Here is a 137,122-nt window from a genome sequence, read left to right as displayed (position 1 = left end):
TTCTTGGAGGCTGCTTTTTTATTGGTTTGGCTGCTTTGGGTCCGACCTTGGGTTTCACACATAGTAGGTAGGCAGAGTGCTTGGTCCCCAAACAACAGCCTTTACATCTCCAACTTTGAATTTTTTTTCTAGACGGGACCTCACTAAGTAGCTCTGGCTGACCTGGAACTTGTATATAGTCAGGCTGCCTGTCTCTGCCTCTCAAGTCCTGCGATTCCAGCTGTCCTAGCACTCTGTATGTAGCCAAGGGTAACCCTTACCTCTTGATCCTCCTTGTTTCTGCCTCCTGAGTGCCATCTGGATGGTCTTCCCTTCTTCTTTAAAGCATGTGATGGAGGTGTTCTATTACAAACATCTCAGGTCCTTGAGCGTTTTGGTACACAACTTTAATCCAGTACTCAGGAAACAGAGGCAGGCAAATCTCTGTGGTCTCCAAAGAGTGTTCCAGGTCAGCCAAGGCTACATGATGAGACCCTCTCTCAAAGAAAAAAAAACAACAAAAACCTTGAGTCCTTAGCATTGGAGGCCAATGTGACTATGCAGCAGGCAGCTCCAGACTCCGCCCCTGTCTCTACCCCAGATCCAGGCGCTGTGGACTTGGAGAAAGTGGCCAATGTGGTTGTGGACCATTCTCTGCAGGACTGTGTGTTCAGCAAGGAAGCAGGACGGATGTGCTACGCCATCATCCAGGTTGGGGGGGCTGGCAGAGCGGGAGCTGCCTTGAGGATGGCACCCCAGGATCAGGCACAGGCTGGCCAGCAGCAGACACCGGCATTTCTAGACAAAGGCTAGGGCGGGTGGAGTGGCCAGTGCCCGCTTACCACCCTCTCCTGGCTCACAGGCGGAGAGTAAACAAGCAGGCCAGAGTGTCTTCCGGCGCGGGCTCCTTGACCGGCTGCAGCGGGAATATCAGGCCAGGGAGCAGCTGCAAGCTCGCTCCCGGCAGAGCTGGGTGTGCTATGTCACCTTCATCTGCAGCATCTTTGACTACTTGAGGGTGAGGCAAGGGCAGCCACCCTGGGCAGCAGTGATGGCCTGTGTCCCGAGACCAAGGCTGGATTGCTCCCCGTGGTCACTGACGCTGCCTCCCTGCCCCTCTGGCTCTCCCCACAGGTGAACAACATGCCCATGATGGCCCTGGTCAATCCTGTCTATGACTGTCTCTTCCAGCTGGCCCAGCCTGAGAGTCTGAGCAGGGAAGAGGAGGTGAGTGGCCAGTGGACAGAAAGCTGTGGCGGGCATGCTGGCTTGGAGCCCAGCAGTCCCGGTCATCGAGGCCACTGCTCCTCGGCCAGTGCCGAGTAGGGGCATTTAAGGCCTGCAGCAATTACAAGACAAATGACAGTGTCTGGAATTTACCCAGAATGTTCAGCAGCCAAGGCTACAGGCTCCCCAGGAGGGCAGCCAGCCCATGCTAAGAATGGCAAGAGCTGTGGCCAGCTGTGGGCACAGATGGCCCAGAAACCAACTTTTTTTTTTTTTTCCAAGATATGGTTTCCCTGTGTAGCTTTGGAGCCTGTCCTAGAACTTGCTCTGTAGACCAGGCTGGCCTTGAACTCAGAGGTGTGCCTGCCCCTGCTGGGATTAGTGTGTCACCACCACCCAGTCAGAAACCAGCTCCTGAGTCAGGCATTTGGGGGTAGCGAAGCCAGAGGTAACCCTTGGTAACAGCTTGGAGACAGGCCCAGACCCGCGCTCGGCCTGGTCAGTTCTGTGCCAGTCTTTGTGGTAAGATATGGGTTATACCCTCTGGTGTCAGAATGAAGCAAGGAGCCCCTATAAAGGGCAGAACACGGTCCGCAGCAGGTGTGCCAGGCCGGTCCTCCCTCTGGCTGACCAGGCCTTGCACTGCCCCTGCAGGTGGACTGCCTGGTGCTACAGCTGCACCGCGTTGGGGAGCAGCTGGAGAAGATGAACGGGCAGCGCATGGATGAGCTCTTTGTCCTAATCCGGGATGGCTTCCTGCTGCCGATAGACCTTAGCTCCCTGGCCCGGCTGCTGCTGCTGGAGATCATCGAGTTCCGGGCGGCTGGCTGGAAGACCACTCCTGCTGCCCATCAGTACTACTACAGCGAGGTTCTGGACTGAGCGAGGCCACACCTTTCTATGACCCCCCCTTTTCCTCCCTCTGGAGCTGTGGAGAAAACAGACCTGGTCCCTGGCTGGAGACTGCCCAGCTTCCCTCTTCCTCCAAGTCCTTTCAGCTTCTGCCTGGGCCAGGCAGGAAAAGGCAACTCCTAACAACCACTGAACTGTGTGACCACTGGCGCGATACTACTACCTTGGTGCCTCAGTTTCCCCATCTGTAAAATGGGCTGCTGGTGGGATGCTCTGGGACATTAAGGGCAGCAGAGTTACAAATGACCTGAGGAAGTGTTCTCTACGTTTCGTACAGAGACAATGTGGAGAGGCCTGCGTTTTCCCGTCCGTTTCCATCAGCGACAGGGCCTCGCCAGGTCAGGGTGAGGGTTTCTAATAAATCTTTTCTGTAACCAAACTGCTTCCCTTTCCTAATGGCCAAAGGTATACCCCAAGCTGGTTGGACCTGAGTTTCTTGGAGACATGTTGTGTTTTAGGCGGTGGGAGGGGAACCAGTCTGGATTACTGGGTAGCACAGGCTCCTGAGATCCTGAGTCTAAGTGAGGGGTGGATGCACGCCCCAAGCTGTACCTTCCCAACTTCCAGCAGGCATGGGAGAATCAAAGGTTTCATAGGGTCTAAGGTTACATTACAAAGACCCTCTCCATCCTTAAGTTCCTTCCAGAACTTTCCAACAGGGCTCAAGTCGTTTCTTTCTAAATTACTTTAATTAGTAGTGGTATATGTATAGACACTTTCCCTGCATGTATGTCTGAGTACCATGTGCATGCCTGGTGCCCAGAGCAGTCAGAAGGTGTCAAATTCTCTGGAACCAGGGTTAGAGAAAGTTAGTGAGCCTCCATGTGGGTGCTGGGAATCAAACCACGTCCCTCTGGAAAGAGCAGCCAGTGTTCTTAGCCACTGAGCCATTTCTCCAGCTCCTCAAGTGGTTTCCTGTGGTAGTGTCCTGGACTTTGTCCACCTCCCCGTTCTGCTACCACCAGCGGTAGTGGGCCAGGGCACGGTTGGCCTCTGCCATCTTATGCATATTGTGCTTCCGCTTGATCACGGGACCCCGGTTATGAAAAGCCTCCAGCAGCTCATCTGACAGCTTCTCTGGCATCAGCGTCCGCCGTGGCTTGTTCTCTCGGCACTCTGTGATCATCCACTTCATGGCCAGGAAGCGGCGACGTCGGTCAGTGAGGGGTACAGGGACCTGGACGGGGAGACAAGCTGAAGCTGAGTGGGCCTGACGGTGTGAGGCCCACCACCTCCTAGAAGCTACCGTGAACTGTCTCTAGAGTAGTCCTGGGATAGGACCTGAGGACAGAAACCTGTCTCCTCAGAAACTTTCACTTAGTTAAGTTCATTAGGCACTTTCCTTCCTAAGGAGAAGTTTTGCCAAGTCGACACAAGCACCAATTCAGAAAGTTGTGCTACTCGAGGCAAACGGGCTACCTCAGACCAAGGGTGCATAAAAATAAAACCATTTTCTTGGCGACACTAAGGACAGCGAAAGAAAATCCCCTAGTCTTTGGAGTTGCCACTAAGGGAGAAGATACCCTAATGTGATAATATAATTAAATGCTGACAGGGTGGCCAACTCAGTTCATAACTGACGAACGCTCATGGCTCAAGTTGTGTTCTAGGCCCTGGCCTGTGAGCACACTCCTTTACCAAGAGTTCATAGCATAGGCTACACAGAATACTGGACAAAGGGATGGGAGTTACTGAGTTCTGTCTTTCCACCTCCTGCCTGTGGTTTTTATACTGTGGGCCTCAGAGGAGCAGATCCTGACAGTGCCCAGGAGTTGTTATACATGGCCCAACTCTGAACCTTCACTCCCCGATCAGTTTCACATGCGGGCTGCCCTTCTTCACTGCCCACTCACCTGGTAGAAATGGCCCCCTTTGAGGATAGGCACCAACCCAATCACAGGCTCACAGTTTTTCAGGGCCTGGTGGAAGATCTTGTAGGGGTTCCGTTCGATGGTGGCCTGCTCCTCTGCAGAGGCAGCGTGGTACTTCTCAAACTGCTTCCGCTTCACAGCTTCCAGGGTCTGCAAAGAGAAGAGGCCGCTCAGCCAGCAGCTGGGAGTGGTGTTGCAGACCAGCGACCGCACTTGGGAGATGGAGGCAGGAGGATCAAGAGTTCAAAGTTATCCTCAGATATACAGCAGGGTCCAGGTTAGACTGTGCTCCACGAGACCCTCTTTCAAAAAAACTAAAGAGTTTAGGTGCCTACTGCTTTACTAGACTGACCCAAAGAACCGGTGAGAATCCCTACCCACCCCCTAACCAGGATCTCTGTGTAGCTCTGGCTGTCCCGGCACTCTGAAAAGACATCCGCCTGCCTTGCTTTGCCTTGGCCTCTTGCATGCTGGACTCAAAGGCCTCTCCAACAGTGATGGGACACCTGTTGGGTGCCACCACTCCCAGCTCTCAAAAATTAATTTCAATGACACATAGAGAAACCCCTCTCAGACCCAGTTCAAAGGCAGAGGGGAAAGGCAGTGAAGCAGAGCGGAAGACCCCCATTTACCTGGGCCATGAGCGATCGGGCCAGCACTTTGTTCCCGTCTTTCATCATCATGTTGGTGAATTTGCTTCAAAGAGAAAAACATGTTTAGCTTCCCAAGGCTGGATTTCTTGCGGCTGAAACCTGTCCTGGGCTAATGGCAGCCCACAGCAGCTGAGCGGCTCTGCCTCACCTGATGACAGGGTCTGCGAACACTGAGCTTGTCTCCGTTGCTGCGGCAGCTTTGATGAGCTGGGTTTTCTTGAGCTCCTGGTCATATTTCTCCTCTTCGGTGAGTTCCGACACAGGCTTGCGGTAATACTCCTTGTCAATCAAGGGATCCCTGTATTCGGGGGCATAGCGGCTCCACCTCACCTGGGTTATCCTGGGAGCGGGAAGAGGAGGAAGCAGACGAGAGAACTCCACAAATGAACTTGTGACTGCACAGGTAAACAAGCCTGACTTAACAATAAGCCCGCTTGCCGGCACGCTGACAAGGGACAGTAACTTTGGGACCGCAAGCAAAACCTCAACAGCAGCAGTTCTGACTCTTGCCCAAAGAGGTAGGCAGCCCTCTCCGAAATCGGCCATTTAAAAATTCCTCCTCTGCGAACACTACTGAGGACAGCTCTCCCCCAGCCGCCTCGGCAATTCCAGTTCTGAGATCTCAAGGGGGCCGCACTTTCAACTCGGGGTAGAACCGGTCTAGATCAACCCAACCTGTCCGGCTAGGGGCAAGGCACTAAACCCTCAAACTGGCCCGCTGATAGCTTGATTCGGCCACCCCGGTCCCCGAGCAGGGCTCCAGGACTCAGCGCGGCCCGTCTGTGCCTCCTTTCCTTTCCCCAGGTCCTCCCGTAAAGGCCTGGGCGGCGGTGGCAGCTCCCCATTGCCTCTCACCCTGGAAGGTTCCAGACAGCAAGCCTCACTCCCAAGGCCAGCCCCGACCACCGTCGCGCTGCCTGCAGAGCGGGCGCAGCCATCTTGGCCCGCTTAAAGGACCTCAGAGGGCTGCCCGCGGCGCGCCTGAGTGAGTGACAGGATACGGATGAGAAACCGCACAGTTTACTCAAGACTGGGTTTTACGTCGGAGTTTCCCTTCGAAGAACAAGCGAGAAAATACGCTCGTTCTCCCGCAATCCGACACAGTCTGGCGCGCCTGCTGGCGGCAGCTTCCAACCCTCTCAGGCCCCCATGCAAGCCCCTCCCCGGACCGGCTCGCGCAGAATCTCGCGAGGTCTGAGGCCGCAGGGCCGGACCGGGCGGCTGCAATATGGCGGAGGCGGAAGGGGAGAGTCTGGAGTCCTGGCTGAGTGAGTATCCGGGGCCGCTTCTGTCTGACCTCCAACCGCGGGCCGCCTTCTCCCCTCACCCTGACATCCTCTCCGCGGAGGCGGCGTGTGGCCATCCACACCTGGCCTCTCCGCGAGCATCGCGCGTTCACACCCCTCGGCGAGCAGGGGCCCTTCCCTGCGGCGCATCCCGCTCGCGACTCCTGCAGCTCGAGGGCTCGCAGGCCCGGGAAAAGCGACAGCCGGGTTCTTGGGGCTGACAGGCGGGTTGGGGAGGTTGCGGGACCTTGTACGCCAAAGCCCCAAGGATGTCAAAGCTCCGGATTTGGGCTGGGCCCTCCGGGAGTGGTGAGTGATGCCAGCCGCACACGCATAGCTGGGAGCGTCAGGATCTGCATACCCGTGGTCCTCAGGCAGGATGCTTGAAGTGAGAATCCTTTTCCAAGAGCGACCCCAGGGAACAGACCACTATATCGAAGGGACACACACACTTACCGAGCCTACCCGCTCTTCAGCGGCGTGAAGCTGTTGAGTCGCTGTATTGCTGTCATTGCTAGTTTATATTGCTGTGACGGAATGAGGTTTCACATTGGCAGGCGGTAGTATGTTTAGTAAGGGCTAACAAGGCTGGTTAATCACGCCTTACCAAGGGTTAATAAGTTAACTTTACTAAGGGCTTAGCCCCCGGGGAGCCTCTTAAACGGAGGCAGAAATTCGGATGCACGCGCACACACAGCCTTGTGTCAAGGTCTTTTACCGACTGCAATCTCCAGCCCTTTGGGTGTGAAGACGTTGCCTCCCAGTTGCCTGGGCGTCCTTAAGAAATACCTTTCAGGAGGTTGAAATTAGGCTTTCAGGGGTGCACATCCCCAAAGAGAAGGAACAGTTCTCCGAGGAGTGCACAGTGCTGGATTACAGACGCTGGTTAAAGTCACCAGCCCAGTGACCGGCGCTCAGGCAGCCCCGGAGCCCCAGCTGTTCTGGGTGCTGAGTGCCTGGCCAGCAAGGGAGTTCAAGTGAGGCAAAGAGTGATACCCTGTCTCCCAAAGGGAAAACACTGGGGTTAGAGTTCATTGTACAGCACCTGGCTGGCCTAGAACCTTCTGTGTAGACCAGGCTGGCCTCAAACTCAAAGAGATCTGCCTGCCTTTGTCTCCCAAGTTCTGGGATTAAAAGTGTGCGCCACCATGCTCAGCTTCCAATCCCATTCCTGAAAGATGAAAATAAATACAATTGTTGACCAAGGATCCTCGCTGGCAAAACAAGTTCTGTCGTCACAATTCAGAGGACATTCTGACTCCACTCACCATTTTCCTAAATCCGTCCAATTGGGTGATGATCAGAGTGGAATCAGTTCACTGTGCATATGGGAATGGGAAAATTGGAATAATTTACGTGACTTAAGCTGAGCTCAGTAGGCTTGATGTGTTTTTTGAGACAGGGCTTCGGGAAGTCCAGGCTGGCCTCAAACATGCTAGAAGCCGAGACTGGCCTCAAACAAACTCTGACTCTGCTGGTCTCCCTCACAACTGCTGCGATTTCATTATGCACCTTCCACAATCCTCATGACTGAGTGGTGTGACTTGTACAAATCCGGTGAACCAGTCCGGACCATCTTAGAGAGGGTTCTTGTCACCCATGGTTTGCGCGAGGTACTGCAGCAGCCTCTCCTTGGTCCACTCTTCATGCTGCTCCCAGGAGAGCAGTTGTAGCGTATTGTTCTCCCAGCGCTGCCAGACCTGCCCACATCCTTCCAGTCTGTCTCTGCTCACTCCCTGCCTCTTCTCAGTGGCCTTTTGGTGCTTTTCCTGCTCGCACACATTGTTCTCATTAACCCCAAAGCCCTGCTCCCTTTGCTCATTTAAATGCTTCAAACCCATCTCGGATTCTTCTTCCTCACAAACCATCTCTTGATGACTTCAACCCTGTCTCAGATCCTGCTTGGCACCTTCAGCTCGTGTTGAGCAAGCCCCTGCCATGTGGAAAATATTATGAGAAGTTTAATTTCACCGGGCAATAGTGGCACATACCTATAATCCTAGCACTGTGAGGCATAGGCAGATCTGTGAATTTGAGGCCAGCCTGGTCTACAGAGCAAGTTCCAGGACAGCCAGAGCTACATAATGAGACCCTGTCTCGGGTGGGGGAAGGTTTATTTTTTAAAATATGGAGCACTTCATGAATTTGCATATCATCCTTTTACAGGGACCACGCTGGTCTTCTCTTTAACATTCCAATTTTAGCATTTGTGCTGCCAAAGTGAGCACAAGAATTACCAAGTTTAAGCAGTTGTCCTGTGGTGGAGCTTAACATGTGCAAGGCACTGGGTTCCATGCCAGCCGCACAAAAACAGAAATAAAGCTAAGCACCTAGGAAATTCAAGTAGCCTTTGCCTTCAGTTCGATGGTATGCTGTCAGAATGGGTAGGAATTGAAGTGGGAGCCATAAGTGCTGAAATGCAGGGTATATAATCAGGGAAAGGGAAGTGGATAATGACCTAAGACAGAAAATGAGAAGACAGCATCAAGCTAGGCTTCAGGTATGGCAAACCGCCCCAAGAATGCTGGGTGGCTATGTATAGAGCACAGAGTAGCAGGTGTAGGCATATAGAGGAAATTAGGACCCAATTCTAAAGTGCCCTGTGAAGTTGTCCTCTGACCTCCTCGTGTGTGCTGTGCTGTCCATGTGCCCCAACTCCGATGCTGTATATCACACAGAATGTGGGAGAAGAAGGGGAAATGGGTTAGAAGAGAAGTGCTCAAAGGAGCAAGGAGTTGGGGAGGGAAGAGAAAGGGATTAGACAAAGACATGGATTAGGACGGTGACTCCAGAAGCCAGGAGGTGGCTCAGCAGTTAAGGGCACTTGCCACCAAGCCGTAGACCTGAGTTTGAGCCCAGGGAACCATATGGTGGACAGAGAGCGCCAGTTTCCACAGGCCGCCATCTAACCTGTACACTGGTGACATGCCACACATCCCCCTCCTGCTCCTTCTCGCATATGCAATAAATAAATATGTAGGGAAATTTTTACAGCAACAACGAAGGCCGGGTGGTGGTGGCACAAACCTTTAATCCCAGCGCTCGGTATGTAGAGGCAGGTGGATCTCTGAGTTTGAGGCTAGCCTGGTCTACAGAGTGAATTCCAGGACAGGATCCAAAGCTACACAGAGAAAGCATGTCTCAGAAAAAAACAAACAAAAAAAGGAAACAACTCCAAGATTGCTAGGAATAGGTAAGGAAAGAGGGAAAGAGAAGAGATCAACAATAGGGTTTGAGACCCAGGCGCTTTTGAATAGTGGCACCGCATATAGAAATAGGGAAGTCAGTAGGAGAAGTGATGGTTCTCAGACTTATTTGTGTATCAAGGAGACATAATTATAGACTTGCTTCTGTGCCAGTTTCCCCTCATGCTCACACAAGCAAGCTTCCTCGGGCCTGCCTGTGTCTTGTACTTCACCTGCACTCCAGTGCACGGTTTTGAGACACGTGAGAGCTTGAAGCATCTCAGACGACTGTGGTGATTATAGCAGTTTGTTTCCTGTGAGTGCCGTTTCTCCTTTGGTTCAAGATGCAGCAGCGCAGGCTGACCTTGACCCCTTCCTTTGCTGTGCTCTTGGGTCTGCTTTTTCTAGTCATTGCTGTGTGCAGCCTGGCTTCGTTGGAGAGGTCAAGCCACGTGGAGCTTGAGTAGTCAAGGCTGCTTGTTTTCATCGCTGTCATCTGACGTCCTGGAGGAGGCGAGGGTAGCGGTACCTAAGCTGCCAAGGGGAGTAGGAAAGCTGGAGGTGTGGCAGCACAGAGAATGAGGCTTCAGCAGAGACCCAAAAGACAAACCTTGAGTCAGAGGGCCTAGATGGGTGGTCAGGGCCAGGTTTGCAGGGAAGAACTCCACTGTGGCCTCTGCTAGATGAGGGATGATGTGGAGTAGGTGGAAGTGGTGGGCACTTGGAAAGCTGGAGTCACCCAGTACCACCCTCAGTGGTGTTTCTAGTTGCCGTGAGCGACAGGTGTGCCTTCTGAGCTGCAGACGCTGGGAAGCTGCGCTGTGTCGGCTCAGGGCATTTGCGCCAGGTGCAGGCAGTCGTCACTGCTCTCGGTGAGAAGGAGGTGGAGTGTTCTGGGAGGCAGCGGTGCTGTAAGAGAGCAGCTTAGGAAGAGTTTCCTTTGCAGATGCCTGTTGTTTGTGAGAGAGGGAAGGTGCTTTTCCCATTGTCCTCAGTATAAGTCTTGTGTCTCTTACAAGCACTGGGCATGGGTCTGGCTTCTCCGTGTTGTATTTTGAGTCCTGTAGCTTCTTGATTTCATGTGAAAGCTTGAAGCATAGCAAAGCCACACTGATGCCTGAGGAGAGCCACACCTGGGCCAGGAGGCCTTGGTGATGACCAGTACTGTCTGGTGGTTGGTGTACTTCTTATCAAATGGACACTGCTGAATAAAATAAGCCCTCTTTGTGCTTGCCATTTGTAAGGTCTTGCTCATTATCTGTCAGGATTGAGAAGAGCCACCTTGGTGGCTCATATCTGTAATCCCAGCCATTGGAAGCAGAAGCAGGAGCATCAGGGGTCAAAATCATCCTTGACTACATAGTGAGTTGGAGCCTAGCCTGCGCTACATGAGACCCTGTTTCGAAACCAGAGCCATGTGTTTTTCCTCTAAGTATAAACTTACAAACTTGTGTGTTCCTGGGGATGGAAGCTAGGACTCCCGTATGCTAGGCCGGCCCTCTACCACCTAGTTGCTCTCAGCTCCTTACTTTTTACTTTGATATGAGTGTATTTGGAATTCTCCTTCTTCACCTTCCCAGGTCCACCGCTGAGACTGCAGGCTGTTTTAGTGGCTTTCCTATTGCCATGGCTAAGACACCATGACCAAAGCACCTTGTAGAAGACAATGTGTAACTTGAGGCTTCCAGTTTCAGAGGGTGATTCTGTGACCATCATGGTGGGGAGCCTGACAACAGGCAGGCAGGCCTGGAACAAGCAGTGGCTGAGAGTTTGTATTTTGAGATACAACCATGACACACAGAGAGCTAAGGAATGGTGTGGGCTTTTCAAACCTCAAAGCCTGCCCCCAGTGACACACCCCCTCCAACAAGGCTGCCACACAGGCCTATTCCATGAGGCCTCACTTTGTAAATAAAATCTTAAGTCACTAGGGTGTTCCTTCTGAAGCCAGACCAGAAGTGCTGTCAGGCAGATCCAGGCCCTGTCCAGGAAAACCTCAGGTGCCCTGTTGTTGGTGGAAAGATGGGTTCTTAGGAGTCAGTCCTCCATCTTACTGGTGATTTGTGGGCTGGGGAATACAGAATCTCTTTGTAACCCAAGCTGCCAGGACTCCTGATCTTCCTGCCTCTGTCTTATGAGAGTTGAGATTGTAGACATCCACTGCTATGCCCAGCCCACCACTGAACTATATCCCCACATCCCCAGCCCTCTTTTCTACCCTTCTCTTTTTTTGGTTTTTTGAGACACAGTTTCTCGGTCTAGCCCTGGCTGTCCCGGCACTCGTTCTGTAGATCAAGCTGGCCTCAAACTCACAGAGATACATCTCTGTGCCTGATTGCTGGGATTCAAGGTGTGCACCACCATGTCCAGCATATTTTTCCTCTTTTTTAAAAAAATTGTGAAACAAACCGGGGAGTGGTGGCACATACCTTTGATCCTAGCACTAGGGAGGCGGAGGCAGGTGGATCTCTGTGAGTCCATAGCCAAAGTGGTCTGCAAAGCCAAGTTCCAGGACAGCCAGAACTACACAGATAAACCCTGTCTGGGGGGAAAAAATTGTCAGGCAGGGTCTTATGTTGCCCAGCTTAACCTTAAATTTACTCTGTAGCCCAGGTTAGCCTTGAATTCCAGACCAGGAGCTTCAACTTCTCATGCAGTTGGGATTACAGGCCTGTACTTTATGTTTTTAAAGATAAGGAAACACAGTGGTGATGCAAGCCTGCAATTTTAACTTGAGATGCCACGGAAGGAAGATCATTGTGAGTTCAAGACCAGCCTGGGCTATAGTATGAGAATCTTAAAAGGGAGTGGTGGTGGAGAGATAGCTCATCTTGCTTACCACGAAGTCTGAGCTTGATTATCACATGAAAAAAGGAGAGACCCATTTCATACAGTTGTCCACTGACTTCCACATTCACAGTATGTGAGACCCATCCATACCACCACCCCCCCCAGGAAAATGTAAAGAAGAAGAAAGCAGCCACATTTAGAACTGAAGTCTAGAAATGTAGGTGGTTAGCTCATGTAATGTTGGAAGGAGTGTCAGTGCAGACTGCAGAGGATTGAGACTGTTTTGAGAAAATGTTCAGCTCATGCTTCCTCTTTTGTCTGAGCCTGAAGCCCTGAATGCAAATAGCAGAATTCAGATCTGCATCAGATCCCATGTCACCACCCTCAGCCAAGCCATCTTTTAGCACAGATGCCAAAGTAGCAAGGAAGGAGGCCAAGCAGGTGTTCCTGGGCTTTACATTTAGTGCTGGAATTGTAGGACTTTTGTAGCCCTCAGAATGCTCTCAGCATTGGCTGTACTTGGTCATTGAGGGCCATTTAAACAGGGTGCTGAATTCTGTTTATGCAAGGGAGGATGGCACAGATGGGTATGTATTTAGTTAGAGCCAAGTGCATTCATAGAGGGTCCTGTGCTACTTCAGAATCTTAAAGCATTGAGAAAGGTTAAGTCTTGAAAGTCTTTGTGAAGGATCTATAGAAAATACTCATTTAAAAAAAATTTTTTGACCTAATTCCATCTGTCTTCAGCTTCTCGGGAGACACTTGTTGGTTGTTGTCCCGCTGAGCACTCAGCTCCGATTAGTAGCAGTAGTTGTGTCGTGAGGCGATGTGTTTAATGAGGGCATCGTCGTTCATGTTTGTCCTTTGCATCCCAGTCTACTCTTACGCACATGAGGCTTTCCTTTCTAGTTATTTATCTTTTTGGTTTTCAAGACAGGGTTTCTCTGTGTAGCTCTGGCTGTCCTGGACTTACTCTGTAGATCAGGCTGGCCTCGAACTCAGAGATCTGCCTGCCTCTGTCTCCTGAGTGCTGGGATTAAAGGTGTGCGTCACTGCCTCCTGGCTGCTTTCTCACTTTTTAATTGCAGATTCCAAAAATATTAGGCAGAAAGCAGGATTTATATTTGTTGGCTGAATAGACTGAGGAGGCCGCCTATGAATTAAACATACTGTGTTTAAGAATTGTGAAGATAGCCTTGTATTGTGAGTTAATCTTGTAATAGTTTTTCTCTGTGTTGTTTCCCAAGATAAAGCTACCAATCCTTCTAACCGCCAGGAAGACTGGGAATATATCATTGGTTTCTGTGATCAGATCAACAAAGAACTTGAAGGGTGAGTCCAGTGAGAGAGGGGACCAAAACCTGCCCAAAGAGGACTGGCCAGACAGCCCTCCATCTGCAGACTGACTGTAGTGTCTTTGTCTACCAGGCCCCAGATCGCTGTCCGACTCCTGGCCCACAAGATCCAGTCTCCACAGGAATGGGAGGCAGTACAGGCCCTCACGGTAGGTCTTTGCTGTCATAGATGAAGACATTGGGTGCTCACTTGCTCAGGTCTTCCCTCATACATGCAGTAGGCCACCGCTGGTAGTGAGGCTCATGCCCAAAGTCCGGTAGAGCGTCACTGATCCAGGTTGGGCATATCTAGAACATGTCAGTCACCTGTCCTACAAGTACTCACACCTCTGGACCCAGCATGGAGGCTGCACAGGTGACCAAGGGATCCCAGAGGCGGGACCTTCAGTCCAGTCCAGGGCTCAGAGAGGACTTGGGTAGTCTTGACACTTAAGAGCAGAGTCAGGCAGACTTTGTGAGTTCAAGGCCAACCTGGTCTACAAAACAAGTCCTTGGCCAACCAGTGCTGCATAGAGAAACCTTGTCTCAAAAAACAACAAAAAAGAGTCAGCCAGCCAAAGAAAAGCCTGGTAGAAACTATTTGTGGATAGCTGAAGATGCTGCCTGTACTAGTGAAGAGGCTGTGCTGAGAGTTTGTTTAACCAGTGAGGGGAGCATTCAGGTATCCTTGCTCCCCAGACAAGGGTCCTTTCTGACCCTGACTTCATTTGGGCCCTGGAGACATAGAAGAGCAGCGGTGTGTAGAGACCCTTGTGCATTGCTCTTCCCGCTCCTCTACAGCGGTGATGGTCAAGGACAGTCAAACAGTCAAGCTCTTTGCTTGGTTGAGTCTTGTTTGTTTGTTTTTTGAGATGTCTCAGTCCTTCTGTCTCCATCTCTGAAGTGTTACTACAACAAGCATGTGCCACTCATGCCTGGTTTCCAGGGAGGCAATTTTGGTCTCGGGACATTTGATAGTGTGTGGGGTACTTTTATTGTTGGGGTAGTGTGATAGTGCTGCTGGCATCTAGAGAGTGGTAGCCAGGGCTGCAGCTAAATGTCCTGAAATGCATAGGACAGAGCAAAGAGTGGCTAGCCTAAAATGTCAGCCAGGTTGCACTTGAGAAACCTTGCTTTAAAGAAACAAATCACTGGAAACTGGGAGAAATGACCCGGTGGTTAAGAGCACTGGCTGATCTTCCAGAGGTCCTGGGTTTAATTCCCAGCACCCACATGGAAACTCATAACCATCTGTAACTCAAGCTTCAGAGCATCCCATGCTGTCTTCTGGCCTCCTCTAGCACTGGACACATGAGGTCAGTCAGTCAGACAAAAACCTATACACATAAAGTAAAATCCTTCCCTATGTATGTATGGTCATTTAAAAAAAATAAAAAAGAGCCGGGCGGCGGTGGCGCACACCTTTAATCCCAGCACTCGGGAGGCAGAGGCAGGCGGATCTCTGTGAGTTTGAGACCAGCCTGGTCTACAAGAGCTAGTTCCAGGACAGGCTCCAAAACCACAGAGAAACCCTGTCTCGAAAAAAAAAAAAAAGAAAGAAACCATTGGACATTTTAGGACATGCTTTTAATTCTAGTGTTTATCATCAAACACTTGATCCCAGCACCCAGTAGACAGGCAGGCAGATCTCAGTGAGTTCCAGACCAGTCTGCCTCAAAACAGGAAAGCATTGACGAAAACCAGGGGGCTGAGGGTGATAGCTCAGTTGGTAAAGTGCTGTGCAAGCGTGAGGACCTGCGCTTGGTCCCTGGAACCTACATAAAAGCCAGATGTGATTCTGGGTAGCAAAGACGGCAGACATTGGCCGGCCGGCCTAGACTAATTGCTAGTCCCAGACCAGTGAGAGTCCCTGTCTCAAAACAAGGTGAACTTATCCAAGGAAAGATGCCCGAGGTTAACCTGGCATACACACACACATGCAGTCATACCTGAACACTGCCACGTGCAAGCTGCATGAGTGATGGGGCCTCAAGCAGAATAGGAACATGCAAACAAAAGGAGGCAAGGGAAATGTCCCATCGTCTAAACGAAAGATGACAGATTGAAACATCTTCTACCCCGTAAAAGGTCAGTTTATGGAAAGGATTCTGGACCCCGAGTCAGAGGTACTTTTTCCTTGGAACTTGGTTTTCCTCCTAAGCTTCCAAGTCAGTATCTTTGTGGAAGGCCTGGCCCCTTCCAGTCTGGCAACAAACTGTCTTGTTGTTTGGGTCTCAGCATCTCCTACTCCTGCCCTTGTGTAGCACTCCCTGCAGAGCATGCGTAGTCAGAAGGAGGGACTGTGTGAGTGGCTCTGCCCAAGGGAGAGCGCACCGTTTCTCATAGGAGTCCTTGACACTGCACGGGCCCAGGGGTCTCCGGTGTCCTAGCTCCCATCACAGACTGCCTCTCTCTGTGTGCCTGCAGGTGCTGGAGGCATGTATGAAGAACTGTGGGAGGAGATTTCATAATGAAGTGGGGAAGTTCCGGTTTTTGAATGAATTAATCAAAGTTGTCTCTCCAAAGGTCAGTTGGTAGCAGTTTTCTCTGTTCTATTCTTTTACTATCCCCTCCCACCTCCCATCTTACTGGCTTTTCTGGTCATTTAACATCCCACAGAGATGGGCTGGAGAGATGGCTCAGAGGTTAAAAGCATTGTCTGCTCTTCCAAAGGTCCTGAGTTCAATTCCCAGCAACCACCTGGTGGCTCACAACCATCTGTAATGGGGTCTGGTGCCCTCTTCTGGCCTTCAGGCATACACACAGACAGAATATTGTATACATAATAAACAAACAAACAAATAAATAAATATTTTTAAAAAACCTAACCGTTTAAAAAAGAAAATCCCACAGAGATGACACCCTGTGTCCTGGTCCCTAGAGGTACCTCTGACTGATGAGTCTGAGGTCTGAGCAGCCTCCTGAGGGACTCCCAGCATAGACTTGGCTTGTGTGTGCAGGGAGAGTGTAGACAGCTAGTACTCTGTGCTCCTAGACTACATCAGGTCAAGTTTTGCTTTTTTGCTCCACTGACCAGGGTCTGTTAGATAGCTCTAGACAGAGGGAATCATTTCTCATGTTGGTGGCATTCTCAGACAGTCCTTCAAGAACTGTGGATATGGGGGCCTGGAGAGATGGCTCAGCAGTAAAGAGCACCGGCTCTTCTTCCAGAGGTCCTGAGTTCAATTCCCAGCAGCCACATGGTGGCTCACAACCATCTATAATGAGATCTGATGCTCTCTTCTGGTGTGCAGACATATAGACAGAGCACTCCTATACTTAAATAAATAAATGTTTAAGGGAAAAAAAAAAGGGAAATGTGGTTATTAGGCTGCAGACATGGCTCAGTGGTCACGCGTACTCGCTACAGTTCTAGAGGGCTCGTGTTCAGATCTCAGCACACACACTGGGTGGCTTGTGAATGCCTGTAATTAATTCTAGCTTCAAGGGCATCTGACACAGACTTCTGGCCTCTAGAGGCCCCAGTGTACATGTAGTGGGCACTCACATATGTAAATAAAAACAAATCTTCACTGCATCCCCCTTTTTTACTGTCTCAGGCAGCTTCTGCATGGAAGCACGGGGATGAGGTCTTGGCCCCTGTTCTGCCTACAGACTCTGTCGCTCCACCCCTGCCCCATCACACTGGGTGTGGTCAAGTAGGCTTGTGAACTGGAGTGAGGGAAGATGCTATGAAGAAAGTGGTCCTTCCCAGCGTCTCCGTTATTAGACTCTCTCACTTCATTCCCTCCTAGTACTTGGGAGACAGGGTGTCTGAGAAGGTGAAGACTAAGGTCATCGAGTTGCTTTTTAGCTGGACACTGGCCTTGCCGGAAGAAGCAAAGATCAAAGATGCCTACCACATGTTGAAGAGACAAGGTGTGTGTTTACCTCTCCATTAACCTCGGGTGGCACTGAGTGCTGCTGGTCAAGGCAAAGAAGAGAAAGGAATGTTGGGGGTCCCAGGGCCCTGCCCTTTCTCTTCCTGTAGAGTGGATTTGTCTTGGGCTCAGCTGGGGTTTTCGTAGGTTGAGATGAGATTAGCCTGCTCTTTTCCCTCTCATCAGAGGGACTTGGGCCTTGGTGTGTGAAGGACAAAGTGACCATTGCCTGAGCACATGCTCTGCCATTTGTGTCTCCTCAGGCATAGTGCAGTCGGACCCCCCCATCCCCATGGACAGAACGCTGATCCCCTCTCCCCCACCTCGTCCCAAAAACCCTGTTTTTGATGATGAGGAGAAATCCAAGGTAAAGTACATCTTAGACCTGGGGTTCTCTTAGATGACCGGTGCCAGTAGCAGGGTGAATGTATGTGTCAGGTGGTGGCTTTTGTTTTGATTTTTTTTTGAGATTGTATCTCACTGTAGCCTAAGCTGACCTTGAACCTGACATCTTTTTGCTCAGTCTCCTGAGTGGTATTGTAGGCTCGAGCCACCCTACCAAACATGAAGTAGGGTCTTGCTTGCTGTTTCTTCTGGTCGGCCCAGTGGGACTGGACACATGCTACCTTCCTTCACTTTAGATGTCTTCTCTTCCAGCTTTTAGCCAAACTACTGAAAAGCAAGAACCCAGACGATCTACAAGAAGCCAACAAACTCATCAAGTCCATGGTGAAGGAAGTGAGTGGGTCCTGGTCCTCTGGGCGTGGGCCAAAGAATCATGTGACCACAAAGCAGAAGCTTCCCCAGAAATCTTAGGCCTGTCTTGTTCACCTTGCACCAGCCCTGAACTGGAGCCTTGTATTTTCTATGGGAGAAAGCAGTAGAGGAGCGGTCGGTGGGAGTAGCACAGGGAGGTGTCACTGTAAAAGAACAGCTCAGGGTCTGTCTGAGGCCTGCAGTTCTAGGAAACACGCTAAGCAGAGCTTAGGGTAAGGAATGAGCCCTGCCTGGTGGTTGAAAGACAAGCTAGATAAACTTGCTTTTTCCTGCACCCTCTTGGCTGAGGCAGGATGAGGCGCGAATCCAGAAAGTGACCAAGCGCCTGCACACGTTGGAGGAAGTTAACAACAATGTCAAGTTGCTCCATGAGATGCTCCTTCACTACAACCAAGAGTTCTCTTCGGAGGCTGACAAAGAGCTCATGAAGGTGAGCCGCTGAGAGCTGGAGCTCGCTGCTCACATTGTCTGCCCAAGCAGGAGCCTGGCGTGGTGCCAACATGCTTGTTTGGGGCTTGTTCGTGGCAGCAGAGGAGTGGAGGAGCAGTGCCCTGTTCTACGCCGCTGACTTAACTCCAGGTGCAAGTGCTTGCCTGTGACTCCAGAGATAATGTCCTCGCTGTCACTCCTCTGCTCTGCCTTGGGGACATGTGGGTGGGAGACTTCCCTGAGATCCGGATGTTGATGTTCCTCAGGCCGTGACTTGTGAGGCACACATCTCATCTACCAACCGAGTGACTTTCAGTTGATACGGATGACTTGGGCAACATTGTTTAGTGGATACTGGCAACACAGAGATGGTCCCAGCTCCACCAGTGACTGACTGATGACTTCCGAGAAGCTCTGTAGTTGATTTTTATGTCTGTCTCTCAGGAGCTGTTTGATCGTTGTGAGAACAAGAGACGGACATTATTTAAACTGGCCAGCGAGACAGAAGACAATGACAACAGCTTGGGTCAGTATGAAAGAGCTCTTGGCAAGGACGTCAAGAATTTGGGTGTGTGTGAAGCTGTCACAGCCCACACAGGAATCTCTTTTTGTTCTAGGGGACATCCTGCAGGCCAGTGACAACCTCTCCAGGGTCATCAGTTCTTACAAAACAATTATTGAAGGGCAGATCATCAATGGTGAAGTGACCACCTCAATCATGCCTGACTCTGAAGGTACATATTATGATTTCCCATTCTGGGACCCTCCAGAACAGCCCAAATCCTGACCACTGAGCCACAAGTAGCAACTCTTAGGGCCTGAGGGGTTCCCAGCCATTTCCAGTGGTCTTTCACTTGCCAGAGGAGGTAGGTATGCATGGAGATTTCTCTGCCTGCTTTTCAGTTTCCCTAGAGGAATTGGGCCAGAGGCTAAAGCCTTGGCGGCTGTGCACAGGGTCCTGCCTCCCGCTACACAGGCACGAGATTCACCCTGAATGTTCTTGTTCCTCTTGTGTCAACCCATCCAGGAAATGACCGCTGCAGTAACCAAGGCACCCTCATCGACCTTGCTGAGTTGGACACCCCCTGCAGCTCATCCCCAGTGTTGGCCCCAGCACCTGCCCCACCCACCTCAGGCATCCCTATCCTCCCTCCACCCCCCCAGACCTCTGGGCCTCCACGAAGCCGTTCGTCCAGCCAGGCTGAGGCTCCCCCAAAGCCTGACAGCACGAGCAATGCCCTCTCATTGCTAGATGAGGAGCTGCTCTGCCTGGGTACGTGCAAGAGTGGCATTAGAGGAAGGAGGGCATGTGCACCAGGCCTTCACCAGTCAGGTTCCGGGGACACTGTGGATTTCAGGGTGAACATGGTGGGCTCTGGTGCAACTCAACTCCTGTCTTCTGGGGGGCCCTTCAGTCTCATGTAAAGGATGGAGGTGGATTTACTTCCCAATCTGGCTATAAGGAATATCCTCCTTACCCATTCATCAAGTAATGCCTCTTATCTTACCAAGTGACCATTCTTGGGAGGGTGGGAGGCTGCAGCCTCAGCTGAGGGTCTCATCTCATTGAGTTTTCTTTTGTGTTCTTAGGCCTTACTGACCCAGCCCCCACTGCTTCCAAAGAGTCGGCTGGAACTAGTCAGTGGCACCTGTTCCAGGTAGAGGCACAGCCATGGTGCATCACTGCTGAAGTGCCCAAGGACCAAAATTCGCTTAGTCTGTGCCTGGCTGCGCTTTGCTAGAGCCAGAGCTAGTGTTTTCTAGAGCTCTGTCCACCATAGCAGGGACATGCTGTCTCTGAGGGTTGTTCCCAACGTTTAGCTCTATAGGTCATGATGGGGTACCTCAGAAGGCTCCGGTGGGTTGTGAACTAGGCCTTTGCTTACCCACTGTTTCTGTTGTACAGAATGAACAGTCATCAGACCTGGATTTCTTCAACCCCAGGCCAGTGTCTGCGGCCTGCTGCCCCTCAGATGGATCCCTGCTCCCTCCCCCAGTTTCTACCTCAAGTACGTCCCAAGCTCCACTGCCTGCTCCCTTCCCAGCTCCTGTGCTCCCAGCCAGTGCACCAGCCCCCAGCACTGGTTCCTTCCTGTTCTCTTCTGGACCTGCCCCAGCCTCGGTTCCAAAGGCTGAGCCCACAGCCCCAGAGTACCACAACTCAGCACTGGGTGACAGCACCTCGCACCGCCTAGATGCCCTTGATCAGCTTCTGGAAGAGGCCAAAGTGTAATGGATGGGAGAAGAGAGGGTGGCTGAGGGTGGAGTGTCATATACAGATCAAAAGGGAGGCTCCAGAGAATGGGGTATGGGAATCCCTTTTGGTACCGTGAATCAGACTGGAAGCTGGTGGCCTGGGGTAGCTAGGAACTGGCCTTGGTTGAGGGGTTGCCTAGCAGTGCTGTCCTGCCCTCTGACTTGTCTTCTGCCCTCCTTCCTTCCCCCCAGGACCTCAGGCTTGGTGAAACCTGTTTCTTGTTTCTCCCATGGGGCCACCGCCTCCCCACTGCTTCCCACCTCTACCCCAGCCAGGCCTCTCCTGCCCTTCTCCACGGGGCCTGGAAGCCCTCTCTTCCAGTCACCAGCCTTCCAGTCTCAAGGCAGCCCTCTGAGGGGACCAGAGCTCTCCCTGGCCAGTGTCCATGTGCCCTTGGAATCAATCAAGCCTAGTAAGTGCTAGAGACAGAAGGTAGGCCTCACGGCCACAGTGCTGGTAGGTGTGTGGTCAGTGGTTCTGTCTATGCAGGGGTCACTTGTAGTCAAGAGTTTACTTGCCTGCTGTCTTCTTCATGAACAGCAAGTGCTCTTAACCACTGAGCTGTCTCCAGCCCGTGTCAGCTTTGTTTTTGTTTTAAATTGTTTTAGTTTTTCGAGAAAGGGTTTCTCTGTTTATAGCCCTGGCCGTCCTGGGTCTCATTCTGTTGACCATGCTGGCCTTGAACTCAGACTGCCTTTGCCTCCCTAATGCTGGGAACAAAGGTGTGTGCCACCACACCCAGCTCTATCTCAGCTTCCCCTAGGGCACTGTAACCTTGAGCTTCTCCAGTACCCCAAGGGGAGCAGTGTTGAGCCTTACTGGCTTCTTCCATCCTGCTGGAGCTCTGCAGTGCCTTGGGCATTCTCCCCTGCCACGCTCACTAAAGTAACGCCTTCTTGCAGGCAGTGCCCTTCCTGTGACAGCCTATGATAAAAATGGCTTCCGCATCCTTTTCCACTTTGCTAAGGAGTGTCCCCCAGGACGGCCTGATGTGCTGGTGGTGGTAGTGTCCATGCTGAATACAGCTCCCTTGCCAGTCAAGAGCATTGTGCTGCAGGCCGCAGTGCCCAAGGTATCCTTGCCTCCCTTATCTTGAACCTACTATGTTGACCTCCTTCCAGTGGCCAGCAGGTAGTCTCTCAGACACCTGGACCATTCTCTTCAAAGGAACTTCTTTTTATCTTCAGTCAATGAAGGTGAAGTTGCAGCCACCCTCGGGGACAGAACTTTCTCCATTTAGTCCTGTGCAGCCACCTGCAGCCATTACCCAGGTTATGCTGCTGGCCAATCCAATGAAGGTAAGCATGGGAGAATCCACAGTGCCCACATGGGGTCCTGCTGCCCCAGATCAGGACACCGGAGTACCACCTCTGAGCATCAGGTCTGAAGTCCTGTAGCAGTAACCCCTTTCTTGTCCCAGGTTAAGGGACTGAGCATGGGTGGTCATGGATGGACAGGTCCATCCCTCAGCAGAGTGAAGAGAGTGGCTTGCAAAGGGACATCCTGGACTGATTCTCACTGCAGCCCTCTGTTACAGGAGAAGGTGCGGCTTCGGTATAAGCTGACCTTTGCTCTTGGAGAGCAGCTGAGCACAGAACTGGGTGAAGTGGACCAGTTTCCGCCTGTGGAACAGTGGGGGAACCTATGACCCAAGCAAGTGCTATCATCTCTACTTGGAAGGCAGGCAACCTGAGAGAGGCTGCGGCTAGGCCGGCTACTGTATACCTTGGACAGTGTTTATAGCTTGGTGTAGACCAGGGTCCTGGACATTTGTCAGGAGCCAAGCTGCTGCTGTGATCATCACTTCTTGGGCCCTAAAAGGACCTGTTTTATCTGCCTGTGTGACTTGAAGTGGCCGTACTGTGTTAAGTGGGGAGTGGCCAGTGGCTGCACTGGCTGCCCTGGGATAGTAGACTCTGGCTGGGCCTGGAGTAGGTTTTCCCTTTTTTTACTGGCATCCCTTGATACCAGGGAGAGGGCTCTGAAGAGCGCCTTTCCAACTTCCTCAAGAACTGCATCTTTATACCCTGACTAGGCATGGCATGGGAGGCTACCTCCCATTGGTGTTCTGTGCTGCTTGGCTAGCAGGCACTGCTGCTGCCTGAACCAAAGTGGGCAGCAGTGGCCCAGAGTGAGAATCTAGAGTACTATAGAGTCTTCACTTGGTTTCGTGCAGGCAGCAGCATCCTAAAGTGGCTACTGAGTGGGTGGTATGCTTGTCCTGACAGTGGCAGGTTGTGTCCTATGGACATCTCAGCAAGACAGGAACACGGTCTGAAAGCCTCTGCTAGGGATAGGAAGGAAAATGGAAGCATGCCAGTGTTTCCCTTCAGAAGCAGGTACTGTGGCTTTCTGGGAAAAGCATACCTCCTGCAGTGGGAATAGGCCATCCTCCTCACTACCTCTTGCTTGGCATGAAATAAACTGCTGTGCTCCCCTTTAAGGGAAGACACACCTCCTGCCACTCCGCATCCTCCTGCTTTGGTCAGTCCCTTTCCCTGCCACATGGAATGTAGTGTGGCACCTGTGGTTGGGCCCAGGAAGTCTCAGGGTCACACACATTGCACTAGACTTTGTCCTTTTGTGCTGCACCAAAACACCCACTTTTCCCCAGCTAGAGGGCACTGTCAGCGACATGTTGGGTCTGAAGTGATGGGGTGAGGGCTGTGTTTGAACTGAATTACCAGACCCTATTGCTGCACAGTACTCTGCCTCCCCTCAGCTAGCATGACCCAGCTGCTCCAGGCTAGACTTTAAGTTTCAAGACAACAGGGAACTCAGCTGCCATAGACGCTGGGGAAGGACAACAATAGAGTCTAATGGGCTCACCTGTTTCCTGCCTGGGAAAAGGAAAGTGGCAAACCATCTCCCATAGTCAGTCTCCTTACTCTGACTAGAGGTCATCTGACCTACGTCCCCACTACCTTCCTTAGATAGCAGGTTTTACAGTTTCCTTAGGACAGGTCAAAAGAACCATTTTTCTGATAGTGGAATAAATCCAGGAGCTTTCCAGAGACTGGTTATCCATGGGATTACTATGTGGATGCACACTTTTATTAACCTTTAACTATTTAAATTATGCGTGTTGCTCACTACTACTGAAGTCACTGCTTTGTGGTCAACAGCTGTACTGCCCTTGTTTTCCTGCATGTGAAATAAAACCATTTTCACCCAGCTTGGTAGCCTTCAATACAGAATACAGTTCATCCTGATGGGAAGGCAATATGTGTGAATCCCAAACGGTTTTCTGAAATCTTTTGTTGAAAGAAGATAGCCAAAGAAGGTAGATGGAGTATTCAGGTCACTGGCTGAGTGGGGTAAGACCTCAGAAACAAAAATGGCCAAGCTTTCCATTTGGGCAGGAAGACTGAACCAGTCCTGTGGTGCTCTCAGACCATTCTCAGAAACAGGACAAAACACATTTTGTTCATTTTTGTCACTTTAGGTTCAAGACAATGATTAAAAACTCCTTGGTCAGACTAATAACTGGCCTTATATTTGCAAAAAATTTATTCCTTTAAAATCTATTTACACTGCCATACAAAGTTACTATATTGCAACTGTCCTCAGCTTATCTCAGGAACCTTCCAGTGAGCCTTCTCTTATAATTGCCTGAGCAAGATTCCGGGCAAGAGCCAGTCTCAGCATTTCCACCTTGGTGGTCTCTATGTCATCATCCTAAAGAGCAGAAAGGCAATGTGAGGCACAAGAGGCAGCATTCCCTAGTGCTTCTGGGCTCAGCCCAAGACCAGCACAGCACTAGATAGCTCTGCAGTGCACACAAAAGGGACAGGAAGACTAAATCCATCCCACTTGGTCCTACAAACGGTATGTCACAGGACAGGTTAAATAAGACATATGGTTCATCAGCACCCCGGAAAATGAAAGGAAATCCCAGGACAGAAACCTTTTCCCACTTCCATATGGAACCACCTCCCCCAAGTGAAAATAACCTGGAGTCGCTGGGCGTCGGGCTCACCACACCCTGGCCTCCCTGAGGCCAAGTCTTCCAGGCAGCGCATCAGCTCATAAGTCTGCTCTGCTGAAAAAATCACCTAGGGAAAAAAGGATGCTTCACTTAGCTGCTCCCCTGGCAGAGCCTTGTTGGGCTAGGCATGGGTCCAAGTTCAGGGAAGACCTTCTGAGGACCTGGGCTGCTGCTCCAGCTCCTAGTCTCACATCCACCCCTCTAGCAGGCTCAGCACCACTGGCAGATAGCATCACTTTGGCTTTTCTTTCATGAGCCTTGTAATATACTCAGATGAGTGGGAAGAGGCAAAAACAAACATCGGTATGGCTAAAGAACCAAACAAAGGAAGACCACCAAAGGACAGAATAAACTCTGCTTAGGTATGGTGAAGCCTTACCTGTTTCTGTTCCAAAAGAGGTAGGGCATCGGTGAGCAGAGTCATCCAGAAAGAACGGGGTGCGATCTGAGAGGTCATGAGGGACAGCAGAAGAGAAGCAGCGTCACCAAAGCGCTTCTCCCCGTACAGTCTGTGGAACTCCCGGTACTTTCCTGTTAGAAAAGGCGGGAGTTCACCTGAACATGCCTCTCCACTTACCTGATCCTTAAAATAGAACTCCATACACTGGGATGTTTGTACAATAGTCTCAAGTTCATAGTAAATTATAGGATTCAAAGGAACACCAAATCTGCAGAAATATCGGCACTCTGACTACAGGAGATCAGATAAGGGCTGGAAAGATGGTCCTATGGTTAATTGTACTAACTCCTTACAGAAAACATGGATTCAGTGCCTAGTACTCTCAAGGCAGCACAACCATGTAACTCTAGTCCTATGGGACCCCACACTCTCTTTTGACTTCTGCAAGCACCACACATATACAGGGTGCAGATACACATGCAGGCAAAACACCCATACACAAAAACGGAAGTTTTAAAAAAGATTAAAGGGGCATTAAAGGCAGTGGTGGCGCACGCCTTTAATCCCAGCACTTGGGAGGGAGAGACAGGCGGATCTCTGTGAGTTCGAGGCCAGCCTGGTCTACAAGAGCTAGTTCTAGGACAGGAACCAAAAGCTACGGAGAAACCCTGTCTCGAAAAATCCAAAAAAAAAGATTAAAGGGCTAGAGAGATGGCTCAGTATTAAGAGCACTGGCTGCTGTCCGAGAGGACCTGGATTCAATTCTCATCACTTGCATGGCAGCTTACAACTGTCTGTAACTCCAGTTTTAGAGGATCTGACACCCTCACACAGTACACACGCAGGCAAAATATCAATGCATGTCAAAAACAAATTTAAAAGGAAAAAAAGATTAAAATACTCTGAGTTCTGGTAATATAAAGTTATTCTCTAACTGCAGTGAACTGCCAGCTCATATAAGTGATGAGAAAAATCTCTGGTGGAAGTGTGATGGTATATTGGACATGAAAGACATTCCATTCTCTAGGCCCATAATCCCAGCCTAAAGTAGGTGAGACAAATTTCTGTGATGTTTTTTCAAGACAGGGTTTCTCTATGTAGCCCTGGTTGTCTTGGAACTCGTTCTGTAGACCAGGCTGGCCTCAAACTCAGAGCCTGCCTCTGCCTTCCGAGTGCTGGGACTAAAAGCGTGTGCCACCACCGCCTCATAAGGATTTATTTCTTTTTATGTGCATTGGTGTTTTGTCTGTATGTGTGAGGGTGTCAGATCCTCTGGAACTGGAGTGGTGAGGTATCATGTGGTTGCTGGGAATTGAACCTGGGTCCTCTGGAAGAGCAATCAGTGTTCTTAGCCACTAAGCCATCTCTCCAGCCCCCACATTTCCATGTTTGAGGGTAGCCTGGTCCACATAGGGATTTCCAGGACAGCCAAGACTACACAGTGAGACCCTGTCTTAGCAACAAAGATGTGTATGAGAAATGTATATAAAAGGTGTCATTCCTTGTGCCATTTCTACATTTCCCTAAGTTTGTAATGACTTGGAAATAGAATGTTACCAAAATTCTGCAAAGGCTAGCACATAGGTTTTCTATGTCAATTGGAGAAATCTAGAAAGATGGTCCCCTCATATTCATGGAAAAAAATGCAGAGACTCACCAAGAAAAGTCAGTCGATCACTGAGCATCATGGCTGGGCCCAGGTTGTCAATGAGATCCAAATCAGAAAAGCAGCCTCTTTCACAATAATCCCTGAGGAATCTGCAGGACCCAACCCAGAGGCTAGAGCAGCAGTTCTAGGCCCTCCTCAAACTCCAACCTCCCAGCCAACCAGAAAGCTGCACCCACCTGTCAGATACGAGTGTGGCAAAAGCAGCATCTTTGGCACGGATGCTCCAAGAGAGGGCAGAGCCCAGGCGATTATTACGGACAGCCTTCATGGCCAAGATTTTACAGATACTTCGAACTTTGGAGGAAAGAAGACAAAATGCAAAGTCTTACGATCCCTCCCGTGAAGAGACGTGTGGGGACAGACATGGCCTTGCTATAGCCTCATTACAATCTAAAGTACTAAAGTACTATGGGCTAAGTGTGAAGAACCAGAAACTTCATAGTTTAGTCTGTAGACCAGGCTGGCCTTGAACTCAGAGATCCACCTGCCTCTGCCTCCCGAGTGCCCAGACTAAAGGTGTGTGCCACCAACGCCTGGACCATATTTATTCTTTCTGTCTTCACTCTGCTCAGTGTCGCAGGTGACCCATCCACTAGACTGGCTTCCTGAGTCTTTGTGCTTGAGAGGCAAAAAAGGTTTTGGTTTTCCCTGACATAACAGTCCCACCATTATCCGTCCAGAGACCACAGAACCAACCTTCCTTCCTTCAGGTCATGGTTTAAGTGTGCAAGTGCTTCTTGCTCAGCAATAGTGGGAGGATGAGGACAAAAAGCTATGGACACCTGTGCCTGTCACTGTGGTCCTGCCCAGCTTCCCTACTGCTCCAGGTTTTGCTGGTAGCTAACACCCACTTACACTGACATATGACGCTCAGCTCTGACCACAGATCGCATGGAATGTGAGAACAGGTAGATCTTTTCTAAAAGCCAAAGGGCTGATTTTTCTAGTTCTTACAGGGCAATTCCAGAAGAGAAAGACCTAGAAAAATCCACCACCTCCCTGATGGTAGCCCTGTGTCTAAGCATGTACACACACTATCTCTCCGCTGTAGTGGCAAGGTGAGGTGTCACAGTGTTTGGGAACTGTGCTCAGCCTTGGCATGCACTGACAAACAAGGACAGTCTGAGAAAAGCCTGGAATCACCTTGTTCGGTCATCTGCCGCTGCTCACAAATCCTCAGCACCTTCAAGGCTTTCTGCTCTGTGTTGAGAGGAATCCGCTCAATGTGCAGCTCCAAGGAAACTCGGCCCAGCTCCGGGCAGTAGTCAAAGTAATCCACCCCCAGCTGCCACAAGCTGAGGACAAGGAAGGCGGATGTTGAGAGGCTAGACTGGCTGCCCTATGGCTGTGGGCACTGCTACCTGAGGCTTATCCTCCCAACCCCTCAAAACCAGTGAAGCACCACTGGCATCCACAAGGTCTTTACCATTTGTGGGCTTTCCTACCTGTGATGAGCAAACAGTCCTGAGGCATATTCCAGCAGAAGGAATTCTCTCATGTTAGAACCGAAACTGGAAAAAACAAGACAAGACTGCAAGCCTACCCTCTGCAGGGCTCCTGCAACCTAACCTGCTCCAGTGCATTCTACTGGCTCTCCCTCAGAGGCCTGATGACAAGAAAGAGGATCGGTGCATTTGGCCAACTTACTAGAGGTTGTGTGACTGGAGGAGTCTGCAGTGATCCAAAAGGTCGGTGAGGTGAGCTACAAACCACCAGTTGCTCAAGGCAATGCTGCAAATCCAGACATCAAGGGAAAAAGGAGGTCAGGGAAGGGACCAAATCACATGACTGAGAAGAGTAGGAAGGCCACATAAACTATGCTCTAAAGAGACAAAGATTGGGCAGAGATGGTTGAGGGAAAGGAACCTGATGCCAAGCATAACCTGATTTTAATCCCCAAGACCCACATAATGAAGAGAACCAACACTCAAAATCTGTCCTTGTACATCTACTGGAAACAACAGGGCGTGTATGTGTGTGTGTGTGTATACACACATATATGTATATATACACATATGCACACATGTATACACACACACACACACACACACACACACACACACACACACACACACGTGCATCACAAACATTAAAAAAAACTCCTGGCGGTGTTGACACCTTTGATCCCAATGGTCAGGAAGCATAAGAAAACAGATCTGAGTTCGAAGTCAGCCTGGTCTACAGTGTAAGTTCCAGGACAGCCAGGGCTACACACAGAGAAACACCCATCTCAAAAAACCAATCAATCAAACAAACAAAAAGACTGCTCAGGTCTCCTGCCTGTCCACATGCAAACAGATAATGCTTCTTTTGATGAGTTAGGGATTTCACTGGAGCTTCAGAGTTACCTTGTTTATACAGATTTCCATTTCAGGACAATCAAAAAAGCATTGCAAGAAATGATATACTTAGGAAATAGCCAGGCTTGTAGCTCAAGTTTATAATAGAGGATCAGGAGTTCAAAGGCCAGCCTTTACTACGTCACAAGTTTAAGGATAGCCTGGGCTGCATGAGACCCTATCTCAAAAAAAGAAATGGAAGAAAAGAATCTAGAAGGGGCTGAGAGATGGTTTAGCAGGTAAAAGGCCTTTGGCACCAAGGCTGAAAAGTTTGATTCTTGGAACCACATTATGGAAAGAGAAAACTGACTTCAGAAAATTGTCCTCTGACCCCCACATGTATGCTGTGGCTTTTGGTGTGTACTTGCATACACTTGCACATGTAAAAACACATAAATGTAAGAAAAAAAATCTAGGAACAGTGAACGTATAATTATTAGGTGCCTACTGAACGTGCACCCACTTTGAGGAGAGTGCTTCCCAGCAGTTTAATTTCAATGAGCTGGGTCACTGAACTGTCATGGCTGGGATTCATAGCACTCACCCTGAGTGTATCCCCTCATTGCAATGAGCTTTAGGGAGTGTCCAAAATAATCAAAGGTAATCCTTCCTGCCTGATGTTGTGATCCTCTACTCGGGAAATGGAGACAAAAAGATTAGGAGTTCAAGTCCAACCTTGGCTACACAATGAGTTTAATCCCTGAGTTACATGGAACCATGCCTCAGAAAACAAATCTCTTGTAGGTGCGGTGGCTCATGCCTTTGATCCTAGCACTGGGAAGCAGACACTCTGTGAGTTCCAGGACAGGCTACATAGTCTCAAACAAAACAAACGGAAAAACTTCTCTGTATGTAGTAGTTAAGCACCTGGCTGTTTGTGTTGTGCAGAGAATTGATCGGCAGGCTGCTGGGAAGGAGGAAGTCCGGAGTGGCAGCAGGTAGCCTTGCTTAGAACACCACCTGGATTTGCTACAATACATCTGGACAATGGGAAGGATTTCCCTCCTGCTACCATTTTAGATTTTTTTTTTTGCGGGGGGTGGGGGGGGGGGTAGGGTGGGGGGGGGTGGTGGTGGTTCAAGACAAGATTTCTCCAGGTAGCTTTTGGAGTCTGTCCTGGAACTTGCTGTGTAGACCAGGTTGGCCTCAAACTCAGAGATCTCCTGCCTCTGCCTCCCAAGTGCTGGGATTACAGGTCTGCGCCACCACTGCTGGTTGAGACCTGAGCAGTCTTAAGTGGCCGTGAGGACAGAGACAGGGTTTCAGGGGTGATAAGGACTCTTGTTCACAAATGAAATGTACCAATCAGCTTACAAAGGAACTTAACAGGCTATGACCCCTGCCTCCATCTTCATCATCTGGGCACTCCTCCCCCTGGAGGGCACAGCACTCAGAAGAAGCAACCAGAGCTAAGCAGGGTGGCTCAAACCCGTTCCCCAGCAGCTGGAAGGTTGAGGCAGCACTGTTGGCCTGCCTGGCTACACAGTGAACTCCAAAACAGCCTAAGCTACGGTGAGAGACTCTGTCTCACTAAACAACAGGCGCCATCACTACAACAGACCACAACGCTCAGAAGAAAATGCACTTACCAGTGCCTTCACCCCAGACTTCCAGCCTGGTCTACAGAGCGAGTTCCAGGACAGCCAGGGCTACACAGAGAAATCCTGTCTCAAAAAAACTGAACAACAGAAAAAAACCTAAAAAAAAAAAAAAACAAAAAAAAGAAACAGAAGAACTAAAACTAGAAAAGAGTGAAAAAGTAAGAGGAGGCCAGGCAGTGGCGCACACCTTTAATCCCAGCACTTGGGAGGCAGAGGCAGGAGGATCTCTGTGAGTTCGAGGCCAGCCTGGTCTACAGAGCTAGTTCCAGGACAGCCAGAGCTGTTAAAAAGAGAAACCCTGTCTCAGAAAAAAAAGTATGAGGAACAAGACATTGTGGAGGTGAATGGAGGCGATGGCTGCTGTAGATTTAATGCTGCTGAGTTGTACCCCTTAAAACAGTTATAACCACAGGGTGTGGTACAAATGCCTTTAATCCCAGCAAGGAAGGAAGAGGAGCCAATGGGAAATCTGGGAGTTAGGGGTCAGCAAGGTTTACAGAGACTTAGAGACTTAGTTCCAGGATATCAACCATGTCTCAAAAGAAAAAACCCCAAAAGACCAGTTAAAGTGAGGTGGCCTTACCTGCACTCCTTGATCACTTGGTGAATATCAAATTCAAAGGCTGCCATCAAGATGTTGTCCAGTGGCTCCGGACTGCTCTCACCTCCCAGAAACATGTTCAGGCTGGACTGTGGAAGGTGACAGACAGCCCACTCAACCTCCAAGACAGAAGCAGTGACTGAGGGTGGGGGCTGGGGCAGGACTGGCATGTGGGCAGGCCAGAGAGGAATTCTTCTCAAAGGACTGAAGAAGGAACTTTCCTCTCCCAAGAATGAGGGAGTCAACTGTCACTCACTCACCTGGGCGTAGAAGTGCAGGTCAATGGGTTTCACTGTGGGGTTGGAATACAGCAGCCTGGTCACTAGGAAATGGTACCAGTTACTCAGAAGCTCCTTATGCTCCAACAAGGTGGCCTCGTCCCCCAGCATGATCTGAGGAGACAGGTTCTCTGAGCTCTCTGCTGATCGCAGCTGGGCCAGTTAGACACTAAAAGCTCCCTCTTTGCAGTCAAGTGACTTGACAGCCTTCTCCAAAGAGAAGCCAGCTCCTTGCCACCTGGGATGCCAGGGTCCCAAGAGAAGTGCCAGCCGCACTCCCCACCCGGCCCCACACCTTGCAGAGAGACTCCAGGCGGGGGCTGGCTGCGAACGTGCTGTCTTGCAGGTGCCGCTCACACTCCTCACGCCAGTGCTGCCACTTCAGCTCCAGCTCCGTCAGCGTCTGAGTGTTGCCAGGCTGGGGGAGAGAATGGCTGTGAGACACTAAGCGCCCAGACCTACATGTTCCCTGACCCGATCTCAAACACCGGGCAGGAAGGACGGCTCCCACGTACACTGAGAATGGGCATCGTCCTCATCAGGTCCCCAAGGATGCGGCACATGCCTGCAGAAGGGGGGTTGGCGTCAGCTTCTTTGGACAGCATTTGCCGGGCCTCATCCAGCCGGCCCTGAAGCACCAAGACAGTCACCTGCAAAGAAATGTGGGGCGTCAGCCCAGGGGAGGGAGGACTGACTCCTTCAGGCCGCCCTTAGCCCAAGTCAGCAACTCCTCCCTTCTAGCAGAAACTCCCAGTCACACCGCGTGCTGGCCGGTTTTATACTAGCTTGACACAGGCTATCTGTAGGCATCAGAGAGGCAGGAAGCTCAACTAAGAAAATGCCTCCATAGGTTGAGGCTGTGAGTAGGTATAGATTAGTGATTGATGGAGAAGCGCCCAGTCCATGGTAGATGGTGTCATCCTGGACTGGTGGTCCTGGGTTCTAAGAAAGCAGCCTGAGCAAGCCGGTAAGCAGGGCCCCTCCATGGCCTCCAAGGTCCTCCTCAGCTGAAGTTCTTGCCTTGGCCCCTGTCAATGCACCATGGCTCTGGGAGATGGAAATCAAGCCCTTTACCTCCTCCAAGTTGCTTTTTGTTTGTTTGTTTTTCAAGACAGGGTTTCACTGTTTAGCTGTTTAGCTTGGCTGTCCTGGAACTTGCTTTGTAGACCAGGCTGGCCTCCAACTCAAGACAGCTTCCTGCCTCTGCCTCCTGAGTGCTGGGATTAAAAGTGTGAGCCACGACTGCCTGGCCCCAAGTTGCTTTTGGTCATTGTGTTTCATCATAAGAATAGTAACCCTGACTAAGATATTACCCTTCAGCAAACTGTCAGTTATAGGACAGCTGGCAGCTAATTTTAAATGTTTTAATTCCTGTTTGTGTGTGTGTGTGTGCATCTACATAGCTGTGTATCATGAGGTCAGAGGACTTGGATCAGGTTATGAGCTCTATTACTCTATGACTTAATCCCTTGAGACAAAAAACAAAACAAAACAAAAAAAACCCTCCAGGCCAGTAGAGCTACATAGTGAGACCTTGTCTCAAAACCCAAACCAGCCAGGTCGCCAGGTGACACTGGTGGCACACACCTTTAATACCAGTACTCAGGAGGTAGAGACAGGTGGATCTCTGTGAGTCAAGATATCTAAGCCCTAGGCCGGCCTAGTCTATAGAGTAGGTTCCAGGATAGCCAGAGCAACCAGAGCAAAGAAACCCTGTCTCAAAGAATCAAAAACAGGGGCTAGAGAGATAGCTCAGTGGTTAAGAGGACTGGCTGTTCTTCCACAGGTCGTGAGTTCAATTCCCAGCAACCACATGGTGGGTCACAACCGTCTGTAATGAGATCTGGCGCCCTCTTCTAATGTGTCAGCATACATGGAGGCAGAATGTTGTATGCATAATAAATAAATCTTTAAAAAAAAAAAGAATCAAAAACAAATAAAACACCAACTAACAAAATAACCAAGGATATTCTTTTTCTTTCCGTGGTGCTGGAGACTGTGCTCTGGCAGATGCTGGCAGGCATTCTAGGACACCACACAAGCCCCTGATCAGTGATCCTCAACCTTCCAAATGCTGCAACCCTTAATACAGTTCCTCATGCTGTGGTGACCCCACCATACAATTACTCCACTGCTACTCACTTCATGGCTGTGATTCTGCTGTTGTGAATGTAATATAAGTATCTGATACCCCACAGGATGAGAACCACGGCCCTGGAACAGTCTACTACCTCAAAATGGCCTCTGTGCTCATCTGCCTCCATCCCCACCTTAGTCTACAGACAAACCAAACTTCCCTTCCAACAGCAAGTCTACCAAGCGTCACTCCCCATGCTACATTAGCTCTGGAGCAGAGAAGGCAGATGTTAAACTGCCTCTCTGATCATAAACTCAAAGCACTGAGCCAAGGCCAGGAATAGTCTGTCATCATTTTGCCCCTGTGATGGAGGAAGGTCATTGGTTAATTAATAAAGAAACTACTTGGCCTGATAGGTTAGAACATAGGTGGGTGGAGTAAACAGAACAGAATGCTGGAAGAGGAAGTGAGGAAGATGCGATGAAGCTCCGACCCAAGAAGGACGTAGGCTAGAATCTCCCTGGTAAGTCACCACCTTGTGGTGCTACACACATTAATAGAAATGGGCCGGGCTGGAGAGATGGCTCAGTGGTTAAGAGCACTGTCTGCTCTTCCAGAGGTCCTGAGTTCAATTCCCAGCAACCACATGGTAGCTCACTACCATCTGTAATGAGATCTGGTGCCCTCCTCTGGCGTGTGGGTATACATGGAGGCAGAAAGTTGTATACATAATAAATAAATACATCTTAAAAAAAAAATAGAAATGGGCCAAGCAGTGTTTATATGAATACAGTTTGTGTGTTGTTATTTTGGGGCATAAGCTAGCCAGGCGGCCAGGAGCTGGGTGGCAGGAACGCAGCCCTGCAGCTCCTTCTACACCCCTGCCAGCACCAGAACCCAGAATGCGCACAGAAGGGATAAGGTCAGCCCACATCATACTCACCAAATTCCAGAAGCCGTCGTGCTTGCTTGGGTTCTCACTGCCCAGAACATCTGCCGACAAACTGTCCACCTCACACACGTGCAGCCGGACCCAATCAAGAAGATGAAGGAGGAGAGGGCCAGCTGAAAAGACAGACTCCTATCACACACAGACCCCAGATGCATGTGCAGCAAGTTCCACTTTGCCCAAAGTACAAACACTGACATTAAAGCAGAAAACCTGGCTGCAGCGGGGTTTATCTTCTACAACTGGGGAGGAAAAGTCAAGAAGCTTACAAATCAGTCCTCCCTCTCTGCAAGGCAGGACCATCTTTCACTGGATCCTGGAAGGAACAGAACCTGCCTCAGACTTTACATCTCTCCAACATCAAGTTTTGGCTGTTGTGGAAATAAGGTTGTGTTCTAAAACCCAAGCTTGCCTTGAACTCTAACTTGTGCCTCCCAAGTGCTGGGAGTGTTTAGGAATGTCAGCAGCGCTTTGTAAGGGTATGCTACCACACCCTGCCACAGCTGGAGTCTTTACAAATATGGAAGCCTGTGTGCAGCCTTTGAAATGGCTACCTGATTACTGGCATTAATGAGATGGTATATATCAGTGGTGATAAATGGAATTTTCAAAATCTACTAGAGAGGGGAGGTATCTGAATAACTAAGTTTGTGTTATCACTTTGAATTTATGGTATTGGGGAGTTATTTATTGTTCTGTTTTGAGGATTTTGTTGGTGATTATTTTTTGGTTTGTCCTTTTGTTGTTTGTTTGTTTTTTCGAGATAGGGTTTTTCTGTGTAGCTTTAGCTGTCCTGGCACTAGCTCTGTAGACCAGGCTGGCCTTGAACTCACAGAGGTCCCCCTGCCTTTGACTTCCCAGTGCTGGGATTAAAGAGGTGCACCACCACTGTCTGGTTTACCTTTTCTTTTTCTTTTTTTTTAAATATTTATTTATTTATTTAATATGTATACAATATTCTGTCTGTATGCCTGAAGGCCAGAAGAGGGCGCCAGACCTCTTTACAGATGGTTGTGAGCCACCATGTGGTTGCTGGGAACTGAACTCAGGACCTTTGAAAGAGCAGGCAATGCTCTTAACCACTGAGCCATCTCTCCAGCCCACCTTTTCTTAAAATTTATATTTACCTACCTTTTTTTCTGAGTGTTTTGCCTGCATGTATGCAGCACCTCTGGAACTGGAGTCACACAGGTTGTGGGTCATATTAGTTCTGGGAAACAAACCTGGGTCCTCTGCAGCAGCAGCCAGTGCTCTTAAATTATGGGCCATCTCTCCAGCCCCATTTTGTTTTCTTTTTTTTCCCCCCTTCTTTTTGGAAGCAGAGTCTCACTAAAGTACATCTGCCTGGCCTGAAATTCAGAGACCCTCCTGCTATTGAGATTTAAGGGGATACTACCTACCACCTCTTAATTTTTTTTTAAATATTTTTTTGTATTTATTTTATTTTTTGTATTTATTTTATTTTTATGTGTATTAGTGTTCTCCCTGTAGGTATGTCTGTGAGTGGGTATCAGATCTTGGAGTTACAGACAGTTGGGAGCTACCAGGTGGGTGCTGGGAATTGAACCAGGGTCTTCTGGAAAGGCAACCAGTACTCTTAACCACTGAGCCATCTCTCCAGTCCCTTGGTTTTTTTTTTTAAGGTAGAAGCTTACTATGGATCACTGACTGCTCTCTGCACAGAACAAGCTGGCCTCTGATGGGATTAACTGCCCACATCACCACGCTCCTCTTCAGGCAAGACCTTGCTATGTAACCTAACGGCCTCTGCCTCTCCATTAAGTCAGCTTACAGGAGTGTGGGTGAAATGCTGAGCTGCGCAGAGGTGAAGGTTATGCGTAGTCACGGGAAACAACAAGCTAACAAACAAACCAGCAAACCACAGCCCCTGAACAGAGAGGACAGACACTGGATGGGTCACAACTTAACTCAAGATCAAAGGAATAACCCCAATTAGTGAGGGAGTGTGTCGCCAGTCCTGATGACCAGCCACAGCCTTCTTAGCCCTTCTGGGCCGTACATCATCTAGTCCCTTCTAAAATCACTTCCACTTGAATTGCAGACAGTACATACATTGAGCATTCTCTTTTATGCTAGTTGACTGTTTCTCAGTATTTTTTCTTTTTTTTTCTTAAAGTGTGTGTATGTTTTGCCTGCCTGTGTCTGTGCACCATTCATGCCTGATGCTAGGGGAGGCCTGCATGAGCTCTGGATCCCCTGGAACTAGAGGTACAGAGGCTTGTGGGCCACCATGCTGAGAACTGAACCAAGGTCCTATAAAAGAGTGGCAGTGCCCTTAATTGCTTAATTAGCCCACGCTGAAGCGCCATTTACCTAACGCTGTAAGTTCCTAGAGGCTCTCTATGTAACTTCTTGTGGTAGCTGATGAGATGGCCGTTTCTGTGGCTGCTCTGTCCTGATGGTGACACTGAAGAGCAGCGCAGCTCCAGCCTCTGAGCAGCAGCGCACAGCACAGCAGAGAGAGGACAGAGGCTGACGGGGGCGCAGTGATGCTATGGCAGAGTTAGCCTGAGCGGAACAAACTGGGCTTACCTGGGGCTACTTCAATAAAAAGGATCTCACACAGGTTCCAAATGAGCTCCATGGCTGACAAAATGGAGACCTGCAGAAGAAATGGAGACAACTCTAACAGAAAATATTACTGAAATCTGAACGCAAGGCAAAGAAATATAATAGAGCCTGAGTCACAAATCCAACAGTCACTGATACTCCTATGGAAGATTTCCCACCAGAGAGACCAGGATTGGAATTTAGATGGGGAGAGAAAAACCTGGGTGATGGTGGGACACACTTTAATCCCAGCACTTAGGAGGCAGAAGCAGGAAGATCTCTGTGAGTTTTGACCAGCCTGGTCTACCGAGCTAGTTCTAAGACAGTCAAGACTACACAGAGAAATCCTGTCTTGAAAAACAAAACAAAACAAAAAAAGGGGCCGGGTGGTGGTGGCGCACGCCTTTAATCCCAGCACTCGGGAGGCAGAGGCAGGCGGATCTCTGTGAGTTCGAGGCCAGCCTGGTCTACAAGAGCTAGTTCTGGGACAAGCTCCAAAACCACAGAGAAACCCTGTCTCGAAAAAACCAAAAAAAAAAAAAGAAAAGAAAAATCTGCATAATTCTAACACATGAATTTATTTTGATATGAATTAGAAAAGTAAACTAGCATAACATACTTATGCTCTTGACAAATTGTGGTTAAAGAAGGAGTGTTATTTGAGTAAAAGGAAGAAATAATTTTGAGAAACTTTTTCAATAAATTAGATGAATAGGTAGGGAGATAAATAGATAGGTAGGGAGATAGATAGATAGATAGATAGATAGATAGATAGATAGATAGATAGATAGATGGGCTGGCGGGCGGGCGGGCGGACGGACGGACAGACAGACAGACAGACGGACAGGGAGGGAGGGAAGGAAGAAGGGAGGGAGGGAGGAAGGGAGGGGGATGGATGGATAGACAGACAGACAGACAGACAGACACGCAGAACAAAATTGCAAAGTTGGAGCAAGGGCAGTGGTGAACAACTATGAACTTGCACTATGGAGACAGAGGCAGGAGTGTCAAGGGTTCCATGCCAGCCTGGCCTGTAACCCCAGCACTTGGAATGTGAGGGTAGGGGATGAGGACTTCCAGGGCAGCCTGAACTATATAAGATCCTATTTTAAAAAAAAAAGGAAAAAGGTTCATGTGCCATGGACCGAAGCTTAGGAAACAAGCCATTAAAGGTTGAGTCCAGGACTAAAGATCTCAGTCATGAAGAGCACTGGCTGCTCTTGCAAAAGAACTTGGTTTGATTCCCAGCACCCAGGCAGTAGCTAACAACCACCTGAAACTCCAGTTCTAGAGGATCTGACAACTGCAGGGATGGCACACACAATGCACAGACACACATGCTTCAGGGGACCTGGACCCTGTCCTTAGGAAGATGAAGTCGTGCCCCACCCCCACCATGCTTCAGTTCAGACAGACATCATCACTCCTTGAACCTTGCTTCACAGGAAAACAGACCGTGCCAGTCTGAGACAGGGCATTATCCCTGGGATCCCACTAAGGAAAGAGAGCCCTGTATGTCACCTTATATCCCTACTGAATTGTAACTGCTTGCTACTCAGCAGAAATGCCAAGTTCAGGAGACTAAACAGTAGTCCAACAGCTCAGCTCTCCGCCTCCATTGACAATGCATCAACACCAAGTACTCAGGACTCATTTTCCCAAAGAAAACGAAAACAGATCCAGAGTTCCAATGAGCTAGACCTTGAAGAGAACACCAGCACTTTGGAAACCACACATGCCACCCCAAAGAGCTGCTAGTCTACCTGGAAAGAAGAAACTTGCAACAGTGACTCCAAAGCCACCCTAGACACCGAGGACACAGAAAGACACAATGTTGCCAATGAAAACAGCTACCCTTACCTGGCTGCTGAACTGCCGGCCACTGGCTGGATCTTTAGCAGCAACTAGCAGAATACAAAACATTTCAATTGAACACTCAAGCTGAATTGATTCTAGTCAATCTACTAGCCCCACGAAGCTCAGCATGGCTTTGTTTCCTCTTGTTTCTTTTGACACCCACCCATTTTCTTTGGAAATGCTTATACATCACATCAAACCAAGGCCCCACTTTGAACTGCACATTAGCCTCCTTAAAGGCCTCTAGAGAAAACAGCACCCGATACTTTCTTCAAATACATACAAGGTCCTTACCTGCAACCTGGTGCATTTCCTCCATACAGGCCCGGATGACAGAGCGGTAATTTTTACTCACTCGAACCAACCTGCAAAGAAATGACATACAAGAAGACATTAAAACAAAATGGAAAAAGCCCAGGTGGTGGTAGCCCCTGTCTTTGATCCCAGCACTCAGAAGGCAAGAGGCAGGTCTTGCTATACAGCTCTGGCTGCCAGCTCGTTTTCAATTTTTTTTTTAAGATTTATTTATTTATTATGTGTACAGTATTCTCAGTATTCTGTCTGGATGTATGCCTGCAGGCCAGAAGAGGGCACCAAATCTCATTACAGATGGTTGTGAGCCACCATGCGGGTTGCTGGGAATTGAACACAGGACCTTTGGAAGAGCAGGTAGTGCTCTTAATCGCTGAGCCATCTCTCCAGCCCCTGCTAGCTCTTAAAGAGCCACTTGCTTCATTTTCAAATCCCGCAAAAATGAAATCTAATTCAAGGGCTTATTTAGCCTTCCATTTATTTATTTATTTATTTATTTTTGGGGGGAGGAGGATGGGCACATACAATGGACACATATAAATGAAGCAGGAATCCAAATAGAAAAGCTCATAAACCCAGTAAGTCTTCCAACAGTATTTACACAATCAAGAAGTCTCATCCTGGAAAAGACACAGGAGCACCAGGAGTCCCGTGATCCTCTGTCACTCACAAGGATAAGGATGCATTTTACTTCATCACGGACTTCAGCATCTACCAGCACCCTACTTACTGAGCTTTCCTGGATTTTCCGGTCAATTCCTCCTCAATCCTTTGCAAGCCAACGAAGATTCCATGGGATTCATTGAAGAGTTTTCTCAAAATCTGAGAGTAAACATCTGCATCTTTCCGTACGATATAGATAAAGGGGCAGCTCGGCGCCGTCTCTAATTTGTCTGCAACAGAACAGGAAAAAATTAACATCTACCATTTCCCCAAAAGAGAAACCATTCTTTTTTTTTAAAAATATTTATTTATTTATTATGTGTATAGCATTCCTTCCATGTGTGCCCACAAGCCAGAAGGGGGGCGCCAGGTCTCATTATAGATGGCTGTGAGCCACCATGTGGTTGCTGGGAATTGAACTCAGGACCTCTGGAAGAGCAGTCAGTGCTCTTAACCACTGAGCCGCCGGGCGGTGGTGGCGCACGCCTCTAATCCCAGCACTCGGGAGGCAGAGGCAGGTGGATCTCTGTGAGTTCGAGACCAGCCTGGTCTACAAGAGCTAGTGCCAGGACAGGCTCCAAAACCACAGAGAAACCTTGTCTCGAAAAAACCAAAACCAAAAACAAAAAAAACCACTGAGCCATCTCTCCAGCCCCCAAGAGAAACCATTCTTGTATTTCATTCTTTGATTAAACTGGCTGAGCTTGGAGGCACATGCCTGTGTACTCTGCACTTGGGAGATTAAGGCAAGAGAATTATAAAGTACAAATTACTAGTCCACATACTGAATTCCAGGCAGCTAAGCCTATCTTTTTTTTTTTTTAAATATTTATTTATTTGTTATGTATACAATATTCTGTCTGTGTGTATGCCTGCAGGCCAGAAGAGGGCACCAGACCCCATTACAGATGGTTGTGAGCCACCATATGTTTGCTGGGAATTGAACTCAGGACCTTTGAAAGGGCAGGCAATGCTCTTAACCTCTGAGCCATTTCTCCAGCCCCTGCTAAGCCTATCTTAAAAGAAAAAAAAAGATTAGCCAGGCAGTGGTGGCGCTTGCCTTTAATCCCAGCACTCTGGAGGCAGAGGGAGGTGGATCTCTGCGAGTTAAAGGCCAGCCTGGTCTATAAGAGCTAGTTCCGGGATTGGCACTGCACACATACACAGACAGAATATTGTATACATAATAAATAAATAAATAAATTTTAAAAAGCCCTGTCTTGAAAAACCAAAAAAAAAAAAAAAAAAAGATTTTTTTTTCCCCAAAGGACGGGAAATGCTGAGATGGGGTCTCAGTAGCCAAAAATGGTATCAAAGTCTTGGCAATCCTCTTGCCTCAGCCTCCCAAGTGCTAGGATTACAAGCGGGCAACACAACATGGTTTCCTCTTTTTGGTGATATTGGTAATCTAACTAAGGGTGTTGCACAAGCTAGAGATGTTTATCACTGAGCCGCCGAGTGATATCCTATGGTAGCCTTGGCTTTTGAGAAAGGGTCTATCAGTGTATCACAAGCTGGCCTGGAATTCTCCATCCTCCTACAGTTCTGCAAGCATTGCCTGAACCCCGAGTTTGGCTTCAGCTTAAGCAACACAGTAGGACTCTTTTCTAAATGTTAGTTAGATAGGCTGAAAAGATGGTTTGGTGCTCTTCCAAAGGTCCTGACTTCAATTCCCAGAAACCACATGGTGGCTCACAGCCATCTGTAATGAGATCTGATGCCCTCTTCTGGTGTGCAGGCATACATGCAGAGAAAACACTGTAGACAAAATAAATAAATCTAAAAACACACACAGAAACACAGGCTGCTCTTCTAGAGGACCTAGCTCCAACTCCCTACACCTCCCATGGCTACTCACATAACTATACTGCTAGTTTCTGGACCCAACGCCCTCTTCTGGTCTCTGCAGGCACCAAACACACAACTGGTGTACTGATATGCATATAGCCAAAAACCCACACACAGAAAATAAATTTAAAAATTTTGAATGTTGCCGGGCGGTGGTGGCGCACACCTTTAATCCCAGCACTCGGGAGGCAGAGGCAGGCATATCTCTATGAGTTCGAGACCAGCCTGGTCTACAAGAGCTAGTTCCAGGACAGGCTCCAAAACCACAGAGAAACCCTGTCTCGGAAAAAACCAAAAAAAAAATTTTTTTTTGAGTGTTGCCGGGCGATGGTGTCGCACGCCTTTAATCCCAGCACTCGGGAGGCAGAGGCAGACGGATCTCTGTGAGTTTGAGACCAGCCTGGTCTACAGAGCTAGTTCCAGGACAGGCTCCAAAGCCACAGAGAAACCCTGTCTCGAAAAACCAAAAAAAAAAAAAAAAAAAAAAAAATTTGAATGTCAAGTGTAGCAGTTCACACCTCAAATCCCAGCACTCTGGAAGCTGAGGGAGAAAGATGTAGAATTCAAAACTAACCCAGGATACACAGCAAGACTGTACAAACTCAAGCCCACTAGAACAACATAGGTGGACCCTATCTCAAAATAACAAAGCCAAAAGTTTCAAAACTAAAAATGTTGCAAATAACTTCAGTTTTTGCCCCAAGTCACCAACAAATGTTCCAAGAGGAAGTAAACAAGAACTACCTTTTTTGTTGAAGGACGTTTCGCACAGGAGCATCTCCCCAGGACCCCAGTCAAAACACATTTGCTTCTTCTTGGAATTCACGCCTGGAATCCACTAGGGAAACAGGAGGCACAGGAACAGTTACTCCTAGGAAGGGTTTTCTTCTCAGCCAATGTGTAATCATAGAAATGCAGAGTCAGGCTGGGCAGGGGAGAGTACACCTTTAATCCTAGCATTCACGAAGCAGGAAATCTCCGAGTTCCAGGCCAGCCTGGTCTACAGAGCAGGACAGACAGATCTACACAGAGAAACTCTGTCTTGAAACACCAAAAATAATAATAATAATAATAATGATAAAAAAATAAAGGCGGAGAGATGGCTTATCTCTTAAGAGCACTGACTGCAATTCTATAGGACCCAGGTTCAATTCCCAGCACCCACACAGAAGCTCACTACTGTAACTCCAGTTCCAGGGGACCTGACACCCTCAGACATACATGCAGGCAAAACACCAGTGCACAGGATTCAAGAGCCTTGTTTTATGGGTTTTGGTGATGTTGGGGGAATACTGCCAGCCCATCACCCCCATTCCTTATTGCTTCTGGTTTGGAGCCCTGGGCCAGGGCTGTAGTCCTGGTCGATATTTTAATAATTATTTAACTGTAGATCTGTGTGTCATCTACAACGTGTCCAATAAAGAGGAAGCCACAGTCAAAAAAACAAAAAACACCAGTGCACGCTGGGCAATGGTGGCGCACGCCTTTAATCCCAGCACTCAGGCGGCAGAGGAAGACGGATCTCTGTGAGTTCCAGTCCAGCCTGGACTACAGAGCGAGTCCCATGAGAGTCTACAAAGCTACACAGAGAAACCCTGTCTCAAAAAACAAACAAACCAATGCATATGAAATAAGAATAAATTATTCAAAAAAAAGGAAAAAAATCCATAATCAGAAATGCTAGTCCCTGTGCCGAGGTGTGTGTGGCTGAAGACAGCAGGTCTGTAGGGACACTAACAGACACTATGGAAGCAAGGTAGATAAACTGGATACCTCAACCCAGTGTGCCACTTCTCATGAAAAAAAGCCTAGTATAGCAGAGCACTTAGAAGCCTGAAGCAGAAGGATCATTAAATCCCAGGCAAGCGTAGGTTACTCAAAGGGGAAAACCAAACAAAAACATTTAACTGTGTTAAAAGAAACTCCCATCAGCCTGTGTCACCTCAGCTAACAGTGAGTCTAATCGTTTCTCTCCAGTTTAGACCAATCCCTCTGAACCTTCGTTCACATTATTTGTAGAAGCCACACAGCTATAGGCTATCTAACCTACAGAGGAAAACCCATAAACAGCACCAAAAGGGAAAAGTTTCCCCTAAAAATGAATTTATTTACAGTCTGATGAGATGGCTCAGCACCACTAACTGGTTTCCAGAGTAGTTCGATTCCCAAAACCTACACGGCAGCTCACAACTGCTGTAAATATAGGATCCAACACATTCACACAGGGAAAACACTAAGAAAAAAATAAAAATAAATAAAAAATTTTATATAAAGATAATTTATTCAGAAGATAAAAAAATCAGGAGATTCAAGTCCCACTTGCTCCAACCTTTTTTTTGTAATCAAGGCCACAAGCCGGCCTTGAACTTCTGATGCTCCAGCATCAACTTCCCCAGGAGCTGGAGTTACACCGTTGCTTTTGGAAAACGGTTCTGCAATGTAACTACCATGCTAGCCTTCACTGGTGAGTCCCCAGCTTCAGCCTCCAAAGTCCTGGCCTTGGAAAGGGGCATCGCAACTGCTATGAATTTATCACAGATTATTGACATCTGATTAAAAAAAAAAAAAGATGCTGGAGAGGGCCCTGAAGTTAAGTGTATCTAATGCTCTTGCAAAGGAGCAGAATTCGGTTTCAGACACCTATGTTAGGCGGCTAACCACCACCTGCAACGCCAACTCAGGTGGTATCCGATGCCTCTGTGCATATTCTGATACATACACATAATCAAAAATATCTCCCAAGTCCAAACGGAATAGAAAACAACCCTACAGAAACTGGTAGTCTAGACTCTCCCGAGAATGAATGACGCACGGATTAAGCCTCGGGCCAGCACAGCAGGAGAGGTAGAAGCTAACGTGGGGCTCACAGCGAGCTCACTCTAACGCCCGAGGGGGAAAACTAGAGAGGCAGAAAGGTCAGAAAGACAAGGGTTGAAGGGGATGCAGCAGGGCCTCCGCGGCTGGGCTGAAGCCTGGGACCACCAGAGCCCAAACCGGCCCGCAGCGAATCTGACATCCCGGACGGTGGCAACTGAGTCCCGCAGCTAGGAAGGCAAGCCTGTTCACGCTGCGATAAAACAAGCCTCTCCCGGGCGCCCTTACAGTTACTGCGGGCTCGCAATCGAGCTCCTCCATAGCGCCGTGGCCCTGCGAAGCCGACCTCGCCGCGCTGCCGCTGCTCTCTGCTCAGGCCTCCCGCTCGCAGCCAGCTGCCAAAGAGGAACCTCTCCAGGGCGGCTTCCGCAGTGCCTGACAGCCCAACGCGGCAGAGCCCTCCGTCTCAGCCACGACTCAGTCCTCTGCAGCCTTCCATTCGTGTGCCACCATTCTGACCGAGACAACCTCAGAAAAAAAGCGCAAGGGGCCTCCTGTCCGCACTAAATGTTCCCAATGAATCAGGCGGCGCAACGGACAGTCCGAAGCCAGGCAGAAAGAAGGCCCCCCGAGATGGCGGGAGAGGCGGCGGCTGGGAGGGTGTGCACATGCGCGGGTGTGGACGTGCTAGTCCTGGGACAGCAGAGATTCTGCGCTTCAATAGCCCACTTAATCTCTTCTTGGTGTCCCTCCTGGTCTGTGTATTTTATTAGAATTTTCACAGTCCCTTTCCCGAACTCCGGCAAGTATAATGTGCTTATTTTGGAATTAGTCGTGGCCACTGCCACCCCAAAAAAAACGAGACATCATCAACCGTTTACATATTGGCAGCTTTTCTTTCCTTGCGATTATTCTAAATGACCTACTTTAAATGCATAACTTGGAAGTAGGCAATGGTGGCTCAAGCCGGCAATCGCTGCTCTTGGGTAGTGAAGACTGGAAAATTGAGAGTTCGGGACCAGCTGTATAGCAAAGTTGAGCTCACACGAGATCTAAATGAGACCCTGTCTCGCAAAAACAAAACTCCACCAGTTGTTAAAAAAAAATAATGAAAAATCGTTTTGTCATTGAAATTGCATCAAAATCCTTTATCGCTGAAATCAGCCATGCATAAGAAAATTTAGGGGCCTGAAGTGTTGGGTCAGTAGTCCAGAGCACTTGCTGCTCCTCCAGAGGACCCTGGTGCAAGGAAAAGCATCGATATCTATGTGAAACAACAATCCCAGGAGATCTGATGGCCTCTTCTGGCCTCTGTGTTCACCAGACAGACAAACACATCGCACTCACTCACACATGGTACACAGACATGCAGGCAAAACACCAGTGTATATACAATGAAATAATTTTTTAAAGTATTAAATGTACTGTAAATCTGAAATATTTTAAATTTATATTTTAAAATATAAGAAAATATTTATATTTATTTAAGCATAATTAATTTGCCACTGTCTTTCCCAAAAGTTCCACAGTGCCATTATAATCACTGACACCAACAGTATTTTTGTTGCTGTTGTTTCTTTGGTTTTTTGGGGTTTTTATTTGTTTGTTTTGAGAAAGGGTTTCTCTGTGTACCCTTTCTGTTCTTAAACTCACTGGGTAGACCAGGCTGGCCTTGAACTCACCTGTCTCTGTCTCCCTAAAAGCATGAACCACCATATCCCAGCTATTTACTTGAAGTGTGTGTGTGTGTGTGTGTGTGTGTGTGTAGCAAAAGAATGACATGAAACCAGGCAGTTGTAACACACACCTTCAATCCCAGCACTTGGGAGGCAGAGGTAGGAAGATCTTTGAACTGGAGACCAGCCTGGTCTACAGAGTGAGATCCAGGACAGCCAGGCCTGCAAAGAGAAACCCTGTCTTGACAAAACAAAACAAAAGGAATAAAATAAACATTTCTCAATTCTGCAGTATTGATACTTTGGACTTAACCACACTTGCCTAGAAAATCTAACTGTATCTGCCTTCCTAGTGCTGGAATTAAAGGCAAAGGGGCCACCAGGCCCATCTGGACTAGATAATTATATGCTGTCAGGGCTACTATAGGTTATTAAACAAAATACCCAGATGTTGGTGGTGGTGGCACACACCTTTAATCCCAGCACTCGGGAAGCAGAGGCAGGCCGATCTCTGTGAGTTCGAAGCCAGCCTGGTCTATAAGAGCTAGTTCCAGGAGAAGCCCCAAAGCTACAGAGAAACTCTTGTCTCGAAAAACAAAAACATAGGGGCTGGAGAGATGGCTCAGCGGTTAAGAGCATTGCCTGCTCTTCCAAAGGTCCTGAGTTCAATTCCCAGCAACCACATGGTGGCTCACAACCAACTGTAAGGAGGTCTAGTGCCCTCTTCTGGCCTGCAGACATGCACACAGACAGAATATTGTATACATAATAAATAAATAAACATTTTAAAAAAAGAAAGAAAAACAAAAACAAAACAAAATACCCAGATCGTAAATACTGTTGCCCATAGTGTCCCTTGATAGTGATAACCAAAAATGTCTTCAGATATTTCTTATATTCCCTAAGATATAAAAGCCCACGTGTTAAGAACTGGACTATGGGGCTGGAGAGATGGCTCAGGAACCAGACAGACAGTTCAGAGGTTAAAAGCACTGACTACTAGTCCAAAGGTCCTGAGTTCAATTCCCAGCAACCACATGGTGACTCACAATCATCTATAATCAGATTTGGTGCTCTCTTCTGCCATGTAGACATACATGCCAAAACACTGTATACATAATAAATAAATCTTAAAAAAAGAAAAAAGAGCTGGAGTCCACAGTGAGTTCCTACCCATCCAGAATTTCACAGCAAAAACCTGTCATAAAAAAGGAATATAACCCAGGTCTGAAGAAATGTCTCAGTGGTTAAGAAGGCTTACTAGGTTAGGCACAGTGGTACATGCCTTTAATCCCAAAACTCCAGAAATCAAGGCAGGTGGATCTCTGTGCTAGGATTAAAAGCATACCCCACCAGTTCCAGCTAAATTTTTGTTTAGTTTTACTTTGATATAATAACTTAACTCTTACCTTCCACCTTCATAGACTCAGAAATCACGAAGTCCTGAGAACTAGAAGTAGTAGCTCTTGTCTGCAATTCCGAGTACTCAGGAGGCTGAGACAAAAGGATTTCAGGGAAGAAGAGGCCAGAATGGGATACATAGTGAGTTCCAGGCTGTCCCCCTTGCTACATTGAAACCCTGTATCTACACAAGGGAACAAAATCAACAACAAAAACCAATTTACAAGATGGTTTTGGAAGTTCCAGCTTCATAAATTGTGGCTCATCACCCCTTATAGAGTCATATACCTGAAGGTTGGGATCACAAAATATGTGGCAATTTTTTTGTTTGTTTGTTTTTGTTTTTTCAAGACAGGGTTTCTCTGTAGCTTTGGAGCCTGTCCTGGAACTAGTTCTTATAGACCAGGCTGGCCTAACAAAGATCCGCCTGCCTCTGCCTCCCGAGTGCTGGAATTAAAGGCGTGCGCCACCACCACCTGGCTATGTGGCAATATTAAATGATTCCTGAACCTGCAATGAACAAAAAAATAATTCAAAAGCCAACCAGTGGTGGCACACACCTTTAATCCCAGCACTCGAGAAACAGAAAGGGGAAGATCTCTTAGTTTGAGGTCAGCCTGATCTACAGAGCAAGCTCCAGGACAGCCAGGGATACACACAGAAACCCAGTCTGGAAAAAACAACAACATAAAATCAAAAGCAAACACATAACACAAATCCAAGGAACCTCTAGCAGCGCATATCCAACTTTGCTGCAGCCTGGGACCTGACCACCATGTGTGCTTTGCATGCTGTCTGCAGTCACAACACACAACAGCAAGGAATGCAGCTTGAAATGCTTGGTGCAGGCTCAAGGCTCATGCACGTCATAAATCACTTTACATATAAAGTTTTCTGTTCTCACAAGAACACAATTGTTTAATTATGAAACACAAGGGCTTCGGAAGTTTTTCTTTTGTTCTTAATACTGGGAACTGAATACCGGACTTTATACAAGCTAAGACTAGTGGCCAGCAAGACAGTCAGTATGTAAGCATGTCAAATAGTATAATCTTCAGAGTGTATTATGTTAGAAGATTTTATTTTTTTAACTATTTATTTATTTTAGTAGTATTTGCTTCAACAGTTTCATAAGAGAGAGAGAGAGAGAGAGAGAGAGAGAGAGAGAGAGAGAGAGAGAGAGAGAGCCAGACAGTGGTAGCAGTGGACACCTTTAATCCCAACACTTGGGAGGCAGAGGCAGGTAGATTTTAGTGAGTTCAAGGCCAGCCTGATCTTCAAAGCAAGTTCCAGAACAGCCAGGAAGAACTGTTACACAGGGAAACTTGGTCTCGAAAAAACAAAGCAAATTAAAAGCAGAAACAGTGATGAACTCTTGTACTCCACCTGCCTTCTCCTTCGTACGCAGCTGGGCATTCCAGCACAGGGAATGGTGTCTCCGGCAGTGGGTGGGTCTTCCCATCCTCATTAACCTAATCAAGCTTTTTCCCCAGAGTCAGTCCCAGAGACTGAGCTGCAAGTCTTCAAGGTAAAACTTGAAACAAGGTGTAACTATGTAGCCCTGGCATTAAGCTCTCTTTAGAGACCGCAAAGCTGCCTGTGTCACTTCCCAGGTACTGGGATGGACAGCCAGCACCATCATGGCGGGCTAATCACAGCCCCATTTTGACATTTTTTTTTCGAGACAGGGTTTCTCTGTGGTTTTGGAGCCTGTCCTGGAACTAGCTCTTATAGACCAGGCTGGTCTCGAACTCACAGAGATCCGCCTGCCTCTGCCTCCCAAGTGCTGGGATTAAAGGCATGTGCCACCACCGCCAGGCTCCATTTTGACATTTTGTAATATAAACTTACAAAAGAGTGTTTTAAGACCAGAGGCTGGGGGGGGGGGGTCGTGGCTGGAGAGATGGCTCAGAGGTTACAAAGCACCCACTGCTCTTCCAGAGGTCTGAGTTCAATTCCCAGCAACCACATGGTGGCTCACAACCATCTGTAATGAGATCTGATGCCCTCTTCTGGCCTGCAAGCATACATGCAGGCAGAACATTATATACGTAATAAATAAATCTTAAAAAAAAAAAAGAAAAGAAAAGAAAGAAAAAACGGAAGCTCACACCTTTCATCTCAGCCCTGGGAGAAGCCCCAGAAGACAGAAAGTAGGCAGATCTCTGTGAGCTTAAGGCCAACCTGATCTACATGGTGAATTCCGCGACAGTCAGGACTACATAAAGAGAAGCCTCAATAAAGAAATAAATAAACAAATAACTAAATAAATGTTTCAATGATAATTAGAATAATCAAACTGTAAACACTGAGGAGATAGCTCATTTGGCAAAATGTTTGCCAATTCCATGCCACTAAAAAAAAATCTCACAAAGAAACAGAAAATCTTAGGTGGATGAATTTTATGGACTTATCCCCAAAATTGTCCTCTAGTTTCCACACACCATTCATACATGTATACCCATCCTCCCAAACATGCATACACATGTTAATCAGAACATCCACCAGCCCTAGAAAACACTGAAGATGCTCTTCATCGTGCACTATCAAACAGTGAAGATTTAATTCTTTATGTTAAAAATAAACAAGCTAGCCCAGCAGTGGTGGCACACGCTTTTAATCCCAGCACTTGGGAGGCAGAGGCAGGCGGATCTCGGTAAATTCGAGGCCAGCCTGGTCTACAAGAGCTAGTTCCAGGACAGGCTCCAAAATCACAGAGAAACCCTGTCTTGAAAAACCAAAATAAATAAATTAATTAATTAAAAAAAAAGAGCTAGTTCTGGGACAGACACCAAACCTACAGAGAAACCTTGTCTCAAAATAATAAAATAAAATAAACAAGCTCATCCATATAATTAATATGCAAAATTGCTTTCCTCTTTTATAAATGTTAAAATTATGTGTAAACCAAAGAACTGTTTTAAAATAAATATTTGGGTTTTTTGAATCAATGAATGTTGTATTTATACATCCTTTTTACATAAATATATACCCAATATCTCAAAAAAATCAAAGGCAAAGAGATAGTAAGCTAGACCCGTTGATACGGCCTTTGCCTTGCAAACATGAGGACCTGAGTTCAGTCCTCAGCACTCAGAGGAAAACTCTGGGTGTGTAGCTGGGCTGGTGTCACTGGATTTTGGTTCTGGTTCTGGGGACGCAGAGGTGCACAGATCTCTATGAGTTAGAGGCCATCCTGCTTTATGTAGTGAATTTTAGGCCAGGACTACACGCCTGTCTCAAAAATATGTAAACAAATAATTGAAAAATTTAACATCTGGTAATTTGTGCTTGATAGCCCAACAGTGGGAGGCACCGGCAAGTACAGCCCTGGGGCTCACTGGCCAGCAAGCACTGAGCTGTACCCCCACTCCCCCAGTCCTCTAGTCCCCAATCACTGAATATTAATAAATTTATTGTGCAATGCATTTGTATTCCACGACTATCCACATACATACCAGACAAATATAACTTAGAACAGTGCTTCTGAAATTTGCACACAAGTGCACAAACCGATGAGCCATGCCTGTAGGGACCAGAGGTCTACCTCAGATGTCATTCCTCCGGGGCCATCCTCCATGTTTTGTATTTTTCCCCCAACAGGGTTTTACTGCCTAGCCCTGGCTGTGGACCATCTGACCTTGAACTCAGAGATGCACCTCTCTCCCTCCGCCTTCCAAGTGTTGGAATTAAAGACATGCAACACCATTGCCTGGCTATCATTTATTTTCTTATTTTCCTTTATGTCTTTGTTGCACGTGCCTGTATGTATACCTGTACACCATGAATGTGAAGGTATCCGCGGAGACAAGCAGAGGGTATCAGAAGGAGACCTGCTCTTACAGATTGGTTGTGAACTACCTGATATGGGTGCTGGGAGCTGCATCCTGGCCCTCTGTAAGAGCAGCATGTGCTCTTGAAACCCTGGAGCCATTTCTTTCCAGTTTCCCAACTGTTGCATTTTAAGGACCACATGCTTGGCTCTTCAGACTAACTGCTGCTAAATCTTAGGTTTCATCTCTCTTGCAATGACTCCAGGAAAAAGTTGAAAGGGCTTTGGAACATCATCACCACCATCTGCCTCCAGATTGCTCAAGGCACTGAGGAAGCAGGCCCTCAGTATTCCTACAGTGTTTGGAGTCAGATTAAGGATTCCACCCGACTTTGTTAGAGCAGGGAGACAGACAGACAGCGTAAAGTATACACAGTTCACATCGATGTGATGGCATCGTTTATATTTGTTTCCTGGCTAGGGGTTGGGGTGTGGTCCAGGTTATAAATGGACCGAGTGTAGTGGGGCACACCTTAAATCCCAGCATTCCAGAGGGGAGGCAGGGTGAGGGCAATCTCTGAGTTTGAGGCTAGTCTGGTTTACAGAACAAGTTCCAAGGCTCCTATGGTTACAGAAAGATATCCTATCTTGGAAAAAAAAGAAAGAAAGACAGACAGACAGACAGACAGACAGACAGACAGACAGACAGACAGAAAGAAAGAAAGAAGAAAAGAAAGAAGACAAAAACATACACATGGCTCTGGGGTTCTTGTCTCTTTTCCCTCCATTTAATTTCCTTCCATTGTGTGTGCGCCTGTATGTATGTATGTAGTGTGGTATGGACACATATATTTATACACGTGTTTACAGAACCAGGGCCTTCCTATGGCTTCAAAGTCACTACAGAGCCCATATTGGCTTAAGAGCGCAGATCTTCTACCTCAGAATTCCTCCTCAGTGCTGAGATTGCCAACACACACCATCATACCTGGACCCTGTCCTCCTTCCTTTCCTCCCTTTCTTCCTCTCTCTCTCTCTCTCTCTCTCTCTCTCTCTCTCTCTCTCTCTCTCTCTCTCTCTCTCTGTGTGTGTGTTAATTTATTTTATGTGTATGAGAGTTTGCCTTCATGCCTGATGCCCAAGGAGAGAGAGAGCATATCTGATCCCTTGGGACAGAAATTATGGATGGTTTTGAGTTACCATGTAGGTGCTGGAAACTGAACTCAGGTCCTCTGCAAGAGCAACAAGTGGGACTGAAAAAATGGCCCATCTGATAAGACAGAGGTTGCTCTTTCAGAGGTCCCAGGTTCAAATCCCAGCAACCCATATGGTCGCTCACAGACACCTGTAACTGCCGTTCCAGAGAGTTCCGTGTCCCTTCTGGCCTCCAGCTGCAGTGTATAATGTGATGTTGATGCACACCCCTAGAACAAAAATGAAGCCAGGCCCAGCACTTGGGAGGCAGAGGCAGGAGGATCTCAGTGAGTTCGAGGCCAACCCGCTCTACAAAGCGAGTTCCAGGACAGCCATGGGTAGGCAGAGAAACCCTGTCTTGAAAACCAAAGCAAATAAAAATGAATAAAATCACAAATTTATAATGAATCTTCCTTTGGACTGTCACATGCCAAATAATGACATGGAGACTTTTTATTAATTATGATTGCTTGACCTTATCTTAGGCTTGTCCCCAGCTAGCTCTTAAAACCAAATTTGGGGGCTGGAGAGATGGCTCAGTGGTTAAGAGCATTGCTTGCTCTTCCAAAGGTCCTGAGTTCAATTCCCAGAAACCACATGGTGGCTCACAACCATCTGTAATGAGGTCTGGTGCCCTTTTCTGGCCTGCAGGAATATACGCAGACAGAATATAGACAGAATATTGTATACATAATAAATAAATTAATTAATAAAAAAAAAACACCAAATTTGCTAGGCAGTAGTGGCACACGCCTTTAATCCCAGCACTTGAAAGGCAGAGGCAGGCTGATCTCTGTGAGTTCGAGGCCAGCCTGGTCTTCAAGCGCTGGCTAGTTCTAGGATAGGCACCAAAGCTACACAGAGAAATCCTGTCTCAAAAATCAACAACAACAAAAAAAAAACCCACCTTAAATTAACTCTTTTATATTAATCTATATTTTCACACGTGGATGATCATTGTCTCTCCTCGGTTCCAAATGTCTGACTTCCTCTGTGTCTGGCTGGCAAATCTCCCACCACAGATTCTTTCCCAGAGTTCCTATACAGCCCAGAAGTTCTGCCAAGCCTCTCTGCCTAGCTATTGGCCGTTCTGCTCTTTATTAAACTAATCAGAAGATGCCTTAGGTAGGTGAGGCAAAACCGAGACACATCTTCACACAGTGTGCAAAAAGTTTATTCCAACACAGATTAAAAAAGAGAACAACAACAAATACAACAAAAGCAACAAGTACTCTAAACCTCGGAGTCATTTGCTCTCCACCTCTGCCTTTGTTTGCGCCTGGGTCCAGTTTAGGGTGCAGCTGTGTTGCCTAGGCTGCTCACAGCCTTGCAGTTCCTAACCAAGCCTTAGCTCTCTGAGTGCTGGACTTAGCTGTGTATCATCATGGCCGGCTTTCATTAATCCTTCATGGGATCCAGAAACTATAGTAGCTATTGGGAATAACTGGTGCTTATGGTATTGGTCTCATTTAACCCATGCTGGTCTCGAGCTTGCTATGACCAAGGCTGACCTTAAATTTTATTTTCTTCTGGGACAGGGTCTCACTGTGTAGCTCAGGCTAGTCTGGAACTCACACATCTTCCTGTTCTTTTTTCTCTGTAGCTTTGGTGCCTGTCCCGGAACTAGCTCTCGTAGACCAGGCTGGCCTCGAACTCCCAGAGATCTGCCTGCCTCTGCCTCCTGAGTGCTGGGATTACAGGTATACACCTCTACCATCTGGCTTTAAATATATAGCCTCCTGCCTCTGCCTCTTTAACAAACCAAATCCTACCAGCATGTATCACCACAACCAGCTCACCGAGTACTTTTTTTTTTTTTATTTTGTTTGAGACAGGGTTTTTCTGTCTGCGCCACCACCACCCTGCAGATCTTCCTGTTCTTGTCTCCCACATTCTCGCATTCAAGGTATATGACTTGGGCTTATACATTCAGAGAATCAAGCCCAGAGTTTGGTGTGTGCTAGACAAATACTCTACCAACTGAGCTACATTCCCCGTCTCTCTCTCTCTCTTTCTTTCTATTTTCTTTTTCCTCTGTGGCCTTGATGGTGAATGAATTTGCCACCCATGGAAATCAAGGCCTGGGGTGTGAGTCATAAGACCTGCATTCCCTAAGGTCTGTACCACTTCAGGGTGGTTGACAAGTTGTGCAACCTCTCTGTGGAGATAATTATTATAGAGGCTTCTTGAAGATTAAGAACTCAGCCAGTCTCCTTGCTTGGTAATCACTCAGTTAATGGCTGCTAGTCTTTTCCTTGTAAATTTACTGCCCTTCCTTTTTCTTTAATATTTGCTGGATTCCCTGGAGCTGGAGTTACCTGTGGCTGTGAGGGTGAATGCGATCCTCTTCCAGAGCACCAAGCCCTTGAGACAGGGTTTCTCTGTGCAGCCCTGGCTGTCCTGGAACTCGCCCTGTAGACCAGGCTGGCCTCGACCTCACAGAGATCTGCCTGCCTCTCTCTCCTGAGTGCTGGGATTACAGGTATACACCTCTACCATCTGGCTTTAAATATATAGCCTCCTGCCTCTGCCTCTTTAACAAACCAAATCCTACCAGCATGTATCACCACAACCAGTTCACCGAGTACTCTTTTTTTTTATATTTTGTTTGAGACAGGGTTTTTCTGTAGCTTTGGAGCCTGTCCCGGAACTAGCTTTTATAGGCCAGGCTGGCCTCGAACTCACAGAGATCCATCTGCCTCTGCTTCCTGAGTGCTAGGATTAAAGGCATGCACCACCATCACCCAGCTTCCTGGTTCCTTAAGACTCTTTTCAGGTCCCAGCACTCGGGAGGCAGAGGCAGGCGGATCTCTGTGGGTTCGAGGCTAGCCTGGTCTACAAAAGCTAGTTCCGGGACAGGCACCAAAGCTCCAGAGAAACCCTGTCTCGAAAATTCAAAAAAAACAAAACAAAACAAAACAAAAAAAAAGACTCTTTTCAGGGCTGGAGAGATGGCTCAGAGGTTAAGAGCATTGCCTGCTCTACCAAAGGTCCTGAGTTCAATTCCCAGCCACCACATGGTGGCTCACAACCATCTGTAATGGGGTCTGGTGTCCTCTTCTGGCCTGCAGGCATAGACACAGACAGAATATTGTATACATAACAAATAAATATTTCTTTTTTAAAAAGAAGACTCTTTTCATTTCTTTTTCTTTTCTGAGATAGGTTGCCCCCGAGTTGCCGAGTACCTTAAATTCATATGTAGCCCAGGCAGGCCTCAACCATGTGATCCTATGGCTTCCTTCCTTCCAAGGAGCTGGGATTACAAGATTTCTCTGTATGCACATGCCTAGACTTTGTGTGTGTGTGTGTTAAATATTTACTTATGTGTTTTGCCTTCATGTATATTGTGTACCATGTGTGTACAGTGCCCTCAGAGGCCAGAAGAGTTTGCTGGGGTGCCCTTAACTTGTGAGCCATCTCTCTAGCCAGTCTGTATGTGGTTTCAGTAGTTCCTTAAATCCGTTTTTTGCAGAATTCTTGTGTGCCTTTGGAACCCATGCCACTCACACATTTTAATAAGCATTTTCTATAAACTCCTTCTTTGCCCGAAGGTAATTCTGTAACTTAGCATAACTTTGGTGGGCGTGGGTATCTTATAAAGAGAGTCCTGTCTCCCGGATGTTAGTACTTAAAAGATCTTTGTGCTACTGAAAGGCCCACATGTTAATGAGGGCGACTTTGACAATGTATTTGTCTCTGCATTTCCACAAGACGGAGAGACGTGTTGTGGTAACAAAAAGCCTGAAATTCCGTAGAGCCTCACAGACTGGGAAAACACTGTTTTTCTCTGTCCCTAGTACCTGTCAGGTACAGCCATGCTCACTCCCAGCAAACTGTGTGGTAGTGCAAAGCATTTAACCCTTTCAAGACTCGGTAGCAAGTATTTGCTTCCTCCGCTTGAATGTTTCAGGAAAAGATGCCAGGTGGTGGTGGAGGACATCTTTAATCCCAGCACTTGGGAAGCAGAGGCAGGCAGATCTCTGAGTTGGAGGCCAGCCTGGTCTACAGCGCAAGTTCCAGGATAGCCACGGCTGTTACATAGAGAACCTGTGTCTTAGAAAACGAAAAAAAAAAAAGAGAGAAATAGCCCACTTGGTGCTTGGTACACAGCAAGTACCAGACACTTGAGCGCTGCTGCTCTTCCTCTTTCATTTCTTGTTTTTTTTTTTAAATATTTATTTATTTATTTTGTATACAATATTCTGTCTGTATGCCTGAAGGCCAGAAGAGGGCGCCAGACCTCTTTACAGATGGTTGTGAGCCACCATGTGGTTGCCGGGAATTGAACTCAGGACCTTTGGAAGAGCAGGCAATGCTCTTAACCACTGAGCCATCTCTCCAGCCCCTCCTCTTTCATTTCTTCTGCCCTCATTATTATAAGCTGTAAGACTCAGAGATTTTTTTTTTTTTTGAATTTTCGAGACAGGGTTTCTCTGTAGCTTTTGGTTCCTGTCCTGGAACTAGCTCTTTTTTTTTTAAATGTGTAGCCCAGGCTGGCCTCGAACTCGTGATCCTCCTGCCTCTGCCTCCTTCAGCAAATCCTACCGGCGTGCGCCACCACAACAGGCTGGAACTAGCTCTTGTAGACCAGACTGGCCTCGAACTCACAGAGATCCTCCTGCCTCTGCCTCCCAAGTGCTAGGATTAAAGGCGTGCCTGGCTTCAGAGATTTTTTTTCTTTTTTTTCCTTCGAGACATGGTTTCTCTGCAAAGCTTTGAAGCCTGTCCTAGAACTCACTCACAGAGATCTGCCAACCTCTGCCTCCCGAATGCTGGAATTAAAGTCTGTGCCACCATTGCCTGGCTAGACTCAGAGATTTCATCTTTTGCATGCCTTTGTCCGTCAAGTGTCACTGGCTCTTGTGTATGGTGAACACTTCTATTTGCCCCTTCCCTCAGTGGGACTGGGACTGTCCACAATGGATGAAAAACGGAAAGAGAAATTTGCTGTGCAAACGTGAAGAGCAGAGTTTAGATCCTAGCGCGCCGGCAACAAACTGGAGACCCAGTCGGGCAGTGGTGGCACAGGTCTTTAATCCCAGCACTTGAGAGGCAGAAGTTGGAAGATCTTTGTGAGTTTGAGGCCATCCTGGTCTACAGGTGTGAGTTCCAAGACAGCCAAAGGCTATAGAGAAACCCCCATCTCAAGAAAAAAAGCAAAAACAAAACTAAAGCCAAGTACTGTTAATGAAAGGGGTTAATACATCCCAGTAGAGGAAATAGAGGAATAATTGAAAAAAGCCAGTAATAAAACTCCAAGAGCCGGGCGGTAGTGGCGCACGCCGTTAATCCCAGCACTCGGGAGGCAGAGGCAGGCGGATCTCTGTGAGTTCGAGGCCAGCCTGGTCTACAAAGGGAGTTCCAGGACAGGCTCCAAAGCTACAGAGAAACCCTGTCTCGAAAAACAAAAAAAAAACAAAAAAAACAAAAACAAAAACAAAAAACAAAACAAAAAAAAACTCCAAGAAACAATTAAGAGAATGTTTGACAAAGAGAAAGATTCTGGTGTGGCAAAGGACAGGCCAACAAAGTCACGGGGAGTTCAACAGGAGTGAGGATTCAGCAAAGTGACCTTGTAGAGAGTTTTAGTGGCGCTGTGGGGACAGCAACAGATTGCAGTGGATTGAGGAGCGAGTGGGAGTTGAGGGGGTGGAGACAGCTGGCATGGGCATTTTTTCAAGCTGTTTGGCCGAGGAGCATTTTGGTCGTGGTAATGCAATAGTTGAGGATTTATTTTTTCAATGGTCCTGTAGAAGTAGAAGAAAATACAGGAATACAGGAAATAATAAAACCAAAGAGAGGCACAGGACGGGATCCACAGCGCAGACATCAGATTTTCTTCTAACGGGAGGATGCCACTTCTATTTTGTAGGGCTCGATGGAGGAAACCATTGGCCTGCAAGCTTTGTGTTGGGTCGTTTTCAGTGTGGGCCTGTGCCCTCTTGAAATTGGGAGACAGGCCACAAGCAAGGAGTTTCTTGAGTGGATACAAGGATATTTTCCCTTAGCTAACATAGGGTTTCCAACAAGTTGGGAAAGCTGGTTGTATTTGGGGCTGCAGGGTGGGAAGCTGGTTGCGGGTGAAGGACGAAGGGGCTGGGAAGTTTGGAGAGCGGAAGGCTGCATTTGTCCCTGCTGGACAAGAGAACCTAGAACCTGACATCGTGGCTGGTCTGATTTAGGTTCCCCCTTCCACGTGGCGCTGGCCTGGCTTCCTCGGCCTAGGCTCACGTCGAAGGCCACGAGCCTGCCCGTCCTCGCCGAGGACCAGCTGGAAGCCATTTTGATTACGCTCCACCACCGAAGGAGGACAATACGGCCCCGCCCAGAGCCAGGCGCGCCCCCGCGGCGGGGCCGGTGCGCGTGTCCGCGCCTCTTCCCGCCGGCCTGGCGGGCGCCGGGCCCAGGCGGCGGCGGCGCGGGCCGTGGGGGGGCGGCCGGGGTGGTTATGTAAGCGTTGCGCGCTCCCGCGACGCGTCCACCAATAAGAAACCCCGGGCGCTCGTGCTCGCGCACGCAGCGCGGGGGGAGGGAGCGCACGGCGTGCGCGCGCCCTCCGCCTCGTCCGCCGCTGCCGCCTCCTTCTTCTGCCGCTCCTGGTGCTGCCTGTGTGCTCCTTCAGTGCGGACCTGGTGCCTCTTTTGTGAAGCGGCAGCTGAGGAGACTCCGGCGTTCGCCATGGCCGACGAGAAACCCAAGGTGAGCTCGGCGCCGCCGTCTGCGCCTCGCCGTGCGGGCCGGTGGGTGGCGCGGCCCGGGGTCCGGCCGAAGCCCGCCGCGGGCTTCCCACTCCTGCCCTGGGCCCCCCACGGGGCCAGCCGCGGCTCAGGCCCGGCGCTCCGCGCCATTTTCCTCCCTCGCTCTCTTCCTCCCGCCCGCGCCCGAGGAGGCCCCGCCGCCCTCCCCCGCCCCCAGGGCCTCGGAGCGCGCGCGGCGCGAGGCGGGCGGCGCATCGCGGGAGCCCGCGGGCCCAGCGGCCCCGCGCCGGCTCCTGGGTGGCGGGCGGCGTGAGTGGGGAGCGTTGGGCTCGCGGGGCCCGGCACTGGGCGGCGACGGCGGCGGGAGTGCGGCGGGCCGGGGTTTCCCTCTCGGGCGGGCGCCGCGCGCGAATCAATGGGTTGTGCACGGGCAACCCCGAACGGGGGATTCCGGGGTAGGATCCACTCGGGGCCCGCGGGGTCCGCGTGGGAGGGGCAGCGTCGCTTGGCCCGGCGTCCCGAAGCCCGGACCCGGGCCGGAACCATGTGGCTTCTGGTAGTTGGAGATTGAGGTGCGAGCAGGGACGTGATGGGCTCAAGTTGAAAACGCGCCTTCTGAGGCTCGGGTGGACTTGGCTGCGGACGAGGGGACGCGCAGCCGTCACTGGGGCACCCTCTCGCCTCTACTTTGTGGGGGTATCAGGCCGAAAGGATCCTCGGACGTTTACGTTTGGTTTTGCCGAAGTTCGGTTTGGGCGCAGGCTACGGGAAAACTGTGTCTTCGGTCCATGACAGGGAAGGGAAGGGGAAAATCAGCTCTGAGCTAAAAAATGAAGCAGCGAATAGTAGAGTCGAACGCTCATCCGCCAGTGCCAAAGGGAGAATCGAAACATCCCTCGGTTGAGGGTTTTTTTTTTTTTTAATGATCATTTGATATGGACATTGAGCTGAGTTTGCTAACTTTAACAAGGAGGCAGCAGTATGTTTTGAAATGCAAGGTATGGTTTACACGCACTTAGACACACGCCCTCACACCCTGGCACTTCAGTAGTTGTCCGTAAAATGCTTTGAAAAGAGGAGACAAGCGGGATTCTGGGCAGTACAGATTTTGGCGACGGCAGGGAATCTGTCGTTTGAGAGATTGAGCCTGGAGAGCATGACACTGAAGGAGACTGTCGAAATTGTATTGTTGCCGGCGCTACTATCAGTGTTTCTGTAACAGCCTTGTAACACTTGCTGCGGGCTGTCTCGTCTTTCAGCGCGGCGGCTGGGAACAGCTGTATGCTGTTGGGCTAGAATGAGGAAACCTGTTGATTCTCAAACGTTCGGACCTCTGCTGCTGTTGCTGCCGCTGCTCTGAAGGTGTTTGTGTTTCACATTTTCCAAATGACACCCTTATTTTTCTTTCAACAGGAAGGAGTCAAGACCGAGAACAACGACCATATTAATTTGAAGGTGGCGGGGCAGGATGGCTCTGTGGTGCAGTTTAAAATTAAGAGGCATACACCACTTAGTAAACTAATGAAAGCCTATTGTGAACGACAGGTGAGGAATTGAGATGCGCACTTCCACTTGATCATCCATTTACACCCCAAATTAGCTGCAGAAAATAGACGGGCTCACCTTGACTATTTTTGGTAATGTGAATATGATTGTATTGTACACTTTGCAAGTGGGTGGGCTTAGTGTGATTCTAGAGGGAGATTCATAAGACTCGTTTACAAGTTGCAAAGGTCTATACTTTATACAAGTATAGCAAGTACTATACTTGTACTTACATGAGAGAAAAATGGATTTTTTTTTTCTTTTATCATTTAGCCATTGCCCTCTGTCAAAACACCTAAGAAATCTGGGGGGTTTGGTGGTGGTGCACACCTTTAATCCCAGCACTCAGGAGGCAGAGGCAGGAGGATCTCTGCCTGATCTAAAGAGCTAGTTCTATGCTTAGCAGTGGTGATGCTTGCCTTTAATTGATCCTAGCACTCTGAAGGCAGAGGCAGGTGGATCTCTGAGTTCGAGGCCAGCCTGGCCTACCAAGCTAGTTCCAGGACAGGCTCCAAAGCTGTGAGATAAACCCTGTCGGGGTTGGGTGGGTGGGAGAGACTAGGCGTACACCACAGATAAACCCTGTCTTAAAAAGAGAGAGTTTTAACCATTTTTTTATTTAAATATTTATTTTATTATTATGTATACAGTATTCTGTCTGCAGACCAGAAGAGGGCACCAGACCTCATTACAGATGGTTGTGAGCCACCATGTGGTTGCCGGGAATTGAACTCAGGACTTTGGAAGAGCAGGCAATGCTCTTAACCACTGAGCCATCTCTCCAGCCCCGAGTTTTAACAAGTTTTAAGATTTTTTTATTTTATTTGTTTCTTGCAACAATAATCGTAGAGACCATGACGTGTATGTGTGCTTACGTGTATGTGTGCTTGCGTGCGTGCATGTGTTGGAAATTGAAAGCATATTCTTGCTTGTTGAGCATGCAATACATTATTCCTTTAAGCCTGAACACTGTGTGTATGTGTGTGTGTGTACTTTTATATTTTACTTTACATGCATTGGTGTTTCACCTGCATACATTTCTGCAACTGGAGGTACAGTTTTGAGCTGCTCACAGCTGTCTTAACTCCAGTTCCAGGGTGCCCAACACAATACTCTCACACAGACATGCAGGCAGGCAGGCAAAACACCAGTGTACATTTAAAAAAAAAAAAAAGTTGGCTGAGCACTGGTGGTGGGGCACAGCTTTAATCTCAGCACTCAGGACGCAGATATAGTCAGATCTCTGAGTTCTAGGCCAGCCTGGTCTGCAGAGTGAGTTCCAGGACAGCCAGGGCTGTTACACAGAAAAATCCTTGAAAAACGGGGAGGGAGGGGAATAAATGAAATTAAATTCTCTTAGTGCTCCTTAGGTATGTAAAAATGAAATGCCTTTACGTTTAAAATAACTTGAATTTAAAGTGACAAGATTCCTACTTCCCCTTTTTTTGTTTTATTTTAAGCCAAAAACATCTTTATAACCATGATTGACTTACTGGGTGTATATCTTCAAAGTATTGCCCTTTAATGGAAACGTCATTAAACATTAAAGGTTTAAAAGTCTAGAATTTATTGTAAATCAAGGAAATTCATTCATGTTTCTGGCTCTTCTCCAGGAACTAGCATTGTTTATATTCATTTAGTAAAGTCTGATTCAATTTTTTTTTATCCTTGATGTTTTCCAATACCATACTGATAAAATGATCAAATCCTAGAAATATACGAACAATTTTTTTTTATCATTCTTTATCACAATGTGAGTGGGTTTTTTTGTTGTTGTTTTTGTTTTTTTTTTTTTTTAGATTTTTTGAGACAGGGTTTCTCCATAGCTTTTTTTTTTTTTTTTTTTTTTTTTGGTTTTTCGAGACAGGGTTTCTCTGTGGCTTTAGAGCCTGTCCTGGAACTAGCTCTGTAGACCAGGCTGGTCTCGAACTCACAAAGATCCGCCTGCCTCTGCCTCCCGAGTGCTGGGATTAAAGGCGTGCGCCACCATCGCCCGGCTCTCCATAGCTTTTGGTTCCTGTCCTGGAACTAGCTCTTGTAGACCAGGCTGGCCTCGAACTCACAGAGATCCGCCTGCCTCTGCCTCCCGAGTGCTGGGATTAAAGACATGCACCACCACCGCCCAGCAAGACAGGGTTTCTCTATGTGTCCCTGACTATCCTGGAACTTGTGCTATATACCAGGCTGGCCTCAAACTCAGAGTGGAACTAAAAGTGCCATTACACCCCCAGCTTGGAGTCAGTTCTTTCTTTCCATTTACCTTTACATAGGTTCCCGGGGATTGTACTTAGGTTGCCAGGCTTTCGTGCCCTTTACCTACTAAGCCATACAGCTTGCCCAGACTTGGAATCTTTACCTTTAGAAATCAGTGTGGAATCCCCATTCAGTAGCACTGTTGAATTCTAAACATTAGAATCCTTGGTAGTGTCAGATGTATCAGCAGACTCTGATCTGTACATCCTGTCTGTTGGTAATAATAATCAGAAGCCATAAAATACACTGACCACTTGAATTGTGACCTGTATTGAAATGTGCTATAAAATGTGAATGCCCTCATTCTGAAATTTTAATTTAAAAATTAAATGCCTTAATCTCTACCTTTTTTTATTTTTATTTTTTGGTTTTTCGAGACAGGGTTTCTCAGTTGCTTTGGAGCCTGTCCTGGAACTAGCTCTGGTAGACCAGGCTGGCCTCAAACTCATAGAGATCCGCTTGCCTCTGCCTCCCAAGTGGTGGGATTAAAGGCGTGCACCACCACTGCCCGGCTTTGTGTTTGATTTTTGAGATGGATCTCATGTAGCCCATGTGGTCTCACATTTTCCTGATTCCTCCAGGCATTGGTGCTACTACAGGCATGTGTACCGTTTTGATTTTGAAACACGGTCTCTTAAGTATGAGAAAACCAAATGTTTATTTGCATAGAAAATGTAGCATAATACTGATTGTATAAATACCTCAAAATTTAATGGTTACATATATTCGTAGTTTTGTTGAAATGGAGTTTTAAACCAGGAGGTGGTGGTACATGCCTTTAATCCCAGCACTCGGGAGGCAGAGGCAGGTGGGTCTCTGTGAGTTCGAGGCCAGCCTGGTCTACAAGAGCTACTTCCAGGACAGGCTCCAAAGCAACACAGAGAAACACTATCTCAAAAAAAAAAAAAAAGAAAAGAAAAGAAAGAAAGAAAGAAAGGAAAAAGAATAAAGAAATGGAGTTTTAATTCATCTTGGTTTACTTTCTTTTTTTTCTTTTTTTTTGTTTTGTTTTGTTTTGTTTTGTTTTTTTCAAGACAGGGTTTCTCTGTGGCTTTGGAGCCTGCCCTAGAACTAGCTCTGTAGACCAGGCTAGTTTCGAACTCACAGAGATCCTCCTGCCTCTGCCTCCCGAGTACTGGGATTAAAGGCGTGCGCCACCATCGCCCGGCCCATCTTGGTTTACATAGTGAGTTCCAGGACAACCAGAGCTACATAGTGAGGCCCAGTATCAAAGTTTTTAATGATTGTATATTGTTTGCTTTTAATCTCTTGTTAGGGTTTGTCAATGAGGCAGATCAGATTCCGGTTTGATGGACAGCCAATCAATGAAACAGACACACCTGCACAGGTAAAAAATTTATGAACTATTTAAAAAAAAATTGTTTTTTGGGTATGGTTGCATATATTTATGCATGGGCGTGTTTGTGTGTGTGTGTGTGTGCACGTACCTACAGAAGTCAATGAGGACATCATGTGTCCTGTCCTATTGCTCTAAGCTTTATTCCTTTAAGACGGGGTATTCCTAGAAATTGGAGGTTGTTTGGAATCAGTGTTTCTCTATTCCTCCAGTCTCTGCCACCTATGGTGCTGGGGATCCAAATGCTCAGCTTTTTTACAGGGAACCAAACTTGGGTCCCATAAGCAAACACTCTTAGCCACTATTCTATCCAGCCTTGTGTTCTTCTTTGTTTTTGTTTTCTCCCTCGCTTTGTTAAAGGATAGGGCCACCACCTTTTGTTATCTTTCTTTTTGTTTATCTATTCTTGGCTCAGTTTGCCTGCTCTCTTGTTCTTTGAACTTGCCTGTGTATGTATAGGTGACTTCTTATAAACCTGCCTGGGTGAGGTGATGCTGTTCTATCTCCTTAACTCTCTGACCTGGCACTGCAGGTCTTATTTGCTTTTTTACTGTATCTGCAATAGATGTTTTTCTCTATCTGAAGCATCGTATCCATTTCCTCTAAAACTTTCTTAAATTTAAGACTTTAAATCACTGAATTTTTTTGCTTGCTTGTTTTTGTTTATGTGATAGGGTTTTCCTGTGTGGTTCTGCCTGTTCTGAAAGGTGGTCTGTACTATAGATAGGGCTGGCTTAGAATCGAGATTTTCCTGCCTTTGCCTCTAGTGCTAGGACTAAAGGCATGCTCAGCCACTGGTTGGTTTAAATCGCCTAATTCTTGTGAGTAGAAATTTAAATTGGATCCTTTGGGCTTTTCATTTTTAGTTTTTGTTGTTTGTTTTTGGGTTTGTAGTGCTCATGTCTTTGCCTCATGTAATTTATAGGCACATACAACCAAAGTTGGTTTTTAGACGTACTGTTTACTAACTTGGCCTTGAACATTGAGAAGGCCTTCTGGAATTAACAAAGTGTGAGCCACTCACTACCTGATTTGAGTTTCAGCTTTAATTCTCAAATAAAAATTGTAGGGGAGCGGATTATGGTGGCATCCACCTTAATTTAATCCCAGCACTCAAGTAGAGCAGGTGGATCTCTGAGTTGGAGGCCAATCTGGTCTACAGTAGTGATTTCTGGGATAGCCAGCGCTACACAGTGAGAACATTTTAACCTAGCCTGTCCAACCTCCCACCAAAAAAAAAGAGGGAGTGAGCACTTATTGCTCTTACACAGAGACCTGGCATTGCTTTCCAGGACCCACAGGCTACCTGTATAACTCTAGTATGTGAATTTGTTGCACTTAAATACATGCTGACATAGGTTCATAATGAACAGGATGGTGGTAGTGCACCACACCTTTAATCCCAGCAGAGAAACCCTGTCTTGGGGAAAAAAAGAAATTCATACTGAACTGGGCATGGTGGTGTATGCCTATCCTAGCACTTGGAAAGCAGAGACACACAAATCTCTGATAAGTTGGTGTACAGAGGGAATTCCAGGATACGTAGAGCTACATAGAAACTCAGTTTCGATTGTTCCTGTTTTTTATATTAAAATCAGTAGAGAGGGTTAAATAGTCAGGAACATAAACATCAAGGTGTGATTTTACTGATGGACTTCAAGACTTGTCTGAGTTCCTAGTTAAGGAAAATGTGCTAAAGAAATCTCACTAGTGGCAGTCTTCAGTTATATTTTGTAACCACAAGGAGGTGCTAACGTTTACTTTGTAACTGTGGTATGTATGTTTTGATGCATTTAAATTTCACCATAAAATACTTTAATGTGAAAGTTGATGGATATTCCATTAAATTTGTTACCCTGGAACATTGTAAAAATTCTTTTTTTTTTTTGTTTTTCGAGACAGGATTGTAAAAATCCTTAAGTTGAATTTGAAATTCGTTTTAGAATTGTTTTCTCCCATTGTCTTTATTATGTATATAGTGTTCTGCCGATTCTTTTTTTTTTTTTTTAATTTATTTTATTTTATTTTCGAGACAGGGTTTCTCCGTAGGTTTTTGGTTCCTTTCCTGGAACTAGCTCTTGTAGACCAGGCTGACCTCGAACTCACAGAGATCCACCTGCCTCTGCCCGAGTGCTGGGATGCCGATTCATTTTTTACAGTGATTCCTTTGTATTAAGACCTTATACTACCATTGTGGTTGTTTTATATATAATGTGGGTTTTTTTGTTTGTTTTGTTTTTTCGAGACAGGGTTTCTCTGTGGCTTTGGAGCCTGTCCTGGAACTAGCTCTGTAGACCAGGCTGGTCTCGAACATATAATGTGGTTAGTGAACCTTAAAATTCCAAGTTTTAAAGTTAGATTTATTAAACAAGTAAACCTCTGGTCCAGCATGGCGTGCGCCTTTAATCCCAGCACTCGGGAGGCAGAGACAGACAGGTCTCTTGAGTTTGAGGCCAGCCTCATCTACAGAGTGAGTTGAGAACAGTAAGCTGTTATACAGAGAAATCGAAAAAGTTTATATTGATGTTTAATTTATGATAAGTTGGGGGTTTTAAGAATGAGTATCACATATGTTGTAGTCTAGGCTGGTGTCAGAATATAGAGCATTGCCTCAATCTCTGGGGTGCTGAGATTACGGGTGTATGGTGTTTGATGATTAGGTTAGTCAAAACTGTTTGAATCCCAACACTTGTCAGACTGACGTAGGATTGCTAAGTGTTTGAGACCAACCCGTGACTGGTACCACATTCATTGCCCTTTCTTGAGGTGTGTGTCACCATGCCCAGTTTTTATGAAGCTGACATCTATAGTAGTGAAGCCTGCAGTGCGACGGGATGTGTACTTTTCTGTAAATTTAATACGAAAACTAGCTGTTTTAAATTTTTCCTCAGTGGTCTTAATTTGTTTTCTTTTCTATGCTAGTTGGAAATGGAGGATGAAGATACGATTGATGTGTTCCAGCAGCAGACAGGAGGTGTCTACTAAAAAGGGAACCTGCTACTTTACTCCAGAATTTTGTTATAGACCAAGAATACATTCGCAATTAGAAAGCCGCAATTTGGTTCCACCACATCCTGACTACTACAGTATAGTTTTCTCTATTCTTTCATTTCCCTGTCCCCATTTCTTTATTGTACATAAAGTAACTGGTGTATGTGCACAAGCATATTGCGCTTTTTTCTTTCTTTCTTTTTTTTTTTTCTTTTTAAACTAAATGGCCAATGTTCTGTTTTGATTGACAGCAGATGGAGGTGGTGTGGGGGAAAGTACAGGTTCTGTGAAAATATCCCCCTGCTCCATTAGTGGCATGCTCGCTCATCAGCTCTTATCTTTATATTCCAGTAAGTTATTTTGCTCTCAATGTTTTAACAAAAGAACCCAACCACAAAATCCTTGCATACCTTGTTCGATTGGAGAATTTTAATGTTTTTCATTTATCATTGTAAAACCAAGGACAATTTTATAACTTTTTTGTACGTAGCTGTTACATGTAGGGCAATCTGTCTTTAAGTAGGGATAAATTACTCTTGAACAAAATGATCCTAGATAGTTTTCCCTTCAAGTCAAGTGTCTTGTTGTTTAAATAAACTTCTTGTTTAAAATGAGCTGTTCTCTTTATTTTGAGGAGTATTAAATAGAAAAAAGAAACACCTTTAATCCCAGCACTGGAGAGGTCTACATAATAAGTTCTGTAATAGCCACAGCTACATACAGAGACCCTGTCTCAAAAAACCAACAAAACCTGTTGGGGACCCTTCCCCAACCTCCTCGGTTATGGATGACCCTGGGTAGTGCCTCAGAAATCAGGACACGGGGTGCAGAGTAGGAGACACAACTGCATACTTTATTGCAAAGCCAGTGCTCTTTTTGTAATACTCAAATCACAATTCATAATACATGAAAATAGTTTCATAGACTAGTAACTTGGTTGCAAATAATTTCAAGAGCTTCGTGTCCTAGCTAATCTAAGCAAAAAGCTTGGTGTTATGGGAATAACTTGTTGTAATATAATATGTAAAAACCTCATCAGAAGACAAACCACAACCTAATCAGAGCCTTTGAACTACAGTGCACGTCTGTGTTCTTCAGGACTGACCATTGGCAAGGCACTCTACTGATGGGAGAGGTTTGCCAAGCCTATGAGCAAGAATGCTGTCTCCAGTCTCCCTTGCAGAGTTTCTATGCAGTTCAAAACCTGCCCTCTGGGCTAGAGAGATGGCTCAGAGGTTAAGAGCACTGACTGCTTTTCCAGAGGTCCTGAGTTCAATTCCCAGCAACCACATGATGGCTCACAACCATCTATGAGATCTGGCGCCCTCTTCTGGTGTGTGGGAAGCAGAATGTTGTACACATAATAAATAAATAAATTAATTTAAAAAAACCTGCCCTCTACAAAAACCAAACAAGTTTCAAGCAAAGTCAGATGTGGTAGCACATGCTGTTAGCTCTTGAAGCAGGGGCAGGCAGATAACTCAGAAGCAAACTAGTCTGTGTGTTGTGTTTCAGGCTAACAAGGGACAGGAGAGGGATTAGCAGTTCAGAGCATTTTAGAGGACCCTAGTTCACAGATAATTGTAGTTAGACAGTTTTGTGACCCTCCTCTGGCCTCTGAGGATCTAACAAGTATTTTGAATTTTTAACAAATGTACATTTAGCCAGGCTGTAGGGGTGCGTACGTACACCTTTAATCCCAGCACTCCAGAGGCAGGCAGATCTCTTATGGGTTCAAGGCCAGCCTGGTCTACAGAGCGAGTTCCAGGACAGGCTGGCTCCAAAGCTACACAGGGAAACCCTGTCCCCTGAAAACAAAAAATACATTTCTGTGTGTGCATTAGTGTGTCTGTGCTACAGGGTACCTGGGAAGTCAGATCCCCCTACCCGAGTGTTGGGGCTAAAGGTGTGCACCACTAGCTGTGTTTGGCCTTTTTAGCTTGAAAGGTTAAAATGAGGGTACCTCCACTACCATGTTCCCTTCAAAATGACTTAGCTAAAGTTTTCCTGCTGGTGGTAAGAGCTCTTGCTGGGCAACCTTGAAAACTGGAGTTTGATCTCAGCATCCACATAACAATCTGGGTGTCCCAGATCATGCCTGTATCCCCAGCTTTGGGATTGGTGGAGACTGAAGGGACACTAGCCCAGTTGAGCTTATGGCTCTGGCAGGCCTTGCCCCCCTGCCATTCCCTCTGCCTTGCTAAAAGCAAAAACAAACAAACAAAAAAAAAAAAACCTTTAGATTACATTCCTAAAGCTAGCCCCCAAGGTCTATTCCTTTATGTGGCTACTTCTCCTGAGACAGACTTCCAAAATCCAGCTATCAGAAGCCCCCTTTGATTCACCTAATTAATGTGCCCAATTAAATACCTCATCCTAATGAGGGGTTTCTCCTTGTACCTTCATAAACTCGTATTCCTAGTGCCACATCTACCCTCTATCCAGAGGCCCTCCCTTGTCCCTCTGCCCTCTTTCCCTTGTGCCCTTCCCTGTATTTCTTGTCCCCATCCCTGATCTCCTTTACCATGGCATCATAGCTCATTCTAACACTGACCTCCCCTCCTCTTAAAAATTACACCTGCATGGGGCTGGAGAGATAGCTCAGAGGTTAAGAGCATTGCCTGCTCTTCCAAAGGTCCGAGTTCAATTCCCAGCAACCACATGGTGGCTCACAACCATCTGTAATGGGGTCTGTTGCCCTCTTCTGGCCTTCAGGCATACACACAGACAGAATATTGTGTACAAAATAAATATTAAAAAAAAAAAGTGGGCCAGGCATAGTGGTACATACCTTTAGTCCTATCCCTGGAGAGGCACGGGCAGGTAGATCTCTGAGTTCCAGGTCTACACAGTGAGTTCCAAGACAGCCTTGTCTCAACCTAAAATCAGCTGGGTGGTGGTGGCCCATGCCCTTTATCCCAGCACTGAGGTAGACAGGATCTTTGTGGGTTCAAGGCCAGATGGGGCTACAAATAGAGTTCCAGGATAGCTGGGGCTGTTACCCAGAGAAACCCTGTCTGGGGATGGGGGATAGGCAGGGAACACACCTAAAATAAGTAATACTCATTGTGGTGTGGTGATTACACAGCACCTGGGAGGCAGGGGCAGGCAGATCTCTGAGTTCGAGGCATCCTGACCTACAGAGTGAGTTTTTCTACATCCAGGGCTACACAGAGAAACCCTCTCCCAAAAACCAATAATAATATAGGTAAAACCTTTTTCTTCTTAGGATGTATTTTTGTCTTAGAAACAAGGTCTCACTATGTAGACCATGATGGCCTTGAACACAAACTCATAAAGACCTACCTACCATCACCTCCAAGTACTAGTCTAGGGTTAAAGGCATGTGCCACCAGCCCTGCTTTCTTAGGTTTTATACCAATTCCTATATTATGCACGTCTTGCTGATTTCTTGAAACTGGAAAGCCAAGGAGGGATCCACAAGGTCTTTCAGTCCCAGGGAGCTTTAACTTTCTGACTGTTGAGGTGGGGTTCTGAATGTTAGTTCTTATACAGTAAGAATCGCCTGAATTGTAGTGAGACTGCTATTCGGTGCTCCTTTGGTAAGACATAATTAGAACACAGCGAAACAGGTTGGAATTTAATCTGTTGTTTGGAATGTGGAGTGTTATTTTTCCCTGGAAGCAGTGACATGTGACTATGAACTCAATTTAGGATTTAGTATATTCCTAGTACTTTTACAAAACTTAAAAGTCCAAGAATTCTCATGTATTTTGTTCTTTATAATTCATGTGTTTTTTTGTTTTGTTTTGTTTTTTATTTTGGTTTTTCAAGACAGAGTTTCTCTGCGGCTTTGGAGCCTGCCCTAGAACTAGCTCTGTAGACCAGGCTGGTCTCGAACTCACAGAAATCTGCCTGCCTCTGCCTCCCGAGTCCTGGGATTAAAGGCGTGCGCCACCACCGCCCGGCCCATAATTCATGTTTTGAAGATATATTTTGCCACTAATTTTAATTTCTCTATATCTTGTAAAACTTGTGACTATGAAGGGAAGGATTTCCTCAACATTTCCCTGGGTCAGATGTGTAACAGTTTCCTCTGAGAGAGAAACATCCCATCCAGCAGGGAAGCTCTTTAAACAGGAAGGTAAATAAAATAAGCCCTGGAAGTCCCTGAAACTGACCAGATTCACTAGTCCCCCCTCCCTGTCAGCATAGGCAGAGACAAACTGGAAAGACCCGTGCAAAAATCCGAATGGAGCTGAGCATCTAGAGGAGATTGAAATCCACTGAACCACCTGGAAAGTATACTCTGAGCTTGTTGATCTGCCTGTGGGCCGTGCAATGGGCCTGGGTTCCTAGGTTTGGGAGATGTCACTCGTCACTCATGCTTTGGTGATGCAACTGTCCTCGAGTCATTTCTGCTCCTGTAATCCTTCAGCCATACTTCCGTAATTTACTCCAATAACACTCATTGACTGGTTCATCAAGTTGGACTTTGGTGGCTTCCATACTTTGGGCTGTTGGGGGTTCTCTACCTGGAGTGAGCAGATGTGTATTGTGTCTCCCTGGAGGAAAACGGTCACACAACAACCACCCACTTTTCTATAGACTTGATTTTTTTTTTGTTTTTTTCCTCACTTTTATTTATTTTTTAGATAGGTTCTCACTATATAGCTCTAGCTGGTCTTGAACTCACTCTGTAAACCAGGTGGTTTCAAACTCACAGAGATCTGCCTGCTTCTGCTTCCTGAGTGCTGGAATTAAAGTTCTGTACCCCCACACCTGGCTATATTTTTTGACTTATTATGTTTGTGTGTACGAGTGTGTGCCTAAGTGCAGGTGTGTGCACCATTTGAATGCAGGAGCCTGTTGGGGGTCGGAAGAGAAGTTGGATGGATCCCCTGGAGCTGTAGTTACAGATTGTGAGCCACCATGTGAGTGTAAGGAGAATCAAGAAAAAGCGTTCTTAAGTGCTAAACCATCTTTTCAATCCCTGTTTTCATTTACAATTCTTTCTGAGAACCTGGGTGTATCTCCCAGCTCCCATATGGTGGCTAACAACCACCTGTAACTTCAGTTTCAGGGTATCGATGGATGCCCTCTTCTGATCTCTTAGGGCACCAGGCATGCATGCATTACATAGACATACATGTAGGCAAAACCACTCGTACACATCAAATATAAATAAATAAGTACATATGTCCCAGCGCTAGGAAAGGAAAGGCGGTGCTCTAGGATCCAAGGCTGTCAACAGCTACAGTGTGAGCCTGGAGTATGTGAGACCCTGTCTCAAAAGATAAACCTCCTGCACTTGTGAGGCAGAGGCAGGCGGATCTCTGTGAGTTTGAGACCAGCCTGGTCTATAAGAGCTAGTTCCAGGACAGGCTCCAAAACCACAGAGAAACCCTGTCTCGAAAAAGCAAAAAAAAAAAAAAAAAAAAAAAGAGAGAGAAACCTCCTTTCAGTAAAGGAGGCTGAATCTGTTTATGGAAAGTGCAACGAGATGGGAAGGTAATAGTTGTTGTTTTAATGACCTTTGACCCCTGACTGTCCTTCCCGGACCTCCCAAACACTAGGATGACCAGTGTGCTTGCCCTTTGCCCTGCAGCTTTCATAGCTAGAATTTTGCTGATGACTGATTAGGAGGAAGTCGTCTGGAGGCGTGGGCAGTATCTCTCTTGAAAGCATTGATCTGTTTTTGGTGACAACACAGCTAAGAAAAGGACGGACAGATGGACACTAAATGTGGCTTTAGAAGTGATGCCTGTGATGGGTTTGATGACAGGTTAAGTTACAAGTGACATGTTGGGGGGGGTGTTCCCTCAGGGGTTGGGATTAAGGCGTGTAAACAGAAGTGGTTTTGAAAACAAAACCCACAAACATCTAGAGTACTATAAAAACTCATTTGTGCCGGGCGGTGGTGGCGCACGCCTTTAATCCCAGCACTCGGGAGGCAGAGGCAGGCGGATCTCTGTGAGTTCGAGACCAGCCTGGTCTACAAGAGCTAGTTCCAGGACAGGCTCCAAAGCCACAGAGAAACCCTGTCTCGAAAAACCAAAAAAAAAAAACTCATTTGTTCTCGAAGACAGAGGAAATCCATCTATGATGAGGAATGGCCCAGGTTGTTATTAATGCACCATCAAGTGATTCAAATGAACAGCTGAGCAACAGTGAATTGAAGCTGGTAGGAGGGGCCCAGATTCTGGTCCCAACCCTGTCCTTCAATGGTTTTTCCCCTCCTAGTGCCTTTGGCACAGTCTCTGTGTTCCTCAGGTTTCTATTCCTGCAGTGCCGTGGTGGCACACGCCTTTAATCCCAGCACTGGGGAGGCAGAGGCAGGTGAATCTCTGCAAGCTTGAGGCCAGCCTGGTCTACTGAGCAAGTTCCAGGACTGACTCCATAGCTACTGTCTCAACCAAAAAAAACAAAACAAAACAAAAAAACTCTATTCCTCCTTTCTCCCCTTGTGTGTGTGTGTGTGTGTGTGTGTGTGTGTGTGTGTGTGTGTGTGTGTGTGTGTTTCAAGACAGGGTTTCTCTGAGTAACAGCCCTGGCTGTCCTGAATTCTCTTTGTAGATCAGGCTGTCCTGGAACCCAAAGGGATCCAGTTGCCTCTGTTTCCCAAGTGCTGGAATTAAAGCCCAGTTCTCTCTCTCTCTCTCTGTCTCCTTTTCTTTTTTATTTTTTTTTATTTTATTTGATTTCTTTTTTTTTTTGGTTTTTCAAGACAGGGTTTCTCTGTGGCTTTGGAGCCTGTCCTGGAACTAGCTCTGTAGACCAGGCTGGTCTTGAACTCACAGAGATCGGCCTGCCTCTGCCTCCTGAGTGCTGGGATTAAAGGTGTGTGCCACCATCGCCCGGCTGAAAATTTAATTTTTAAATCGCTCCATTATGTATTCCATCATTTCTCACCTGGTAACGAAAGCGTGAAGAGGAAAATGAGCAGTTGCTAAGATCTTCGTAACTTTCTCTCAATACAGCCACGGTTCAGTTTTCCCTCGAGCTGCCATACTGCCTTCCCCCTTAAGCAGTCAACCTGTCGTTTATGAACTCAAACTCACCCAGGTGCTCTCTCCTCTCACAGTGGAACCCAGGGCCTGAGGCATGGGCTCTCCCAGGTTCTGGGTACACCATCTATTTCTCTCTCTTCAAGACAGGGTTTCTCTGTGTGACAGCCCTGGCTGTCCTGGAACTCACTTTGTAGACCAGGCTGGCCTCAAATTCACAGAGATCTGCCTTCTTCCACTTCCTGAGTGCTAGGATTAAAGGCATGCACCACCACTGCTTGGACTATTTTTGTTTTTTAATATTTATTTTATTATTTATTTTTATAAGACAGGGCCTTTCTGTGTATCTCTGGTTTTCCTGGAACTCACTTTGTAGACCAGGTTGATCTGAAATTCACAGGGATTTGCCTGCCTCTGCCTCCTGAGTGCTTAGTTTACATTTATTTATTTTATTGTGCATATATGAGCATGTGTGAACACATGTGCAGGTGGAAGGTCAGAGAACAGTCTCAAAGTTGGTTCTCTCCACTATATGGTGCCTGGGGATTGAACTTGAGACCTCAAGTGTGGTAGCAAGGCCGTCTTGCCTGGGCCTGAACAATACAAATGCTGGAAGCAAACGCTGGAATCTGATGGCAATTTCTCTTCGCTAACTCAAAGGATGTCAAGTAGACAGGGTGGTGCACACCTATAATCCCAGCACACAGGCTGGAGAGCCAGGCTGGGGAGATTCCAGACTCAACTACCGCAGTTAATACAGTCATGGGTGATTGAGCTTCTGGAGAAGGAATTCTGGTTTTCCTGAGAGTCTGGAGGGATGGGTAAACAAGACTGCCGAAAACACCAATTTCCAAGCGCCTGAAGAGGGCCGTGGGAAAAGGAATGTGGTCGAGTTTTATGGAAATACCAAGGCTGCAGTAGATGGGCGATATCTACTTTTAGGAGTTAGGTTTGACACGAGAAAGGGTCAACTATCAGCTGCCAATGCGCCTTTACCTAAGGCTTTGCCTATTTTGATCTTTAGTCCTCCAAGTGTGCCTGCATTTGTTGTGGGGATAAATTTACCCAGACAGGTGGAAGAATCAGGACTTAAGCATTGGAAACAGCTGTCGAGCCAACAGCAGCTCTGACCGTTTGGGGGATGAGGCCATCCCCTCACCAGGCATCAGCCAGCTTTGGAACGAGCATCTGAAACTGGACCATCTCTTCGCCCTACTCATAGGCACCCGGTGGAGCTTCAAGAGTACAAATGAAGGTTTTTGTTTGCTTGTTTGTTTTATAAAGAAATTCCAGTCTTTTCCAGGAGTGTTGGTACACGCCTTCAAACCCAGCGCTCTGGAGGCAGAGGCCCAGCGGATCCCTGTGAGTTCAAGGCCAGATTGGTCTACAGAGTGAGTTCCAGGCTGCCAGGGCTCTACAGACAACGTTTAAAACCAAACCAAACTTTCTGTTGCCGACTCTGAGGCTGTTCTGCTAAGTGTCCCAATGTGACTCAGAGGTGTCTGAAGAAAAAAGAAGTTAGTTCTTAGCAGTAATTTCCATCCTTTAAAATAATGTCCTAAACCAGGTGGTGGTGGCACGCACCTTTAATCTGAGTACTCAGGAGGTAGAGTCAGGCGGATTTCTGTGAGTTCGAGACCTGGTCTATAGAATGAGTTCCAGGACAGCCAGGGCTACACAGAGAAACCCTGTCTTGAACAACTAAAAATAAATAATTAAAAGAAGAATGTCCTAGTGAAAGATCCCATCTCTCTCCAGAGGAGGGGACAGCTGGCCGCTTATTCGGGGCAAGAGGAATGCGATGCTATTTCCTAAACATTGGTCAGGTTAAAGAGCATATTTAAAAATCTCTTTAGCTACCTACCCTGCATAGAACTGCCGTCCTATGCTGCTGAGGGCAGGGAGCAATGTTGGTGCAATCAGACACTGGGAAGGTAAGAAGAGTCAAGGCCGCAGGATGTGGGGTGACAATGTAGAAATGACTGTATAGCCTAAGGCAGCAGAAGGCAATTTCATGATTTTTATTTTCTGTCATGGTGTAAATTTTTATATTAAAACTTAATATATTTTTCTTTTTCTTCTCTTTTGCTTTTTTTTTTTTTTTCGAGACAGGGTTTCTCTGTAGCTTTGGACCCTGTCCTGGAACTAGCTCTTGTAGACCAGGCTGGTCTCGAACTCACAGAGTTCCGCCTGCCTCTGCCTCCCGAGTGCTGGGATTAAAAGGCGTGCGCCACTCTTTCTCTGTTTTTCGAGGCAGGGTTTCTCTGTAGCTTTGGGGCCTGTCCTGGAGCTCACTCTGTCTACCAGGATGGCCTCAAACTCAGAGATCTGCCTGCCTCTGCCTCCCAAGTGCTGGGAATCAAAGGTGTGCGCCACCACTGCCTGAATTTTTAAAGTTCTCCAGAGAACCTTTAAATGTGTACGAATGCTTTGCCTCAATGTGCATGACCTGAGTGCCTGATGCTCATGGAAGTCAGATCCTGTGTGGGAATTGAACCTGGGGCCTCTGGAAGAGCAGCCAGTGATATTCAGCCCTGAACCATTTTTCCAGACATCCCTACCTTTTTTTTCTTTCTTTTTTTCAGTTTTAGTTTTGTTTTGTTTTTTTTTTTCCTGAGACAGGGTCTCCATATGTAGTTCTGGCTGTCCTGGAACTCACTCTGTAGACCAGGTTGCCTTAAAACTCACAGAGATTGCCGGGTGGTGGTGGCACACACCTTTAATCTCAGCACTCAGGAGGCAGAGGCAGGTGAATCTCTAAATTCAAGGCCAACCTGGTCTACAAAGCGAGTTCCAGGACAGCCAGGACTGTTATACAAAGAAACCCTGTCTCATAAAACCAAAAATCAAGCAAACAAACAAACCAAAACTCATAAAATCTGCCTACTCCTGCCTCCCTAGTGCTGGGATCAAAGGGATCGTGCCTGCCCGCCCCCTTTTTGGGTAAGAAATCTGCTTGCTGGGATTAAAGACACAAAACATCACCCCTGGCCTTTAAAAAAACGAAACAAAAAACTTAGAAATCTTTTTTGTTGTTGTTGTGGTTTCTCTGTGTAGCCCTGGCTGGCTTGGAACTCACTCCGTAGACCAGGCTGATCTCGAACTCAGAGATCAGTTCTGGGCTGCCATGAGTGCTGGGAACTGAACCTGGGTCCTCTGCAGTACTAGCAAATGCTGCCGCACTCCATCAGCCCCCTCTCTCCCTCCCTCTTTATTTTCTCCTTGACACAGGGTCTCACTGACTGGCTTCAAACTCAGAGTAATCCTCCTGCCTCAATCTCCCAAGTGAGGTATCATTTTACTTAGGTAGTTGTGTGTGTGTGTGTTTAGGTGTGTGTATGTGTTTCGGGGTGTGTTTAGGGGTGTATGTGTGTGTGTACCTCAGAGTACACAGCTGGAGGTTAGAGGTTCCGGAGTTTGGGTCTTTCCTTCCACTTTCTGGGTCTTGGAGGTCGGGCTGTCACGCCGGGCGGCAAGCGCCTTTCCTTCTGAGCCACCTCAACAGCCCCTCGAGGAACTTTGAAAAGTGACAGTGAACACTTGTGGGGGAGCGGGACGGGCTTGCCTGGGTGGGGGAAGGGGAGACGATAGCGGCCTGTCTCTGGACAGGAAGGGGGCGGGGCTTAGGCTGAGCCGTGGCCAGGCAGCCCATCCTGATGCCGAACTGTGATTAGCACCGTAGGAAACCAATAGAAACGAAGAGATCCTTTTAAACTTGCCAATGGCGACCCGCGGAGGGTGGGCCCTGGGAGCCCTATAAAGCGTGGGTCCGGCGAGCCCCACAGCGGCAGAGGCTCGTGGAGCGCGGCTGGTGGCGATTGTGGAGTTGTCTGCGCCTGTTGGTCCCAGTCCCCTTCGGCGTTCTCCCTGCGCCAGCCTACCTCGCCCCTTGGCGCCATGACCACTACCACTACCTTCAAGGGTGTGGACCCCAACAGCAGGAACAGCTCCCGGTAAGGCGACAGGGCCGGGCTCGAGCTTTCAGGGGCTCGTGCGGGCCGCGGGGCGTTGGCAGTAACGGGCCCGGGGCCGCCCGGGGCGCCGAGCTCGCTTCGCGGTGGGTGGCAGAGCGAGGAGTGGGCGCCGCTTTGTGCGGCGGGACAGCCTCTGCTGGTGGCCCCGCCCCGATCGGGCGGCTCTGTTCCTTTCTCCCACGGAGCGACGGCTGAGGGGACCGTGGGTGGCGGCCGTATGGCAATTACGGCAGGTTGGCGTCCGTCAGCGTGTGCGGGAGGATCGGCTTTCAGCCACCCGCGGCGATACTTCTCGGCTCCGCGATGGTGGCGTGGTCTCCCCACAGCCCAGGGAGCTTGCCGAGCTCCGGTTCCTGGGCCCATTGTCCCACTCGCGGGCCACGCGCCACCGCCTGTGGCCTCGGCAGTGTGCTGGCCTCCGCCTTGTCGCAGCGTGCAGATCTGAGCCCTGTGCCTGCGGGTCTGCAGGCTCTTGTCCCCGCGGTGGCCCGCCGGGTCCCCGGGTCCGCGCAGCAGGTGCACCTCTGGCAGGGCGGAGCCGGTCATCGCCTCCCTCACTTCCAGCCCAGGATCCGAGTGGCGGTCCTCTTCTCCGAGTGCCTCCGTGCGCCTAACAAAGGAGAGACCGGGTCTCCTCCCCCTCCCCACGCCCACCTCCGAGTGCGCGGGCCGCGAGACGACCCGAGTGGGTCTTCTGCGCTCAGACCCTCGGACCTCAGCCCTTCCACGCCACCTTCTTCACTTCTCCCATTGACTTTGGCCGAATGAGTTCACCCCAGAGCAGGTTTCCCTTGGAGGAGGAGGTTGTCTGTGCTTGGGCGGGGCCATGGAGACATCCATTGTCTCTCCAGTAGTATGTAGTATCCCCTCCTGGAAGCTGGGACCTTGCTTGCCACCAAGTAGACTGCATTTTAGGGGAGGAGCGAGGTGTCTGGGCTCGGACCCTTTTTCTAGTCCTTTCTAACTTGGTGGGAGGGTTTGGGTTCTGTGAAGGGAGTCGACATGGTCTCGGCGAATTGCACACAGTCCTTTAAGGCATCGCTGGGATCTTGCTAAAGGCTCGGAAGAAGCTTAGTTTCCACTTTCCTGGCCATCTGTGATGGCCATTGATGATGACCCGCAGTCGTGTGTGGCCAAGCCTTGGGGTCCTGGCCGAATGGCACAAAGGGAGCCATTTTGTGGGGCTAAGAAGACAGCCGTGGAATAGCAGTATCTCACAGAGGTTTGAGAACTTGCCAACAAAAAACAGCCTCTTCAGAGTAGTTTAGGAGGAAGCCCTGGGAGGGACAGCCACGGAAGTCACTGCTTTCAGTTTCACGAAGTAATAAAAAAATGGGTGCGATTGGAGAGAACTGAAGGGGCAATTAGAGGGTGGGGCAGAACTTGAGAGAGAGTGTAGACCTTGGAGACATGGTCACTCCCTCCTGTCATCCTCCAGTGAGGTAATTTGTTACAGAGGACAGATTAAGCCCTGGATTGTGTTTTGTGTGATGAAGCCAACTTTCTGTTGGTCAGGCCTTGGTTACTGGTGTGATAATGTGTAATGTGTAACCTTTTGAGAGTCGAGTTCATCCTTAAAGCTTTTTTGTAAAGCCTGGGTCCTTTACATGGATGTTTGACATGTGAGACAAATAAATGCAAAATAAGTGTTTCCGGCCACCTTTGTGATCACTTGCCCTCCGGTGTTGTTGCTCAGGTTCCATGCCTTGGTCTTTATTAACTTTGTGTTTCTCCTTCTGTATTCTCCGGATTCTCTTCACCCCCTTCCCTCAGTAACGTGCCTCTTGCTCTGCAACCTCGTGATGAATGTGGTGTGGTAGAGATGGGCACTCGGGATTGGAAGAAAGGAAGCTATTTTTTAAATTGCTGTCTGTTATAACATTTTTGGGTCTTAACTCGGCAGTCCTGAAGCAGTTACCATATATGTGGTTCAGAAAGAAAGAGTCAAAACCAAAGCTGAAGTACTTTGTCTTGCAAGCAAGTCCTTTGTTTGAGAAGCGCTCTCTATTTCAGATGGTCTCTACAACACTGACGTCATCGGGGAGGTAGTACCTGCTATTGCAAGACCAGTAAAAGTTGGACCAGGCAGAGCTTTGGCTTGTTTTTAAGCTGGCTTGGTGCTCGTGTTGCCCCCCCCCCCCCCCCGTTTTTTCATGGCTAAAAAATTAAGTCCACTATGGTTCTGAAGAATTTCATGAGGTTTTAGTTACACTTAGTGCAGAAAGCCTCCCGCTCCCTGGGGAAGAAGGGAGGGAGGACAAAGAGGCATGTTGATTTTGATTTTAATATTTCACATGTCTTTGGTCATTTAAGGTAAAAATTTCAAACACCTCAGCCAATGAGAATCTCTAGGGCTGGCAATGTGCTTGATTAGCATGCTCACAGCCCCACAGCCTGGGCAGGACCCTGGGCTCCATCCTCAGCAGCTCCCATTTCCCTTCACCCCAAAAGGTCACCCCAGACCCTATCTCTATCACTAGTAGTAATTTAAACATTAATTACCTGGGAACCTGGGTGAGGGTGTGAGCCAGCACTAGGGAGTCAGAAGTGGGAGGATGGCTTCAAGCTTGAGGCTAGGCTACAGCTTTGAAGTGATACCCTCCATCAAAATTTTTTTTTAGATTAAATGTAAGGATTATCATCTTTATAAAGTAAATGCCTAAATACATTTATCTTGATTTTTAAATAAATTTACTCTGGGTGTGTTTAATATCTGAGACTTAAAAAAAAAGCATAGTTCTTTATTTTTCAGCATAGGATCTCGACCGTGTGACTTTACACTAGCCTGAACTCAGTGTGTAGCCCAGGTTAAGCCTCTAGCTTGGACCTCTTCTTTCAGTCTCTTGAGTGCCAAGATTACAAGCATTGGCAGACATAGAGACATAGCTTTAGATGTTTACCTTTTTTTTTTTTTGGAAACAGTGTCCCTCAGTGTGTAGAACAGGCTGGCCTCAGTCTCAGAGATCTACGCATCTCTGTCTCTGGTACTGGGATTTAAGACATGCCCACCATATCTGATCGAATATTTACTTTTTAAAAATTATGTCTGCATGTGGATGTGCATGAATGCAGGTGCCTGTAGGGGGCAGAGACATCTGTCCTCTGGAGTTAGAGAGGTGAGCCACCTGAGATGGGTCCCCTTGGACTGATCTCAGGTCTTCTGCAAGAGCAGCAAGTACTCTCCACTGCTGAGTGCTGAGCCATCTTTATTTCTCTAGTTGATGTCATTGTGTGCGCCCCCCCCCCTTCTTTTTCAAAGTACCTTTTACATTTAAAATTTTTTTGGTGAATATTTTGCCTGAGAGTACGGTACCACATGTGTGCTTGGTTCCCACAGGGGCCAGAAGAGGGTGTCAAGTCCCTTGGAACTGGAGTTATAGATGGTTGTGAGCCACCATGTGGGTGCTGGGAATTGGATATGAGTCCTCTGGAAGAGCAGCCAGTGTTTTTTTTTTTTTTTTTTGGTTTTTCGAGACAGGGTTTCTCGGTGGCTTTGGAGCCTGTCCTGGAACTAGCTCTGTAGACCAGGCTGGTCTCGAACTCACAGAGATCCGCCTGCCTCTGCCTCCCGAGTGCTGGGATTAAAGGTGTGCGCCACCATCGCCCGGCTTTTTTTTGGTTTTTGTTTCTCGAGACAGGGTTTCTGGAACTCACTCTGTAGACGAGGCTGGTCTCGAACTCAGAGATCTGCCTGCCTCTGCCTCCCAAGTGCTGCATTGAAGGTGTGTGCCACCATGCCCGACTGTGTTCTTAACCTTTGAGCCATCTCTTCAACTTGTATCCCTTCTGTAGAAAAATAAAAGATTTATTTTATTTGTTTTGAGAAGGGAACACGCAGAGTCGAACAGGTGTTGGATCCCCTGGAGAGTTATAGGTAGCCGTGAATGAGCTGCCTGATGTGGGTGCAGGGAACTGAACAGGTCCTTCAGAAGAGCAACAAGCGCTCTGAAGCATTGAGCCTTCTTTCCAGGCCTGAGCATGGCATCTTCACTGAGTGAGACACCAGTGTCACATTCCAGGGAAAGGGAGAGGCCCCCAGAAGAGAGTCCAAGGCTAGAAAACAGGAGAACCTTAAAGTAACTCCCTGGGTTTGTCCCTGCAGACAGACATGGCATTGTTGGATTGACCCTTGATGCACTTGGAGCACTTGCCCACAAGGCAGCCAGGCCTGAGGACTCCAGTCCTGCTGTCAGTGACTGCTGGCCAGCTGCCTGAAGCCGCCAGTGCTGAGCCCAGCATGCAGCTAGGCAGCCTCAGCCTCAGCTGGCTTTGTGGGGCCCTGCACTATGAGCAGGTTTTGTGCTGGTTGGTGGTGGTGGTGGGGGGGGACAGGGTGACGTGACCGAGAATCCTGACAGCAAAGCTGCGCGCTGCCCACAGGTCAAGCGTGTTGGAGATTACCACTCCGTCCTGTGCTCTATGCTGCCTCTGTGCTTGCTGCTGGGCAGTGAGGATTCAGGAAGGTGTCCAGAAGGATGTGTGGCTCCCCTTTCCGGGAGCACTAAGCTGCTGTGCTGCTCCTAAGCCCGTGGAGGAAGCAGGGTGTAGGAGTGGGGTTTAAGAGGTTGGCTGGGCCAGGCAGTGGTGGCAAACGCCTTTAATCCCAGCACTTGGTAGGCAGAGACAGGTGGATCTCTATGAGTTCGAGGCCAGCTTGGTCCACAGAGTAACAGGACAGGCTCCAAAGTTGCAGAGAAAACCTGTCTCAAACCAGGGAGAGAGAGAGAGAGAGAGAGACAGAGACAGAGACAGAGACAGAGACAGACAGACAGAGAGAGAGAGACAGAGAGAGACAGAGAGAGAGAGATTAGCTAAAGCTTAAATGGCTCTGAGGGGAAGGGTGGAGCGAATTCCAGCCAGAGGGCTTAGGAAAGGCTCCAAGTGGAGGTGCCTGCAGCAGTGAAGGGAGTAGAGAGGAGGAAGGTGGCTGGAACGCCTGGGTTTAGTTGAGAAGAGGCCACATTACTAGAGCTGCCTGGACAAGGCAGAAAAAAGCAGTGTGAGTCCAGCGAGGAGGGCAGGAGCCAGGATGTCTACCTAGGGATGGATCCAGCGTGGACAGTAGGGAAAGTGTTATTGTGTGACACTGGTGTCCGGCTTGATGGCACACATCTGTAACCCCAGCACAGGAGTCTGGAAAAGCAGGACGGAGAGTTCTGGGTTAGCCAAGGCTATATAGTTAGATCCTGTAGAGAAACCTTATTCTGTAGTCCAGCCTGTATATATAGCCCAGGGCTGCCCCAAACTCCCTGTGACCTGTCTCTGTAACCGTGTCTACCTCAGACACAGTCATTTCTTTTTAATGTTTATTTTTAAAATTGCGTTTGGGTGTGTAGAAGGCAGGTGGCCTTGGAGGCCAGAAGAGGACACTGAATCAAAAAGGGCTTAGCTACAGAATAATCCTATTGTATCTGAGTCTTCTTTTCGGGCTTCTTCTGAGCTTTCTACCACTCCAGCCTTGAGCCCACACACGACCACCTACAGGAATTACTCCTTGTAATCCACTCGTCTGTTGCACGAGCACACCGCTGTCTAACAGGAGGAAAATGGAACCATATAAAGCCAGTCCGGCTTGGAGTCTACGTAGCAGTCCTTTAAGCCTCGGAATACTTTGGAACCCTGTTCTCTGTCTCAGACGGCATTTATGATCCACATTCTTTATAGCCTCTTCTGTGGTCTCCATGTAATCACTGGATCAACATTCCTTATTGTATGTCTTCTGCAACAACTAAAATTCCACTGCACATTCAAACATCACTTTGACTTTGAAGCAGCATGATGCTGACACTTGGTAGACGTAGTCTGACCCTGTATGTATGTATGCATGCATGTATTTTTTTTTTTTTTTTTGGTTTTTCGAGACAGGGTTTCTCTGTGGCTTTGGAGCCTGTCCTGGAACTAGCTCTGTAGACCAGGCTGGTCTCAAACTCACAGAGATCCGCCTGCCTCTGCCTCCCGAGTGCTGGGATTAAAGGCGTGCGCCACCATCGCCCGGCTACATGCATGTATTTTTAAGATTTATTATGTATACAGTGTTTTGCCTGTATGTCTGCCTTCACTCCCGAAGAGGGCACCATATCTCATTACATATGGCTGTGAGCCACCATGTGGTTACTGAGAATTAAACTCAGGACCTCTGGAAGAGCAGCCAGTGCTCTTAACCTCTGAGCCACCTCTTTGTCCCCTTTTCCTTTACGGAGAGCGAGTGTACCTGTGTGCATGTGTGCATATCCTCTGGATGTGTGTGGAGATGAGAGGATAGCTTTGGGGATTTGGGGAGTCCTTTCCTTAAACTGTGGGTTCCTGGTATCTAACTCAAGTGTCAGGCTTGGCAGCAGGCACCTTCACCCATCTATCCAGAGCAGTTTTTTGTTTTGTTTTTGTTTTTTTGAGACAGGGTTTCTCTGTGTAACTCTGGCTGTCCTGGAATCGCTTGCTTCTGCTGGGATTAAAGGTGTGTGCCACCACTGCCTGGTCCCAGAAGCAATCTTTAAAAGAATTTTAGGTTAACAGAAGTACAGAAAAATAGGAAGACATTAAAATTAATCTGAAATCCATTAGTGAGAGGGAACACCCTTGTAGCATCATGGTGACTTGTAGATGGTTTTAATAATAGCTTATGTACATGATCGCTATGTTCCAGATTTTATATATATATATATATATATATTTGTATGATGTCCCTATAATAACAGTCTGATGGGACAGATAATATTCCCTCCCCTCATTTTATATAAAAACCTGAGGCATAGAGGTTGGGCAGTTAACACTGGATCCCTTAGGAAGTCTGTTCCCAGCTGGACATAGTAGCTCATGTCTGTAATCCCAGCACTCGGGGCTGAGGAGTTTTGTGCATTTAAGGTTTGTTCACAGTTGTATGTTTATATGTCTTTATACCGTTTCCCCAGTAAGTATACCTTGTTCTAAATGGCGTTCATTTTCTAGTCTGAGGAGGGAAAACTAACCATGTGGATTCCTGTCACTTCAGGTGTGGCCCCCACCCTCTAGCAGATCTGCCATGGGTAGATGTGGCTGCTCTCATCGGATTGGCTGTGACACCTGGAATAGTGCAGCACACACATTGACGGTGCCCACCATGCCCAGTGTCTGTAGTCCGGGGAGCTGGGCACGCTAGGCGAATGTTCTTCCAACTGAACTGTACTCGTAGCCACTTTTCTTTTTCTTTCTTTTTAAGGCACAGTTCCATTTCTAGCCTGGCTAGTCCGGAATTCACTTTAGTCTCTGATGCCTTCACAGTCACACCAGACCTCTCGGCACCCCCATATTCTGATTATAGGCACGAGATACAGAGCATGACTTTTGCCCCCCCCCCCCCCTTTTTCTTGTCCTGTGCTTTTAACCAACTGCCTGTAAGTCAGGATTCCTATAACCTGTCCTTAGGTTTAATTAATTTGCCATAAAATTTATGGAAACGCTTAGATTTATGGGTTTATCCTGAAGGGTATAATTAGGTTTAGAGTAGAGAGGAGGTAGGTGCTGGACTTCCCTGGCCAGTGTAGGTGCTTGCCCTCCAGGAGCCTCCAGTGTGAACCACCCAGAGGCTCGATCCTGCAGCTAACCAACCCAACTATGTAGACCAGTTTGGCCTAGGACTCAGAAGATTAAAGGTGTGTACCGCTGCACCTAACTAACTGCCTTTTGGGTTTTTACAGAGTCAGCATTGCTCTGTGCACAGGTGAGATTGAAGCTGTGTAATGTGATTGGACAAAAGACACATTCCAAACCAGGGCCTGTGGCAAGACAATCCAAGAGTTGCACATCAGCCTGTGCTACTACTACCTGTGACCCTGTCTCAAAAAATGAAATTTGTAGTCTTTAACATACTGGGTCAGGAAACAGCAGGTTTTCAGCCTCAGTCTCTTTTTGGTTAAACGTTTCTGTAGCCCAGGTGGACTGGAATTGTAATCTTCCTGCCCCTTTGCCCTGCAGTGCTTGGTATTACGGGTGTGTGGCCTCTCCCGGCAGCCTTCCCCTTCCCCTCCCTGCTTCTCTCTGGTTGGGTTTGCAGTGTCAGACCAAGGGCCTCACACAGGGTAGGCAAGTGCTCTACCAGTGGATTTTCCTTTGAAACAGGGTCTCACTGTGTAGACCAGGCTGGCCTGGAACTCACAGATCTCCCTGCCTCTGCCCCCACCCCAACCCTGGAGTGCTGGGATTAGAGGCTGCGCTGCTATACCCAGCTGCTCTTCCATTTTGTCTTCCCACTCCCGTGATGAATGTCCTTGTGTTAAGGGATTTGGGCTGAGAAATGGCTCAGTCCTTCAGAGCTCTGACTGCTTTTCTAGGGCCTGGTTTGTTTCCCAGCGTCCACGTGGTGACTCCAGTCCCAGGAGAGAGGCACGCCCTCTTTGTCCTCGGGCACCAGGCATGCACATACATGTATTCAGACATGTGTGCAGATAAACCACCCCCACACACAGAATAATGATTTTTTTTTAAATATTTATTTATTTATTATTTATTTATACAGTATTCTGTCTGTGTGTACGCCTGCAGGCCGCAAGAGGGCACCAGACCTCATTACAGATGGTTGTGAGCCACCATATGGTTGCTGGGAATTGAACTCAGGACCTTTGGAAGAACAGGAAATGCTCTTAACCACTGAGCCATCTCTCCAGCCCCCGATTTTTTTTTTTTAATATAGAAGAAGACCCGGTTTATTTTGGTCACCACAGTGGCAGCAGTGGCAGGTTGTGACAGAAGTGCCCGCCTTGGTTTCCGTGCTTCCCATGGGGAGGGAGCACACATAAAATAAGCGCCATAGCCAAGGACACTGCCTGTATATTTGGGACACATGTTGCCCAAGGTGGTATCTACCTTCTTGACTTCCTGACTCTCCTACCTTAGTCTCCCAAGTCGCTGAGGCTGCTGATGTTGCTCTCCACCCCAGCTCCAGGGTTGAAACTTGCTGTGTTTTAAATTGCCTAGAATTATAGGCACCTTTCATCTGTTCTCCTGTGCTGGAAAAGCATCTTGTATACGCAGGGTACTATCCTGGCAAGTATTCATCTCTCTGTCAACTTCCTGTTGCTGTCTGGCTATCCTCTTGTGCCTAGGATGCCCTTCTCACTCCTGCCCCCTGCCATGTAGACCAGGTTACCCTCTTGTTTCCCTAGTGCTGGGATCACAGTGTGTACTGCTTAGCTTCTCCCCGACAGTCTGTGTAGCCCAAGTTGGCCTTGAATTTAACTGTGGTCTTCTGCTTTGGCCTCTTGAGTGTTGGGATTACAGGCTGAGCCACAGCCTGTCAATCAGGCAGCATCTGGATCTACCAGACACAGTGGGTGCTGGGGAAGGCCCTCTCCAGGTACACATGCTTTATGAAATTGAACGTGTTTATCAAGCCATGAGGTGAAGGCGTAAGTCACAAACAATGCCAATTTGGGATTATGATTAATAGGGTGATATTTATTTAAAGGGGAAAAAACTTACAGATCACTTTCAGCCCTCTGCGTAACCAGGAAGGAAGTCAAGTCACCGGCGGAGCAGGAAGTGAAGAGAGAGAGGAGAGGGAAGTGGCTGCTTTTTTAAAGGGAGAGAGACCACGCCCCAAGGGGCTGGTATCTCAGCGACGATAGGCTGGAGGAGTGGGAGGACCTCCCGCAACACCTCCCCCTTCTGTTTAAATAAGAGAGTTCTAAACCTACTATGAAATTATATACAATAAGTACAAATATGCTATTCTAACTAGCTTAGGTCTTGTATAATAAATAACTTGGCCAAGTCATGAGAGAAAGTAACTACATTTATATAGTCTTCAACCCCATCAAAGATCTGAGAAGGGAAATAATGTTACCTGGGTAATTAGGAAGTTCAGTAAAACAACTTCCAAAACATGCAACAAATCACAGAGACAACTAGCTACCTAGGCAATCACCCAAAGTCACATTAGCAGCGTTGAAGCAACCAACTTTGGCTAAGGCCTAACATAACTGACACACCATTTTCAAAGGCAAGCAACTTTCAAAACTATCTTACCCTGTCTTGGCAGGATAAGACAGCCCTGTTTTATCCATTGATGCATGCTCTGTATCTTTGTCAGTGGTTGAGGTATGGGCATTTCTTTGCCCCAAGGCCAGTTCTGCCAAAAGGAAAGGCTCCAGGTGGAGTGTCTTTGGTGCTCAACATTCTCTCGGGAATAGAGTGGTGTTGCCAGGAGCAATTGTGTCTCACTACCACAAAACTCTGAGTTAGATTAAAGGCCATTTTCTACAGCTCTTTGAAGAAGTTGAAGACTATCTATACTGAGTATAATCTCTATATATCTAAAGAACCTGATTAGTCTAATTATAAATGACAAACTTAGATGACTATTAGTCTATATAATTCTCAATATCTATCTAACTTAAAGATTAAGACAATAAACAACTGTGAAACAAATGAGGACAATGACCTCCAAATATAAACAATGTACAAATATACATTGCAGTAGGTAAATATATATCAATACACAAACATTATATAAGTATCTTAATCAGAGGTAGAAATGTACACAGCAATATGGTAAATATATACAATACAATATATGTCAATACATAAAAATGTTTTAAACAAGGTAGAAACATGCATGCATACAATAGTCAATATAATTTAACTTTGTATCAATATACAAGAATCTATACCAATATATTTGTCTAAAAACAGTAACTCACAATTACAAATCTATTATCCCATCATCCCTCTTTTTTTTTTTTTTTTTTTTTTCAAAATGATCCCTGAGCTTATAAAATTCCTCCCCCAACCCTCAATCGTATACTAATTATAATCAACCCCTAAATGATGTCCCTAAACCCAAGGGCAAACTTTACTGGGAGAGGGGACGTCGTCCTCTAGAATTACTTCCAGCTGTCATGGGGGCGACGTTCTTTCTGGGGGATCCTGTGAAAGTAAAATGATGGTTAAATTTCAAGATCAAGTCTTTTAATATTGCCAATAGTCTCTGAGTATTTTGTGCAGGTCTGGCCAAAATGTTGTATAAGATGTGCACCATTTCAGCTAACCAAGTTGGAACTGTCTTGTGCAGCTGGTACCCAAAGCAGGTCTTGTTGTAGCGCTATCAGTATCATGACGTCATATCAACCAGGTGGAGTTGTTGTTATGGGGCCCCATCTTCTTCCTGGAAACTTCAAATGTCACTTCAGGAAAAACTCATTGTTCATTATGAAAAACTTAAGCATTAATCATATAGACATATATATATATATTCAATGAAAGACATGATAGATATATTCAATGAAAAGTATGATAGATATGAAGAAAAGCAAAGATGTTTTCTAAACTCATATTTCTTTCTGTCCCACATCATGGCTCTTGACATGAGACAGAAACTCCAGAAACTCTGGGTTTTTCTCTTACTAACAGGCTTGGAATTGGAGAGGGACTGAGCCAGAGTCCAACTTCAAAACCAGCTTTATAAATTTAGAAATATGGTTTAATATTACTTACACATCCCATTCAGTTTTCTTGATATTTCCTATCGGGCAGGTATTTTTCCATCTGTCAGTATCCAAACATCCAGGGTCCCTTGAATTTCTCAAAGATGAGTGTTTTCCTGTGGAGATAAGAACAGAACCCTGCCCCCATTCTATATGTTTTTCTTACCACCTGTATGAATATAATCATTGTGGATGAGTTGTCATTTCTCCTTTCCAAGAGGTTTCTCTTCTTCAAATCGAAACTTTATTAATTTTGATGGTATCCACAATTTTTCTTCTCCTGTGGAAACAAGAGCAAAACCCCTTCCCCAACGTAGCACATCTCCTGGCTTCCACTGAGAGGTCAGCACATCTTTGAAATAAATCGGTTGATTTAGTTCAGCAGACTTTTCCATTATCCAATGTCTCTCTGCTGCTGTCGTTCCTTTCTCATTAGCGTTAAGAAAATTCAAGGTTAATAAAGCATTATGTAATCTATTTCTGGGGGTATTTTCGGTCCCTTTCTGTTTGTTCAGCATATCCTTTATAGTACGATTTGATCTTTCTATAACTGCCTGACCTGTAGGATTATTTGGTATACCTGTAATGTGTTTTATTTTATAATAATCAAAAAAGCGTTTCATTTTCTTAGATACATATGCTGGACCATTGTCTGTCTTTATTTGTGCAGGTATACCCATGATGGCCATAACTTCCAATAAATGTGTGATTACTGAATCAGCCTTTTCTGAGCTCAGGGCAGTAGCCCATTGAAAACCTGAATACGTGTCTATGGTGTGGTGTACATATTTTAATTTACCAAATTCCATAAAGTGGAACACATCCATCTGCCAGATTTCATTTCTCTTAGTGCCCTTTGGGTTACTCCCTGCAGGCAACGGTGTTTGATTATAGAAAGAACAAGTAGGACATCTCTTTATAATGTCCTTAGCTTGTTGCCAAGTAATGGAAAATTCTTTCTTTAGGCCTTTACTATTGACATGATGCTTCTTATGAAATTCTGAGGCCTGCAACACACTTCCAATCAATAATTGATCAATCTCAGCATTGCCTTGGGCTAGAGGACCAGGCAGACCTGTATGGGAACGGATGTGTGTTATGTACATCGGACAAAGCCTGTTCCTGATTATGTCTTGTACCTGGATAAACAATGAAGTCAACTCTGTGTCATCTGGTATAAATTCAGCGGTTTCAATATGCAAGATAACTCTTTCTGCATATTGTGAATCTGTAACTATATTAAGAGGTTCTTTAAAATCCCTTAGCACCATAAGAATGGCATATAATTCTGCCTTCTGGACAGAATTATAAGGGCTTTGTTCCACCTTACTCAATTCATCTGACTTGTAACCTGCTTTCCCTGATTTATTTGCATCAGTATAGAACGTACGGGCTCCAGTTATTGGAGCATCACGTACAATTCTAGGAAGAATCCAAGAAGTTCTTTTTATGAGGTTAAGTCTACCACTTTTGGGATAGTTGCTATTAATTTCTCCCAAAAAATTAGCACAAGCTCTTTGCCACGGTTCATTGTCTTCCCATAACTTTTTTATTTCTTCAGTAGTAAAAGGCACTATAATTTCTGCTGGGTCTATACCTGCTAGTTGACGAAGTCTCAGCTTACCTTTTATAATTAATTCAGAGACTTTTTCCACATAAGTTTTTAATTTTTTACTTGGTTTATTAGGTATAAATATCCACTCTAAAATAATATCTTCCCTCTGCATTAGAATCCCTGTAGGAGAAATTCTGGAAGGCAATATGACTAGGATGCAGCTAAGATTTGGGTTCACCCTATCCACATGTGCCTCCTGTAATTTTTCCTCAATCATTGTCAGTTCCTTTTCTGCTTCAGCTGTCAGTTCTCTTGGACTATTCAAATCTTTATCACCATCTAAGGTTTTGTTTAAATGAACTATTAGATCAGGTGTTATCCCAACAGCTGGTCGTAGACTGGAAATGTCTCCTAACAATCTTTGGAAGTCATTAAGAGTCTTTAAGTGGTCTCTCCTAATTTGTGCCTTTTGCGTTTTAATTTTCTCTAACCCTATTCTGTAACCTAGGTAATTAATAGAGTTTCCTCTTTGAATCTTTTCAGGGGCAATTTGTAATCCCCACCTAGGCAAGACTTTCTTTACTTCTTCAAACATCCTTTCTAAAGTATCTTTATTTGAATCAGATAACAAGATGTCATCCATGTAATGATAAATAATGGACTTGGGGAATTGTTTACGAATTATTTCCAATGGCTTACTTACAAAATATTGGCACAGTGTAGGACTATTGAGCATACCCTGTGGGAGGACAGTCCATTGATATCTCCTATTGGGCTGAGAATTATTATAAGTAGGCACTGTAAAGGCAAATTTTTCTCTATCCTTTTCTTGTAACGGTATAGTGAAAAAACAATCTTTCAAATCAATAACTATAAGAGGCCATCCTTTTGGTAACAGAGAAGGCAAAGGAATTCCAGATTGTAGTGAGCCCATAGGTTGAATTACTTTGTTGACAGCTCTTAGATCTGTCACCATTCTCCATTTACCAGATTTCTTTTTTACAACAAACACAGGAGAATTCCAAGGGCTGGTTGATTCTTCAATGTGGTGAGCATTTAGTTGCTCCTGCACCAGCTGTTCCAATGCCTGTAGTTTATCTTCAGCTAGAGGCCACTGTTTGATCCATATTGGCTTCTCAGTTAGCCATTTTAAAGGTAGGGCTGTTGGTACCTCTAAAGGTTTGGTATTTGCTGTATGTTCTTGTACAGCCTGAATGGCTAGTGACCTTTTTCCATAATACCTCATCATATCTTTCCCAGAATTATGAGTTCCTGGAACTACAGGAATGTTAATCTGGGTATTCCATTGCTGTAGCAGGTCACGGCCCCATAAATTTATGGCAATATTGGCTATATATGGCCTTAGTCTTCCTATTTGCCCTTCGGGCCCTATGCATTCAACCCATCTTGTGCTTTGTTTTACACGAGATAGGGTTCCAATTCCCAGGAACTGAACATCTACCTCTTGAAGAGGCCAATTCGGATGCCAAGATTCTGGGGTAATGATACTTACATCCGCACCTGTGTCTAATAAGCCTTCAATAAAAGTGCCATTTATACAGACTCTTAGCTTTGGTCTTTGATCATTAATAGAAGTCTGCCAAAATATACGTTTACTCTGTCCAACTGGGTTTTTTGACTCATCCTCCACATGGATTTCATCATTTAGACCAGTATTACTTTTTGCAGCAGAAATTGGAGCTTTTAATTTTCTTGGTGAGGCACGTTCTCCACTGTGACTGGGAATGACTGGGCCACTGTTGGCTTGGGGGCCTGCGAGAGGCCCCTCAAGGAGTTTCCCGACGGTATCGGGTTGCCTTGTTTGTCTGTTGTTGACCTGCATTCATTGGACCAATGTCGGCCTTTACCGCATCTCCTACATATACCTGAAGGCCTAGGTCTCCTATCTTTGTCATTCCCAGAGGAGATAATATTCCTAGAAATTCTGTGCCTGCAATCCCTTTTCAGATGTCCTAATTTACCACAATTAAAACACCTGGCAGTTTGATGTCTCCTCATTGCTGTGGAAATCGCTTCTCCTACCCAAGATTCATCGTTATAGCTAAACGTCTCAACATTCATCGTATGCTGAATCCATTCATCCATAGGTGCTGATCTAGACTTTAAAGGCCCAATTATCTTTTTGCATTCTATGTTTGCATTCTCAAAAGCTAGAGATTCAAGAAGTATTCGTCTAGATTCTGGGTCTGTTACCCCTATGTCCAGAGCCTTAATTAATCTTTGCAAAAAGTCAATAAAGGGTTCTCTCTGTCCCTGCCTAATTCTGGTATATGATTCAACCCTTTTTGCTGGATCTTGTATCCTATTCCAAGCATTTAAAGCTGCTTGGTGACATAAACACAGTACTTCATCATCATAAAGAGCTTGGACCTGTGGATCAGCATATTCTCCTGCACCAAGAATTTGATCTTGGGAAACCTCAATACCTTTTGCTCTTCCTTGCTGTTCCATATGTTTGGATTCTTCTCTGAAATAAATTCCAAACATCAAGGAAGGTCCATTATCTAAAACTGCAGACACTAACTGATGGAAATCATGGGGGGTAGCTCTAGCATTAGAAGCCCAAGTCCTTATCATTTCCTTTACGTATGCAGAGTGCAAGCCAAAATTAACGATAGCTTGCTTAATTTCTTTTAGATCATTCATTGCTATTGGCGTCCATCTAGCTTCTCTGACTCCCTTTGAGCCTTTAGAAGTTGACGCTTTGTCAGAATTAAGTATAGGGTATGCTGCTAAAACCTTTGGTAAGCCAGTTCTAATAGCTGGTGTTGGCATTGTATTCTGTCCTTGTGCCTTATTACTCTGTTCACCAGCTCCAATCATTTCTTCAATCATTTCAAGTCTTTTTATTATTGTCTCTTTTGAATCCTTAATCTCCTGACCTGCATGAGTTTCTAGTAAAGATTGTATGGTTCTTAGGAGTGCCATGATCTTCCTAAATGATAGAATATGCAAAAAAATACTGAAACCCAGTAACCAGTAAATTAAGTTATCCCCATAGTCATATAAACCTTGCATGATATAACCCATTGTATTGGTAACCAGAACAGTAAAATTCGCGTTGGAAACGGGAACTGCCATATTACCTATTATCCAGCAGGTGGCGCTGTTGCCAAGTCTCGACGAAAACACGGTCCTGTTTCAAAGTCCGCCTAGTATTTGTTAAAAACTGGAAAATGTAAGTTGCTCAACAAAGTAAATGTAATTAAATCAATTCCAGAGATGGAACCAGAAACCAGAATCCAGGGGTAGGGAAGAGCAACCTGGAAGCCGCTTATGCCTCCACGTGACAGAGTCACCCTGAGGGGTTGCAGCTTTCAGCCACCACGTGCTCTGGTTTGCGCCACTTAAGAGCTGTGCTTGCAAGGGAGATTTGAAAACGACTCAGAAAAGAGCAAATCACGCGGGCAGAGACTTCGCGGGCCTGTGGAGTTTAAATCCACAGGCAGCGGCTGAGGAAGCAACTGCTCCCGCCAAGCTGAACAAGCGCCCGCCAAGCCGAACTTGCGGCCGCCAAGCCGAACTTCCGGCCGCCAAGCCGAACTCGCGGCTGCGAGCCGGGAGAGGTTCTAAAACCAAACGTTGGGCGCCAAATGAAGGCGTAAGTCACAAACAATGCCAATTTGGGATTATGATTAATAGGGTGATATTTATTTAAAGGGGAAAAAACTTACAGATCACTTTCAGCCCTCTGCGTAACCAGGAAGGAAGTCAAGTCACCGGCGGAGCAGGAAGTGAAGAGAGAGAGGAGAGGGAAGTGGCTGCTTTTTTAAAGGGAGAGAGACCACGCCCCAAGGGGCTGGTATCTCAGCGACGATAGGCTGGAGGAGTGGGAGGACCTCCCGCAACAATGAGGCAATTGTAAAGGATTCTTGTCGCAGCATATTTTTGCCTATCTGTTGACTTTACAACCAGAAATGAATAAACTAGAAAGACATGGAAACAAACACACTTTATTTTTTGATATCTTGAGACAGGATCTCAGTCTATTGCCTTGGCTGGCCTACCTCAGCTTCTTGAGTGCTAGGATCGGCAGCATGAGCCACTATGCCTACCTAATTGCGTCATTTTTTTTTATCCATTCAAATTAAAAAATTTTTAGATTTATTTTTATGTGTTTCTTTCCTTAAATTTTATCTTATGTGCATTGGTGTTTTGCCATGGGTGTTGGATCTCCTGGAACTGGAGTTAGAGTTGTGAGCTGCCATGTAGGTGCTCTGGCAGGGCAGTCAGATGCATGCCTGTGCCTGGGGTCCAAAAGTGGTCATCAGTCCCAGAGGGTCTGATGAGCTGGGAAACCACCACGTGAGTGCTCCCTGCAAGAGCAACAAGTGCATCTAACCTCAGGGCCATCTTTCCAAACCCCAGTTCAAAACACATTTTGGGGGCGGGGCATGCCTTTATTGTGTGTACTGATGGGTTTCATTAGTTCAGGATTTTTCTTTTTGGTTTTAAGATGGTCTCAGGTAGCCAAGGCTGGCCTAAATTTGCCATGCAGCCTAGGATGACCCTGAGTTCCTTGATTTTTTTTTTGTTCTCCAACTCCCAAATTCGGGGATTACAGGTTTGAGTCACCACCTAGCTCACAAAGACAGTTTGTCTCAAGTGTGCTTTGTGCTTCCAGTGCACCCCCTTCTCCCTGCTGGTCTCCTTCTGCTTTCATGGCAAAATAGAAATGTTTTTTTTTGTATCTGCAATACAGGATCCATAAATGAGGACAAATGTGATGTATTTGTTTCTCTGTATCTGGTTCGCTTGATTTACTACACAGATCTCCAGGTACAACTATTCTCTAGCAAGTTACCCCCTCCCCGCCCTCTGGCTGACAAAGTTCCACGGAGCTTGTATGGCACATTCTCTGTGATGGGGCACAAGCTCACCTCACTTGGCTTGTGGACAGTGTCACAGTAAACATGGGCATACATGCATCTTTGTGAGTGCTGACGCTAGAGCTCTTCAGAAGCTGGCCAGATGGCTCAGTGGGTAATGGCACCTGTGCCAGGCCTCAAGACCCAAGTTAGATCCCAGGGGCACACATGGAAGAGGAAAACCAACTTTCCTAAGTTATCTTTCCTTGAACTGGAGAGATGGCTCAGTGGTTAAGAGCACTGGCTGCTCTTCCAGAGGTCCTGAGTTCAATTCCCAGCAACTGCATGGTGGCTCACAACCATCTGTAATGGGATCTGGTGTCCTCTTCTGGCCTGAAGATGTATATTACAGAACACTGTACATAATGAATAAATAAGTAAATAAATATTAAAAAGTTATCTGTCCTTTAAGCGGGCTGTGGTGGCACATACATTTAATCCCAGCAGTCGAGAGACAGAGGAAGGGGGATCTCTCTGAGTTTGAGGTCAGCCAGGGCTGTTACACAGGAGAACTCTGTCTTGGAAAACAAAAGGTGGAGAGGGTTGGGGGGATGGAGGTGATGGGGACCAAGGAACAACTGGAGGTGCTGGGTTTAACTTAGCAAATGCTTTTACTTACCGAGGCCAAGGGTGGTTCTGTTTGCTTTTGTTTCGCAAGACACGGTTTCTCTGTAGCTTTAGAGCCTGTCCTGGGATTTTCTCTGACAAGGCTGGCCTCGAACTTGGAGATCCACCTGCCTCTTCCTCCTGAGTGCTGGGATTAAATGCGTGTGCCACCACCTCCTGCCTTTATTGTTGTATTAATTGTCTATCTGTGTGTGCATGTGAGTGCAGTGTGCAAAGCTAGAGTTACAAGTGGCCGTGTGCTCTAGTGTGGGTTCTGGGAACCAAACTTGGGTCCCTCAGTAAAAGCAGTATACAGAATTCCGAGCCGTCTCTCCAGCTCCAAAAGTCTTAGGTCTTACATTAGGTTTCAGTAATTTTAAGTCAATTTTTTTAAAAGGTGAGCAATGGGATAGTAAGTGGGCTTTGGGGTTTTCAGAAACATTTGTTGGTGTTTAAGGATTGCATTTATTTTATGTATGTAAGTGTTCTGCCTGCATGTATGTATGTTTACTATGTACTTGCCTGATACCCATGGAGGCCAGAGGAGAATGTAAGATTCCCCAGAACTGGTGTTACAGATGTTTGTGAGCTGCCATGTGGATGCTGAGAATTGAACCCTGATCCTCTGCAAGAGCAGCCGCTACTCTTCACTGCTGAGCCACCTCTCCAGTTCCAGATTATTTTTTTATTTATACATATTTAATTAAAATATTATTCCATCACTTTCTGTCTTCCCCTCAGCCCCTCACCTCACCTCACTAGCAAGTTGGTCATCTTCTCCTTTACATACAACTGTGTATATGTATGTGTGAGCAAATACAAACACAGCCCACTGAGTCCTTTTTTCTTGTTTGTGTGTATATGGTTACAGAGCTGACATTTTTGTATTGGATAACCAATAAGAGAGGAGGCTAATTAATTCTTCCTCTACCAGAAATCATTAGTCGCCTATAGTTCTTTGTCTAGGGATCAGACCGGGTGTTAGTATTATTATTTATACATTGTTATTCAGGCAAGAAGAGGGCACCAGATCTCATTACAGATGGTTGTGAGCCACCATGTGGTTGCTGGGAATTGAACTCAGAACCTTTTGAAGAGCAGTCAGTGCTCTTAACTGCTGAGCCGTCTCTCCAGCCCTAGTATGTTCTTTGATAGTGTCATGGCTCCAGGCTTGTTGCACAGCCATTTCTAGGAGAGGCTGTTTTTGCAGCAGACATCCTGGTGTTCTGGCTCTTAAATATTTCTGGCCCCTCTTCCATTGTGTTCCTGAGCCATAGATTTGGGAACTGTGATTTAGATATGGCCAACCCTGATATTTTAATTGTATGCATATGAGAGTTTTGTCTGTACCATGAGTGTGCAGTGCCTGCAGAGGCCAGAGGAGGGTGTCAGATTCTCCAGAACAGAGCTACAGATGTTTGTGAACTACCATGGGTACTGGGGATCTGACTTAGGTCTTCAGGTTTAGTAGGTGAGCACCCTTGTCTGCTGAGCATCTTCTGTTTTTTGGGTTTTTTTGTTTTTCATTTAGTTGAGAATAAAAATTTCCTCTTTGGTGACTATCTGATGCTATAGTTCACTGGGGCTGGAGGTCCTGCCTCAGTCTCCCAAGTTCTGATCACAGGTGTGTGCTGCCTTGTCTAAGTTGGAAATTCTTCCAAATGAATAAATAACAAGATGTTTCTCTGAATGGCTTTGCAGATATATTCAGCTAAGCCCAGAGAGACCCTTCTCCTTCTTAGCCTTTCTCTAAGGGACACCAGTCTGTTATCTGGAGGACAGGCCAGTGTTGCAGCTTTGGGTGTGGTGGATGACCTTACAGATAGAGCACTGTTGGCCTCGGACCCCCAGCAGCGGGTTCCTAGCTAGATGAGTCAGTCTTGGAGCAGGGGAGATGGCTAAGGGAAGTGAAAGGTATTTGAACATATTTGTGCCAAGGAGTGTTTCGGTGTGATCTGAAGCTAACATCTTACCGTTGTTTCCAGGGTTTTGCGGCCTCCAGGTGGTGGATCCAATTTTTCACTAGGCTTTGATGAGCCATCAGAACAGCCTGTGAGGAAGAACAAGATGGCTTCTAGCATCTTTGGGACACCTGAAGAAAACCCTCCATCTTGGGCAAAGTCAGCAGGTGCTGGTTTGTTTGTCTTGTTTTTATTAGTGAGACAGGATTTCTCCTTACTAGCCCTGTGGGCCCAGGAACTCACCCCACAGACCAGACAGACCTTGAACTCACAGAGATTCCCCGCCCCCCCCCCCCCCCCCCCGCTGGGATTAAAAGGTGTGCACCACCACACCCAGCAGCAGGGACTGGTTTTACAAGGTAACCCCTATTCAAAGTCACTGATCCAGCTGGATTTGGTATTGACTAACAAAGGCTGAACCCAAAGAGGCAAGAAGTCCAACACAGGCTGGGTGCACATCACACCTGTAATCCAGTATAGGATAGACTCAGGCAGGGTGACTGGGAATTCTTCTAAGTGTGTGTTTTGCCTGCATATTGTATGTGAACATGTGGGTGCTAGGAAGAACCTGGTCAGCCCATGCTCTTAATGGCTGAGCTACCTCTCTAGCCCCTTCTGTTATAGTCTTTAAGAAAGTGTGTATTGGTTTCTAGGTGCCAAGTCTACTACTGGTGGCAGGGAAGATTCTGAGTCACCTGGAGCGCAGAGAAGTAACCCCTCTGAAGCGAGTTCTGGAGACTTCTTAGACCTCAAGGTCAGTGTGAGAACAATGTGGGCTCTCCGGGGTGGTGGTGCATCGCAGGCCTTTAGTGTTCTCTGAAGTCAAGGCTAGCCTGATCTTCAGAGTGAGTTCTAAGACAGCTGGAGCTATACAGAGAAGCCCTGTCTTGAAAAAAGTTCATTTTTTAATTGCTCAGATCTCCTTAAGGGAATGAGCTAAGACTTGGTGATGAAAATTAAAGTATCAGACAAAAAGCCAGGCCAATAGGTTGGGGGCAGAGCTCAGTTTGTGGAGTGTTTTCTTAGCTTTCCAGAAGCCCTGGGCTCACCCCCAGCACTGCAACATGAGACCAAAATTTCATTACTCATGCTGATAATCCCTGCACCGGGGTGGTGGTGGCAGCCGGATTATCTACACAGGGTTCTAAGCCAGCCTGAGCTACATGAGACCCTCCTCCAAACAAATACCTAAGGGGGGGCTGGAGAGATGGCTCAGTGGTTAAGAGCATTGCCTGCTCTTCCAAAGGTCATGAGTTCAATTCCCGGCAACCCCATGGTGGCTCACAACCATATGAAATGAGATTTGATGCCCTCTTCTGGTCTGCAGGCAGACATATAGGCAGAATATTGTATACATAATAAATAAATAAATATTAAAAAAAAAGAAACAAATACCTAAAGGGAAGCAGGGAGTCAGATAACTGATCCGCTTAAGTGTGTTACCATTAGGTTAGTCTTAGGCCCTCAGCATTAACCCTGGGGCCTTAGGAAGCCCATGCACTGCACTTCCTTTGAACCTCCTGTATCTAGCTAGCAACTTGGAGTTGAAGGGCTATGTCAGTTGTCTAAATGTTTGTGTTGAACTCCAGGAAATGACAACACCGGCGTCACTGTGGGACACATCTGCAGATAGAGCTGCCAGTGAGCCCCCTGGGTGTGTCTGGAAGGAACTCTTCCGGTCTGGTTACCCTGAGGCATCAACTTTTAGGTGTGGGGAGGCTGTGCAGCAGATGTGGATAGGGCCCTTTATCAGCTACATAGGGGAAGTCTTAGCTCACCACTCCCTGTTTGAGAAAAGACTGTGTGTGTGTCTCACTGGCATTGGGTATTCATTGTCCAGGACAGTTGTGTAGCATTGCCCCAGATTGTATTGAGCTTGTTGCTGGATCATGCATTTGCCAAAATGGAATTTCACATTTAATTTCAACTAGATTAGCTACTCTGAACTATGACCATTTTTTGGGTTACAGAATTAAAACAGTAACTAATTTTGAAATTTTCTTTTCCAGGGAGAAGGTGATATGCATGGTAAGTTCGTCTGCGTGCTGCCCCTGCTCCTGTAGGGCTGTCAGAGGTCTAAGTTCATGTGCAGATCGTATGTCTGTCCGTCTGCGTGCTGCCCTGCTCCTGCTGTGCTGTTGGAGGTCTAAGTTCATGTGTGACTCAGGGAAAGAGCCCCGAGTGTACCTCAGGGGCCACCATACTCCAGAAGGAAGGATGAAGCTGAGAGTAGTCAGTGTGACCACATTTATTTTACTTATTAAAATATATTTTTAGCCGGACGGTGGTGACACACACATTTAATCACAATGATTCGGAGACAGAGGCCTGCCGTTGTCTGAATTTAAAGCCAGCCTGGTCTGTGGAGTAAGTTCCAGGACTGGCTCTTAGGGGGGCGGATTGGGTCTTTAGTCCCAGCACCCTGGAAGGTGAAACAGAACAATCAAGGCACAGTCTGGGTGCAGGTTCCAGGTGCAGGAAGAAGGGGGAGAAGGAACCAGTGGTGACCAGCTCATGAGCTGGATGTCTGTAGTCTTTAATACCAGCACTTGGGAAACAGGCAGGAGGATCTTGGTGAGTTCCAGGGCTAGCCAGGGATATATAATGAAACCCTGTCTGAAGGAAAGGAAAAAAAAAGTGAGGGCAGAGTCTGGGTGGAGAATGAGGCTCACCGGAAACGATGGCCTTAGGAAGTAAGTGGCCTGGGCTTATCCTCAGTTTGCCATGGATATGGGGGAGAAAGGAGATTAGGACAGCAGTCTTCCTCCCTCCCTAAAGACAGAGGCAACATTTCTCCCTTTGACCCTGAAGTTTACTGTGAATCGCTGTCTGCTCAGCACTGGCAGCTTTCTTTGGTTATTTTGTCGATGGGCTAAATAGCAATTTAGTACATACAATGTTTATTTTGACGTACAAAGCCCTGGGCTTGATCTTCAGGGTTGCTGATGTTTTGACTACAAAACCCTGGGCTTGATCTTCAGGATTGCTGTACAAAGGTATTTTTCTTTAGAATTACTATTTTGAACACTGGCATTTATTGTCAAATTGCTGTGGAAGTAATAACCCCATGTTTGCTTTTTAATTTTATGTATATGGGTGTTTTGCTGCATGTATGTCTGTGTACCGACTGTGTGTGTGTGTGTGTGTTGGGGGTCCAAGGAGGTCTGAAGAGGGTATTGGATACCCTGGGATTGGAGTAAAATGGTTGTGAGCCGCTTTGTGCTGGCAAAGGAACTGAACTGGAAGAGCAGCCAATGCCTTTACCTTTAACTGCTGAGCCATCTATCTCCCTCCCCTGGTTCCTTCTTTACCCCTGGCTGTCCTGAAACTCACTTTGCAGACCAGGCTGGTCTTTTTTTTTTTAAAGATTTATTTATTTATTATGTATAAACATTCTGCCTCCATGTATGCCTGCACGCCAGAGGATGGTGCCAGATCTCATTACAGATGGTTGTGAGCCACCATGTGGTTGCTGGGAATCGAACTCAGGACCTCTGGAAGAGCAGCCAGTGCTCTTAACCTCTGAGCCATCTCTCCAGCCCCCCCCAGGCTGTTCTTGAACTCACAGAAATCCATCTGCCTCTGCCTCCCACTTGCTGGGATTAAAGGCATGTGCTACCATGTCTGGTGTTTTGTCTTTTTAAAAAGGTGTCACTATGTAGCCCTGACTGGTCTTTAATATTCTATATGGCAAAGAATGACCCTGAACTCCTGACTCTCCTGCCTCCATCACATGGGATTAAAGGCAACAAGTGGGCAACACCAAGAGATTCCATTTCCGAGTGAGGACTTTGGCTGACTGTTGTATTCCGTATGGTTTTTCCATTTGTTTGAGCCTTCTCAAACTCTGTCTTCCTAGAAAACGTGGACACAGACTTCCAAGCCAACCTGGGGCAGATCGAAGAGAAGCCCGTGCCTGCTGCTCCTGTGCCCAGCCCAGTGGCTCCGGCCCCAGCGCCATCCAGGAGAAACCCCCCTGGTGGCAAGTCCAGCCTGGTCTTGGGTTAGCTTCTTCTGTTGGAACTCTGTCCTTCTGTTTGTTTGTTTTTCCATGCTTGTGAGCTGCACAACTGTACATCTTTTGGATCTGTTTCATTAAAAGAGAAGCACTTTATGTACTGCTGTCTTTTTTTTTAATCCCCCATGCTTTCTCTATTCCTTTTTCTTGTGTCTGACTTCTGGGTCTGTGGGCCCTGGCATGAGTGTTTTCTAGTAGACTGGAGTAGTAGACTGTCTTTAAAGAACAAATGATCTGGTTCCTGATGTTGTTAGCGTCGCATTTGTACCAGGGTTTTGGATGCTGTACTTGGCTTACTGTGGTGGGACACCCAGCAGCCACAGGGGCTGCGATGGAGCATGCTCCTTGGTGTCTGCTCCACCATCACTGCGTCCTCTGCTAAGTGCACCTTCCTGTCCAAGTGGAATGATACAAAGATGTGCATCTCACGCCCACTGCCTGCAAGAGGATGGAAGCCAGGGCCATTGTGACGGGCTAGCTGCTGGGCAGAGCCACCCAGGTGCAGAGGAGCTTCAGGTGTACGATCAGCTGCCTGGAATTCCAAGGTGAAGCGCACAAGGAGGCAGTCCCAGAATGGGGCTGTAGGCGCGGGTCCCACAGGGACATCGTAATGGAATAACTCAGTGCCATGTGCATGACGCTTGACCATGAAGAAAGTCTCATCCTTGAAACCTGTACTTCTAGGTCCTGGACTGTTGCTTAAAGTAAAACAATACCCACCTTTTGAAGTACTGTGGTTTGTCTTTTTTTTTTCTTTTTAAGTGTGTGTGTGTGAGAGAGAGAAACAGGGAGAGAGTCTCACTGTGCAGCTGAAGCTCGTCTTGAAGGCATGTTCTAGCATACCTAGTTTATGCAGTGCTGGAGATGGAGCTGCACCCAGTTCTGGCCCTTAAATGCCCTTCCTGGGCCTTGACTTTCCTAGAAATAATCCTGTCCACTGGTTCAATAAAGCATCTGAAGTTGAGCGGTGTAATGAAAGTCCAAAGGGAAGTGGAGTTTTCTTTTGAAACAGATTCTCATTCCAGCTCTGACTGGTATTGAGTCTCCTGCTTCTAACACCTGGAGTCAGGTGTATACCACCACAACCGGCCAGCATGGATGGCGGAGGCACTGACTTTGAACCTCTGCAGCTAGTCTTTGGTTTTTCGAGACAGGGTTTCTCTGTGGCTTTGGAGCCTGTCCTGGAACTAGCTCTGTAGACCAGGCTGGTCTCGAACTCACAGAGATCCGCCTGCCTCTGCCTCCCGAGTGCTGGGATTAAAGGCGTGCGCCACTATCGCCCGGCCTCTTTTTTTTTTTTTTTAAGATTTTTTTTTATTATGTATACAACAGTCCGCCTCCCTGTATGCCAGAAGAGGGCACCAGATCTCATTACAGATGGTTTTGAGCCACCATGTGGTTGCTGGGAATTGAACTCAGGACCTCGGGAAGAATAGTCAGTGCTCTATTCTCTATCTATTCAACTGCTGAGCCATCTCTCCAGCCCGCAGCTAGTCTTTTCTGTGTGGAGGCCCTGTGTCACCATTATGTCATCCTATCCCAGCATGTGATCCCACCCCCACTTCCAAAGACCAGACCTCCCTTGAGATCCACATGGCTCACATCAGAGGAGGAAGGCTACAAAGGGAGAGTCAGAACCACAGCAGGGTGCTCCTTAAACAAGGCTGCAGTGAGAAGCTTTCTGGGCTTGAACAGGAAGTTTCAGATCAACCGTCAAGGTGTCATGTACAGTGTCCAAATCTGGCTTTAAGACCTGGCTCGTGGGTTGGAGAGATGGCTCAGTGGTTGAGAGCACCACCTGCTCCTCTGAAGGTCCTGAGTTAAGTTCCCAGCAACCACATGGTGGCTCACTACGGTCTGTAATGAGATCTGGTGCCCTCTTCCAGCCTGAAGGCATGCATGTAAGCAGAATACAGTATACACAATAAATAAAAAGACCTGGTTCACATATCCACCTATGTGACAGGCTGGGGTACCTTGCCACATCTTTGGAGCCTCTATTTCCTTACCAGCAAAGTGAGACCTTGGAGCCACATGGCATTCTTTGAGGATTGGGATTATTGAGCTGGAGAGATAGTTCAGCAGTAAAGACTGCTTGTTCCTGTGTCAGTGGCCCACTACTGTCTAGCTCCAAGGGGATCCGATGTTCTGACCTCCACAGGCACCTATGTATGTGGCCTGGACACACACAGAAAAATCTCCTTTGAAAAAGCATGGGTCATTGGAAAGCATTTTGCATTAATGTTAAATTGACAGCTGTATGTAGTCCAGGGTCATCCCAGTGTCCTGAAACAGGCTAGCCTTCTAAATAGGAATGTTTTTACTGGCCCGAGTCTCTACCACAAATCTTAGAGAAGGGAACCTCTACCCATCTTTTTCAGCTTTTTCTTTTTCTTTTTTTTTTTTTTTTAAGATTTACTATGTATACAATGTATGTAGGCCAGAAGGGGGCATCAGATCTCATTATAGATGGTTGTGGGCTACCATGTAGTTGCTGGGAATTGAACTCAGGACCTCTGGAAGAGCAGCCAGTGCTCTTAACCTCTGAGCCATTTGTCCAGTCCTGTCTTATTACTGGTGTTTGAAGGGAGTGGCTGGCTGTTCTGCCAGTCTCAGCATTGTGGGAACATAGTGGACTGGAAACTTGCAGGGGGTTCAGCACCCTAAGTTAGGAAAGAGTCTGTGAAGTCATATGAACATTCTTTTCTCAGCACACAGCAGCTCACAACTGAAGCCTGCTGGCCTCTGCAGGCACTGCACACACGTGATGTACATACACACATGTACATACATGTGGGCAGAACACTCAATAAAATCTTGTTTAAAATGTGGAATAGATCGTGCATGCATTTAATCTGAGCACTTGAGAGGTGGAGGCAGGAACATCCGGAGTTCAAGATTAGCCTTAGGTATGTGGTGATACACAGATTAATGGAGATGGTTTAAATTAATATGTAAGAGTCAGCCAATAAGAAGCTAGAGCTAATGGGCCAAGCAGTGATTTAAATAATATGGTTTCTCTGTGATTATTTCGGGTCTAAGCTAGCTGGGCGACCAGGAGCCAAACAAGTAGCCATTCCCTCAACAGGTACATAGTGAATTTGAGGCAAACCTGGGTGCATAAAACACTGTCACAAAAGACGGGAAAGGGATCCAGGAGGTGTTGAAGTCCACAGTGAATATGGTAAAAATACATTGTATACATGTACAGAATTCTAAAGTTTTGTTTTGCTTTTTGAGAGGGTTTCTCTATGTAGCCCTGGCTGTCCTGGAACTCACTTCTATAGACCAGGCTGGCCTCGATCCGCCTGCCTCTGCCTCCGGAATGTTGGGATCAAAAACCGGTGCCACCACACTTGGCTAGTTTGCTGCTGTTTTAAACTTGCTCGAGACGTGGTTTCTTTGTAGCCTGTCCTGCCGGGCGGTGGTGGTGCACGCCTTTAATCCCAGCACTCGGGAGGCAGAGGCAGGCGGATCTTTGTGAGTTCGAGGCCAGCCCGGTCTACAAGAGCTAGTTCCATGACAGGCTCCGTAGCTACAGAGAAACCCTGTCTCGAAAAACCAAAAAAAAAAAAAAAAAAAAAAAAAAAAAAGGAAACGGCTTTTGATTATAGTGGAGACGTCGGTTGCACGGAAAAGGGCATGGACTTAGCCTGAAATCAACACTACTCTTTGAAACCAACTCTGCTTAGGACTCCGTCTCTTGCCAGCCCAGCTCATGCCCACAGTTGTCTTTAAATGGTCCTTTCTTGAACTGGGAGCCTCGTGATCTGGAAATTGGGGTCTCTGTGTGCTCCCTGCCCAACTCCACTCTGGACAAGCAAGGGAGAGGGCACGCACGCAGCATGTGGAGCGGGTCCCACATTGCAAGGGTATTTCGGATCTCAGGGAGGTCTGGGTTGAGGAATACTGAAATTACGTAGGGGAAGTGGCCTAGTAAGGGAGGCAGGATCACCCCGGGCACCTCGCAGCGTACTCTATGCAAATGAGCCGGCTCCGGCCCCGCCCCCGCCCCCGCAGCTTGTTTCCGGGACTGTCATCCTCTGTTGTAGCTGCGCTGCTCGGCGGGGACCCCGGGCGCGGCCATGGAGGCGCGGCGGCCGGTGCGCGTGCTGGTGGACATGGACGGCGTGCTGGCCGACTTCGAGTCTGGCCTGCTCCAGGGTTTCCGCCGTCGCTTCCCCGGGGAGCCGCACGTGCCGCTGGAGCAGCGCCGCGGCTTCCTCGCTAGCGAACAATATCGAGCCCTGCGGCCGGACCTGGCGGTAGGAGGCCCGGCGGAGAACCTCGCTTCCCCGCCCTAGGCAGGGCCACCCGAGTTCCATTCCAGGCACCCCAGCTTCTGAATCCACAGTTCACCCCCAACCAGAAAGCTTGAGCGCGCCCATCCACCTCCAGCATTCTATCCCCAGCGTGGGCTCGGGCTGTTTATCGTGGGTCCTCTCTGGGGCTCCCCCTGCTGTAAGGCAGCAGCGGGACGAGATCTGTCTTTCTCAGGAGAAACTGGCCAGTGTGTATGAAGCTCCAGGCTTTTTCCTGAACTTGGAGCCCATCCCTGGGGCCGTAGACGCTTTGCGAGAGATGAACGACATGCAAGAGTAAGGAGGGTGGAGAGGGGGCGGCGGGAGGTCAGCCAGCTCCCCAGGCCTAACTGCCCCCTCTCTCTCTGCAGCACCGAGGTCTTCATCTGCTCCAGCCCACTGCGGAAGTACGACCACTGTGTGGGCGAGAAGGTGCCGGCGCCTGCGCAGATTTAACTTTCCAAATTTGTTTTTTAAAAATAAATCACAGAAAGTGGGGGCTGGGGAAAAGGGGTACCGCACTTTGGAGGGCTTAGTTTCACTTAAACCCAACGCCTCACTGACCCTGCATTTAAAGCCTAGCAAGCCCATTGACCAATCTGCCTTTTATCCCCCCCACCCCTTTCCCATACAGTACCGCTGGGTGGAGCAGAACCTGGGGCCTCAGTTTGTGGAGCGGATTATCCTGACTAGGGACAAGACAGTGGTCATGGGGGACCTACTCATTGACGACAAAGACACCATTCAAGGTTGGGCCAGTTAACCCTGATAACCTCCAGGCATCTGGCCTGCTGGGATTAGGGCAAATAACCGGATTACAGTTCCCAAACTGTCTTTCCTGCCCCAGGCCTGGAGAAGACCCCAAGCTGGGAGCACATCCTGTTCACCTGCTGCCACAATCGACACCTGGCCCTGCCCCCCACCAGGAGACGGCTGCTTTCCTGGAGTGACAACTGGAGGGGGATCATCGACAGCAAGCGAACTGGCCTGTGAAGGACCCTGGGATGGGTCAGCAGGAACCTGCACAGACAGGTGACTTCACGCAGGAAGCCACTGGAACCTTCGCTTGAACAAACTGCCATCTGGCCCTTCCCAAGATGGCTACACTCAGAAGGAGCAGGGCTGGCGCAGAAAATCAGTTAGGAGAATTTTAATAAAAATAAAAACCCAAAGCAAGGCATCTGTTCTTTGAAGACCTTCTCTTAGGAAAGGCCAGGGTCTGTGCTGGGCTGGGGTGGGGCAGAGAACCGCAACTCTGATAGTCTTCTTCCTCCCCTCCTGCAGCGGCCGCACCCACAGCCTCATTCCTATACCCTTGCAGATGGCCTTCCTGGAACACAGCTTTTCGTTTCCCATCTAAGGGGGACAGTGCTAGAGATCAGAAGCTCCCCCATTTCTCCTGAACCCCAACCTCTTATCAGGTCTAACCTCTTTTTGCTTCTTTCCCCTTTAGTTTCATTTTTTTTTCTTTTCGCTGGCATAGGAGGGAGGGAAACAGAATCTTGGCGTCCTTCAGACATTATTGGGACCCTGTTTTTTCCTTTTGGGACAGGATCTTACTCCATAGCCCAAGTTGCCCAAGTCCCCCAAGTTGTGGGGGCTGGTCTCAAACTCATGACTATCCTCCTGCCTCTGTTTCTCAAGTGATAGGATTACAGGTTTGAGCTGCTGTGCTCTCTGGGTCCTCCAGCTGCTGCTGGAGGTTGGTGGCTTCTGGGACAACGGCAGGTAGCGGATCTGGGTAGCGGACCTGGGTAGGCTCTCGTCCCGGCCTTGAAGGGTTCGTATGCAGGGCTCCCACCCCCAGCGTCAGAAGATCGGGTCACAGGCAGAGGGGGCAGAGCAGCTTTTTTGAAGGGACAGGGATGCCACAGTTGGCAGTTGGTACACGAGGGGTCCACAGCCTGGTCACAAGAGGAGCTGAAGTCACTCTTTCCATCTGTGTCGCAGGACCCTATGCAGGGCCTCTCTGAAGGGACACTTGGCTGTCCTGTCTGAAGGGACACTTCGCTGTCCTCTCTAAAGGGACACTTCGCTGTCTTGTCTTCATTATGCTCTTGACTCCTGGAGGGCCTTGCTCCTAATGTCCGATGGCCACCTGGTTAACAGTCACTGAGGTGTGACACCCAAAGGCAGAGACCTCATCTGTGTTCCTCACTTGGTGCTTAGCAAAAAGGCAGGGCTGTGTGGACAGTTGTTTCTGGGCGGCAGAGCTACCCAAGTCTGTCTGCTGTGCCTAAATGCCCAGCCTCAGTACTGGAGGGGTGTTACCCCACAGCACCCTCCCAGCGGATAAGGCCAGCTGATCTCTAGCCATCAAAGTTCCTCTGGGCACTCATGCTACTGGCCACACTCCCGAGTCCTGGTTCTAGCAGCTGTTCTTGAGCACCACTGTGCAAAGCTTGTATAGCAGCGTGTTGGCTGGGCCTGGGGCACCGAGCTGGTCTTCTGTTGGCACTGTTGGGAGCACCAGCCCATGAGAGTCACACCAGCTGTTTCTCTCCTCTAAGCACCTCAGGTCTGGCTCCTTCATTCCTCCCTACTGGTTTTCCTAGCATAAACACCCGTCATGCTCAGAGATCCTACCTTTCATACAGCCGAACAGGCATCCCGTGGGCAGGATGGACGGCTATTGGTCTCTGCTTCCTATGCCAGGACTGGTCTCAGGCAGAAAGTGGCAGAGCCCTGAGGTCTTCTTGGATCAGGGCTGCTGTGGGGCCTCGGTCTTTGGCAGTGGGATACCCAGGGCCGAATGGGCCTGCTGGCTCCGTGCCTCGGCCACCTGGCTTGGGGAGCAGAAGTCCTCCAGGAAGATCTGGGCCAGGTTCCGGAGCCGTATGTTGGCTGAGAGAGAAAAGCGCAGCATGCACTGGACCACAGGCAAGGAGATGAGCTCGGGATGGGAGCCCGTGCCGGGCGAGCTTAGGTACATGAGTGTGGTGACTGCAGATAACACCGTCTCCTCGTTGGGACTGGACAGGCAGTTGGTGATGAGCGGGATGCCTCCAGCCTGCAGAATGTGCTCCTTGTTCGCCTTGTCCGGGGACAGGTTGCAGAGGCCCCCTGGAGAAAGGCAAGGTTGAGCCCGGGTGCTGTGGTCCTGGCTCTCTCATCTCTCCTCCCAGCACCTCTGGCCAGTGAGCCTGGGGGAGTGCCCAGGCCTGGGGAAAGTTTGCCCATGGACAAGGACTGCAAGGTCACCGAAGCCCAGACTTCTCAAGACTTCAGAAATCCAGCCTGCTCTATCAGCCCTAAGTGAAGCAGACACAACACCATGCCTCGCAGTGACTAGAGAGGAGAGGAGGAAAGTTCAGAGTGAGAGACCAGTGACTCTGGATTTAAAAAAAAAAAAAAAAACTGTCAAGAGGGCTGGAGAGATGGCTCAGAGGTTAAGAGCACTGGCTGCTCTTCCAGAGGTCCTGAGTTCAATTCCCAGCAACCACATGGTGGCTCACAACCATCTGTACTGAGATCTGGCACCCTGCTCTGGCGTGCGAGCATACATCGAGGCAGAATGTTGTATACATAATAAGTAAATAAATCTTTAAAAAAAATAACTGTCAAGAGCAGGGAAGGACTGGGAGGAGAAACTGTGGCCAGCATGTAAAATAATAAACAAACAAACAAACAAACAAATAAATAAATAAAACTATCAAGAGATGGCTCAGAGGTTAAGAGTGTTGACAGCTCTTCCTAAGAACCCGTATTCAAAAAAAAAAAAAGACTGCAAAATCAATGGAGAAAAAAAAGAACCCGTGTTCAGTTCCCAGCACCCACATGGTGGCTCACAACCACCTGTGACCAATTCCAGGGGCTCCAATGCCCTCTTGTCTCTATAGACACCAGGCATGCATGTAGCACATGTACGTACACAGACAAAACACTGATATAAAAACAAGAACCAGGACCCCTTCTTCCATTCTCAGGGTAGGTCCCCTGACCTAATGACCTCTTGGCCGTGGAGACAGATGCTAATTTTTACAGAGAAACACTGCTTAGCTTTGGCTCCTCAGTGCCGGAAGATGGCTTCCTGTACGTGCTGACTCAGCTTCTGGCCATCAGGGCGCTAGGCCCCTCTGCCTAGCTGGCAGCATCTCTTGAAGATGAAGAGGAGGGTGAGGGCCCAGAGAATGGCTGAGAGCTTCTGAGACCACAAACTGGGCCGGGGCACCGAGATGGTCCCACATGACCCACCAGAGCCCCTGCCCAGTCCATGACCCTGAGTCTGCCCGCTGTGAAGGGCTACGGAGTTGGGCAATGGTGGCATACACTTTTAAGCCCAGCACTCTGACTCTGAGGCCAGCTACAGAGAGGGCTACATGGAGAAACCCTGTCTCAAACAAACTAACAGCCGCCCACCATACAAAAGAACCAAGCTGAGTTCGAGGTCAGGCTGGTCTACAGAATGAGTTCCAGGACAGCCGGAAGAAAAAAAAAAGGTGGAAGCAGCCTGTGTTCCCTGGAACTGGAGGACAGGCTCTGCCCGGGCTTCCCCTCTCCAGCCTTCTTGGGCTGGAGAGACCACACAGTCCTTAAGAGCACTGACTGCTCTTCCAGGGGACCCAGGTTCAATTCCCAGCACCCACATGGCAGTTCACAACTGTCTGTAACTCCAGGATCCAACACCCTCACACAGACTTACATGCAGGCAAAACACCAACGCACATAAAATAAAAATAAACTAAAAACAAAACAAAAAAAATAAAAAAAATGGACTGGAGAGAAAGTTCAACAGTTAAGACCACACACTGCTCTTGCTGAAGATCTGGGTTCAGTTCCCAGATCTTTTTTTTTTTTTTTAATATTTATTTATTTATTATGTATACAATGTTCTGTCTGCAGGCCAGAAGAGGGCACCAGACCTCATTACAGATGGTTGTGAGCCACCATGTGGTTGCTGGGAATTGAACTCAGGACCTTTGGAAGAGCAGGCAATGCTCTTAACCACTGAGCCATCTCTCCAGCCCCCAGTTCCCAGATCTTTATAAGCAGCTCACAACCACTTCTAACTCAGCCCCATATTGCCTGATTACCTGACGCCTTCTTCTGTGTCCACATGGACCCACCCCACCTTCACCCCTACCACACACATACACATACATGAAATAAAACCTTCTGAAGTCCTAAAGGTAAAGGAAAGCAATGCTGGAGTTGGGGAGATGGTACTTGTCACGCAGGATGAGCACCTGAGCACCCGCAGAAAAAGTCAGACATGATCATGTGGGTCTGTAACTCTTCATAGGGGCAGAGAGAGGAGAGAACAGGAGTTGTGTGTGTGTGTGTGTGTGTGTGTGTGTGTAGTGAGCTCCAGAGTCAGTGACAGCCACAGAGGAAGACCCTTAACCTCTGGCCTCCACACCCATGAACGCACACATAGAAAGAATTAATTAGTGTGTGTGTGTGTTTGTGTGCCAAGTGATAGAGTCTTACAGTATAGCTCTGGCTGGTCTAGAACTTGCTATGTAGACCAGGCTGGCATTGAACTCACAGAGACTCATCTTCCTTTGCCTCCCAAATGCTGGCATTAAAGTCCTGTGCCACCATGCCTCCCTACAACCCTCTACATTTTTTTTTTATTAAGAAACCAGATTTAGGATGGATCTTGTATGATCTCACTCATATAAAGTGCAAGACCAGGTAAAAGCAACCCATTGGAACAGAGGTCAGAGCTGCGCCTGCACGGGGCACATGGGGGAAACAAGCCACATCTCGACAGAGGAGCCGGTACATGTAGGGGCACATACCTTAATGAACTTAAGGATTAATTAAACTGCCTGCCACTCAGTGCATCTCACTGTACACTCTCCACACTGCACTTACAAGGCAGTTACGAAACAGAAAGGGGCGGGGCTGGGGTGTGGCTTGGTGGCGGAGTGCTCGCCTAGGTTCCTGGTTCATTCTCAGCACCATCAAAAAGAAAGATGAGAGAAAAGCAAGTCCTGACTAGCTGAATAATTTACTTTAGACAGACAAAGGCGGAAAAAAACAGCTCGAGGCAAGAGATGACAGCTCCGCTGGACACCAGTAACCATAGAAACCCAAGAGGCTGGAGAAGAAATCCCGAGGAGAACCTGAGATGGGAGGGCTGGACTGGGAGAAGCTGGTGGCCAGGAGTCACAGAGGAGGCACGGGTGCTGGGGGGAGGTGCTCTCAGGATTTTCCTGGGGATTTATTTATTTTTTTTATTTTTATTTTTTTTTGTTTTTCGAGACAGGGTTTCTCTGTGGCTTTGGAGCCTGTCCTGGAACTAGCTCTGTAGACCAGGCTGGTCTCGAACTCACAGAGATCCGCCTGCCTCTGCCTCCCGAGTGCTGGGATTAAAGGCGTGCGCCACCATCGCCCAGCTTTCCTGGGGATTTAAAGAGGTGACACAGACAAGGCTCCATCGGCACTGGGCACCTCCTGACTGGGTGAGCTCTCCCTGAGAAGGGCCAAGAGGTTCCTTCCACTTAAGACCTTGCCCACCTCAGGGCACAAGGCTGGCATAGCCGGTGAAGTAGGGTGAGGTGGCAAACACCCACAGTCCTTGCTACTAGGGCAGCTGAGGAAGGAGGATCACTCAAGCTCAGGAGCCCAGGGGAAGCCTGGACAACATAGTAAACCCTTCCTTCACTCAAAAAATATAAAACCGATCGTGGAAATACCGGTAAAGGTACTTGAGCCTGCCTGGTGGCCCAAGTCTAAGGACAGGAACCACAGAAAGATGGGACTGTGCATGCAAGCCACTGCACTCCGCCTGTACTTTTCTTGAAAAGAAAAGTTCTTTCCAATGACAAACACATCTAATTAAATCTAAAGAGAAACACACTGTTGCTTTCCAAAGACACTGTAGGCAGCCTTTGAGCACTACTACCACCTGGTGGCATCGTTATGCATTGCAAGATACAGGAAGGCAATTTAACCTGAATTCTCAGGTCATTTTTTTAGTGGGGCGGGGATGGGGGACAGGGGTTCTAGATAGTGTTTCTCTGTATGTAGCCCTGGCTGTCATGGAACTCTGTATATGTATACCAGGCTGGCCTCAAACTCTCAGAGATCCACCTACCTCCACCTCCAGAGTGCTGGGATTAAAGATGTGCGCCACCACCGCCTGGGTAGAGGCCACTTGTTGAATCTAGCTTTAAAACTGCCAAGTACCCGGTGCTGTCCTGAGAACCAATCGGTTTTCACAGAAGCAAGGTACTTATTACGTTGCTCTGTATCCACCGCTCTGGGATGAGAGAGATGCACAGGATGTTCTTAGCCGGGGCTGCAGCTCGGCTCTTTCGTTCATTAATGAGTATGTACAGGGGTCTAGCTTTGTAGCTGATGCCCCATAATTCATCCACAGTCGCAATCATGGGCAGCTTTTTTGTTTTGTTTTGTTTTTTCAGAAAGGGTTTTGCAGTGTAACCCTGGCTGTTCTGGATCTCACCCTGTAGACCAGGCTGGCCTTGAACTCAGAGATCTGCCTGCTTGTCTCCTGAGTCCTGGGATTAAAGGCGCACCCTGTTGCTGCCAGCACCTCTACCACTGCCCAGTGGCTGTTAGTTCCTCTGTGACTAAATGTAGCACCAGGTGCAGCAGTATGGTAGGCCTTCACACTAGCGCTTACTCCTAACTGTGGCAGAGGGGGCAGTGTCATAGCAACAAAAGCAGGGAAGATGAGGTCCTGGAGTTGAGCATGGGTTCTGCCCGCTGGGTCCCCTCTGCAGAGCTCAGATCCTCGAAGGCGAGGCTAACCCCGGCTCTAATGTCACAACTAGTGGGAGTCAGCCATGCGGAGGAGAGGTTTCCTGATCTGCGAGGAGGGTTTCGTCCCACTTGCTCGACGCAGGGCAATCCCACCTCACTCTTCCCTGGAACCGACAGCTGGACCTGGCTATGTTGACGAGGGGCTACTGTGGCGTTCGGGGCACTACCACAGCTGGCGGATAACTGCAACCCGTGGCACCCCCAGATCTCAGGCTCATGTTTCAGAGCCAGAGAGGACGACTCGGGGATCAGTTCTCGCCTACAGTGTGTGTCCTGGGGACTGAAAGGTAGCCAGACAGCAAACGCCTTTCCCCACGGGCCATCTCTCTGGTCCTTTCCACTTCCATTAAAAAGAAACACAGTATTCTGCCTGCATTTATTCCTGCAGGCCAGAAGAGGGCACCAGATCTCATTACAGATGGTTATGAGACATCATGTGGTTGCTGGGAATTGATCAGGGCCTTTGGAGCCAGTGCTCTTAACTACTGAGCCAGCTTTCCAGCCCCTCCACTTAAGTTTTAAACCTGGCCCCTTGTGAGTTCGAGACCAGCCTGGTCTACAAGAGCTAGTTCCAGGACAGGCTCCAAAACCACAGAGAAACCCTGTCTCGAAAAATAAACAAAACAAAACAAAACAAAACAAAACCTGGCCCTTAAACTTTACCGAATCTTTGAACCCAGTTTGTAAGGGAGATTCTTTATGCAATGAAACTTCAAAAACCATAAAATCATCTCACCCGCACCACATCTCGGATGTGTCCTGTTGTTCTTAAGCCCCCACCTCTGACGCCCACACTTTGACCACATTGTGGAAGATCTCATTTCTCCAAGGACACAGATGTATCTGGGAAGAGGTCAGTCAGGCCCCCAGCCCAAGTCCCACTGCAACAGGGTTCCACTGCAGCTCCTAGCTGCTGACAACAAGCATTATCTCCAGGGTGAGCGGCAACACCGGGAAGGAGAGCAGGCCCACACTGACCTCACCCCCCAACTGCATGCTAGTGCTGCAGGAGCAGACAGCTATGGCCCGGGAGCAAGGGCAGGGTACAACCAGCATGCTTGACGCTAGGCTTTCTCCACTTAACCCTGCCTAGGTATCCGCTGTGAGGCTGAGGATCCACATACCTACTGCCCCTGCTTTTCTAGAGGGCGAGAATCCCTGAGCAGAAGGGTGGTTCCCTGATGGGATATTGTTCCATCCTACCTGGGAGAAGAGAGAAGAGATTGTAGCTCGAAAGTGATCTGGATTCAGGTCCATGGGCAGAGGCCTAGGAGACCCTGTAGTGGCAGGCAAAGACCCTAACGAGTAGCTACTTACAATTTCCCTCTGACAGGTGACCGAGGGAAATGACACATGAGATGGTAACTGAATCCAAACCAGTCTGATCCCCCAGCCCAGCTCCTTCATATCAAAACTCACTGTTTGCCAACAGACAGATTTGGTTTGGGTTCTGCAAGACTTGGCCAAGGGCAATCTGACCTGTCTTGTCTCTTGCCTGGCTACTGCAGAACCAAACAGTCCCTCATGAGGCCTCTGTGTCAGTCATGTCTGGGACTACATCCTTTGAAGACTCTTTTCCAAATCTGCCTCTTGACTCTCCTTCCATCTTCCACCCCAGGCCAAAAGACCTGCACACCCTTGAACTGCAGAGATAAGCAGAGCCAGGCTTGCTTCCCAGGGAGATCACCTCCTTAGTGCCCCCATTAGGTCAGGGACAAAGACTAGACGCTCCGAGGTGGACACAGCGCTCTTGGCAGCAGGGCGGGGGTGTGGCAGGGCTCCCCTCTAGCGCCAGAGGTGATCCAAGGAAGGGAAATGACGAGTCACTGAATCTGTTTCTAGGTCCCACTGGGACTCTCCTTTTTAGCTGCATACGATAAATACAAGAGCAATCTAGTCTGCAGAGTCCCAGAGATTCAAGGCTGCGAGCTGGAGCCGCACCTGACACTAGAGACTTAGATCAGGGGAAGGTGGACAGGCATAAGAGAAGAGCTCGGAAAAAGAAACTGGCCACTGTCACCATTCCCAGGGCAACAGCAGTGGGGCAGAGGCACAAATGGAGGTACCTGGGAACACATTTAAAGATCAGTATGTTTGTAGGGTTTGTTGTTTCTGAAGACAAGGTCTCCCTATGTAGACCCTAGTTGGCCTCTGCCTCCAGAGCGCTGGTCAGCTGGGCATGGTATACACAGCTTTAGTCCCAGCCCTAAACATACACCTACCATCTGTTACTGTGTGTTTCTGTAAATCTTGAGTTCTCAGCACTGACCTTACAAAGCTGTTAAACTCTGACAAACACTGAGGATGTTCTATGTCCCACAGTACCAAACATTCAGCCAGGTTTGATTATGTTTTCACATAATGAAATGAACAAACAATCCATCTTACTAGTATGCAAACACTGTCTTTAATAAATAGCAAAATTATGTTTACCAAAGATCCCCCACCCCTTGGACCTCAAAGTTGTTATTTAGCTGAAAAATCACCCTAAATTCCTGATTCTTTTGCCTCCACCCACCCAAAATGCCAGAACTTTCTCTCTCTCTCCATATATATGTTTGTTTTTTTGAGGCAGGGTTTCTCTGTGCAGTTTTGGAACCTGTCCTGGAACTTGCTCTGTAGACCAGGCTGGCCTTGAACTCACAGAGATCCACCTGCCTCTGCCCCACGAGTACTGGGACTAAAGGCTTCAGAACTATATTTATGATTTGTTATAGTAATACAGTTCGAAGCCAGCCTGGTCTACTGAGTGATTCCAGGACAGTCAAAGCTGTTACACAAAGGAATCTTGCCTCAAAAATAAACAAACAAAAGTATGTGCTAAAAGAATTTTTATTTGTTCTTAATTCTAGACTTCTTCCCATGGCCTGGATCTAAAGTCCCTGTGTTATAACCGCTCTAACTCCACCCCATTCGACTCCTCACTTAAAGCAGCCCCAATACACCTGCTGCCCCCCCCCCCCAACACCTCCTTGCTTAGGGCCTTTGTCCACACTGCAAACCCAAGAAGGCCAAAGCTGAAGTTACGCCGCTTCCTATTGCTCCATCTGGCTTGTTTGTTCGCACCTATCTCCCCCTTCTAGAACACGAACTCCTTCAGGGCAAAGGCTTTTCCCCAAACTGTTCACCGTCTCTCCAGAACTGGGACCAGCACCTTCTTTATCTATCATTGGGCAGAGGAGATGGCTCAGTGGGTAAAAGAGCTGCCCTGCAAACCTGACAACCTAAGGTCCATACCAGGAACCTACATTAAAAAAATGTATAGATGCATCTGTAATCCCAGCACTCTTAGGAGAGACGAGAGGTTGAGACAGGAGGATCAGCTAGAAGCTCATGGGCCAGCTATAGATGCTGCTCCTCACAGAAGAAACAAGAGAGCCCACCTCAGCAAACCGGAAGCAGAGAACTAGTAACTATCATTCGTTCATTCATTCAGACACAGAATCTTACTATGTGACCCTAGATGACCTAGAATTTAATAGGCAGACTAGGGTGGCCTTGAACTCATAGACATCCACCTACCTCTGTCTTCTGGGATAAAAGGCACGTGCCACCATACCCAGTGGAAACTGACTTTTGAAAAACTTTCCTGACTTTCATGCATTCGCTGTGGTGTACATACCCATACTTACACACACACACACACACACACACACACACACACACAAAGTTAAAAACAAATCTACCATGAATACATGAATAATTCAAACGGTCTTACAATCATCTAACCCCAGGGGTCCTAGGCTATAAATTCCACGTCACCTTTGCATCTCTCGATATGCAAGAGCAAGCTCCAAACGCCTTCCAAAGCAGTTTCAACTCGCTTCCTTGCTCATTACCTCTTTTCTAAGAGGAAGCAAAGGCACAAAGAGCTGGCAGTGACTCCCAGACCTGTTACGGACTAGCTGTGACCCGGACAATGTATGGAGGAGGCAGTGGCACACATATCTGGGAGGTCTGCCCTGGCAGATGAGATTCCTAGCCTAAGGACTAACTTGTTTCGTGACAGTGACTTATTCTATATCCCAGGCTGGCCTCCGAGTCACAGCAATGCTCCTGCCTCAGCCTCTCATACTGCTGGGTTTACAGGTGAGTGCCATCACGCCTGGCTGAAGGACTCACTTCTAAGTCTCTGATGTCGCTCTAGCCCGTATCTAGGGGCCGGCCTAACCCTTACCAATAGCAAATTTCACTAGCGTTTCGTTCTCTTCTGACAGCGAATCGAGGAATAGGTCTAGGACTTGCAGCTGCCGCAGATACTCGTAGTTGCCCGGGTCATAGGCGAAGTTAGCGAGGTTGGCAAGGACTTGTTCCTTGGCATCTGCAATGGGAAAGCGGTCCCGGGGTTGGGCCCGTGCGGCTGCTGCCATAGGAGCCCTGCCCGGTCCCTCGCGCCCACCCCACACCTCTCACCTTGGCTCTCGGTCTCCTGGAACTCATTGACCAGCGCCTGCAGGTACCCTAGCCGCCCGACGTGGGGGTCTACCTTGGGTTTCTGTGCCATGGCTGGAGCGGCGAAGGAGCCGGGAGGACGGGTGGGAAGGAAGAGGCCACAAGGTCGCGCAAAACCCTCGCCTGGACCCTGATCTGTCCCGGGAGGCGACAGAGCGGCAGGCAAACCCGGCCCGGTCCTGGGTTTGAATCTGCAGGGATTTGCAGCTGGAGATGGGATCTGGGGATGGGTAGGGATCTCAGGATCCTGGCAGAGCCGGGTAAGGATTGGATACCAGAGGCACACCCCTCACTTCGCTCTCCACACGGCTTCCGTGCTCAGGGCGGAAATCGCTCTAGTCCCGCCCCAGGGAGCGGAAGGGGCAGGACCAGAAAGGATTGGGCGTGGTTATTAAGCGCCTGCTGGGCTTCCCCGGCGATTTCGCGAGCTCTAGGCTTTAGGCGTCAGCAGCGCAGCCGCGGGTTTGCGGAAAGGGAGGGAGGAGGGAAGGCGGGGAGGCGGGAAGGCAGGCGGGGAGGCGGGAAGGGAAGGAAGGGAGGGAAAGATGGATGGAACTGACTGACTGAAGGACTTTATGGTTATCTAGGCATGGTGGTACTTTAACCCCAGCACTCGGAGGAAGAGGCTGGAGGACCTCTATGAATTTGAGAACAGCCAGAGTTCAAGGCAAGCCAGGGCTACATGGCAAGACCCTGCCTACAAACCAAAACACTCCCCAAACCAAAACAAGATCTAAGGGTCCCAAGGAGCATCAGGGAGGGAGGCAGCTTTGCCATGCTGTTGCCATGGAGGTGGAGGATGCAGGCAGAAAGATTTTTTTAGGGCAAGGGTCAGGGGTCAGGTACTTAGTTCTGTTTGGTACCAGGATCCTGGGTTATAGCAGAATGGGTTATGTACTTTACCTTTTCTTGGCCCCCACGTCTAGGGTTCAAGGCTGTGGTTAATCCCTGCCCAGTACCAACCTGGGACAAGAGTTTTGCCCTGGTCTGGGTGCTTAAGTACTGAAGCTGCCCCGTGAGAACTCTGGGCCCATTGGTTTTTGTGGAGCCTGTCTAGCCTGGGGAAATACATCTCAGCTCAAGATGGCCAGGAGTCTCCTCGGTGTCTGATTAGAAAGATCTGGGGACCATGAGCCAGAAACTTGGGGACAACAGGGAAGCAAGTTCCACCTTTATGTGGCCGGGAAAGGCCTCAGACCATCCCTAGAAGATTTTTGAGGGGATCAGCAAAGTGTGTGTTCTGGAATCTCAAAGGCCATCCAAGTCTCCCTTGTTTGCAGGGTCCTTTGGGAAAGAACCTCAGCCTTTGGATTTGTGCTGAAGGCAGAGTGACTTGGATTCGTTCTCTGTCCAGTCCCTGGAACACAGTAGATGCTCAATAAATACGTGTTAAGGAATTTCACCCAGAGATTTCTTTTTTGTTTGTTTGTTTTTCGAGACTGGGTTTCTCTGTGGTTTTGAAGCCTGTCCTGGAACTAGCTCTTGTAGACCAGGCTGGCCTCGAACTCACAGAGATCCGCCTGCCTCTGCCTCCGGAGTGCTGGGGTTAAAGGCATGCACCACTACCGCCCAGCTAGAGATTTCTTCTTTTGAACTTACTGTGTAGCTAAGAATATCTCATCCTCCTGCCTCCACCTTCCGAGTGCTGGGGTTACAACACACACACTTCTAGGCTTAGCTGAGTGGGGAGATTGAACCTAGAGGCTGGTGCATACTTCCATTCTAAGCTACATTCCTATCTCATTTCTTCTTTGCTTGTTGCCTGGGGATTGTTGCCATTATTACCAACGGGCAAGTGAGATGAAAGTTTCCTAGCTGGAGGCTCATGGATACCTTTCCTTAACTGTCTCCTGGAAGTGGACCTGTTAGCCAGCCCCAACTCTGTTTTCCATTAGGGTGGAAAAACAGGTCCTGGCATTTTCCGTTCTGAGCACAAGCTATGCCTGGTGGCCAAGCTCAGGACCAAGTTGGGATCAGGAAAGCAGGGGTGGTTAGACACAGAGGCAGACTTTTCAGTCTGAAGGTGACATAATCTCATACAGGCCAAACTTTTTTAAAAATTATTTTTATGTGTATTTATTTTTGTGTGTATTTGTATGTGCGTGCCACAGTGTACCTGTGGAGACCAGAGAACAACTTGTGGTAGTGGGACCTCTCCTACCACCACGCGGATCTCTGGGATCAACCCCAAATTGCCAGGCTTGGCAGTAGGCACCTTTACCATCTCCATCCAAGATCTAGAGATTGTGACCACGAAGCTAGTGCATCGCTGCAGTACTGCCTTTGGCCATGAGGGGGCACTCGTGACAGCATCTTAGAGGAGCTAGGCTAGTCCTAAAGATGCTTATTCATGCCAGATGGATATGCGGAGGAGGAAAGCTGGCGTCAGCCATGAAAATAAAATCATTTTTCCTGATAAGGTTTTCTCGCTGGAGCCTGGTTGAGCTTGAACCAACAAACAAGACCAAGAAGTTTCTGCCAAGCTGGGAGAGCAGAGGAAATTTACTCAGGCCTGTTTTCTTCTTTATTAGTTCAGAGTTTATGATCCGCTGCCTGCAGGGAATGTTTTTGTGTATAATTCAAACAGTCTGTTTTCCCATTCCCTGGAGTGCCCTGCTGGAATAAGCCTGGGCTGATGACAGACAGCTCTGTGTGCTGACCTCAGAGGGCAGCACAGAAGTGTGTACGCGGGCATAACTCCAGGCCTTGGGGTCAGGCTAGCAACAACCGTGGCTGATTTAGCCCGCGACTGCCTCAGGGTTGATATCTCCAACACATCCCTGCGAAAGGGGAACCTCAGAAGGCCAAGAGCAGAGCACAGGCTACTGTTTGCTCAAGCCTAGTTTTACAGTGTCCCGTAGGCTGCCTAGCCGGCTGGCCTTCCTGCCTCTCGGTCGGTCAAATGTCTGCCTTTCCCTATGTGGATACAGAGTGGGGTAAAAGAGAAGATGCTGGTTCAGGCCCTGCTTGATGGCAGAAGACTCCTCAGACTTCATAAATTCTGAGACCCAAGCAGGAGGAGCCCTGCAAGCCAGCAGTTTCCTCTCCTGTCCTCTCCAGAGGTGCTAGGACCAGAGCGCCACCAAACAGCCAGTTTGACCCCATCCTGTATTGAGACCATGTTCTCATCCTGACCCTCCATCTCTGCCTCTCCTATGGCTCCAGTCAACGTGAGGCTCCACCTCTCGAAGCAACTCCCTTAATCTTCCTGACCTAAGGGGTCAGGGCTGATTATTTGGGAAGAGAGGAGGAGAAAGTTCTTGGAAGAAAGGAGAATTCTTCAAAATTCTCTGGAGGCCAAGGAGGACGAAGAGAGTTGACACAGGAAGGCTGGGTGGGAAGACCTATGGTGTCAGGTAGGAGCAACTGTGAGAGACAGCGCAGATGAGCCAGGCATAGCTGCTCACGTAGGACTCAGATCCATCTTCTTGGGACCCAAGGAAGAAGGCCAGGAAGGCCCATTTCTACACTCTGCTTCCTGGAAGGAAGGTCTCTCACGGACCCCAGAGCTCAGCTTGGAGGCAGGTCACATGTGACCTCTGGAGTTCAGACACTGGTCACGTAGCATATGCTTTCAGGGCACAGTTGCTTCCTGGCACCATCCTTGTCTTCTGAGCTAAGACCCTGCCTTGGAGCAGACTCCGAGATGGCATCTTCCACCTTGGCTTGCCCATTTTGCTTCAGCTTCTTCTTCTTCTTCTCCTCGGTGTAGAAGCCCCCGCCGATGAAGAGGGAGGCTGAGATGAGCAAGAAGCTTGAGGCGTAGAAAATGGACTTGAAGTTGTTGGTCATGTCCAGCAGGAGCCCTGAGGGACAGAAAACGAGTTACTCCCCCACAGAAGCTAGAATGGGTCCTCCAACTAACTTGTGTATTTGAGGAGGGTAGAGATTTTAGATTCACAAGAAACTGGGGCTGGTACCTTGGAGGTGCACAGTAGATACGTGTGGAATAAAAGGAGGGGAGGAAACACCTGGCTTCTGGCCTAGGCAGATGTCCTCCCCAGGAGAGAACCAAAGGGCCCTTTACCCTTGGTGGCAGGGCAAATGGAGAGAAGGGTCAGTGGAATCCGAGCTGTTTGCCCAGCCATGACTTTTGGCCCTAACCCTATCTTTTTAGGCATTCATTTGCCTGCAGAGCTTCCTGGGAAACTGGAACTCACTGATACTGGGTGATGAGGGCGCACACCTTTAGTCCCAGCACTTGGGAGGTAGAGGCAGGTGAATATATGAGTTCGAGGCCAGCCTGGTCTACAGCATGAGTTCCAGGGTGGCCAGGGCTACACAGAGAAATCCTGTCTCAACAAAACAAAACAAAACAAAAAACCCAAAACAACACAAAACAAAACAGCAGCAACAACAACAAAACAAAGCCGAAAAACCAAAAAAGCAACTCATTGAGCTGAGTGTAGATAGTCTGGCCATAGTCACCGCCACACCGCTTGAGTGCCGGCTACCCCCAGGACCAGCTTTCTCCCACCCGCCCTGATGGTCTCCCTCAGGTGTGCAGTGTGCAGTAGCCTTCCCCTATGGGCCTCATCTTACAAATTCTGCTTGTTTTCCTCCTAGCGTCAGCCCCCACGTGTCCCTTTGCTGCCATCCCTGAAGGTCAGGCCCAAGAGCGGGGCTTTGACCAGGTGCACTCTGTGACTGGTCTGGGTAGAACTGGATGTGCTCCTCTCTGCATTCGGTAGCTGGCATTCTAGCTCAGAGAGAAAGAGCAATTGCCTGGGACTCACAGGCGGGAGAGCCAGGCTGTTAATTACAGTAAATGCAGGTATGGCTCTTATCCCTCTTATCTGCGAGTGTACCCTTTGCTTTGGACCTTGGGATCCTTACTGCAAGGCGGTGCCTTTTATCATTGTGCTTCACTGATAGGAGAAGAAGGGCAGAAAAGATGACGACAAATTCACATAAGCCTGGAGTGCAAAACTCTTCCCTCTGTTTCTCCTTCCTTCTCTCTCCTCCCTTAAAAGAACTTTTACTGAAGTGTATAAGAATTTTGTGTTCGCGTGTAAATGCATGCCACATGTGTGCAGTACCCACAGAAGCCTGAAGGGGGCATTGAATCCCCTGAAACTGGATTTGCAGATGGCTGTGAGCCATCATGGGGTACTGGGAACTGAACCCAGGTCCTCAGCAAGAGCAACAGTATTCTTAACTGTTGAGCCATCTCTCCAGCCTCTCCCTCTCTTAAAAGAGATTCATTTATGTATTATGGTTGTTTTACCTGCATGTTTATAAGTGTACTGTGGAGGCCTGAAGAGGGCGCTGTACTCCCTAGAGCTGGAGTTACAGCGAACAGTTGTGAACTACCACACGGGTGTCAGCAAGGAACCCGGTCCTCTGTAAGAGTAGCAAGTGCTCTTAGTTCTCTCTCTCTGTCTCTCTTTTCTCTGTCGGGGAGGCTGAGACAGGGTCTCACATAGCCCAGGCTGGCCTCAAACTTGCTCTGTAGCCAAGGGTGACCTTGAACTCTTGACCTTCCTGCCTCCATTTCCCAACTGATGGGATGACAGGCAGGCATGTATCACCAAGTCTGGCCAAGCCTATATTTTCATACCTTGATTGTCAGGTAGATAACACACTATAGCATGGTCCCTGATCTTCTGGGGGAAAGGTGAGGATCACAGATTCAAGTCCCTTGTCGCAGTGGTAGACTGGGCTCAAATCTGCTCAGACGTTCTCCTTTGCTTTGCTCCCTGTGTCCTACCTATACAGGCCCTACCTGGGCCTGGCTGCCCTCCCTCCCCGGCTCTCACCAGCCAGTGGTGGAGAGATGAGAGAAGCCACGCCACATAAGACAGTGAAGAGGCCCAGCGCACTGGGGAACCGGTCCATTGGGACAGTGTCCATGAGGACCTCGAAGATGAGGATCCCGATGCCGCACATGGACAGGCTATACACCAGGCAATAGCTCAGGAGCACCGAGAAGTCCGCTGACACTGTGCATATTAGGTTGGTGAGCCCGTTGACAAGGATCGCCGCGGTGAACAGATACTTCCGGTAGGCAGCCAAACTCTTCCTGCCTGCCAGCAGCCCCGCCACCGGCCGCAAAAAGATGTTGCAGAAGCCGACGACTGACATGAGCATGGCCGCCCAATACTGGTCCACCCCGTGGTACATGGCGTACGGCACCAGGAAGATATGCGGCAGTGGGAAGCCCAGCGTCATCCACGTCACTCCCACTACATATATGCAGAAGCCCGTATTGTGCCGAAGGAGGTCCAAGGCCAGGTGGTACTGGATGGTTGAGACACACGTTGCCAGGCAGCTGCGCGTAGGTGTCTTGGGAGGTGGAGGGGGATCTTCTTTGGGCTCAGGGGCCACGTGGGTGGCAACGGGCCTCAGGATGGCTCCACACACACAGCAGTGAAGAAGGATGCCGCCAAAGATGAGGAAGGCGCCTCTCCAGCCCAGCGTTTCCAGAAGGTATCGCGCCAGCAGCGGCCAGAGAGTGACACCCAGAGAGTTGCCTATGGAGGCCAGGGCGTTGGCCAGGGGCCGGCGGCGGACAAAATACAAGCCCATCACTGTGATGCTTGACTGGAAGCTGAAACACATGCCCAGGCCTGTAGTGCGAGAGGGGACATCAGCACAGGGACATTCTAGGACTTTCCACCTCCACCCGGAGTAGGGGTCTTGGCTCATGTTCCATGACTGTCTCCTTTGGCACTAGGCCAGATACACTTCACCCAGCTCTTCCTCCCAGTTCTCCTCTGTGCGGCACTACAATAACCTTATCTTTTTTTTTAATCCAGGTATTATTATGGTGCGTGCCTTTAATCCCAGAACTAGGAGGCAGAGGAAGGTGGATCTCTATGCATTCAAGGCCATCCTGGTCTTCATAGGGAGTTCCAAGCCAGCCAGGGCTCCATAGTGAGACTTCGTCTCAAACAGTTTTTCTTCTAGAGTTATTAATTTTATGTGTATGAGTGTTGTGTCTGCATGTGTGTCTATGCACCATGTTCATGCCTAGTACTTGTGGAGCTCCAAAGAGGACATAGGATCTTCTGGAACTGGAGTTACAGATGGTTGTGAGCCACCTTGTGGGTCCCGGGAACTGAACCCAAGTCCTCTTGCCAGAGCAACAAGTGCTCTTAACTGTTGAGCCATCTCTTCTGACCCTAGATTTATTTTTATTTGTAATTGCACATATGTATATGTGTGTGTGTGTCTGAGTTCCATGCCTGCAGAGGTCAGAAGCGTCAGATCCTCTGGGGCTGGAATGATGGTGTTCTTAACATGGGTTCTAAGAACTAAACTCAGGTCCTCTGCAAAAGCAGTATACACTCAGCCACTGAACCGTTTCTCAAGCTCTTCACAGTGACATTTTAACATCAGCTATGAATGCCTCCCAAAGATTTCCTTCACACTTAAACAACCTAAGAGTTTCCTCCATCCTGGAAGACCGTGGTTTGACTTTGGCCTAAGTCTTGGGATCCATCTGAAGCCACTCCTGTCAATCACAAGGACCAAACCCTTCACGCTCCTCCTCCTCTGGACAGCAAACTGATCCCATACTTTGTGACCTTTCCCAGGGCCGTGCCTTCTGCCTGGACACCACCTCCCCAGAGGGGTCTCTTGCTTCTTTCTGTGCCTCCTCTGCCCCATAGTGGTCAGTGCTGGAGAAAAAGCTCCCAAAAGGAATCCCCCAGCCCTGTGCCACTACATCCTCAGTCTCCCACCTGCCTGCCCATAGGTGGCAATCTAGGTCTCTTCCTCTCTGCAGTCCAAAGCCTGGTTCCTGACCCCCTCACTCCTCTGTCCGCTGTCCGTGGGGCAGTGGCTCACACACGGCCTCATGGTTAAATCTCTATTTCTGTCCTTTGTCCTGTCTCCTCGCTCACTAGCGATCGAGCCCCTCCCACTAATAATCAAGCCCCTCCCAGCAGCAATCCAGCGCCTCCTACCAGTAATCCAGCCCCTCCCACCAGTAAATTCTCTGGTTTGCGTCATTTTTTCCCCCTCTTTACTGGACCGTTCTTTGTGGTGGCGCACGCCTTTAATCCTAGCACTCTGGAGGCTGTGCAGACACATCTCTGTGAGTTTGAGGCCAACCTGATCTACATCTAGAGTTACAAAGTTCCAGCCATTTCACTCTGTAGCTTAAAGTGGCTTGACACTATGCAGTCCAGTCAGGCCTCAAACTCACAATGATCCTTAAGACAGGATCTCATTATGTAGCCCCGGGTATCTTTCCTCCTGACTCACTTCTTGCGGTGGTCCCATCCCCTCAGGCCAGGAGGCTCTCACATCCCCAGCCTTGTCCCGTACTCTCAAGCATTTAAACATTCTAATGGACCTATCCCAACTGTCTTCTCCCCTGGGCTGACAGCAATTCCACCCGCCCTGCACCTTTGAGTAGCGTGACAGTTACCTGTGATTAATCCCGCCGTGAGGAAGAGCTGGCTGAGCGAGCCAGAGAAGGAGCTGGCCACCATGCCCAGGCTGGACAGCATGCCTCCCAGCATCATGGTCACTCGGCAGCCAAAACGTTTTATCAGGATGCTGCATAGGGGTCCTGTAGGTGAGACCAGTGGCCGTGGGTGAGGAGGTCTGGAGTCAGGGCACAGTAGGGCTGGGAGAGGGGTTCTGGGAGGAACTAGCCAGGGCCTTAAGAGAGAACTAAAATCTGCTAGCTTGGCTTCTGGTCTCCACCCTGCCACAGGCTGGCCATGTGGTTCCAGGAAGGCTTGACGCTCCTTTCTGCCTCAGTTTCCTCCCCTAGAGAATGAGTGGATAGATGAGGTGACCACAATAAGGACATCTAAAGGGCATATAGAACCCTCCTCTCACCTAAGCTGAGAACAATTCCATGTGGGTCTACCGATCTAGGATCATGACCTACATGAGCGTCACACCATGGCTTGGGGTTCGTCCCAGAAAGAGCCCCCTAGAACACTTGGTCTCAGTCTGCACCTCCAGGTCTTGCTCTCACCAACTCCACAGTCTTCTGGAAGATTGAACCCCTCACTTTCCAACCTCGTGCCTTTGACTGGGGTCCTGGACTACTCTGCACCTCCTTGCTCTGAGCTTTGGAGTGTCAGGGAGACAGATCAGGCCAGATTCCCTCTGCCCTCTGTTGCTGGTTCCAGCCATTACCCAGTCTACGTACCTAGGACATGCACCTAGGGACTGGTAGCTCAGGGGGCGAGAGGATGTTCAGCTGTAGGCCTTGGGCTCTGTCTTTTGAACACACAGAAAGACAGAGAGATTGATTGGGAGAGAGAGAACGATTGAAAACGGAGATATACTGGGAGAGGGAGAGAGAAACAGAGAGAGGCTGGAAGCGGGAGAGTCTGATCTGAGGGATATAGAGAGGCAACTGAGAGAAAAAGAAGGGAGGGAAGAAGGAAGGAAGGAAGGAAGGAAGGAAGGAAGGAAGGAAGGAAGGAAGGAAGGAAGGAAGGACTGTTGCTCCCTGAATCCAAACTTAAACAATTGGCTCCCTGTGGAGAAGGGGCTGTCTCACCCCCAATTGCTTTCTTAGTAGCCCTACTACATCTGGCAAGTAGAAACCAGCCAGATTGGCCAGCTGTTCCTAGATCTCACAGACCCATATCTTTGAGCATCCTGCCCCCAGGGAACACATACGATGGAGTTTCTCGTGATAACTTAGGAGGGCAGAGAAAGTGTATGCACACGCAGCACGTGTATGTGGATCTTTGATGGGAGGAAGTGTGGTATGAGCCAGTGTAGACACGAGAACACCAGATGGAGGGTAATGGTCTGACACTCAGAAACAGTCCCGCCAAGGCTGCTCTTGCAGCGGCAGAACTGACACTCAGAAACAGTCCCGCCAAGGCTGCTCTTGCAGCGGCAGAACTGAAACAAGCCTTGGAAGGGGTGGGTCTTCCCCACCTCTGGGACTTTACCTGACTCGGGAAGGTGACCTTGGGAAGAGCTCCAATTCACAGGTGAGGAGGGTGTGGAGCTGGGGTGGAGATCTTGAGCCACCTGTGCCCTCTGCCTGGCTGGGTATTGTTCCCTCCTCAATCTCTGCTGGCCTTGCCCTTGGTGTTTGTGTTCCTTCCTTTACTGGCCAATATTTTGGGTGAGCAACAGGCTTAGCACACTTATGTAGGCGAGAAGATTGCCAGGCAGGAATCTCACACCAACAGAAGTTGTGTGTGTCTGCAACAGGATAGTGAGGCCAAAGCTGGCTGGTGAGTTGGGGTTTCCATGGGATGCCTAGTCTCGTCTCCAGTCTCTCATCGAGATCCCTCCTCGACCTGCGTGATAAAGATCCACCTGAGATTCCCACTGGACTCCCCAGCCCTGAAGGCCAGGAGGCCACACATTCTAGGGCAACCATGGAGGTTGACAATCCCCCTGCTGCACCATCACCCTCTCTCTGCTAATTTCCTTTTTTCTCCGTGTGAGAGAAGTATCTAGAATAACCAATCATTACTTTGATGGAGGGAGTGGCAGAAAGGTTGATGGGGAGCTGGGATCAGTAAAGCCAAACAAACGTGTGTGTGTGTGTGTGTGTGTGTGTGTGTGTGTGTGACAGAGAGAGAGAGAGAGAGAGAGAGAGAGAGAGAGAGAGAGAGAGAGAGAGAGAGAGAGTGAGTCCTGTGGATAATTGGCTTTGCGCTCATTGACCGAGCCCCCTTTGAGGTCTCTTTCTATAGCATAACCCTCCTAGGTGTTGGGAAGATGTCCCTGGTGCCACTTGGTGTGGCTGGAGAACACGGAGAAGGGGAAGATGCGGTCTGTCTTCTCTCTAAGCTCCAGACTTTGTGTGTGTGGGTGGCTTTTCCTGTGTCCCCTCTTTATGGCTTGTCCTTTCCTATCCTGAAGCCGCAGTGAGGATCTCTAATATACTAACAATTCACAGCCCCATATACTTCCTAGCTCTTACTAGCTCCAGGACGCACGAGGTCTCCCCGTCACGTCACATGGGCCCTGGGCAGGATGCTGGCTATTATCTCCTTATTGGAGGGAAGGAAAAGTCCTGAGAGGCAGCCTGACCTGGCACTGCTGGTCCTAATGCCAGCGGTTACTCAGCCTGTCATTGAATGCCTCTGCTCTAGATCAGTCACCAGGAGGACTCTGGAATCATTACCTGGCTGTGTGCCTCAGGTGCCACCCCCACTTTCCAATCCCAATGCAGCACAGACTTCTAGGAACAGGACTGGATCCTAGCCAGGGGGGCCAGGCCCTGATCAAATCGAGCAAATCTCAGGGATATATCCAGGAGGTGGAGCCTATAGCCTCAGAGAGAGGGACCTCATAAGTCAGGAAGATCGTGTGTCCCCCACCCACAGAGTCCCCAACAGACCCTTTCGTCCCTTTTCCCTCACCCCCTCTTCGAGATGCTCACCCCCACCATGGAGCATGGCCCCCATGATAGAGGGAAACCATGAGGTCTCACTGTTGGTGGCCTGGAAGTCACGCTGCAGATCAGTGAAGAAGACGCCGATGCAGGAAGGGAAGCCCAAGGTGAGGGCCTGGGCTACCATACAGGCCAGCAGGACTACCCAGGCCCATCGGCCATCTGGTTGTTCCAGAACCTGGGGCATTCTCAGCTCCTAGGATTGCCACAGCCTTACGGTTACTTTGTGACCACAGCCGGGTAGAGAAGAGAATGGGAGGCTGTGGTTGGCAGGCTGCCAGCCCTCCCTCAGCCCACCTGCCACCCTGCCTGGGTGACTCAAACTGCTTCTTCCTTATACTCCAGCCCCGAGTATCAAGGAGGGGCACCGCCCCCTGGGAGGTGGCAAGAGGCCTTCGCATTGGCCTTGGCATTTCCTTCCACCCTCTTCCCAGGGACAGCCTGACTAGAGGTGGCAGGAAAGCCGCTGGGGCGGGGCGGGCAGTGGCCAATGGCACAGGTGGGTCAGTGGAATTCTCTCTAGCTATTACATCACCTGGGAACTGGCAGGCAGCACCTTCTAAATCACTTGATAACTGTTTCCAGATGAGCGGACCATGGGTCAGTAAGGTCCTGGTGTCTCTCAAGCTGGATATGGATCCGTTTCCAAACTTCCTTCGTACCAAGCTGCCTTCATTCCAGCACCAACTTTCGCCACACCTCAGGATCAACCCAGTTCACCTTCAGTAAGCAAGCTGTTGCAGAGGGCACTCAGCAAGGACATGGGGCCTGAAGGCTGCAAGGGGAGCCTTTTGTTGTTTTGGTTTTTTTTAGATTTATTTATTTATTATGTATACAACACTCCTTCCTTTTGGAACTGCCTTATAATACTCCTTTTATGAGGTATTGAAGACCAAGAGTCTGAGCTACACAGCTCGGCTGAATCCTGTTGCTAAGGACGTTTTTCTGAGCACACCCCACATACATAGAAATATGACACCATCTTCCCCGCTCCCTTTATTGCATTTCCTCTGACCATCCCTTTTTCTTTCCTTCCTCTGTCTCTCAGAGATCCATTTGCCTCTACCTCCTGAGTGGTAGGATTAAAGATGTGCATCACTATACCTGACTTAATTAGTTAATACTGTAAAAGGAAGTCTTTCTTCCATAGTTTAGGGTAGCCCGCAACTCTCTAAATGGAGTCGGTGTTCTCCTGCCTCACTCAGGCTCCCACACTAAGCTTCCAGCTGCAGCCTCTCGTTTGTGCCCGGAGCACCATCATTTGTGGAGACCACCATAAGACTTACTCATGTGAGCTCTGGGCACACCAGACCGAGGAACAATGCAACCTCCTCGACAAAGACATAAGAAGAGAGACAGGGTGGAGTGTAATGGAACACCAGTGCTCAGTCCGTGTCTGACCCTCCACATCTCACAGCCTCGGCCCAACAGATTGCCAGGTGACACTCGCGACTGTCCCCGACTTAGCTCAGCCTGTGGTCTGTCCAAGCCCGTAGCGGGTGGGGGTAGGGCGCTCTGCCTTTCCATCGCCTGTCTGTCTGTCCGCCAGTCCCTTGCTGACTCTGCCCCGCTGTGCTGTATGGCTTCTTTACTCATGCCCTTCCCCCCCCATACTTCCTCTTCAAGATCATCTGTAACCTGTGTGTTCTGTGAGGTATAATGTGATGTAACTCGAGTTTTCTTTCTTCTTTCTTTCTTTTTTTTTGAGAAAGGACCTTTTCAGTCCTGAAATTAGCTTTGTAAACCAGCCTTGAGTTCACCTGCCCCTGCTTCCTAAATTTTGGAATTAAAGGGGTGTGCCACCACCAAATGGCTGACTCTTCTTTTTTTTTTTTTTAAGATTTATTTGTGGTTTATTTTTTGTTTTTTCTTTTTCTTTTTAAAATATTTATTTATTATGTATACAATATTCTGTCTGTGTGTATGCCTGCAGGCAAGAAGAGGGCACCAGACCTCATTACAGATGGTTGTGAACCACCATGTGGTTGCTGGGAATTGAACTCAGAACCCTTGGAAGAGCAGGCAATGCTCCTAACCGTTGAGCCATCTCTCTAGCCCCTGGTTTTAGTTTTTTCAAGATAGGGTTTCTCTGTAGCTTTGGAGCTTGACCTGGAACTTACTTTGTAGACCAGGCTGGCCTGCCTCTGCATCCCGAGTGCTGGGATTAAAGGAGTGCACCACCACTGTCCAGCACTATTTGTATTATTTATTTATTTATTATGTATACAGCATTCCTTCCATGTATGTCTGCAGGCCAGAAGAGGGCACCAGACCCCATTACAGATGATTGTGAGCCACCATATGGTTGCTAGGAATTGAACTCAGGACCTTTGGAAGAACTCTTAACCTCTTAACCTCTGAGTGCTCTTAACCTCTGAGCCATCTCTCCAGCCCTCCATTTGTATTATTTTTAAGAATGTGTGTCTACATGTGAATGCATGTGTCCATGGAGGCCAGAGGTACTGGATTCCCTGGAGCTCAAGTTATAGACAATCATGGGCTGTCTGCGGTGGGTACCGGGAATTGAACTCAAGTCCTCGGCAGGAGCCGTCAGTGTTCCTATCAACTGAATCATCTCTCCAGCCCCTAATGTGAGTCAAGTTGTGCACCCTCCCCCACTAAGACAGGGTTTCTCGGTCCTGTAACTCGCTCTGTAGACCAGGTTGGCCTCAAACTCAGAGCTCCTTCCGCCTCTGCCTCTCAGATGCTGGGATTAAAGGTGTGTACCACCACCAGCTGGCATAACTTGAGTCTTAGAGCTATCGGTAGACTGGAAGGGCTTGGGGAGGCGACTCAGAGGGTAAAAGTGCTGGTCAGCACGCCTGACGTCCTGAAGTTGGGTCCCCAGAGGCCACATGAAAAGTTAGAAGGCTGAATGTTGGCCCACGAGATGACTCAGTGGGTAAAATCGCTTGTGGCCGAGACCAATGGCTCCAGTCCCCTGGGACCCATATGGAAGAAAGAGAAAACAGAGCGTGAATGCTCAAAAGTTGCCTCTGATCTATGTATATGCAAATAAACAAATGTGATTAATAACAGAAGCTGGTAGCTTGCATCTGTAACTCCACTACTCAAACTGCGTCCGGATAAGAGACAGAGACAGGAGGATTCCCCAGAAGGCGAAGGTTGGGGACCTGCGAGCCTGAAATTTGTGGAGAAGCAGCAGAAATGACAGGAGGGATCCTGCCTCAAAACGAAACAGAGGGCAGGGCTGTCTCCTAAAGGCTGTCCTATGACACCCACCAGAGCCCTGTGGCATGTGTGTGGGTCCCCAGGCCACCGCAGCTAGAGTGTACTGAAGGGCTTACAGCCGTGTGGTGCAGGCTCCAGGGGACGCCAGGAGTGAAGTCAGTGACGCTGATACTGTTTGGACTCTGTTGATAGTCAGCGCATTCTGACCACGTGGGAAGAAACAAACGCATTGGTCCGTAGGCCCACAGCACAGCGGCTCGTGGTTCACCTAAGCTGGATCTACCCTAAGCTGTCTTCTTCCAGGCTCCAAACCCCATCTGTGCACAGAGGACCTAGGGGCTCTGCCTAGATGGTTATCCCATCCATCACAGTGTCAGGATGTGTGAGGGGCCTATGTCCAGGATGAAGGCATCACCTGCTTCCTTCTGCTCCCCTGCATGGGACACTTAGCACCAGCAATACCCCTGAGCCATCTTTCTCCCAGCAGAGGCAGGAGCGCCTTCGAAGGCAGCTGCCCCAGGAAATTGGTTCTGCCCTCTCTTAGTTCTGTTCTCAAAGCAAATGGAAAAGCCACAGGTGCTTCTGGGGGCTCTCTACCCCAAGGTCAAGTTTCTACACCCTTCCCCAAGGCCAGCCCCCCTCCCCAACTCACCCAGGCTTTAAACCTTTGTATTAACTCATTCCCCAGTTTACAAGCCTGGCTCCCTTCCTCCTGCCCTTCACAGTTTCCTCTCCTCACTGACCAGTTCTGGTTCTTTCTTGCTCTCCTATGAGCAGGCCTCTAGTGTAGCACGAACTCTAATTGTTTTTAGTAATAAAAACCTGAGTCAGGCGTAGGAAGTGGAAGCTGAGAGATCAGAGAAAGGGGCGGGGTCCTGTCTCTAGGAAACCTCCGACTGCCTCTCCGACTGAATTCTCCGACTCATCTGAGCTCCTGTCTCTTCGTGACCCAGCCATATCACTCCCGTCTTCACCTCCCTAGAGCTAGGATTAAAGGTGTGGGATCCATATACTGGGGTCACCTTTGTGTGAGCTCTGTTTCTCTTTTAGACTGATTCAATCTCAAGTAGCCCAGGGTGGCCTTGAATTCACAGTGGCCTTGAATTTACAGTCTGTCTCTGGAGTACTGGGGTTAAAGGTGCTGTGCCACCACCGCCTGGCCTCTATAGCTAACTAGTGACTCAGCCCTGCACTCTGATCTTCAGGCAAGTTTTATTTGTTGGATTACAAACAAACTATCACCACACTCTAGATGGAGAAATCTCGTTTAGCGCCCTTATCAGGCCTGCACAGCACAGGTGCCTGTGACCTTTATACTCCGTACTCTCGACCTTCCTTGGTCCTGTCAGGGTTAGGATTGCCTCTTGCTGGCATTCCCTTTCTCCAGACCTTAGGAGACCTCTGCTCCAGGGCCGCCAAACCAAGGTCAGTCAGAGCCAGGGCTTCGCCTCTGTACACAGGGACCCTTGTGTGAGCTCCGAGGACCCCGAGTGTCCTCTGGCACTCCTGCAGATTTCATCCTCCTATAGAAGAGCTGCCTCCTCTCACGCTGCCAGAATGCCAACGTCACACACATGCATTCCTGTGATTCTTTTTCAAGATTTAGTCCAGCCACCTTGATTGCGCTACGCTACACTAGCCCTTCTCATACTCTTTTGTATCGGGTTGTTTTTGGACTGCCAACCAGCTCCCAAATCACGACACAGAGACGTATATTAGTTATGAATGCTTGGCCTAAGCTTATGCTTGTCCCATGAGTTCTTATAACCTAAATGAGCCCGTTTCTCTTCATCTATGTTTTGCCTTGGAGTTTCTACTTTTCTTTCATTCTGTATATTCTACTCTGTGTCTAGCTGGCTGGCAGCTGCCTGAATGCTGACCCCAGGACATCCCTCTCTTCTCTCTCCTCCCTAGATTCCACCTCCTATCTATTCTTTCTGCCTGCCAGATCTGCCTATCCCTCTCCTGCCTAGCTTTTGGCCATTGATTTTCTTTGTTAGACCCATCAGGCACCTCAGGCAGGCAAAGCAACACGTCTTTACATTGTTAAACAAATGTAGCACATCTTTACATCTTTGCAATATTCCACAACATTCTTTAGTAGTGGTTTTGGGATGACTGGATGGCTCCAGAGGAGAAAATGCCTCCTGCACAAACCTGAACTTGAGAGTTTGATCCTCAGCACCTACACTGGAAGGTGAGAACTGACTTCTGAAAGTTATTGTCTGACTACTACCCATATGCCATGCGCACACACCCTCCCCGAACAATAACAATAAATAAATAAAATAAAATAAATGTAAAATAAAAAGTAAGCCAGGCGGTGGTGGTGCACGCCTTTAATCCCAGCACTTGGGAGGGAGAGGCAGGCGGATCTCTGTGAGTTCGAGGCCAGCCTGGTCTACAGAGTGAGTTCCAGGACAGCCAGAGCTACAGAGAGAAACCCTGTCTTGAAAAACAAAACAAGCAAAAACTAGTATTCACACTGACTGGAACAGGTCATTTTCTCATTCGATAACTCCTTTCACTTCTTCCATCCCCCACCTAACTTGGAACAGGGGTCTGTTTCTTTCCCCCAATCAGCCCTAGGCTGAGCACAAAGATAATTTTAATGTGGTCCATCTGTGATTCCCAAGGGACAAAAGAACCCAAGACCCAAGGTGATCTGGCTTTCTTTCCTGTTGGAAGCCACAGATCATGGACCCTCTCTGGTGAATACTTGGGAATCGGAGAAAACAGAATCAAGACTCTCCGTTCTCACTTTCTCTAAGTGGGGGTGAAGTTGAGCCAAGGGAGCTGTCAACCTCAACTTTCAGGGATGCCCTAGCCAGGTAAAACTGGCCTCAGAGCCAGGCCAGAAAGGACATTGGAGCCCCCCACCCCAGACTAGATTTACAGGTGGTTGTGAGTCTCCATCACGTGGGTGCTGGGAACTGAACCCAGGTCTTCTGGAAGAGTAGCCAGTGCTCTTAAGCGCTGAGTCATCTCTCCAGGCAGAAGTTGTCTCATTTTCATGTCTGTAAGCATGTTTCCCATGTCTGTAAGCATGTTTCTCATGTCTGTATGCATGTTTCTCATGCCTGTAAGCATGTATGTATGCATGTTCCTCATGTGTGCATGTTTCTCATGTCTGGATGCATGTTTCTCATGTGTGCATGTTTCTCATGTCTGTATGCATGTTTCTCATGTCTGTATGCATGTTTCTCATGTCTGTATGCATGTTTCTTGTGTATGCATGTT

General features: G+C 48.1%; 9 protein-coding genes and 1 non-coding gene across 19 annotated transcripts in view; 5 read left to right on the top strand and 5 right to left on the bottom strand.

The window, feature by feature from the left end:
* Window positions 1-2,497, top strand: part of Mif4gd (MIF4G domain containing) — a 5,029-nt gene extending 2,532 nt beyond the window's left edge. The window contains exons 3-6 of the mRNA XM_075990082.1: window positions 581-690; window positions 842-997; window positions 1,114-1,206; window positions 1,861-2,497. Coding sequence (XP_075846197.1) covers window positions 581-690; window positions 842-997; window positions 1,114-1,206; window positions 1,861-2,088 — 587 coding nt within the window. The 3' untranslated portion in view covers window positions 2,089-2,497. The remainder of the gene's footprint in view (window positions 1-580; window positions 691-841; window positions 998-1,113; window positions 1,207-1,860) is intronic.
* Window positions 2,498-2,785: 288 nt separating this feature from the next.
* Window positions 2,786-5,650, bottom strand: Mrps7 (mitochondrial ribosomal protein S7). The gene is made up of 5 exons (XM_075990081.1): window positions 5,498-5,650; window positions 4,791-4,982; window positions 4,622-4,685; window positions 3,972-4,139; window positions 2,786-3,295 (listed from the first exon to the last, which is right to left on the bottom strand). The coding sequence occupies exons 1-5, from the start codon at window positions 5,578-5,580 to the stop codon at window positions 3,074-3,076; spliced, it is 729 nt and encodes a 242-aa protein (XP_075846196.1). The 5' UTR covers window positions 5,581-5,650; the 3' UTR covers window positions 2,786-3,073.
* A 141-nt stretch (window positions 5,651-5,791) lies between these two features.
* On the top strand, window positions 5,792-23,755 carry Gga3 (golgi associated, gamma adaptin ear containing, ARF binding protein 3). 4 transcript variants are annotated; one of them, XM_075990077.1, is made up of 18 exons: window positions 5,792-5,910; window positions 13,151-13,235; window positions 13,332-13,407; window positions 15,665-15,763; window positions 16,993-17,116; window positions 17,382-17,485; window positions 17,776-17,856; window positions 18,188-18,325; window positions 18,769-18,850; window positions 18,942-19,058; window positions 19,352-19,597; window positions 19,915-19,982; window positions 20,231-20,333; window positions 20,442-20,553; window positions 20,773-20,993; window positions 21,484-21,653; window positions 21,769-21,879; window positions 22,119-23,755. In XM_075990077.1, exons 1-18 carry the CDS (start codon window positions 5,871-5,873, stop codon window positions 22,227-22,229), a joined length of 2,088 nt encoding a protein of 695 aa, XP_075846192.1. In that variant the 5' UTR covers window positions 5,792-5,870; the 3' UTR covers window positions 22,230-23,755. The 4 variants fall into 4 exon arrangements, 3 of the variants coding, with proteins under 3 accessions (XP_075846192.1, XP_075846190.1, XP_075846193.1); XR_012912241.1 differs by having other exon boundaries at window positions 20,231-20,553; window positions 21,549-21,653; XM_075990075.1 differs by having other exon boundaries at window positions 5,796-5,910; window positions 20,231-20,553.
* LOC142832000 (U6 spliceosomal RNA) lies at window positions 8,050-8,156 on the bottom strand. The gene has a single exon (XR_012907099.1). It is a non-coding gene; the product is annotated as a U6 spliceosomal RNA (small nuclear RNA).
* A 318-nt stretch (window positions 23,756-24,073) lies between the features above and the next one.
* Window positions 24,074-45,152, bottom strand: Nup85 (nucleoporin 85). Its single transcript, XM_075990079.1, has 19 exons — window positions 44,837-45,152; window positions 42,479-42,572; window positions 39,954-40,116; window positions 39,206-39,276; window positions 38,915-38,958; window positions 37,037-37,106; window positions 34,478-34,599; window positions 31,973-32,107; window positions 31,753-31,875; window positions 31,440-31,571; window positions 31,162-31,268; window positions 28,286-28,369; window positions 28,084-28,149; window positions 27,782-27,933; window positions 26,815-26,932; window positions 26,627-26,727; window positions 24,949-25,100; window positions 24,535-24,636; window positions 24,074-24,259 (listed from the first exon to the last, which is right to left on the bottom strand). Exons 1-19 carry the CDS (start codon window positions 44,867-44,869, stop codon window positions 24,158-24,160), a joined length of 1,971 nt encoding a protein of 656 aa, XP_075846194.1. The 5' UTR covers window positions 44,870-45,152; the 3' UTR covers window positions 24,074-24,157.
* A 13,971-nt stretch (window positions 45,153-59,123) lies between these two features.
* On the top strand, window positions 59,124-68,052 carry Sumo2 (small ubiquitin like modifier 2). Its single transcript, XM_075990074.1, has 4 exons — window positions 59,124-59,293; window positions 60,706-60,837; window positions 64,367-64,438; window positions 67,370-68,052. The coding sequence occupies exons 1-4, from the start codon at window positions 59,273-59,275 to the stop codon at window positions 67,430-67,432; spliced, it is 288 nt and encodes a 95-aa protein (XP_075846189.1). The 5' UTR covers window positions 59,124-59,272; the 3' UTR covers window positions 67,433-68,052.
* Window positions 68,053-78,173: 10,121 nt separating this feature from the next.
* On the top strand, window positions 78,174-103,593 carry Jpt1 (Jupiter microtubule associated homolog 1). 2 transcript variants are annotated; one of them, XM_075990073.1, is made up of 5 exons: window positions 78,175-78,359; window positions 98,872-99,014; window positions 99,501-99,601; window positions 100,857-100,875; window positions 102,707-103,593. In XM_075990073.1, exons 1-5 carry the CDS (start codon window positions 78,304-78,306, stop codon window positions 102,853-102,855), a joined length of 468 nt encoding a protein of 155 aa, XP_075846188.1. In that variant the 5' UTR covers window positions 78,175-78,303; the 3' UTR covers window positions 102,856-103,593. The 2 variants fall into 2 exon arrangements, with proteins under 2 accessions (XP_075846187.1, XP_075846188.1); XM_075990072.1 differs by lacking the exons at window positions 100,857-100,875; window positions 102,707-103,593 and adding an exon at window positions 100,437-100,715 and having other exon boundaries at window positions 78,174-78,359.
* Window positions 103,594-106,880: 3,287 nt separating this feature from the next.
* On the top strand, window positions 106,881-108,338 carry Nt5c (5', 3'-nucleotidase, cytosolic). 3 transcript variants are annotated; one of them, XM_075990065.1, is made up of 5 exons: window positions 106,881-107,130; window positions 107,363-107,463; window positions 107,538-107,598; window positions 107,801-107,915; window positions 107,988-108,338. In XM_075990065.1, the coding sequence occupies exons 1-5, from the start codon at window positions 106,951-106,953 to the stop codon at window positions 108,200-108,202; spliced, it is 672 nt and encodes a 223-aa protein (XP_075846180.1). In that variant the 5' UTR covers window positions 106,881-106,950; the 3' UTR covers window positions 108,203-108,338. The 3 variants fall into 3 exon arrangements, with proteins under 3 accessions (XP_075846180.1, XP_075846182.1, XP_075846181.1); XM_075990067.1 differs by having other exon boundaries at window positions 107,968-108,338; XM_075990066.1 differs by having other exon boundaries at window positions 106,883-107,130; window positions 108,014-108,338.
* Window positions 108,339-108,469: 131 nt separating this feature from the next.
* Window positions 108,470-119,764, bottom strand: Armc7 (armadillo repeat containing 7). 4 transcript variants are annotated; one of them, XM_075990068.1, is made up of 3 exons: window positions 119,314-119,764; window positions 119,078-119,221; window positions 108,470-110,229 (listed from the first exon to the last, which is right to left on the bottom strand). In XM_075990068.1, exons 1-3 carry the CDS (start codon window positions 119,402-119,404, stop codon window positions 109,868-109,870), a joined length of 597 nt encoding a protein of 198 aa, XP_075846183.1. In that variant the 5' UTR covers window positions 119,405-119,764; the 3' UTR covers window positions 108,470-109,867. The 4 variants fall into 4 exon arrangements, with proteins under 4 accessions (XP_075846183.1, XP_075846186.1, XP_075846184.1 ...); XM_075990071.1 differs by having other exon boundaries at window positions 109,946-110,229; window positions 119,142-119,221; window positions 119,314-119,661; XM_075990069.1 differs by lacking the exon at window positions 108,470-110,229 and adding an exon at window positions 110,236-110,454 and having other exon boundaries at window positions 119,314-119,661.
* A 1,668-nt stretch (window positions 119,765-121,432) lies between these two features.
* Window positions 121,433-130,996, bottom strand: Slc16a5 (solute carrier family 16 member 5). Its single transcript, XM_075942147.1, has 4 exons — window positions 130,679-130,996; window positions 127,730-127,873; window positions 125,112-125,921; window positions 121,433-123,158 (listed from the first exon to the last, which is right to left on the bottom strand). The coding sequence occupies exons 1-4, from the start codon at window positions 130,875-130,877 to the stop codon at window positions 122,899-122,901; spliced, it is 1,413 nt and encodes a 470-aa protein (XP_075798262.1). The 5' UTR covers window positions 130,878-130,996; the 3' UTR covers window positions 121,433-122,898.
* Between the last annotated feature and the right edge of the window lie 6,126 nt (window positions 130,997-137,122).

Source organism: Microtus pennsylvanicus, chromosome 11, assembly GCF_037038515.1.
Source record: "Microtus pennsylvanicus isolate mMicPen1 chromosome 11, mMicPen1.hap1, whole genome shotgun sequence".
Classification (NCBI taxonomy): domain Eukaryota; kingdom Metazoa; phylum Chordata; class Mammalia; order Rodentia; family Cricetidae; genus Microtus; species Microtus pennsylvanicus.
This window is presented reverse-complemented; position numbering and strand designations above follow the sequence as displayed.

Bases quoted from the DNA above. Each gene is read 5' to 3' on its own strand.
- Nup85 (XM_075990079.1), bottom strand. From the start codon at position 44,869: ATGGAGGAGCTCGATTGCGAGCCCGCAGTAACT. The intron at 38,959-39,205 runs GTAAGGACCTTG...GTATTCTGCTAG, and splicing joins GGAAATGCACCAGGTTGCAG to TTGCTGCTAAAGATCCAGCC. The intron at 37,107-38,914 runs GTAAGGGTAGCT...TTTCTTCTGCAG, and splicing joins GCCGGCAGTTCAGCAGCCAG to GTCTCCATTTTGTCAGCCAT.
- Jpt1 (XM_075990072.1), top strand. From the start codon at position 78,304: ATGACCACTACCACTACCTTCAAGGGTGTGGACCCCAACAGCAGGAAC. The intron at 78,360-98,871 runs GTAAGGCGACAG...CGTTGTTTCCAG, and splicing joins AACAGCAGGAACAGCTCCCG to GGTTTTGCGGCCTCCAGGTG. The intron at 99,015-99,500 runs GTGCTGGTTTGT...ATTGGTTTCTAG, and splicing joins ATCTTGGGCAAAGTCAGCAG to GTGCCAAGTCTACTACTGGT.
- Nt5c (XM_075990065.1), top strand. From the start codon at position 106,951: ATGGAGGCGCGGCGGCCGGTGCGCGTGCTGGTGGACATGGACGGCGTG. The intron at 107,464-107,537 runs GTAAGGAGGGTG...CTCTCTCTGCAG, and splicing joins GAGATGAACGACATGCAAGA to CACCGAGGTCTTCATCTGCT. The intron at 107,599-107,800 runs GTGCCGGCGCCT...TTTCCCATACAG, and splicing joins ACCACTGTGTGGGCGAGAAG to TACCGCTGGGTGGAGCAGAA.
- Slc16a5 (XM_075942147.1), bottom strand. From the start codon at position 130,877: ATGCCCCAGGTTCTGGAACAACCAGATGGCCGATGGGCCTGGGTAGTC. The intron at 127,874-130,678 runs GTGAGCATCTCG...TCTCACCTACAG, and splicing joins GGCCATGCTCCATGGTGGGG to GACCCCTATGCAGCATCCTG. The intron at 125,922-127,729 runs GTAACTGTCACG...CTCGCACTACAG, and splicing joins CACGGCGGGATTAATCACAG to GCCTGGGCATGTGTTTCAGC.
- Armc7 (XM_075990068.1), bottom strand. From the start codon at position 119,404: ATGGCACAGAAACCCAAGGTAGACCCCCACGTCGGGCGGCTAGGGTAC. The intron at 119,222-119,313 runs GTGAGAGGTGTG...TTCCCATTGCAG, and splicing joins CCAGGAGACCGAGAGCCAAG to ATGCCAAGGAACAAGTCCTT. The intron at 110,230-119,077 runs GTAAGGGTTAGG...GCCTTTCTCCAG, and splicing joins GCTAGTGAAATTTGCTATTG to GGGGCCTCTGCAACCTGTCC.
- Sumo2 (XM_075990074.1), top strand. From the start codon at position 59,273: ATGGCCGACGAGAAACCCAAG. The intron at 60,838-64,366 runs GTGAGGAATTGA...ATCTCTTGTTAG, and splicing joins AAGCCTATTGTGAACGACAG to GGTTTGTCAATGAGGCAGAT. The intron at 64,439-67,369 runs GTAAAAAATTTA...TTTCTATGCTAG, and splicing joins AAACAGACACACCTGCACAG to TTGGAAATGGAGGATGAAGA.
- Gga3 (XM_075990075.1), top strand. From the start codon at position 5,871: ATGGCGGAGGCGGAAGGGGAGAGTCTGGAGTCCTGGCTGA. The intron at 18,326-18,768 runs GTGAGCCGCTGA...TCTGTCTCTCAG, and splicing joins CTGACAAAGAGCTCATGAAG to GAGCTGTTTGATCGTTGTGA. The intron at 21,880-22,118 runs GTAAGCATGGGA...CCTCTGTTACAG, and splicing joins TGCTGGCCAATCCAATGAAG to GAGAAGGTGCGGCTTCGGTA.
- Mrps7 (XM_075990081.1), bottom strand. From the start codon at position 5,580: ATGGCTGCGCCCGCTCTGCAGGCAGCGCGACGGTGGTCGGGGCTGGCC. The intron at 4,140-4,621 runs GTAAATGGGGGT...TTCTCTTTGCAG, and splicing joins CCCGATCGCTCATGGCCCAG to ACCCTGGAAGCTGTGAAGCG. The intron at 3,296-3,971 runs GTGAGTGGGCAG...CTCCCCGTCCAG, and splicing joins AAGGGGGCCATTTCTACCAG to GTCCCTGTACCCCTCACTGA.